Here is a 139,751-nt window from a genome sequence, read left to right on the forward strand (position 1 = left end):
TCTAAGAGATTTTTCTTTTGACCATTGCAGTTATTATTTAATACATTTTTATTTGGGTTGAGGTGAGTTAGTTGTTATCAAAGACATACTTTTAGTTAAGTCATATTTTACTTACATAAAAAACATTCGCAATAAAACGTCCATTATATTGCATAGTTTTGCCCATTATATTGAGAAGGTAGAGGAGACAAACAGTTTGGGATCATTGTGCCTAATGTTCATTAAAAGTATGGTTGCTTATGTTCAATATGGTTTTGAAGTTTGTGGCATTTTTTCCTCCCTATTTATACAAAATTGGCTTTGATTACTAGACCATTTACAACATTGATAAAACATGAAAAAAGACAGATTTTTTATTTGTTTGTATTAACAGAAATTTATTAACATTAATATGCAGGAATGAGACCTGTGTATACATGGCACAATCATCTTATGTACATTCTTTTGGAAACAGTGCACAACTTCGTGGAAGGGGAGAGAACAGGGGAATCGTAAAACGACCCTCTTAGGCCCCAGCTGTGGGGAGCCAATGAGAAACACTATTAAGTTAAAAAGGCTTTTCTTTATTAACAAATAAACATGGCTATCTCCAAATAAACCAAAAATAATAATACTACGCTTTAGTCACACAATGATATCTATGTACAATCTAAGAACAAGTATTTCACACAAACCAGAGGGTAAATCTACCACAGTGCTAGGCTGGGGCCATTTCATCTGTAATATTATTATAAAGAAGATTCCCATGTAAGACAATAGCAACATGTAATAGGGGTCAGAGATTGCTGAACGCTTAACTCAATGCAATGACATCATCTACACAATGTTCAGAAATTAACATAACAATTTGAACATTAATTAATTTCAACTAAGGGAACCAAATCATCTTGAATCCATGTACTGGGTAATAATATTTTTTAAGATTCATATCATTTGAATCCTACTATAATTTTTGTCCCCTTAATGCAAGTGTTACCAAGACAATCAAATGTGCGGCTAACATCCTTACTTCTCCAATGCAAACCTGTTCGCTCTTTAGCTTATAACGCATTTAAAGCTCATTGCACCACCCCACAGACAGACTTTGTGTCTTAAGTTTATATTGGGTTATTTATATCTGTGTGGCAGCTCACTTGCTGATTTGTCTTCCTTGTCAGTTTCAGTGTCCTGTTAGGTAGTCCTGGGTTGAATCAGAAGCAAAAGAGTCTGCATCTTCATTGTCTGAGTCTTCGCTGCTGTCATCTGCGGCTGGCTCTCCCGAAAGAGCAATCCGGGCATAGTCGTCAGTGTCGATGGACTTACAAAAGTGGATGGCGTACTTGAGTTTCTCCTCCAGGACCTGTCTGCACGAGTACCTTGGCAGCTTCAGCAGGAAGAAGCATGTGTAGGACTCAGGAAGGAAGTGGTCAGGAGGATTGTACTTGTCCAGCACCTGAACACACAGATGTGAGTATTTACAGAGAGGACCATTTTTTTAAGCTTTAATTTTCTGCCTTCATCAACCTTGTAAAACATGTACAATAGGGTCCATTCTGGGGCTTTTCAATCTCATTGGGACTTTCCTTAAAATTTATAAAATAAAACCCAAGGACAGTTCAAATTGGATAATACTGATTAACAAATATGGACAATGAAATAAATGTTTAAAAGAAAAAAATACAGTCTTAATAATGTTTATATGTCCTCATGAGGGAAATACCATGTCAGATTCAACTACAAGACAAGTTATACAATTCTAAAAGTCACTGTGTCCGATACTGCAGCTGTAATTGACTAATATTTTCAAAGATTAAAAATTAAAATCATTATGATTTCTTAGGTATTTTAAGTAAAAAATACTCTTTATTTTTGTTGTAATTGTGTGTACACTTAATATGGTATATGCCATTCTATATTTTGTTTTGAAAAATAAACCCCTCAAAGTATCTCTCTGTATCTAATCTATACACAATCAAGTGAATCCATTGATTACCAAACATTTGCTGTGGTTCTCACCTGTACAACAAAGTCCCGTCCTCTGAAGTCTGCGATGGTGCGGGGCAGGCGGGTGCGGCCCCAGACAAACCTGAGGAACAGGGACCTCTCGGTGTTTGAGAAGGACTCCATGACGTCCCAAAACCACTGGATCAGAGGTGCAGTGGGCTCCACCCCTTTGTATGTGGCCACAGACTTGAGCAGATGCAGCGGGATGTCTGGGCTGCCACACACCTATGAAGAAGTTCAGAGTCAACAAACAGACAGCAAAAGAGCTACTTATCGACTAGACAAAGGTAAACTAAATTTCTCAAGTGCCATGATAGAAGGTACTCATTCATTAATTAGTGTTGTATCGTAAGTTGGGTGTTGGGTGGGATATTTTTATATTTAAAAGCAGTTCTTGTTTATTCCACTACCCTTCATTCTGTATCAGAATGATATCGCCACAGCCATAACTATTCTTACTGACCTCCTGACTAAATTTGGTCTTTTTATAGTCTAGCTCGAAGCTTGTTGCAAATGTCAGTATCCGTGGTTGTTTTGGGAAATTGAGAGGTGTGCAGTCTTGTTAGTCAGTGTATTTGTTGCTATAAATCAAATAGTTCCCATGTCAATCTCCGGGTGGGACGATTATGGGGAAAAAAACATTATCACAGTTATTTGGATCATAATTGAAATCATAATAATAAAAACATGTATGTATTGTCAAGTACACTGAAGTAACCAAAGAAAAGATTAGAGGATGGATGTGCAATAGATGATATGGGCCAAGTGAGTGCCCATATAATGGATAATAAAATGTTATTATTGATAATAAAATTATTGATAATAAAAATTACCAAATTTTTGATTGAAGCAACATGAGTATAAATAAATGATTACACAGTTCTAAGAATGCTATGACCCACCATAGTCTCCAGCTCATAACCAGTGAACAGTGAAAGTAGAGGGACAGGAACCACTCGAGCCATGCCCTCTCGAACTGCAGAGACCTGCTCATCAAACTCATGAAGCCTGAGAAGAAAAAGAAAAATCAAATCAATATCCAGTAAGCAAACGTCCAAAGCAGATTTAGACTGAGCTGGTTTCTTAACCTGTAGTTAATAGCCAGGCGCACATATTCAGCGCGGTTCTCCAGAGTGATGTGGGAGTATTTGGAGCTGAGCTGTATGTCCTGGCCGCTTGCGTTGGGCACAGTGAAGGGCAGGGTCATTGCCTCAAACTCCTCAGCTGTGGCCTCATTGTCCCGAATATACATCAGGCCAGGAATAAAGTCTTTATCAACCTGGGGAAGTGTGAGATTAACAATTACACAGGCCATTAGAAAAGCATGCAGGACTATTTGTTTTAGTTTGTGCTTTTGCAGAAGGTATGAAAGTGCACCCGTCAATGTTCCCGTGAGCAGCACTTGTAAATACCACTCTAGTCTTGTGGTGGGTTAGTCTCCATTTTAACCTTTTTAATATCTCAAGGGCAACAACACAAAACAAGACGTGCTCTGTGAGTAAAAGGCCTTTTTCACTGCAATTTCCTCGACGCTTCAGAAGCTCATGATCAGAGCATGAGGTACAAGTGGAGGCTAACTCAAGCAGAAAGCCAAGGTTAAAACATAACCCAGGCTTGACAAAGCTGCTCTGAAGATACAACATATAGGTCTCTGTTCTGTATTTGAGGTCTCACTGGGGTGGGTTTATTTTAATCTCTACAAGAATGTATGGAACTGTGCTCATTACACCCTTTAATACAGCTTATGGGGTCTGAAATGTTATAAAACATCACATGCTTTGTTGTACATTATATAACAAACTGTAGTTTCCAAAAAGTTTAATGGTTCCAACACATTTCCACTTTTGACAGGACACAGTCCATACCTCACTGAGGTCAGCGATGGTTAGGTTCATGCCTGCCAGCTGTTTCCACACCGGCTCAGCCAGGTTTAGACTTAAAGGGCTTCCTGTTCGAATGGCGATGCCCAGTAGCACCCCTGTAGAAAGAGCACAGAGCATTAACCACATGAACAGTCACATGTCACCAAAAGGGCTATGTGGTAAAAGGACTTTATTACAGAAGAGTAAATTCAACAGGTAAGCCAGTGTTTTATCAGCAATAATACACATTTGAAATCAAACAAGTATTTGTTTACAATGGTGTTATTTAGGATTAAAACCTGAATGAGATTATATGGATTATACCTAGGAAGCGGAACATGCTCATGTGCAGTGTGGACTTGGCTGCGGGGTTCAGCAGGAAACAGTCTCTATTGGCACCAGATTCATCCCGTCCATTGGGGGTGACGATGAGCAGTGGTGTCAGTGCATTCTGCAGCTCCTCACACATCTCTGCAATAGACTCACTGTAGCCACCTCCACAATCATCCACAGACTCCCCTGACACAAAAAACACAATTAAAAAAAGAGCCCACCTCTTCAGCATGACATTAAGTTAAAACACTTACCCACAAACTTAACCTTCCACACTCGATGGGGGAGCAGCAGGCTGTCCGGGCTGAAGGAACTCATTTTAGAACACATTTGACCAAACACAGACTTGGTCCCGTCTGGACCAGCCAGACCCCCTTTGCTCCGAGAGCGCTTCACCTGCAGTGGGAAAAGAACAAGCAGGAACATGGTTTATGACCATTTGGTACCCAACCCCTCCTCTCATTAAGGAAGCAGTGATATGAGTGCATTTTGTGAATGAAATAGCTCTTGGCACCACTGTAAATCTTGAGGATGAGATGGAGTAAAGTGCGACTAGAATCCAAAAAACTTAGGTCAGACCAACTGGAGAACAGATCTCACAGAGATATAACCCTTTGTCAAAATACTTTCGCACAGAGAGAACAAAGCTTGGCCTCCAAGAAATATCATTATGTTAAAAATTAAAAGATTGTACCTGTATCCTGTTGAGCTCCACCACAGGGCCATGCTGTCTGTCCCTCACCATTGTGGCCTGAACCACCTTTCTGAAAGCTGCTTCCTGATAACACACAATAATGTCAAATTGTTATAATTAAATTATATTATAATACAATGTCTATGGTTCATGGTCTTTATTCTCACTTTGCCCTGGGAGATAAGGATGCCTCTAAGGGTGTCGACACCCACAGACAGGCCCTGTCCCGTCTGCCCCAGGCGACCCTCAAGGTCAAACATGGGGATACAAGGGCAGAAGAGCTCAGAGATGTGGTGCAGGAGCAGTAGTCTGTTCCTAAGAGCCATGATAGGGATCTCCTGAAGGTGGTTGTACTCCATCGGCACCTGAACCATGAGAGAGCAAGCGTTAAGACATAAAGTCTATACATGTATTAAAGTCTGACTGCCATCTGCTGGAAGACATTAGCCTACAACTAAATAAATATGTTTAATAATTTAATCAGCCCTGTTTTAGTTACACACCTGTGCAGGGAGTTTCCCAGCATTGGTGGGTTTACTGGTTGACCAGGCCAGAGTATGAGCCGACCCACATGCCACTCTGTTGATCTTCTTGCCCTGAAGTGCAGCGACCAATCGTGGCCTCTGGATGGCATTAGTGGTCCCATCCCCAAGTTGGCCCTCATCGTTGTCGCCCCATGTGTAAACTTCTCCTGCGATAAACAGAGGACCACAAAATATAAGATCTCTGATGACACAGTTGCTATAGTGACCAGAGACCAGCCCAAGAACCCACCATCTTCAGTGCAGCAGACACAGTGCAGTGAACCTGTGGCGATAGCGATGACCTTCTTCCCCTGCAGCCCCTGGACTTGCCGTGGGCGTCGCACATGGTCGTCAGAACCATGGCCCAAACGATGGTAATCCCCTTTGCCCCTGTCGAAATACATAATGTATTACTGAGCGATGATTATTTTACATGCCATATGGCACTACAGTAACAGTACAATTAAAGTTATACCATGTGTACACAGAGCCAGACTTTGTGAGAGCCACAGAAAATTGTGATCCACATTCCACTTTAACCACTCCAAGACCGGTTAGTGAGTCAATCTAAAAAACAGACAAAAACAATTAAGGAAAACTGAAACGACACAAAACACAACAGTGACAGAAATGTGCTTTAAATGTAGAAGCAAAAACATATTTCAGAGAATAGCCAAGGGCTGCCTCTGCACACGGCTGTGTTGACCGTTTTACCTTCATGGGTATTTTGCAGCCATCACTGCCTCCTCGGCCCAGCTTGCCATAGTCTCCATCTCCCCAGGACCAGACCATGTCATCGTCTGTGAGACATAGCGTTTGAGCGTCTCCACTGCCACAGGCCACATCGATGACCCTGTGCCCCTGAAGAGCATCCACCTGCGCACACACAGGGAAACACGGCAACAATGGTTTTACTCTACCTCCATCATGTTATTGAATGTTGGACAAATTCTTAATTCCACGTAGAACATAATCTGATATGCAAACATAATGGATTATCTACCAGTTTTGGTTTGAGCTGGTCTTCACTGTCCCCATGACCCAGTCGTCCATAGCGTCCTTTGCCCCAGGTGAAAAGCTCTCCACTTGCCGTGATACAAGCACTGTGGGCCCCTCCAGCTGCGATATCCACCACCTCCACTCCCCTCAAGGATTCAATAACACGCGGACGATCGCAGGGACTAGAGACAAGATCATACTTTCCATCAATATCTATTGGTCAAATCACTAGAATTAAGAGGTCATCATTTAAGATTGAGGACATTCCATAAATGTTTACTTTCTCTAAATAAGCAACAACATTTTAGTGCCTGTATGAATGAATAATACTGCCACAAGTGAAAAGAAAATCACTTTATTTGTGCTAGCACAAAATGTTAAACTTTGTAATTACTGGGACTATCCTTATGAAAGTAAAACTGGCACAGAGATTCTAAACCTAAACCAGACCAAAACATTGGCTTTTGACTTAATTCTGACATCACACAACACAACCTCTGTCCAGCTTCTGACCTCCTGTTTCCATGGCCGAGTTTTCCATCCTCAGCCTCTCCCCATGAGTACACCTCTCCTTCTGAGGACAGAGCTAGGCAGTGCTTCCCGCCTGAATTTACAGCCACTTTCCGAATGAAGACATGTTGGATGGACTCCAGTAGAGTGGGGGTAGACACCGACTCTGTCCCACCGATGCCCAGTCTACCGCCAGCTCCGTATCCAGTTGCATACAGCTGTTGATCGAGAGAAAAAATAAGAAATTTAAAAAAAGGTAACTCATTGGCATTTTTGGCTGTTCAAATAATTCTTTGGTACCTGATGCAACCCAACTTCAAATGAGTAAATAAAATTACAATGTGAGCTAACCTTTCCATCAGCTGTGACAGCAAAAAGCGTTTGCTCTCCTCCAATGAGCTGAACGGGGCGGAGTGTTGCCAGGGCTTCAGTGGGCGTCGGCACTTTGACTTTTGCCCCCTCTATGCCCCCCAGTTGCCCCCTGTGGTTGTGACCCCAGCCATAGATGGTGCCACTACCTCCTGCAGACAGGGTCCAGTCATCCGGGCGACGGTTCATCCACTGCACCAGCTGCTCGTCGTGCTCGCGTTTGAACAGATCATGGCTCTCATGCAGGTTATTCATGCTCTCATGATCAGCCATGAGCTCACGAACTTTCTTTGTGACCTTAAAAAACAGAAAGTAAACAGATTAACAATACAATTTTTGGACCATAGGACTGGGAGTTTCCAGTACATTTATACTACAGACTACAGAGATTACCCTGCTGTGGTCTCAATAACAATGTGTCGATTACTATGCTGCATTTTGATAAGGCTCAGGGGTAAATGTGACAGCATTTACTTTGTGTGATACATACTGAAGTCCTTAGTACTAAAGTGAGATGAATTTGTGGAACTAGTAAAGACTGTAGCTTAATTTCCCTTTTTAAGATCACCATAGCAGATAATTCTTGGAATAATACCCAATAATTCTAAACTGATACAAACTCTTGTGTCAGCTGGATGGTGATATAGGATACCTCATCCAGGAAGGGTCTTGGTAAATTGGTCCTCTTGTCTAATGCTATGGCCACTCGGGAGGCGGTGCAGTATCTGCGAAACCACGCCCACTTATGAGTCTCAGCACAGCAGGGCAATGTGTCCAGCTCCAGATCACAGGCAAGGGCAACCAACACCTAGGTACAATATAAAACACAAGTATTATAAACTGTATGTGAATAATGCCATTTTACTACATTGTCTATCCAGTCATATTGATTACAAACCCTAAACCAAAACATGTACTGTAATGAGACAGTCATTTTCACAATAAGTTTAAAAGTTAAGTTTAAAAACAATTAAAAAATGTGGCCATACCTTAAAAAATGGACTATGAAGAAGCTGCTTTCCTCCTCTGACAATGGGGTCCTCATACTCATATTGCCTTTGCAGAGCCTCAGGGAGTCCCTTTACCAAAGCAGCTAGAGCACTACCGGTGAAACTCTAAAAGTAGATGGGTAAAAGTGGGCACTTAAATTAACAGGTATTTCTGCATGAACATCTACTTTCAAAACTGTGGTACTATCATTTTAATGTACAGGAAAGAGCACAAACCATTGGGCGCGTCTCTCCCTCACTGTCCCCAAGCAGTCTGTTGATGTTAATAGACTGACCATATTCAGTTGTGAGAAGTTTACGCAACCTCTGTAGAGCCCACATTCGGTGTCCAGCAGCTGTGCCACAATGAAAATTACCATGAAGTTAATAGAAAAAAGGAACACAGTGAGCAAATGAGAGGAACATATCATCACCTAGAGCACTTAGCTGGGCACATGCAGCGAGAGAGGCAGCGAGACGAGGAACGATGCTCCGGTTTGAGGCAAAGTTAAGTCTGAAGTCCAAGAGGCAAGTGACCAAATCCATGGACGGGCAGGAGAGGATGCAGCGATCTGACAATAAGTCTTTGGGACCTGAAAAGTACAGTTTGATTTGTATTTATGAGTACTAGCATATTACCACTACAAGTAAGTAGTCATTGAGCCTACAACTAAGCCTACAGCTACTCAGACCAGACCATGAAGCACTCACACCACATTTATACAGAGGTAATGTCAATGAGGTGTCTTGCCAAAGGACAGAACGAACTGGTTGGAATTGGGATCAAACCACCTTCTACACTCCACCCATTGAACAACCACATTTGAAAACCAAACTCCCCTGAAGCCCATTAGAAAACAGAGGTTGATGCTTCACAAAAAGTATTATCGATATATAAAATTATACTGACATTACTGTACAATGAAGATGACAAATCTGTTCAGTGTAACAGTAACTCACCAGCTGCAGGCATAATGGGATAGACAGTGAACCGCCACCCCCATCCATTCACTGAACCATCACTCGTAAACTTCCATTTCAGTTCATCTCCGGGGATCCTCAACTCACTTGACCAGTCTGACCACTCCCGGCCTGAAAGCAAAAACAGCGATTAATTTTTTATCTTTCAGTAAACATTTGACTGGTAGTAATGTGACATTCATGCATACCTGATCTGACAGACACTATTCTGTTTGCTCCATCCATAATAGTGAGTGGGTCGTGGCGTCTTTCTGTTGAACACTGGCGATCAAACTCTATCCTTAACCCCTCAGCTCCTACAAAAATAAGTTAAGGGTATAAAGCTGACAGTCAAATGCTAAATTTTATGAATTCATATTCAAAAATACATTTAAATAATTTTGAAAGATCACATTTAAAGCCATTATGTGTAATCATATTGACCACCACAAGATGCTATCTATGTTACTGTTGTCTGACAACCTGATAGAAGACCAGAGATCAAGTGCTAAAAGAGATGGTAAAAAATGATATCCAACAAAATTTTGTTTCAAAGTTTCTGCACTACTACTTTTTGTCCTCATCTCTCATATAATTGGACATTGTAAACAAATTGATTCTGAGAAAATGGAAGTAATACAAAAAAGGTTTTATCCTACACATCTCCTAAAAAACAAAAGCAGGTTTAATAGGTTATATGACAAGAGGAGAACTGTTACAACGCACATGGAAATCAATGCAGTTCTAATGGTTTTATTTGTATCTACTGACTAGAACGTGTAACTCTGCTCATTCCGTGGAGGAGACGGCAGTGGGCGGAGGGTCGCATGTGAAGTGCATTGTGGAAAACTATACTGGGCTGAGCGCGGACAAGTCTCCTCCATAGCATGTTCCGCTCTGGGGATTTCCAGCAAACTTGCCGAGAAATGGACTTTGAATTGAAACAGAACTTGGGTTGTGGAGTGTGACATTTTACAAGTCCCCAGAAGTCTACACAAGTACATGGTTTGAGAAACAACCCAGGTGACCCTGAGCAAAGGCCAGGTGAGGATGGAACAGGTTTCACATCTGCCACCTAATGGTAAAATGCAATTATAAAATTAACCTCTTAGGACCTGGTGTCCACATACGTGGACAACACATTTTGGGTTGTAAAGGCATATGTCTTCCTGCTCCTGTCAGCAGCACTTCACATGAGACACATTGTTCCAAGAGGCACAATTGTTGTTTCTCATTTAGTTTTTACATTCAGGACAAATGTTGCTGTGTTCAGGGTCTTAATAATTTTTGCAAATCATTATTCATATGTTTTATCAAAATGATTAAAATGTCCACATATGAGGACATTTGTTTTACATCACTTTTCTCAGAAACTACATAATGTAAAAAGACAATTGTTTGTTTTTACACTCACCAGGTCCCAATCACACACATATTCATTTTTGTATTTATTTTAGCCATTTTTTTTTCCTCTAATGTTAATGATGCAGTTTAGAATGTGCATTGTAAAGTAAATCTTGATTCCAAAAACATAACTGTTGAATAATGATTGGAAGGTTGAAAACGGTCTAAGATTTCTGTAGACCAGACAATTATTATTTACCAGGAATTTTCACAGTGCCGCTGGTAGAGGTGTCATCGGTGTAGGGATGGCTGCTTTCGACAACCACAGGCTGAGAGGACAAGCGACCACTTTGAGAATCGGTGGCAACATCCTCCAGCTCTGTGACACATAGCTCCAGCAGCATGTCTGCAACCTGAAAACAACATGACAATGGGACAACTGTTTACGTTATCCAATACGTTAAAAAGTAGCTAAGAATGTACTTTTTACCACACTTACACTTATACTTTACACTATATATTGTATCTTTACATTATTTCTTGTATTTTTTAAATGGATACAATACATTGTACACCACTATTTAGTGAATATTTAAATATATATTCTGAGTTTTATAAAAATAAATAAATACATTTGCAAAGACATGTGAAAGGTATTTTATAATAAAATAAAATGGACTAAATTATTTATTACCTGTGGATATGCAGTTCCCATTCCAGACAGCACTGCGGACAGCACCTCTTTGCCTTTGTCCCCAGAGCGACAGGAAACTGCCAGTTTGAGGAGGTCCACTAAAACACGAGTATCATCAGGTACGAGCAGACTGGTGAACTCATCCAAGTACTGAGGCTCCGGACCAACTACTTTGTTTTGGCTCTCTGAATCCTGACAGAAAACAATGAGGTATTTACATTGATTAAGACATGAAATTATGACCATTTTGATGATTGACTGTTGACAACTGCAGACCAGGAAGACCTCACAAAAGCTGCAGCTTTGAAGATGCTCTGACACAGTTGTAAACTGTTGTCAAAATTTGTGACATTTTCTGGGTATAACACATCAGCACTGACGACAAAATATTAATCTACAAATTTTATGCATATACCACAGGTGGCATCACTATGTGTCGTTATTCACTAGAGTCATTTAATAAAATATATAGTTTTGCAGAATTGCTCCACGTACCTCTTTAGTTTTGGTCATGGTCTCTGCAATGATGCTGGCTGCTCCTGGGTCATCAGTGACAGGGATGAAAGGTCGAGAAGATGCCCCAGAGGCAGAGGGTGTGACGGCTGAAGAGGGTGTCACAGCATCATCAGAAGAAGCAGTCTGAACACAGAAAATACATACACAAATGTTAATATCTAACATCAGTTTAGTTGGATATTACTGAGTCATTTACGATCACATTTCTTGCCTGCTGTCTCTATAAACATACCTCCATTAGTTTTCAGAAAGTTTTATGTATACTTTTTTTCATTGTCAGCAGATCTTATACTAACAGATAATAAAGCTCTAGGAACATGTGGGTAAAGTTTATCCTCAACAAAGTCTCATGAGAGTTGGGGTTTCCAAGTAGCTTATAAAATAGTTTAATGACCAGGTGTCTCGGTGCAAAGTCAGCATAGAGAAGGTTTCCTGAGTAAGGGAACACCTTTGTGTATTAAATATTTTCCCTGACAGCAGTTATAAATCCAAGCTAAACTAAAATAGCTCCAGTTTGTTTTTGTACGTGCTGCAAACCTCTCCTTTCTTGTCCTGCCATGGATTTGGGCTAACGCGGTCCTCTGCTTCAGGGGGGACAGGTGGACTTTCTTCATCACTAACAGTGGAAGAGGCGCAGGAGTCCAGAGGAGGGACAGGGGAGCTGGAAGGACACTCCGCAGGCAGGATCATGCTTGCTGGCATCAGAGCACCCACCACGGCATCCCTGGAGAACAAGGAGCAGCCCGTCAACTTTCATATCAGGTAATGGACACACAGGGAGGACATTCAATCATTTTGGGGGCACTTTATCTAGTAAGTAGAGGGGGTGACAGGATTATCCACCAATCAAAATGGTGTGCAAACATAGGCTATGTTTTAATGTATCTATAGGAAACTTTGTTCTCTACATTTCACCAATACAAAGTAGCATCTCCAGATCTAGATTTGGTCAGGAGTATCACGCTGGAGGATGAACCCTGACATAAAGTAAAACATACAAAACAAGTCTGGGAATTGAGCCTAGTACCTTCTTGTTCGTTTATCTGCCAACATGACGGGTATACCTTGAATTCTACATGTAGCCCATTTAGAAAAATTTCTGCATAAATATAATTAGTTGGTTTAAATTGATTGGTCTGTACCTTGCATACATGATCTGCAGAGCGGACAGCACATGAGTGAGTGCCTGCTGTTTGGCCAGTTTTCCATCGAGGCTCAGGAGGATTTTGGCAAGCGACGGTCGGTTTGGCTTTGAGCTGCTCTGACCATTCAACTTGTTACTCACAGACGATGGGTCACTGTCTGCCTGCACACCTGGTATCAAGCAAATCCAAAAGGAAGGAAACTGTTAGGTAAAAATAAAAATAAATTAAAAAATAAAAATAAATAAAAATTAGGATTCATGTAAAGTTTAATACTACTTTTATACAAATAAATTAAGCCCAATTATGACAATTTCAAATTTGATGACTTTCAAATTTAATCTATAAAGGAAAAACTATGAAATATGTTATCTTGCAGACTACAATTATCTTCAAATAACAAAATTTTCTGTCTCCATGGAATCTTCCAATGAACAACACCTTTAGACCTCTACAAACATGCTCTATAGGTGCATGTGTTACAATATTAGTGTAGCAATTTACATAAGCTCATGGATCTGTTTAAAATGTATTTTTCCAGTTGTTCCATTAACCAACCTAAATAAGAGGCTCCAAGTGAGTCCCTGGCTGTCTGGAAGAGGACTGGTTCATGAACTGAAGGAGTGGTCACATCCACAGTTGTCCAGGCTACACTGTGAGATGAGCCACAGGCCACTCGAGTGATCTTCTGCCCCTCCAGACCCTGCACCAGAGTGGGCTTCCTGTTCACTGTGGTGGTACCATTCCCCTGCTGCCCATGGTCATTGTCCCCCCATGCATACACCTACAATTATTAAAAAAAAACAAATTTTGGAAATGTTTTGGGGAAAAAAACAAAAAACAACACAATAGTATAGACAGGCATCTACATGTGAAAAGGAGTGAATTAAGTTGAATTAAAAATGTTCGTATCACATTCAAAACCATATTACATCTGCATATAGAATACTAAAACAGAAGATGTGTACAAACCTGTCCTGTCTCTGTGACAGCCAGACAGTGCAGAGCTCCAACAGCAACATGGACAATCTTTTTGCCCCTGAGCCCCTCCACCATCTGGGGCTTCCTCACATGGACATCAGTACCGTGTCCCAATCGAAAATAGTCCCCTTTGCCCCTATTTACAAAACATACAAATTAACCCAATGCAAGTAAATGGGCTGTAATATTGATAAATGTGCAGTTCTTACCATGTCCACACAACTCCAGATTTAGTGAGTGCGAGTGAGAACTGCGCCCCACATTCAATTTGGCACACGCCCTGTCCATTCAGCCTCTCGATGTTTTGAGGGATGTTACAGCCTTCACTGCCTCCACGACCAAGTTTACCAAAATCACCATCACCCCATGAGAACACCAACCCTGGATTGAGAAATGGACAATATTCCCACACAATATTAAAAGTAGACACTTAGACTTTAATGTGTTCATTCAACTTCAAGAGTGGCAACCAATCACTTTTACATTATCACAGTGTAATTTGTACTTTTTATGGCATATTTTGAGAAACATACCTTCATCAGTGAGTGCTAGAGTTTGAGCGTCACGGCTGCCACAAGCGACCTGGATCACGCGGTGTCCCAGGAGCACCTTTACCTGGAAAGTGAACACAATATTTTTATTTGTGATGCATAACTTTAAGTTGAAGATAAATTCAGAAATTTTAACCTGACTCACCAGCTTGGGCCTGAGCTGTGTGGTGTTGTCTCCATGTCCGAGTCGGCCATATTCTCCCAGTCCCCAGCTGTACAGCTCTCCACTCGAGGTGATGGCAGCACTGTGGGAGCTGCCACATGCAATATCCCGAATACGCTTTGTTTTGAGAGCCTCTATCAGCCTGGGCTTGTCACAGTTCCTTTTGGCAATAAATGAATAAATAAAACAGAAGTACAGTTACAAAGGGGACATGTTGGTATGAAGTTAAAATCATTTGAGTACAAGTTAGTATTATCAGAGTAGGGGCTGATTCACAGCTGAATGTCCGCACCAAGGTATGGAATTTACAAAGTGTTGTATTATCTGTGGTCGTTCTCCAGACTCGGTTTCACACTACCTCCCTCAAATTCTCGGACTTTTCCCTGTCTCTAATGTCGTTATGACAACAGGAGTGTGCCTTGTGAACATGGAGGAGAGGAGCTGTGTTTTTTCTTTGCTTTGGGCAGTAAACAGAAGCCAGACAATCAGAAGAAGCGTTAGGTGGGTGTTCCCTAACATTTCTTTGGTTTAGCTCTGGCACGTGGTTTTCTATGAGCAAATGTGCCGATACAAGTAAATTATATGGATATGTATATATCATTTTTGGCTACTCGCTGTGATTAGATTTAAAGCAGATGACAACAATGGAAGTGCCGTGTGCATTTGCAGTTTATAGACTGGAAAAAAGGCGTCCGTCAGACGATATCTGTCTACTACACTGTAAGTAGAGATATTTAGAACCATATAGATATGGTAGTTGATTAGGAAGTATGGATGTAAGCAAATAAAGGGAATTACTAGCATTTGTTGATCATGGTTATCAATAATTGCAAACTTGCAGTGCAACACTCTGATATCCTTACATGAAGGCATTCTAATAAAATGTAAAAATCCTACATTCTGCTGAAGTGTCCCAGTTTGCCGTCGTCCCCTTCGCCCCAGGAGAACACCTTCCCATCCACAGTTAGAGCCATGGCATGGCGGCCTCCAGAGTGCACAGCCACCTTCTTCACCACATAATTACTCAGAGCTGTGATCTGTCGTGGGATTGGGATGGTTCCACTGGACAGGCCCAGGCCCAATCTGCCATTGGTGGCCTCTCCACAGGCATAAATCTTACCCTCCACTGTGACTGTAAGAAGACACACAAATTAGATATACTGGATAGACCAACTTGTTGAACTAATGTGCTTCCAAAATGTACTGCCATCTAATCTAATCTGTAACTATGCTACATATGTTTGTTATAAATGTGTCCTTCAGAATGATTTAAATTAACACGATGTAGCTTATACAGTATTTACAGCGTATTACTCACCAGCAAACAGACTTTTGGAGCCTCCAGCCACTTGCACCACATTCAGAGCAGAGAGAGTTTCAGAGAACGAAGGTACCTTGATCTGCAAGTTAAAAAAGTAATTTAATCCATGGTACTTGCTTGTGTTACAATCAATTAGGTCAGACAGACAAATACTAGATGTATGGGTTAAATTGAATAGAAAAGCAAAAAGTACCTTGGAGCCCTTGAGTCCTCCAAGCTGGTCTTTGTCATTCAAACCCCATACAAAGACTTTGGTGCGAATAGTAGCTGCAGACTCCAATCCTGATGACTTTTTCCGGGTGAGGCTGGTGCATATAAAAAGGCAATCTCATTATTGGTCAAAATTCAAATATAACATATTTCATCAATTTAGGACACATAATTATTACTAACCTCCCAGTAGTAGCTTTCTCCTCGTCCTCCTCTTCATTGTCAGAGGCAAGAAAAGGGACAGTGGCCAAATCTTCATCTTCAGCTCTGATCCGCCCGACAATGCTCAGTCCATGGATCTTACAGTCTATACCAGCACTGCGGCACTGTTTAATGGCAATCTCAACGTAGCGGTGAAACTGTAGAGGAGGCAAATCAAACAGTTTATGCCAATGGTCTGATGAATCTAAGCAGGAAATGTTCAAATGAATGTAGATCAAGTATATTCAGATTTTAAATGTACACATACCTCAGTACAGTCAGCCAAGAGGAGGACATTTGTGTCTGTGGGATTTATGTTAATTGTCTTCAGTTCGATTAAATTGTTCAAAGAGCTTCCACCTGTAAAGTACAGTAAAGTCACTTGTACACTGAACGCGCAAAGATAAAATAATATTTTATGTATTGCAAAAGCAATACATGCATAGAGATTTGTAGTCATCATATGCAGAAAAATAAATGGATTGGGCAACATTTCTAGCCAGCAGACCAATACGAACAAAAACATAATATAAGCAGAATGAGGGCACAAATGTTACACAACATACCCGAGACCACAACTAGTGATGGCATGTAGCTACTGTCTGCTGGATCAACAAGCATCTTTAGCCGGTGCACAAGGACATCTGGGAACAGCTCCAGACGAATCCAGTGCTGGAGATATTGGAAAAACACTGTAATTTCATGTAACGAAATCCCATACTCCCACAATATGACAGAACATACTAAATCCAAATGCACTTAAATTTATTTTGCTGTTTAAGTAACATTTAATTGTACCAAGATGTGCAGATGTCAAACCAAGTAAATTTATTTAAATATCATACAGAAATTATCAACGCAAACAAAAGAGAAATTTAAGACTGCAGGAGATAAAGGCAGAGCAAACCATGAGTCAGAAATAAAATGAGCTCAAAAATTCGTGTACCTTTCCTTGCGATCCAGAGGACTGCCAGCACTGGTCACTACAGTCAATGAGCCGCGATGCCTGGTTAACAGATGAGGAGACATTCAGGCTCTTCACGGCTCGGGACCAGTCATCAATCAACATCCCACGCTGTGTGTTGTGATGTTTCTTAAGTTGTTTCCCTGAGCGACCACAGAAGGCTGGAGATTGGCCTATGAAGAAATGATGAAAGATTTTAGGAAAGACTATAAATGCACAGTACTTTATTGTACTTTATTTAGAGAAATTATTTAAAAAATTACCACGTTCGTTGATTCGGCCGAAGGAATGTCTGGTATTGTGTTTCCGTGTTTTGAAGCAGTTTTCACAAAAGTCAAAATCATCACAATTTCTGCATTTGAATCTGGGGCCATTTATTGGAAACATCTGGCAGCCATCACACCTGACAAGCAAATAGTAGACCATAAAAAGAAATTATGGCAAAAAAATGCACATGCAAAATCGCTAGATATTTTATGACCTTACCTCACTCCAAGATGCACACTGGGCACTAGCTCCATCTCAGACAGTAGGCCAGTCCAGTGAGATTGTTGGGGGAAGTCAACAATCACATCCTTTCCATTGGCACTGAATGCTAAAATATAAATGATAAATATGTATAAATCAGGAAGTAATTTTTAGACTTTAGGCTCTCCTCTATTAATAACAAGCAGTAGTATTAGTAGTAGAAGCCTTAGCAGTTTACCTTTTACAACTCCAACACTACGATGTGTTACTGAGCCCCATTTGTATTTTGGCGTAGTTACGGTGGGCTTTACTCTCACTTTGTCTCCAATTCTTATGTGAGAGGGAGAACTCTGAGGTGGGAATCCTGTAAAACACATTGACAGTGACATACACAGCCACAAAAGACAGCTACAAATGAAATAATTTAACATAATTAATTAAATTTATTAAAATAATTACCGAGAAGCTCAATGTGGATATAGCGGACCCAATATGTTCCTCCTTTTTGTTGCCAGTCACACTGTACATTCAAGTCGTGAAGTCCATCTCTGTCCAGCTTTATAACTTTACCCATATCTCCATCATAAACCTCTTCATATGTTCGACAGCATTTTACCATCATCCCAACCTATGTGTATAAGATAATCATGTTTATGTTTTGTTGAAACAATGAATAAGACACAAGTAGGAAAGTTACTGGCTAAAAGGACATGCCTGGATATTTTCACGAACATAAACAGCGTAGTCATCGTTGCTTTGAAAATCAGATCTCTTCTTAAATGTTTGGCTTTCCGTGACCACAGCTCCAGGAGGCTAAAAAAGAAAAAATATATATTAGCATAATCATTACATACAAATTCTGATGCAGTTATTAATACTTCATCCTTCATCCAAGAAAATAAACTGAAAATAATAAAGCCCTATTAAAAAGGTAACGCAAGTTTTGTACCACTGTGAAGGCCGGCTCACTCTCCTCCAATTCCTCCAGAACCTCTTCATCAGAGAACTCATCTGACACCGTCTCTGCATCAGACAGTTCAGTCACATGGATGTCCGGGTGGTCCAGCAGCCAACTCACCAGAGCCTCAACACCTAAAAACAAAAAAACATACACCATTAATGTACATAAAGCTTTATGCAAAAATCCTGACAGTGTTGAATTATCTTTGAGTATATACATTTTCTGTGAGTACCAATGTATACCTGGCATTCCTGAGGCACTGCCCGTAGTCCCTGACAGAGACTTGAGCGCAAATTCAATGTTCTTTCGTGGGAACCCCATTTCCATGAGCTGAACGACTATGGGTAAAGGGGGGACTGGAGAAGTCTTCTGTTTCTTCTGTTTTGGGGGTCTGACGTGTTGAATTGTGACAGGAGTGGTGGCCTCGCTGGAGCTGCTCTCTTCAAACAGAGGAGATGAGGGGTGGGCCGACTCCACTGCCAAAAACTGGCACACAGCCAGAGCTGCAGCCTGCATTGAATAATAATATTATAAAGACGACATTGTAATCTAATGTTAATTATGCACCTTGCCCTTGCTTCAAATAATCGCTAGATCAGAAAATATACTTGCATAGTACTCTACTTCACCTCAAAGCCAGTCTAGTGTTGTTACAAGTTTTGTTACCATCTCCAAAACCTAGTTCCCCAGTACGTTTTGTATGCTGCTCTTTGTTGTCCTGAAAAGTATTTAGACTTACCTCCATCTCACGTCTATCAAAAATGGCTTTGATGGGGGAGGGCTGAGTGGCTGCAGACAGCAGCTGTTGTAGCAGAATCATTGGAGGAAGCGGTCCTTCAGGAGACAGGTCTCCCACATCTGGAGACACGACTGGATCCTCTGCAAGGACAAAGTGAAATTCATTACGTGTTGCACAATTATACGCAATTATAATCCATTCATTTTTTTTTTATTCAACCTAAAAAGCATGAAAGATTACAATAGTGACAGTCCAAAAATATTGGCTTTATGAAAATCTCAAAAGCCACATCTTAATATTAGTCCCACTCACCACTTGGATTAGGTCCCGTGTCAACCACTGCAGGCTGAGAGAGGATCTGTCGGAGTTTGTCCTGGTGAAACAGTAAAGCTCGTCCTGCTTTTAAAATGTACAATCTCAACTGCTGGCAACGGAGCAAATGGATGTCCACCTGGTCAGCTGTAAGAACGAGTCAGATTACGAATCACTAATCCATATTTTGGTTGCTGCAGATTTGTCTAAAACTTATGGGAAAAAAAAATGGAACTTAAAAATGGTCAAGGACATTTTTGTTCCGAGATTTTAAAAAAAATGTAGATAATATACAATGTTAAAATAGTCAATTGTATGAATCTGAGTAAATGACTGTACCTGTGAGGCCACGACTTAAGGACTTCTTCATTCGTTGCTTTTCCAGCTTGCTACCCGCCAGGCTGACGAGCTGGGCCCAGACTGACAACATGGGGTCACTGAAGGGTAGGTTATGGGCACTGAATGGCACTGCTGGCAACTTTATGAAAAGGAAAGAATAATAGGGTTTTAAATGACAACACTCTGAACACATTCACTTGATTGACTTGCTGATTGTGATGTTGTGCAGAATAATGGACCTTGTTTAGTATAAATCAGGGGTGCTCAGACTTTTTCAGTATGTGAGCTACTTTTAAAATTAACATTTTTGTATTAGGTGGTAGATCTTAGACACGATAAACATATATTTATTTGTAAATGTATTATGAATTCTTACATGTACAGTGCATTTTAATGTACCTTGCACAATGTCATGAGATAATACTGCACAACACAATTGAACTTCTTACATGTTCATAATTACTTGAATGATGATTACTGCTCTGATGACTTGCACTGAATAGAATCAGTGAGGGATGCATAGTTCGGGCAGTAGCTTCTGACAGCCAGGAGTAAAATTGCATTTTTCGTTTGAAAGCGATAACAGAGCTAATCATGTTGATTACGGTTTTGTCTTTTTTTATAGCCATAAAATCATGTTAAACGAAGTATCAGAATTTACTGCATTTTTTCACACAACTACTTCTATTTTACACATCCATCCGCATTTTTTCTTTTACGCATCAAATAAATGACTGGGAAAATCCCCGCAGCCCCCACGCTCTCATTCGTCACCTTCGAGGGACAACAGAGGCAGATTACCGTAATGATGGTAAAATATTTATATAGCCCCATGTCTCCACTTTGAGATGCCGTTTGAATTTACATGAGAGCACGACTGGGCGGGGAGTTACGCTGCTGGAAAATCCGCAACCGCGCTCTATCGGCGACGATAGGATCCGACGCTATAGGGTTAAGCTAACTCGCGCTTGTTTATGCGTGTGCAGCGCCCATGATGTGACCTAGGGTCAGGTGTAATCTGACTGGTTGTCCTGTATATTAGTCATGTGACTGGATGGATGACAGGACGTGATCTACCCAAAATGCCTTCGCGATCGACTGGTAGATCGCGATCGACGTAATGAACACCTGTGTTCAATATTTATGGGGTTTCCTTTTGAATATACAGATTTGGGAGGGAGCCAATATTACTGTAGTGAGAGGTGAATGTGTGAATAGGACATAGACTATACAGTTTTAAACTTCTTTTAAAAATTATTTTTTGAGTGACTGATCCATCTATATGTGTGTAAGCCATTTTATTTAGTGATTTTTCCCACTTACGGGTTTGAGGTGTCCAAGTAAGCACACCCTGCATGTCCTCATCTCATGAAACTGGACAGTGATTCGTCCTTTTGGAGTGATTCGAGTGACTGTGCCCTCTCCATACTCTTCATGAACCACCTGTCCTCCGAGCCTCAGCCGACCGTCAATTCCCCCAATCACAGACAGAACGGCCATCAAACTGCCCACTCTGGGACCCTCCGAATCAGGGAAGTACTCCTCAAGGAAACACTATGAAAAATAAAGAATATTCATAATGAGGGCAAATAATCACAGGGTACTTACTGTAATGCATTATATCACATAATGATAATATGGAGCCCATAATGTATATTTTGTATTTGTAACACTTACGGCTTCAGACTGGCAGCCCGTCATCACATCTCCAATAGCACTGAGCTGGTTGTTGATGTACTCATTGATGAGGCTGTTCCATTGGCCGAGGGAGTGTAAAGTGCGCAGAACAGCAACAATCTCCTCGGCCAGAGTACTGCTGTGAGTGGCTGTCAGAGAGGCCTGGGGGCGGGACTTCCTCCTCCGGAGAGATCCATCTGTTTGGAGGACAAGTTTATGGAGATAGTGATTGAAATTATTGATGCACATTATTTCAAGATTTTGTAATTTTTGTTTAAATATTAAATACCAATTAAAATGCCTATTATGGACCAAAATGTGATAACAGTCATCACACATGTCAAAAAAAATAAAGTGTCTCATTCATGCAAAGTCCATTTCAATTCCCATTTCACAAAAAATATTTTCATACATCTTTCACATGTTGAAATCATTCTGGTTAACATTGTGCATCCAAAGAAATCTACCTCTGAGCAGTGGCAAATCTGAAGAACAGGTGCTTAGTAAGCTCCCGAGAAAGTTAAACAACTTCTCCACCAGGAACTTCATATCCTGAGAGCGCTCCATCTTGTCCCATGAAGGCAAGACTGCCTGCAGGAGGCGCAATGCCAGGATCTAAAAACACCAGGACACACAATTGAATATGCTTTACAATAAAAACTGATTTGTAGTAAGGAGCATGTTTTCACACAGAGCCTGCAGAGCACTGACTGCACAACAGGGAGAGCAATGCATTTTAGACCCACGAATGAGTTTAGGGAGGAAAGTTTAGAGAGAGCGCATGGAAGACCACGATGATGAAAATAATCCAGTTTAATAAAAGACCATGACAAGACGCAAAAGACATGGAGGCTAAACTGAATGGCACATGGAGCTAGGGCTGCAAAATGACTCGACCTCAGTGCTACAGAGCTCAAAGCACTCTAGATGTTAAAGTTTTATGTCCCATCAGCTTCAGCTAAGATAAGTGTTATTTTCTATTAAATTCATACACAGAAACTGTAGTTTGTATTTAGTGTGGCCTGTTTACAATACAGCCTGTTAACAAGTAAATTGGAAATAAATTTCCTAGGGACATTTTGATCTTGTCTATCCATCATATAAGTGAAATGTTTTTGTTTTGGGGACATATTGATGTGCAATTAAAAATAAATGTGTTATTTAAGACAGAAAAAACTACTACTACTGTTTTAACTATGAACAATAACTTTAAGACATATTAGATTTAGGTTTTTTAAGGAAGGTAAAAAATACCATATTTTCCGCACTATAAGGCGCACCTAAATGCCTTTAACCCTATAGCGTCGAAGGCTATCGACGCTGATAGACCGCGGTTGCGGACTTTCCAGAAGCTTAACTCGTGTCGTGCTCTCATGTAAATTCAAACGGCGTCTCAAAGCGGAGGCACGGGGCTATCTAAATATTTTACCCTCATTACGGTAATCTGCCACTGTTGTCCCTCGAAGGTGACGAATGAGAGCGCTGGTGCTGTGGGGATTTTCCCAGTCATTTATTAGATGCGTAAAAGAAAACATACGGATGGATGTGTAAAATAGAAGTAGTTGTGTGAAAAAATGCAGTAAATTCTGATACTTCGTTTAACATGATTTTAATGGCTAAAAAAGAAATGTCTAGGTGAGCTATACTGGCCCAAAGGGTTAATTTTCTCAAAAACACACAGTGCGCCTTATATATGGATCAATATTGGTCAATTATGACACCCGTAGTTAAGGAGGCGTCGCCGAAGTAATATCGGTAATAACGGGGAGACAGGGAGACAGCGCCGGGCGACATACGCCACAATCTGCCAATGGATTGCGGATGCCTAGGCTGATATATCAGTCTCAACTGTGGTCCGAGCTTTCACGAAGGCAGGAATTATCACTGAACTGCCAGACAACAGCAGCGACACGGATAATGGCGATTTTGACAAGACGGAATCGGGCACTTTGAATGACGAGCTCGCCCAACTGTTCAACTCAGACACTGAAGAGGAAGAATTCGAGGGATTCGAGAATGAAGAATGAACTGAAAAAGTGAGCTTTACATGTTTCTTTCACGTGGTTTACAACTGAACAAGGCTGGGAGATATTGTGAATATGGACATTAACATTTGAACAACGTTGAGTTATTGTTATTGCTTTGCACCATTTCCGAGAGTTACTATATTGTGAATGCATTAACTTGTTGTGAGTGAACAAAGTTTTCAGAACGTTTTTAATTCTATTAATAAAGTTTGACTGACTGACTTATCTGACTGTTTTGTTGACATTCCCTTTAGCACAGCTCCATCTCGTGGATGCATAACACAAACCCAGCTACTACAGTAGTTTATATTCTATGCACCTTATAATGCGGTGCGCCCCATATATGAAAACAGTTTTAATATAGGCCATTCATTGAAGGTGCGCCTTATATTCCGATGCGCCTTACAGTGCGGAAAATATGGTAGATTACTTGAAATAATTGATAGTCAGCCCTAATACAAAGCCTTATAACATTTATATGATCAGATTCAGAATCTGAAACCACTATAAACACACCTGTCTTTGAAGTGTAACAGCATTGAAAGACTGGTGACCCTCTACTATCCGGATAAGCAGGCTGATCCATGCAGATGTGCTGAGCGTGCTGCACATCTGGGGCATGAGTGCGATGGAACGAATGAAGCCCAGAGTGCACCAGCTCCTGTGTTGCTCCCGGGACACCATTCTGTGGGAGTGAGAGCCTGAAAACACAACACAATTATGGGTAACATTCTTTTCCTCATACACTTACAGTAACTGCCGGTAACACATTTTTGATGCTATTCTACATACTGTATGACTATATACAAGACGCATAAAACAGATGCATAAAGTCTTATCCCAGCTACCAGTGAGATTCCAGTCTTTATTATTCATTAACAATCTAATAAAGATATTCAACCAAGAGACAAATAATGCTTAAACTAAACAAAATTGGCCTGTGACTCATCTTTTATTTTTTTGTATCTATAACTTCTTAAATAGAAGAAACCATACTGACTAATGTACATTAAAATCACCTGATTTGTCATTGGCTCCACTCTCCACAAGTGACCTTAGAAGTCCACACAGCGTCCGAGTGGCATCGGTCTGTAACACTTCAGCGTGGACACCAGCCGACAGGGACAGCATCTTCAGCAGGTTCACGGTGCTCGTCAACATCATGGCCGTCGGATGGGTGCTCTTCTCAATCAGCTCTCCATCTGAAATAGACAAAAGACCATCACTTTTAAATATGTATATATATTGACACACACTAAATTGTCAAAATATTGTTTTCCTTTTAAAAAGAAAAATAAGATTTGTCAATGAAGCACTAGAGGAAATAGATTTTGGTCCCATTATATTTTGGCTTGATATTCCATATTACTATCAACTTACCAACATCATCCTCTGTGTCAGAGTCCTCAGCAGGGGGTTGAGTAGCTGGAGGTGGTTCTGCGAGTTTCAGGTCATACTTGCCCTCTTTGCCCATTCGGTAGGAGTTTGTGCTGCTGGTGTCCCACTGTACTCGGATCCAACCATCCTCTCCCAGTTCCCCGATGACCCGACCCAGACCTGGAGCTGGTCCATCCTGGAGGAAAAACACACCAGGTCATATAGAGCATGAGTCTCCCTTATGAACACTTACAACGCTTTGCTCAGTCTTGGCCTAACATGTTAATCCAGGAAGTGCACTTTTGCATTTTAGTCCATACATCTTCACCAGGCTCATATTGGATTATTTTAATGTGCAAATTACATCAATTTTTTTCTTCACTCGTCAGTTCAAAAGTAATGGGAAAAACAGGGACAATAGTTAAACTGCATGTACCTGGTCTCCCCACTTCCAGTCCACTCCCCTCATGACCCTGGTGCCGATCTTCATCATAGCAGCCAGCTCAGGCCCTGAAGCGGGCAGAGGCGTTGGGGCGGTCTCTTTCCTGGACTCCTCCAAAACTGTGGCTGAACCTCCGTGGGCACAGAGGTTCATGTCTTCCTCAGTGCTATCTGTGCTTGGCCCTAGAAAATACAGAAACAATAAGCCATTAAATATTTATACACATATTACCCACTAAATAAAGACTGCCTATGCAGCTGTGCTTTACCTATCAGTCTAAGGATGCTCTGTGTCAAAGCCAGTACTCCTGAATTCAACAACAGACTGAGGCTATTGGACCCATGTTTGAGTGACAGCATATGGATCATAGCAAGGAGGAAACGCGCTTGCGGTATAGTGCCAAGACTTGGTCCTGCAGGGTTTTCATTAGTGATGGTTTGCAGAGGAACAGGCTGGACCCCTACAAGGAAATATAGGAAATACACTCAATACAGTGTAATGTTAAAAAAAATAAAATTCTATGACATTTCCTGGACATTTACCATGCTCCTTGAAGCGTGCACTAGCTTCTAGAAGGATGTTGCGAACATTTTGAATGGCCCAAGAATACAGCTTTCCAAAGGTGACCTCCAAAAGCATGCGGTTAAATGGTGGGATCAGATCTACATCTTTTAGACAATCAAACAATGGCTCCCTGCAAACCAGAAACAACATTTGAAATCTAATACATTTATTTTATTGTATTCATTGTTTTAAACCCAACTGACCCAATGTTGGTCCCTTCTGGTATGATCCTTTGCCAGCCACAGAGCATTGCATATTGTACAGAAGGCAGCAGAAAGCTTTTAGACGCCAACTTCAACATTGTGTCAATCCCCTCGAGTCTCACCTCGGCCCTTTCCAACTGAAAAAATAAACTTTCAATTCACAAGCTAATCCAAAATTGCAACTAACCTAATTAGACAATGTTATGTTTAAATACCTGCTTCAGAAGACATTTCCTCATCTTTTCAACATCTAGAGGCTCTTCTTTCAGAGCAAACTCTACAATTGTTCCCATCAAACTGGACTGAGAGCAGAAACCGTGGACACTGTGTTTGAGCCAGCGGTATTTTTGCACATTGGCTACAGTGTTGAGGAGCGGCTGCCACTTGTCCTGCTGCAAATGAGGGATATAGTAAGTAAAAACAAGAGCACATCATCAACATACACATTTTGGGAAGAAAGTTATGTTTTGAAAACTGCTGTTTTTATAATTAATAATAACAATAAGAATAAACATGAACAGATACAATAAAATCAAGTAAAAAAGAAAATATACCCTAACCCTAGTTGTCTTGCTGGTAGGAGATTTCCTGTCAGCCGGTGGAGGGGTCAAATTTACATTAAGCTCCTCCTCATTGGTCCCTTCATTCTCGATCTTTGGCTCTTCAATATCAGCAGATTCTGACTTTTTAGGCACTGAAAAAAATATGTGAAATGTTACCTTAAATATACTTTTATAGTACCAAATACATTTTATTTTAGACTTTCCCTTACCTCTTTTTTTCCGCCTGTCTCTAATGAGTTTCTGGGCAATCCTCCTCCATCGAGGCTGGGAGCTCAAGAGCTTCAGTTTGGAGACGATGGACAGGTCGTTGCTCACGGCAGGACGGAGCTCATTAAAAAGAAACCGAAGTCTCTCAATCACTGGAGCACACACTTCCTTGTAGGAGCGCCCCTGTTCCTGATGCGTCTGAAATAAGTCCAGAAATAACTTTTAATAAATAACATATTAGATTAACTGCAATTGGATCAAAATTGCAATTTGATTGATAGCAATTATGTCTTCTTCTAGCTAACCAAAAAAAAAAAAAAAATCAAATCACAAAGGTTACCCTACCCAGCCCTTACCTTGATTAATGAGCACTTGGCCTGGTAGACCATTCGGCACACTTCTATCACAGATTTAGGGAGAGATCTTTGTTTCCCCTGGTCCACACCCAAGGCACATTGACTAACGAGTGAGAGAGCAACATGGCCTACAAAAGATACAATAAAATTCAACAAATGCACTGTTTTTGTAAAGGTCTACGCTAATTGCTGATGGTTCAACCTGTCCCCTGGTGTAATTACATAGTGATGACTTTGTTTTATTGTAGATTTCATTTAGAAGAGATTTATTATTGTAGGTTAAGGCATTAAAATAAAAAAGTTAGAGAAACCAATAAAACCATCCAGGTGTGAGCATAGTCCAAGACAAAGAGATTGTGAAAATTATAAAATAGGCTAAATCAAGAACCAACTACAAATCCATGACACTGACCAAACAATATTTACACCATAATTATTTGTTTTGGAAAAATGAGCTGTGTTAGATCATATCCAATCAATGATAGTAGCTAGTAGTTACCCAAATCTTGATGCTTGAGCAAGCAGCAGAGCAACAGCCGCCCAACCTCTTCCACTGGATGCTCCGGAGGGAATGTGATGGGTGTAATCAGATGGTATTGCTTACAGCATCGCTCTATTTGGCACAGAAAGTCCTAAAATACAACAGATAGATAAGTGTAATATGTATTTGTTGTAGTTGTTTCCTTTTTGCATTCACATCATCTAGTTAATATTTATTTTCATTTTACCTGGCCTACATGTTACATGTACATGCAACAAGCAAATGTAATGAGTTTTTTTTCCCCTACCTTGACAGAGTGGTCTTGAATGTTGTTGTCAGCAATAGCTTGTAGAAATGGCTGAGCATGATCACTAAGTGTAATCCTCCTGGAGTATAGCTTAGCTTTATCTGGAGTTGTAGGTCCCAAAGAGCTACAGTGGTCTTCATCTTTCTCTTCATTGTAGTTATAGTGAATCTGACTGGTCTGGAGCCCCCCGGAGAATATAGAGGACTGAAGCCAAGCTGCGGAGACAACATTAAAATGATCATTAAACATTACCATATCAACTCTATTTATACAGCACTTTTAAAATCTTATCGCTATCCAAAGTGCTGTACACAAAGAGAAAGACAAAGAGACAATCACAATCAAAGTCACAATACAGCTATTTAAAACATAGAAAACAATCAGACACATTATAGGGAATGGAGCAACACAACTTTAGGCATGTAAGAATAGTAATAACATAGAATATTATCAGGTTTATGTTTCATTTATTTTACGTTAGTTAAATGCATTAATTAATGTGTGTCCAGCATGATTTTGATTTTGCAATACTCTTCTTTCACTAAAAGTAGTCCTACTCTTGCCTGTAGTGTGATAAATAAATTACATATTCCAGGCTTAAGCTTAAGAGAAACACGGTCATCTTGACTGCACTGCACAGGAAAAGTAAAACTTAGGTATAAGAGCTTATAGTTCAATAAATTGTACTAGTCTACAGCAGATTTAATGTGAGACATTTCATGTTACTATATCACAATAACGTGTTTACTGTTATGCAGAGTGAATAATCAGTCGGTTGCAAAACAGACACATACATTGAGAACATGGAGAAATAAATGTCAAACTCACCAGCACACTCGATCTCCATAGGAGATAGAGGAGTGCTCTTGGCAAGGTATGAAGCATGAAGACCCAAAAGGAGACCAAGGTTTCTCTCAGTGTCGATCAGCGGAGAGGACAAACTACTAAGATCTGGTGTGGTCACCGTTTCCTGGTTAGGCTGAAAACAAACAACACATACACTGTACAGTACAGTACTGTATGATAAGTACACTATATGTTCCATGTTATTTTGTTTCAATTTCACTATCTGCCGCAAGACACCAAGACACCATTGAGCTGCTCCTCTGATATTCATTCTTAACCTTACCCATCCCCATCATTAACAACCATAACCTCCCCAGATCTTTTACTGTCTGCCAGGGGATGAAATGCAATATAATAATAGTTATTACCTCCATATAATGGCCAACGCAGAAAGCCTGCATGGACTCTCTGGTGTCTTCAAACTGCAAGGCTGCCTCCAAGGCAACCACAGGGTCCTCTCCAGCAAATTGGGCTGTAAAAAAACATTATTTTTTCAACATTTAATATTTAACCTATAAAGATAGATTTGACTAAAACATTTCAATAATATTGTCAGATTTACCTAAAATACTGTTCCCACTTAATGACTGTGACTGAGCCTGGAAGTCCTTGATGTCATAAACTTTTCCATCTATAACTGTCCAAAAGCCTCCATCTTTGTTGTGGTTTTCCAGATCAGCTTTACGGATAAGAGAGACTTCCTCATTGTTCTTGCAGCTCTGCCCAGTGAAGAAAGACCCTGCAAAAAGTTCTATTAGTTATACCTAATAATTAGTGTTGTTGGCTACCTTTTGGTTTGACTTAAAGAGGCACTATAGTACATTTAGTGGATACACATATAGCCTAACAATTTGATCTACATCCCCTTTTTCTCTTTTTCATTTTCTTTTTGCTCTTCTGTTTTATTATTTATTACACAATTATCATTGTGGTTGTATTTGATATTGCCCTAATGTAGACAATGAGTTGACAAATGCTGGCTATACCCATAATGCCAGGCCAGGCCAGGTCCTCATTGTCGTCTCTCTCGTGTCCAGGGGCTAAATGATTGAAGCGGTCAAGATGTTCCAAAAGTCCAGCTAGAAGTGGAATTGACCCAGTCTCCTGCATCAGTCCTGCATCAATGGTGAGGAGCAGGATAATGGAGACCACCAATTCAGGCAACAGAACTCCTAATAGAGGAAGCAAAAATTAGCATGCATATTGATTTGATTATTATTGTAGTCAAAGTGGGAACCTATGTTTTGCCCGTGGGCCGCATTATCTCACTTTAATTATTAGTATTTGGTTTTAGTCAGTTTGACTTACCTGTTAGATCCCCTTCAATGACGCGTGACACCTCAGCAAAGTGTCTGCGACCAGTGGAGGCTATACTTGTGGCAACTGGAAGTATGTCTCCAATGTGAGTGCATAAAAGAGCTATGTACTTCTTCAACAGTGACCCAACACCTAAAAGCTCTGGATCTGGAAAAACAAGTAAAAAGCTGAAAATGAAATCGGGTTATGATCTTAACCTTAATGCATCAAACTCAATAATAAATGGACTATGAGTCTGGAATAAAGATTAACTGAATTGAACTGAATAAAGAAGGCACACTGAATTGTGTGACAATCTGTGCAAAAACATACAATTATGTTGTACTTCTGGTTGGAGTAAAATTTGGTTAAATCATGTCATTACAGGTACTTACATAGTGCGTTACATTGTATTTCATGCTGTGTGCAATGTATTAAGCATTTGAGTAGAAAAGCTTCACTTACTGTATCCATTCACATGCTCTGTGCCATTGACCCCAAGGTACAGTTTGCTAACCAGCAGCCTCTGAAATCGTAATAGCAGGTCTAGAGAGGCTGACCGCTCTTTGCTGACGTGCTCTGCGTCCAGGTAGTTGGAAATACGACGAGCAACATCTTTTAACCTCGCAATTGTTTGAGAGGCAATGTTCCTTCAAAAATATAATATGTAGTAGTAATACACAAACAAGAACATATGAAACTATGCTTTACATCAGAAGCCAATTATACACTATACGTATAAGTGGCGCATACCTCAACAGCTGTTGAACTAGCTGTACTAAGGGCAGGCTCTGTTTTCCTGCCGACTCATAGATCCCAGTGTTAATTAGGTCTTTGTCCAACATAGTGCGACAGCGGTGCATGGAGGATGCATTGGCCTCTTGTTCATCAATCTCCTTTTCCTTCTGAGCCTCCTTTTTGGCTTCAATATCCTGTTGTGAACAAGGCCTTAGTATGTTATCACTTACATTAAGCCAAAACATATAAATGAACACCAAATGATGCTAACCTGTATCTCAGCAGTGATGGCAGCGTTCAGTGCTGACTCCAAACCTCCATCAGCCATGAGACTGCTAACTAACAAGTCGATCATGAACCTCCGCCCTGGGCTCACACTCATCTCATTACCAGATGCTGCAAAAAATGTTTTAATAAATAAAATAATGGTAATATCAGGTAGATTTTAACTCATTCAAACTTTTTTGAGCATGAAACTATTCTTAGAAGGGGGGAGTACTTTATAAACCTTGAATATTACATATTACACAAGACCTTTTCTTCATTCGAGCATAATGGTACTGAAGACTCACCAGCATTAGGCAGGAGTGAGGATAAGGCCCTGGCCCTCTCCTCTGCAGTGGGCAGCAGGACTGACCAGCCGCTCTGAAGCACAGCCTGAGCCGCTGCCTGGACAGTGATGAGGACTCCTGCGTTACTTGCCAAAACCACAATCGTCTGTTTGAGGTTATTGAGGAGAGGGCTGCCCAGTCCAAGTCCCAGCTCCTCTGGGTCTAATTGGTTACTTATGGCTGCATGGAGCTGGGAATAAAATACATTAAAAAATTATGTACAATTAAAAAAATATTGTCGTTACTCTTATGACCCAAATTACTGCAATTGTTGTGCAAAAATATGACTTAACTCTTAATACAGTAAATACAGGGTAAATAATGTTATTCAGATTTTTTTTCCTCAATTAGAATATTCATCAATTCATCTTCCAGAGAACAGATGTCCGGTTGGCACACTGTGGCAGTTCACAATGGCCCCTGTCCCCCATTCCGGTTCCCCCCACTCATTTTGTTTTTATTATTTATTATTTTATATTTACAAATAAACCAGCTGACTTTGACAAAGTAGCATAAAGAAAACAAAACAGCGCATACCTGTAGCCGGAGCAGGTTGAGCGTGGCCACCACCATACACTCCTTCTCCTGTGGGGGGGGCCAGTCTGAGCTGCCGTCCATGCCCTCGCTCACCTGCCGCAACAGCAGGTCAAGCTGTTCGAACGTCACCGGACACACATCCACAACAAAGGGGACGCGTAGCCCCACAGACCACTCTGAGCAGGATGACCATGCAAAACTCTGCACACAGGAATATAAAAGTAATTTTCTTCTTCTAAAAGAACTTGTTGGATGTAGTCTGGTCTAGTCACCTGTCCTGGACCACAGGAGATTCCCACAATGTGTTTGGAGTTCAGCCCTGGTAGAGCTTTTGGCTGTTTCTTGTTGGAAAGTGTGTCAAAGTGCTGTAGTTTGTCATTACTGCCCCAACTGTGGACATCTCCATCTTCAGTGAGGGCCAAGCAGTGTGTAGAGCCCACTGCAATGTCTACAACCTTCTTTCCTAAAATAATCCATTATAAATAAAAATAATCCATTATTTCTTTGAATGAATATACTGCATAATACACTGTAAAAATATGTTTTTGAAAAAATTAATGTTGTCTCCCAGTTGTATTGATAGCAGACTCACCCTGCAAACTGTCAAGGAATTTGGGGTATCGCACATGTTCATCTGTCCCATGTCCAAGGCGCTGGTTGTCTCCTTTGCCCCAAGTGTAAACCTGTCCATCTTTAGTCAGGGCAACAGAGAACTGGCTCCCACAGCAGACCTTCACGATGTCCAGATCCTGCAGCTTCTCCACCAGTTTGGGAGTCTTACAGCCGTCACTGCCTCCTCTGCCCAGTTTACCATAGTCTCCATCACCCCACGACCAAACCTGACCTGAAATTGAGTTTTAAATATACATTTATTGCCATAAAAACATTGATGCAAAATGTAAAAAAAACATCCAAACTTCCAAACCATTTTCTGTAACAGCTAAAGTCTGGGCATCTCCACTTCCACATGCTACGTCCACCACCTTAAGTCCTTTCAGTGCAGTCACCAACAGCGGCGTGGTCTGGTCCTCACTGGAGCCTATCAAACAATCATTCAGATTTACTCAAAATTGTATAACTTCATTCAGTTTAAAAGCAACGTATTAAAAAATTGTTATATAAATACAAAAACAACTTTTAACTTTACAGTAGATAGGTTACCAATATTTCTGTTTTTCTCAAAATTTTTCATCAAATGATTGTATTTTCTGGACCATGTGTCACTCGAGAGTATAAGCGAAAAAATAACGCAAAAAACATAGGTCGCACTGGACTATAAGTCGCATTTTTTGGGGAAATTAATTTTACAAAATCTGAGACCAAGAACAGATTTTATTTGAACACATTTTATCTTTTAAGTTATAATAATAAAATAAAGAACAACAGGCTGAATAGCAGTATAGCATGCTAACTCAGACGGTGAACTGAATATGTGTCCGGTATGTTAACGTAAGATATCAACAGTTAATCAGATAACTAAAGCATAAAAATCAAACTAATACATTTAATCCAAATCACTAAATCCATTAAATTCTTCACCCTCGGTATCGCTTCTGAACAACTCTGCCTGTTCCGGAAGTAGATGAAGTGCAGTTTCCTCTTCTGTGTGCCTGCCATACTGGTACACAAGCCTAGAGTGCCCTCGCGCAGTTGTCAGTGTAACAATAAGATGTGAAATTATATATTTTAATTATTTCATATATAAGTCTCATCTGAGTATAAGTTGCACCCCCAGCCAAGCTATGGAACAAAGTGCGACTTATAGAAGAATTTGCATACCGTATTTTCCAGACAACAAGAATAGATTACCATGCCCCAGTCGTCCGTAGTTGCCTCTGCCCCAGGTGTAGAGCTCTCCATCAGCTGTAACCGCGGCGCTGTAAGTGCTCCCACAAGCCACATGAACCACATGTTTCCCCACTTGCTTCCCATTGAAGGCTGCAATCACTGTAGGTTCCTCCAAGTAACTAAATTAAATGATAAGATACAACTGTATTTTGTGTATAAATTATGTGACACAGAACATCTGTAATTATATTTGATCGTTTATAGTTCATCACACATACAAAAAAAATTATCTCTTACGTGGTATCTCCATGTCCCAGTCTGCCACCGTCTCCACAGCCCCAAGAAAACACTTCTCCATTGGACGATAAGGCCATGAAGTGCTGCCCATCCGGATGAGCTGCCAGTTTGGTGATTTTTCTGGAGCTCAGTGCATGGACCAGCATTGGAGCCTGCAAAGTATTTTAAGTACTTTCAGGATTTAAAGTTGCCAAATTGCATTACATTTTATGAGCAACAATATTTGATTACATTAAAATAAAGCAAAAAATATATATAAATACATTTTACAGTTGACAAAAGTCATGTGGATTTATTCACAATTACAATATTACATTTTAATAGGAAAACCCAAAATGTCATACTGACCAAAGTTGTGCTTTTGTAGTTTTGAGAGTACACAGCCCCAGTACTCGACAGGATGAGGAAGCATTTTTCTGAGCAGACGATTTGCACCACTCCGACGTTAGACAGGGCTTTACACTGAATGGGTCCACTCACATTGGCATACAACTTCCAGCCCAGGAGACCCCATGCAATCACCTCCTGCAGTGTGCCCTAAAATAAGGTGGAAAAACAAGCACATTACTGATTTTTGCCAAATAATTTCTCTTCAAAATTCAACATTTATTTTAGTCCTCAATCATAGTCCCTTCAAATTCAATCTAGCTCTGGAAGGGCATTGTACATGACCTAAAATGACCTAATCCGATAAGCTGAGGCAGCTGACTAGAGGAATTGTCACCTTGTGGGATGTTGGGGAGTTGCAGTGGGGAGGGCTGCAAGGGGCGGCCAGGCGATCCAAATGGGCCATGATGACTACAGCCGTTTGTCGGAGGTCTATGGCCAAGTCATTGTCTTGGGGCAAGGTCAGGTACCGCAGGAAACTCTCATTTGGACTCAGAGGTGCAGTTAAAATCTACAAGGCAATAAATAAAATGACTTAAGGTTAGGAATTAGGCTTGCACATTACAGCCAATATCAGTAGCACGCCATAATAGTACAATAGGAAACTATGACATCAATCAGTAAAGTTTTTCATATTCCTTCCCAAAACAATGTCCTCCATGCGTGAAGACTTGGGAATACGCAGATGTAAAATGTCTTGACCACCAGTGACGGGTTTCTTTTCATCACATTAATAAAAGCTGAACGCATAAATTTTCACCTCCGCCTCCTCCTCTGGTATGACCTCCTCTTTGCTGCTGTGGATATTGTGGAAGCGCTGAAGCAGAGGGAGCAGGGGGGCGCTGGTCCCCTGCGTGGAGCGCTCGTTATCCATTTCTCTGGTGCCACTGTCCCAAAGACGTAGCAGCAGAAGTACAGCAGACAGCAGCTGACTGGAGGAGCAACCAGGACACAAACATGAAGGCTAAAGAAAAAAAAAAAACAAGCAAATACAGTAGTAATAGTGTTGTTACCTTAATGTCCCTCTCTGTACAGCCAGCTCCAACAGGATGGCCAGAGCGAGGTGCTGGTCCTGGAGGGGGATGTTGCCCTTTGTACTGGCGTTACTGTGCACATCACTGAAAAGGTTTATGAAATTCAAATCAAATATATTTTTCATAATTTTACAATTAATAATAATAATAATAATACATTTTATTTGTTAGGCGCCTTTCAAGGCTCTCAAGGTCGCCGTACACATATACATACATACACAATACAAATAGAACAATGTAAAATGATTAAAAATACATTTAAAAACAAATATAGATTAAAAGACAGAGCAGTTATGGTCAGAGTGGTCAGGGTGAGAAGGCCTTTCTAAACAGATAAGTTTTGAGTTTAGATTTGAAGTGTGGCAGTGAGTGTGTGTTGCGGAGGTCATGGGGGAGGGAGTTCCAGAGCTGGGGAGCAGAGCAGCTGAAGGCTCTGCTCCCCATAGTGACAAGACGGGCAGGAGGGACAGTGAGGTGCAGGGAAGAGGAGGAGCGGAGGGAGCGGGCGGGTGTGGAGATGTGAATGAGGTCAGACAGGTATGGAGGGGCCAGGTTGTGGAGAGCTTTGTATGTGAGGAGTATGATTTTGTAGTGTATGCGGTGCGTGACACCTATTCCTCTGTCAATATACATCAATTGCGCATATAAATCAAGCTTGTTTAGTTTTAGTCCCCCACGGTTTACATCTGTATTTTACCAGGTTCAAATCACGGAAAATAGGAAAGCAAGGTGAAAAATGTACCTAAGAAACTTGGTGGCACGCTCCACCACTTCGAGCCACACAGCAGAGACAGTGCCTTCATCGAACAGAGTGGCTTCAGGAAGAGCCCGCAGCGCGTCCAGAGACTCCTGCAGCAGCTCACTACACAGGTCTGCATCGTCCCCTGCAGCAAGACGCACACAAACACAAAGCTTAGTGAGGTCGTAACAATATGGACAGAGACAGATCAAATCTCATCAAAATGAAATTACTGCTCTTAAACACTCATCTAGTCTAAATGTTTTCAACCTGAAAAAAGACTTATAATGCAATATTATGTGAAATCTTTTATATTACCATTCATGAGGATTTTAATACTGTTACAGCTTTAGTCAAAGTAAACATGCAAAAACTACCAAAGGATAATCATGATCACCAGTGCCACAGAGGGCTTAATTTTCTTACTAGAGGATTTCTTTGGGAAAGGCTTCCAATAATCAACAAAGGCATTATCTATACAGCCGGACACAACAAAAATGTTATCAAAAATCTGTGATTACTTTATTGTGCTTTTATGCTTTTTATTTTTGTAATTTGACTATTTTTATGTAAAAGTACACATTATTAGTCCCATTTATATTTTCTCTTCACGGAACTGAATTTAATGGTTAGCCTGTGTCAATGATAATTTGTAGGGTAAAGGCCTTTATGGCAATATGGAAGAAATGTTACAGAGGCAGCCTTTTTGTGAGAACACAGAAGCCATTCACTGTTATTTCATAATCTTTCACTAAAAGAAATGCCACTTTTCTAAAGAATACATTACAGTTTTGGACAAATGCATTTATAGAGCCCACAGACAGTGAAAGAACAGACCCTTGCTCTCACAGTGTTCCTGGAAGTGCATTTCTGTTGCATATGAGGCTTAACTGTGTGAGTCTGCTCACGTTACAGGAGGCTACAGGGAGAGAGCGCTTTGTTCAGCCCAGACTCTGAAAAGGCCTAACATACCACTGTCTACAAACAAGCCGACACAAAGTTCGCTACTTTCACTGCTAAAACACCAGTTTTGATTAAATCCAAAGCCCAATTCAAATCCCTTTTCAAAACTTTCACTCCCTGTACTGAAATCTGACAATTAGTTATTTTAATTGTTCATTGAATTGAATCGCTGTATTGTGGTAACTTTTAGGGCGCCTCAAATAAAAACGGTAACTATACAAGAAATCTATCAAGTATGCATGTAGGAGATACAGCACAAAATGGTCATAAATTGAATATTACACTATATCTAACTGAAGAATAACCCAGAGCATTTATTTCAATGCATTTGTATGTATTAATATTAATAACTCACTTAACCCTAGCCATTCAAATTATTGATCTCCTTTCTGGTAATTGACAAAACATAAAAAGGATCTCCAAACCAAAGCAAAAGCATTACTAGTCTAAAGCCTGATTAGCATTTAAATTAGTTGTTATATAAAAAATGTAGAGAGAAAAACCATAGCCAGAAAAGCTGAAAATACTCCTTTCCTGACATTAAATTTTAAAAAAAATTTCTAATGCCATCTATCAAAATTGATAGCTATTGGAAGCAAAGAGGCAAAACCCATGAGTGAACAAAATAAATAAATGAAAAACTCAACTTGAAATTGAAACCAAGCAAAGAATATTTTTATTTCCATACCCCCAATATAGACATAATGCTAAATTAAGAATAGTGGTCAACAAACATTATAGCCACGCGGTTTATTGGGTAAGCATGTTATGCAATAGCCAGATGCCTGTATCCAAGTGGCCTATATTACTGTCAGAGGCTGCTAAAATAACAAGTACAAACATTATTTGTTTAAGAAAAACAACCAAGAGAGTCAATAAAATAATTTCACAGGCATCTGGAAAACAAGTTCAAACTGCTCTGTAAAAAAGTAAGTAAAAAGAACAAAAACTTCTGTAGTTTCTTCCGGACTAGAATATTATTTCAGCAATCCTGTGGTTAATTCTGTAAAACATAACTTGATTCAATATGTGAACCATTTACAGCAAATATCTGATGGACTTCAAAATGTTATGACAGAGGTTTATAGTTAAATGGATATAGAAAACTATCTTAACCTGTCCTATAACTTGACTCAATTTCTCTTTAGCAAATTAAGACAAATTCACCACATTGCAACACACTGGTTACTATGAGTTTGATGTTGTAATGCAGCAACTATCAGTGCAAGTAAAACTGTAAAACTGTACATGACAGCAATGATCAGCATCTAAGAGTGAAGTGTCCCAGACTCACCCGATCTCCAGGCTCGACGCAGGAATGCAAACGCAAAAGACAGAGCTGCACGGGACCCCACTCGGGCCAATCCATCAACTCCTTTACTGGCTGGACGGGGGCTGGTAAATAGGGACAGACAGATATATTTAAGATTTGTCCAGCAAAATTGGAGGATAAGACATATATTTCAATTGTATCTATGAAATACTCTAACAGTAAATGATTAATCCCCATTACTAAAAGAAGCCTTGTGCTCATGGAGGTCTTATCACCAAAACCGAGTAGAAATAAATGTGTATTTAAGAACATATGTGTTAGCAAGACTTATTCGAGCGGCCTTGTTTAGCTAATCATTCTCTCTTTTTATTTTTTACCTATTCAACATATTAAACAATCAATTGCCAAAATGAATCATTTTGTTTAATTTCCAGTGAACAAAATCAAAAATGTTATTAAATGTGCTACATGTGTCAATGTATGTGTTGTAATATTTACTTTAACCCATGCCAATGTACCATGAGTTTGACCTTATGTTTGCATCGACTTCAAAATATTTTTGCATGCCCTAGTGACCATTAAGAGATTATAACTTTACATGGACTGCTGGCTTCACTTCCTCTTAGAAAATACAGGTTTACTCCAAGAACCATACCCCATTGTCAGTACAGAACACATTTTAACCATACCTCTTGTTGTCTGCAGCAGGCAGGGGAGGGTTGGGGGGCGTTTTCCAACGGACTTTGTATTTCTCTTCCATCATGCTGTGGCTCAGAGAGATGAGGTAGCGTTCCAAGATGACTAGCCGCTGTCGCAGACGCTGAGCCGACAGAGTGCTTTTGGCCATCTGCGCAGAGAGCTTCTGCTGGTCGTCCACAAGCACCATCAGACAGTCCTTCAACTCAGTCTCATCTGGGAAAGAAACACATGGGCAACAATAAATAAACGAGACAAGTGAAAAATAAATTAACTAAAAGGTCCTGAAATAACTGTCTGTTTTCAAGTATATATTATTTGATAAGATATTCTATTCTCAATATTCTCTAAATTGGCATAAAAATTCTCTGTAATCAGAAAACTATTAAAGTGCTGCAAAAAGATATGGGGAACAATACTTATTAAAATATTTTAATGCGATCCCTACAACCTGTCTGTACACTATTGAAATGTCTAGAGCTAGATGATGATTTAACCTTTTAATCAACATAAGACATAAATAACACATTTTAAGTCTTATTTTAGTGTAGATTAGAGAGACTGGTTAACAAAATAGCATGTTCGAAATACACTTAATCTTTATAAGCCAAACATGGCTAGGTTGTATGATTCAGATTTTTATATTTATTCAGTCCAGGTCTTTGATGGTGAATTTTAAACCTTACAATTTTCTTAACAATTTATACCCTGAGGGGTAGACAATATGGGAAAAATGATAAAACTTCTTTACATTTTTTGAGTCTTTGCTTATCAAGTAGGTATTTAATTAGGGCTATAAATAAAATAAATGGCAATATTGTGCTCTAAGCTCACATAATTTTTAAGTATTAAGTTTGGCAAGAATTTAGCTATTCAAGGCAATATAAAGATGTATAAAGTTTACATTAATTGAGATAAAATTTAAATCTTAATATGGCTCCATGAAAATTTTATGTAGGGGTGGGCGATATGGAATAATCACACAATACTAATTCAGAATAAATATAGAATATTCCAAATAATACAATTGTAAAATAGTATTCAAAATTAGCACTGTAAAGAGTCATCTAGCCAACTACAACGTGGAAATAAAAGTCTAATTGATCATGAGAGCAGAGCATGCATCAGTGCTGCAGCCCCCATAAAGCTCATTGTACAGGGTGTATGTGCTTAGTTTAACATGAGCTCTGAATGAGCAGGAAGTGTGCTGTTTGAACTTCAGAGGCCGGCTCCAGTTTCACTCACTGTATTCAATCCACTGTCATTTCCTGGCTTCAAAAAGCATAAAAAGACTAAGTAGGATAAAGCTGTACAATTTTAGAAATGACTGAAATATGAAGAATCAATGCTGAAAATAACAATAACCCTAAAATGATAATATCCCAACCATATGGTGAAATTAATTATGATTTCATTCATAATTCCATTTGAACACATTAGTCTGTTTCAAAAGATATCTGATTCACTGTGAAAACAAAGGGAATCGCACTTGGTAGGAGAGACTAATCAGCTTATTAAAAAAATCAGATATGAATGAAATATGAATGAATTCTTCAATATTAGCACAAATATACTGCCCAGCCCCCTTTTTCCCCATTTGAATTTACACCCCATAAATTATTTGGCCTTTCAAGTACCAGCATGGCCAGACTGATACTAAATTGGATGTAAATCAGGTCTAAACCAGGACAAGCTCCAATTTCAATGGATAACTATTTTAGTTAAAAGAAGTAACACCAAAATAACCACTAGAACTCTGTGTACTGCAGTTAAAAAAAAACACTACTTACTAAATTGTGATTTAATGTCCAGTCTTAAAATAAGTCTTGTGCCAAACTCTTATCTCTCTGCACCATACCCCTGTCCCACCCAGTCCCTGTAGTAAACATAAAGAGCTCCTCTTGCCTCCCACTGGAACCACATTATGACACCTATACAAGCTTACTCCCCCAGAGGTAAAAATAACCACCTTGACCTACAGACGCTTTCCACACCACACGTGCCAGAAAAACATGCCCCGTCACAAACACTTGAATACAAGATGCAAAACACAAACTGGAACATGTGTCGAAACCAGAGGATCATTGCATCCACTCATTTAAGTGTAGGGAAAGTGTCAGCTGTCAGGAAGAGATTCAGTGCTATGTAAGGTAAAGAGAAACACTGAATACAAAATCATAGAAATAGCTTAGCATATTTAGATTTTGTTATAAGATTTCTAATAATTCCTTGTCCAAGTACTTTGATTGGTATAGTCAACGTTTAAACCTTGTTTAAATGTAATAAATAGTTTATAATCCTACTATATTGGAATAAGCTGAAAGTGGAATGATTTCAATTAAAGAAACTCAAATATCATGTTAAGCAGTAAGTTAACAGGTCCCTTCGTAGCATGCAGCCTCTGCTTTATGAAAAATTCCAAATCCCAGCTTAATAGCTTTGACACACCCAAAATATCCTTAAATTTTAAAGTTGAAAGAATCTATTTAAATTTCACACATTACATTTTTGGACTTATTTGGACTCACCAGGCTGCCGTCCCCAGTCCCAAGTCTCGATGATGGAGTGATGGACTGAAGTAGGAGAGTCTTCCTCCTCCTTCTTCTCCTTATCGTTTGGCTCATCTTTTTTCTGTGTCCCAAAGCAGTCTGTACAATCCTCTGAAATACAAAAAGTACATTATTATATGAACTATACCAAAATGGTGGTTGAAACTGCACAGTAAATCTTTTGATTCATTGAAAAAGTTGTCTCATTACACACCTGGATGGGCTGATTCTTCTCCACTGAATGATATTTCTTCATCTTTGACCATTTCATTCCACATCTCACTTAGTCCCTCTGGAGAAAACGCTCGCTGTCAAAATATTTCAAAAGATTACAATTTCACACTATGAATATTGTTAATATTTACATTGTGATACATTTGTAAAATGTTGATGCTTGTTACACCTGTACTGATAGTTCAGTTACTTATTTGGTAACAAATGCACATGCAACCAAACATGAGAATCTTGTCAAACTAAAAAATTAATAGTATTAGTAATAATACTAGTAATAGTACAAAGTTTGTGTACAGTACCTAGAGCAGTCAGAAGCATTACAAGACTAGTTCAACACTGACACAAACTTTGTTTAAATGTGAAAAATATGTCTTAGGACAGCAGGATCCACAGGCGGATCTATGATCACCTGACTCACTACTGAGCAAACAACAACACCTGTAGATTTTCAAACAATAATGATTTCTATTTTAGGGACATTAAGGGCATTTGATACCGACCTGTAAGTCTATCTTTAGCCATTTATCATGAAATCTCAGCTGAGCATCGAGGAAAAAGGATGGAGACGGCATCCTCCCTCCTGGCTGCAAGCGCAGCCAACCTGCAGGTCACAAGAAATAGAATTTTAAAACAGAATAAATAATGAATATGTCAATAAAGACAGACTCAACAACATACCAAATGGATATATTAGGCTAAAATAGAATACTGTAATATATTTTACAGATACATTGTCTTCTACTGTGACGATGAACACTGTCTTAAATTAATTGCACGAGACATATTTTCCACCAACACTGTAAATGAGCATCGATGTCATTACAGATCTGATGACAACAGTATTAATATTTCAATTCAAAGATGACGCCAAACGAGATGCTGATTATCAGTGTAAACAGTTCAAATAATCTCCATTATATCGTAATAATCATCACGATAAAACACAGTCCATGCATGTTATTATACAGGCAAGGGTCAAATGAAATGAGACAAAACGTCTATTCACGAAACATCAGCACTAAAGCTATCAATACAACTAAGCACGAATTGTGGTAGCATCAGTAGCTAACAAGGGCATATTTTGTCCATGAAGACTGGTGCCACATTTGTTTTATTTATAATAACATGAAAACAGGAATGTCGGTTGGAAAAGCATCAAACACTGAGGGAGAATATATATAAACATTGCCAATAAACCAGGTAATGTTCATTAGCTCAGAGCTAGCGCTAACTGGTTCCTAAACAGCTAATACTCATCCAACATATTAGCTCGCAGCTAAAGCTAAACCACCCTTCCCCTGAAGATGGAACAGGCTTGGGGGACGTGATACAAAACTTAATGCAGTGCACAGTCCACAGCTAATGCGGCCCAATGTAAAATGTAAATAAATGTCATAATTACCTGTGGTCTCTGCTTACGCTATTCTCGTCCCCTCAGCTGCAGCTGCTTTGCTGCATTAACAAGACGTTCATAATGGATGTGATTGGCACATCGCGCACAGGACACGGGACATGGAAGTAGTGTTCGCTAGAGGATGAGCCGCGATGGATTTGTATCACTATAGCCCGCTGATAAAGAGTTTACAGCGTAGACCCTAAACAAACACAGTAAGCTGCTGACAGCGCTCCTCCCGCTCGGAATGGAAAGTATAACAAAACCAGCGCTCCCTCCGACCTGGGGGCGGGACTACAGGGGCGGGACGAGGAGGGGCGGGGTCGTTATGCAGTGGTCACTGCTGTCCGCCAGTGGGCAGTGTGTGTCGCCCTATTTAAAGATGATCTCATTCTGTGTTATACTGACGTGAGCAGTGTGTCTAAGTCTATAGTATTAAGTGTATATTTAACTGATTAGACAAATATATTAATATGTAGATTATTTTGTGAGCTTTATTGGCGAGGACTGAGTGAATATGGGCAGTGATCTCTCCTGTTATTCCCAGGCCTTCATGTTGTTTGTGAGATGTACAAAGTGGGTGAGAACTCAGCATCTGTTTTAGGTTAATGTTTACTCCATGCTCCACCTTTCTACTTTCAAAATGTAGAGAAATATATGTATACAATCTCATCCTCACGCTCCACAGTTGGTCTCATCCTCTTTTTTTCCACGCTTTTCCTGGGATCTGCTCTAGCCACTCCTCCAGTTTAGGGGTTACTGTCCCAAGTGCTCCTATGCACCTTCCAGGCCTTCTCCAGCTCTTCTTTGAGACCCTGTTGTTTCTCTAGTTTTTCATGTTCCTTTTCCCTGATGTTCCCATCATTTGGTACTCCACCACCACAATGTGCAGTTGGCTTGCCATCCCCGTTCTGTCAGTCCCACAGGATCTTGGCTCGATCATTCTCCACTACCTTTGGAGGTGTTTTCCACCTGGACCTTGGGGTCTCCAGTCCGTACTCTGCACAGATGTTTCTATACCCTATGCCCGCCACTTGGTCATGCCATGTATGCTTTCTCTGCCAGCATTTTACACCCTGCAGTTATGTGCTGGATTGTCTCAGGGGCCTCTTTGCACAGCCTACACCTTGGGTCTTGGTGTGGTAAATCTGGGCCTGCTCCTGTGCAGCCAGAATGAGTGTCTCTGTGATGTCTTTCAGCCCCACTCTCTCAAGCCATTGCTGTGATTTCTTGATATGGTGATATATATATATATATATATATATATATATATATATATATATATATATATATATATATATATATATATATATATATATATATATATATATATATATATATATATATATATATATATATATATATATATATATTATAACATTTTAAGACAACAAAAAGAGAACTATTTGGGGTGTTGATGAAATGTATAATAGGTGTTGTTTAGTCACGCATGCGCAGTGTAGCACTTCCCATTCAGTCCAACATGACAGTGTGTGGACTGTAGACTTTTCTCATTTTGTGTGAAAGAACCAGGTACAGTAAATGCGTGACTCGGAGATAAACGGCGTGTCGATGCCAGTAGGTGGAATAATAATAACAATAGTATCGAGTTTTATCAATGGTTCGACTTTTGTGCTTCAAAAAAAAGGGATTTTACGCGCTCGTGAAAAAGGTATTCTACGACACGTGCACAGAACTATTCAGACATCTAAACTGTTCAAATCATGTACACGTGTCGTAATTAAAGTTTAAAAAATGATCTTGTGTATCCACAGGAGGCTCGTACCTCAAGGATGTAGTGTGGTGGAGTGGCACGCTGGCCAGTGAGTAAAGCGACATCTACCGGCGATTAAACACATAGAAATTCTGGGTTTCACCGGGCAATCACATTCGTTCTATTGGTCAATAATATTAAATAATACAGATTGAGGGACAGCTAAAATAAATATTGTTAAATTGTTTTTCAAATGATTGAATTAATATAGCAGTATCATGAATAATGATGTCTTGCAGTGATTATTGGTCAGATGGGTAATTTCGTAGCTTACAATGTTGCTCCAGCAGTCATTGTTACACCACTGGGAGCACTTGGAGTATTATTTGGGTAGGTTCAAAATATGTATACCAATTTGAATATACAAATTGAAGTTATATCGAAGTATTAATCTTTTGTGTGTTTTACAGGTCATTGTTGGCTTCCTGGATCCTGAATGAGCATTTGAATATTTTGGGGAAGCTCGGCTGTGTGTTGTGCTGTAGTGGAGCTGTGGTGCTGATCATTCACTCACCTAAAGCAGAAACCGTGACTTCAAGACTGGAGCTGGAGGACAGATTATCTGACCCAGGTGAAAGTTCTATTCACCGTATTCACATCTTTATTGAGCTGACATGTTCAGCATCAACATTACTAGAGTTATACTCTTATATTGTGCTTTACAATCTTAACAAGCTTTTCAATGTGCTTTACATTTGTCAGTTATTCATTCACATCTTACTCTAGTTTGCAGAGATTATAGTGTTTTACTGTGGGAGATTGACCTAAGTATCACTGCAACAATGCACCACACAGTCTACCACATTAGCACACACACAACATGGGCAAACAGTCCACAGAGCAACAGCCGTGTGAACAGAGGAAAGCAAACCACCAACATTTGAGTTACTGGAAAGAAACTTGCCCCACTTTGCCTAGGGATGTAACATAAGTGACACAAATTAATACAGGTCTTTACATTATAAGTCAAATAATTGTGATAATAATTTTTGCCATAATCAACCTTAAATTAGTTGACATATCGAAATTAGAACATCTAATTAAATCATCTTTCCTCCCACAGTATTCATCCTCTATGCCTCATTGGTTGTCCTGGTCTTATTGGTCCTTATTTTTTGGATATCTCCCATCCATGGCTCTTCCAACATCATGGTCTACATCTCTATCTGCTCATTGTTTGGCAGCTTCACTGTTCCCTGCAGCAAAGGACTTGGCTTGGTCGCCCAAGAAGCATTCAGTGCAGGTCCTGATAGTGGGAGGGCTCTGGTTATTTTTCTATGTTTGCTGTGTACACTAGCGGTCAGTATCCTCACCCAGTTTTTCTTTATCAATAAGGCCTTGGAGATATTCAACTCTAACATGTTTGAAGCTATTTATTATGTGGCTTTTACGTCAACTGTGCTTGTGGCATCGGCTATACTTTTTAAGGAATGGACGGCACTGACTATATGTGACAGTCTAGTTCTGGTTTGTGGCTTTTCAACTGTGTGCGTTGGAGTGGCTTTGCTACGCATTTCCCAAGAGGCAGAGCTTACCTGGAAGCCAAAACCACAGAGGAAGAAGACAGACTAAAATATTCACAACCACAATGCATTTTGTGCCAAACTACATTCCTTTCATACTTGAATTTTAGACCAAGCAGAACAGAAACCACATGCTAGTATTACCACTTCTCAAAAATGCAGCTAATTCAAACTGATATGTCAAAAGACTTTTTGATTTGAATTTTGATCTATAATGAAGAACATATAGAGAAACTTTTCCCACAAGATTATAATATACTCCATTTATGTGTAATTTAATAACTTTTATTACTAACTGTTATTATACTTGAATTGTTCTTGTGATACATCTCTTCACTGCATCTCATCGTTGATCTTCATCTAAGTCTTTAACTGAAAACCCAATTTATGCATTGTGCACCTGTATTTACTGTTGTGCCTTGGTACATGTCATTGCAATCTCACCAGTCTTACCTTGATTAATCTTCTACTCTCAATAAACACTTGAGTTTTGAGGACCACCATTGCCTTACTTTATTAATCCCTCAAAGTTTTTTTGAACACTTGAAAAAGTCAGTGTGATCTTTTTTCAGCATCAAGTACGGGAGACACTATTTCTGGCTAAAATGCCATTTTAATAAGAGAGATATTCAAAATAAAAAATGTAATCATTAAAGACATGATTCTTTAATTCTTAGCCATATAAACTACTAAATCTTTGATTAGTATTTTTATTTGTTCATAGTGACTGAAGCAGTGTAACAATTGTAACTCAATACTTCCTTCTTGTTTACATAATATTTACTTAAAAGTCAAATATGATCCATGGGACTTGCAGTGGTAAACTAGCATAATGTGTGATGGAATAATTGGCCTTTTACAGCTTTATATTTAGCTACAAGTGCCTCACATGATCTTCCAATGCAGAAGTATCATTTCACGTTGATTTATTTATTGTGCTAGTTAATTATTAAGAATTACCAAGAGCCAATTGTCTAATGGAAACAATGTTAGTGATACCTTCCTGTATACTAACTTGTAATAGGCCCCACATTTTGCCATTTTCCTGCAAAATAAATTATGCGTGTGTGAAAGAAGTAATAGTGATATTTATGATTGAAATAGAGATAATTGACTTGGGCAGCTCACTTGTTTTAGGCCTATATTGAGTAGAAAATTAAATTTCAAACAATAATAGGCTATAGTCTGATCCAAAAAATATTGATTGTTGGGACACACTCTCTACAGCAAAGTCCTAGACAATTTGGCCTACATAGTATTTACTTTGCTGATAAATAGATTTTGATCATAAGCTACCAGCAAAAAATAACTCTGTGTAACTCTTAAAGCCTAAGTGAAGTCTACTATTGCCATATTCTCATTAATTTACTGTCAGAAGGCGCACTGTAGGAATTCAGTCATTTTTCAAAACACAAAGGCAGCACAGAGGGCATTTTTGCTTATGAATTGGACCATTCTTCTGTGAGGATCTCGTTGCTCCTCCTAGTAAAGTGCTGCAATATTTAAAAAAACAACACTAAAACATACATTTATTATTAGCTTATATGTTTTGGTGCAACTACATCAGTGCATCATCCTTTTGCCCACAGTAATTTGGCACTGCTTCAAGCGGGGTTGCTTTGTAATCCAAAACTTCATGAATAAATGAATTGCTCCTCAACATTTGGTCACTGTACACTGCTGACCAGGAAGTGTGTTTTAGTGCGTTGTTTGGTGGACTTCAGCCGCCGGTGGTGCACGGTTCAGTGAGCCCCGGCAGTGTGGCAGATAAAGCGGAAGAAGTAGCCTCGCACCACGGCAGTCAAGTGTCATCGCTCGGTGCAGCTAACACAAAATTATAATCTAGCGATGTGATTAATGGATATCTCCCTATTTTGAAAGCAGGCTAAGAGCTTGCTTATTGCCGTGGACGCCCCTCGCCAGGTACCTTTTAATCTTTAACAATATTCAACCTAATTATTGGTCAATGCTAGCTAACTAACGTGCTAAGCTAATGTGGCTAACGACGTGACATCAGCCTGTCAATTTTTAAAAATATCCATAGTCTTATCAGAGACGTCATGGAATAAATCAAATTGCCTCTTTACTAATCGGAATAACATATGCAACATAGGGAAGGTTGTAAACATGACATAAAATGAGTATTTTGCGACTTGAAGTCAAAAAGCGGCAACAGTCAGGTTAGCGACCAGGTTAACGTTATTCAAGGGCTGCTTCCTGGATTTCGCAGGTTGAAAATAAAGGAATTTACATACACGGTCAATTACTTTAGAGGCGAGTTTCTCAAGATATGTTCAGCGCAACACCCTGGTTTTCATTTGGCTCGGTGGCGGACTGAGTATTTGCACGGGGACTGATGCATTCTTCAGAATAAATGTACGCAATATTTAGCCTATGCTGTTATGAATTTCTCTTTAGCACCAGTTTGCAGAGTCGACTGTGGAGATGGTATGTTTGTTTGTTTATTTGTTTTTTGTTTTTTTTGGTCTCTGTATGTACGAACACTCTTAACATTTTATTCTTTAAACTGATTTTTTTTACTGATAGTAGTTTTTGACAGCTGTTATGCATTCAGAGGGTATTGTTTTTGAAAAAATATTGTTTGTACACATGATAATCTGTCATCTGAGAAATATATCTCATACTCATACATTATTTAAACTACTTCTTATACACAATGAAATATTAAGATGTAACTTTTTGAGACATTCAGTCAACTTTGTAAACAGAAAATGTCACTAACAAGGACCCTTTTGGCAATATGATGCATGTGAGTGATCTCTAATAAAAACACACCACTGATTTTCTTGTGCCATTAGTGTATGATAGTTTGTATTTTTGCTGTAGGCCACACCTGTTTATTAAATGGTGTTGATACGTTAATATGTCAAGTAGTTATACATGATTGCAGTGTCAAAGTTGTTATCCGTGTTACGCTTTCACAAATGATACGCCCAGCATGGGAAAGTAATTGTTGTTGAATTATTTATTGACTTCACGCTGTTCAAACATGAACAGCAATGAAATATCGACAGTAATTCTCATACAATGTATTCCAATGTGGTCTTGTTGTAGGTGTCTGGACCAGGCATAACTGTTCCTATGGTCTCCTCCAGCCCCTTTGTCTCTCTGTAAATGTGACTGACTCCAACAGCACTCTCAGCATGGGGCAGGACCGGGGCAAGTACGACTTCTACATCGGCCTGGGACTGGCCATCAGCTCCAGCATCTTCATTGGGGGCAGTTTCATCCTCAAGAAGAAAGGACTGCTGCGACTGGCGAGAAAGGGTTCCATGCGGGCAGGTAATGATTTTAATTAGTTTGAAACAACAACTGGGGAAATAAGGAGGAGGTCTTACTCAAGGACAGTAGTGGTTAGTTGGAGATATTTAGCTACTATCTGAAAATTGATGGTGTGACTTCATTTTGTGCTTGGGCAACACACTTAATCTAACTCCCCTGTATGAATGTGGGAGTATGATTGTTGTATGCAGAATGGTAACCACTATCTATTGCTAAGTGTGACGAAGCAGTGATTGAGCATTTTATCAAACTTTAAAGCTTAACCTTTATCCAGAAAAGTTCTAACTCGACCTCTGGAAACTACACTGTAACAGGAAAATAAGTGTGAACATTGTAAATGTGTTAAGTTACTAAAGGACAAAGATTTGTACAGTTATTTTTACATCTACACTAAAAGGTTCATTGTTGTTCATACCAACAGTAATCAAAAGCAACTGTGACAGTTGTTTATTGTTCATGTTCCTCCTAACCATTTTCTCCCTAATTTAGCTGTGTGTTTTGGGTCTCTATCCCAGGGCAGGGTATGAATAATTTTGGGCTTAAATGGATGTCTTAAAATAGGCAGCAGCAGTAGCAGCACTCCTCGTTAGTTATTGTGTAACGTGAAACTCCATATAGTGAAATAGTCAGTTGCACACCCAGACAAACCTTCCCCACTATTCTGGCTCACCTGGTTCTTCAAGCAGGTGACTGTTTGTCCTTGCCATTGCAGTACTTGTAAACTTGACTAATCATTAACTTCTTTCACCAATGATGACCAATGTTTCAGAGCTAGTAAAAGGGTCTTTATTTTTATGTAGGTTTTTATGATTTTATTTATGTATGTGTCATCATAAGACTTTTTTTTTTTAATGATGCTATATTTAAAGTCACATTTTGTAACTAATTTTGTGATCCGTGCATGTTTGAGTAATCTTTAATCACTTAAATCACTTGGTGATACACAGAGGATCTGGCAGCATTTTGTAGGCATTTTGGTACAAATGGGAGGGGAAAAAAATCAGCTATCAGTTATCCATTGGCGGTACCGACTCCCATTGGCGATACCGATTCCCATTGGGTACCGTCAGTGGACTTGTTTCTTAAGTTGTATTTAGATGAATATTGTGATTTAAAATCTGCAAATTATAACATAATGACCTACAGGTATCATAGATTATAGCTATAGAGTACACAAACATAATAGGTCTTCTTTAAATAAGGAAGCATTTTTCTTTTCCAGGTCAGGGAGGCCATGCATATTTGAAAGAATGGCTCTGGTGGGCTGGGCTACTCTCAAGTAAGTTTAGTTTTTTTTTTTTACTGAACTCTGGCATGGTTTTACTTGCAAATCACTGGGTGTGTACTTCCCTACTGTTACACCACATCTCAGACTGTATGTCATTTTTAACCTACTAATGTAACCTCTAATGTTTACTTTGTGTCTAAATCCACAGTGGGCGCTGGAGAGGCAGCCAATTTTGCTGCGTATGCATTTGCCCCTGCAACTCTTGTCACTCCACTAGGAGCCCTCAGTGTGCTCGTCAGGTAAACTAATATTCATGCATTGCAGAGGTGAGAAGTCTGAAACATGCTCCAGTAATCAGTCATATGTTTCTAATTGGTGAGGAAAATGGTAGCAGAGGTTATGTTTGGTTGCAGTGCTGGTAATTAGAAGATTGTCAGTGAGGAAGGCTCAGTCAGGTTTAATAAGACATGCCAGATTTAGTTCCGCTGAATTATTATTTTTTTTCTAAATTGATAACGTATTCTTTGGGGAAGGATCAGTCAAAGTTTTTAAATAATTTTCTGAAATCCAAGAAGCATTCAGTTATTGATGTGTGGCAGTTTATTCTTAAGTTACATTTATGAAAGTAACCCCCCATCTTCACATATTCATCACTGGTGTCTGTATTGGGCTGGGGAGAGTGACAGTGCATATTTGCTTGCAGTGCGGTGCTGTCCTCGTACTTCCTGACGGAGCGGTTAAACCTGCATGGGAAACTGGGCTGTCTGCTCTCCATCCTGGGCTCTACCACCATGGTCATTCACGCTCCACAGGAGGAGGAGATCAACAGCCTGGAGGAGATGAGCTACAAGCTGGTTGACCCAGGTGCACAATCATATCTACATTATATATATTTTTATTGTAATACATTTATGATAATGACTTTTTATTTACCCTTTTATTATTCTTGACAAGTTCAAACTGTCATTATCCAACCTTTAAGTTGATGGACGAGCACACAAACCACTTGGCCATTGTGACAAAGTGGGCCTTTGTCCCATTAAACTCACTTCAGTTTTATTAAATTTCACACATTTGTTCATTACCCATAATTTTTCCATAACCAGTTAAACTGCTAGATGCAACTATCCTGGGTTCATAATTTAAGCAGTGAAGTTGATTTACTCCTTAAGTTAAAACCTAATTGGCACCTGTGGGATAATTGTACTTCCTGCTGAGAAGACTACAAACGTAGACTTCATTGTAGTCTTGTGCACGTGGTTATGATGCAGATTTAAATTAAGTTGCTTATTTTCTGTTTAGTTGTTTGAACAGTTGATGTTGCTTTCTTGAGTTATTTTGCATTTCAACCAGGGTAATTTTTTTTAACTAAATTCCATCTTGTAAAAGACATTATTTATGCAAGTCTGCCTCCTGCTTTGACCACATCCGGCCAGCTTCCTCACAGCCACTGATACTCTTTTTAATGCTTTTAAAATTAATAAGAATATTTAGTCTTTCAATTTTTTGTCCATGACTAAGAATTAAAATTAGGAAATTTTTGAAAGTGTGAATTTGAAACCACCTTTAAGTGAGTTAAAAACATTTTTAATAATTTGATCCAACTCTCCCCCACCCCCTCTTTTTCACAGCTTTTTTATTCTTTGCAACTCTGGTCATCATTGTGGCTCTGGTGTTCATTTTTGCGGTGGGCCCACGTCACGGTCAAACTAACATCCTGGTCTATATCACCATCTGCTCCGTCATTGGCTCGCTCTCCGTGTCCTGCGTCAAAGGTCTGGGGATCGCCATTAAGGAAGCAATCGCTGGGAAAAACGTGGTCCGAATCCCACTGGCCTGGCTCCTCCTCCTGTCACTTATAGCTTGTGTTAGCACTCAGATTAACTATTTAAACAAGGCTCTGGACATTTTCAATACCTCCATAGTAACGCCAATCTACTATGTGTTCTTCACCACTTCAGTACTCACCTGTTCTGCCATTTTGTTCAAGGAATGGGAGCACATGGGCACAGATGACGTTATTGGGACACTGAGTGGCTTCCTTACAATTATTGTTGGCATTTTCTTACTGCACGCATTCAAAGACGTTAACGTTAGCTGGTCAACTTTAGCCGTGTCAATCAGAAAGGAGGAGAGGGCTTTTCCGACTACTAATGGCATGGCATCTCACAGTAGCTATGAACTTCTGCACAACGAATCAACAGAGGACATCGACAGAGAAGTGGGCTTGCCTTTTGATAGCGTCTCAAGAAGAAACGGAGCAATTATATCATCGTAAGGTGTTTTTGGGTGACTATAGCATCAATGCTAAACTCATTAAGACAATCACCTACAAAATGGAGGCTCAGAAAGACCAGTGAAATGTATGTTTTAATTTGCCTTACTTAACAGAACTCCCTTTCATTCCTCTGTAGCCTGTAAATATTTTTTTAAAGAAATGTTTTTGTTTGAGTAAAAGCATACTGATGCACTGATTTAGTTTGTACACTGATTATTAACACAACGACCCTGCTGATAGACATTTAACACTGATCAGCCAGAACTTTATAACCACCAGACAGCCTGACTGGAAACACAACAGAAATGCAAAGTAAGAGTAGGAGGTAAAAAGTAGGAGGTAAAAAGTATTGAGTGTCCAAAAAGCACTTACTGATCTGAACCTCAGAGCTTGACAAACAGGTATATATGCATGTTTCTCCTTAAACATAGGAACAGCATTACAACAACGGGACTAAAACTGGTAATAAATTTAACAGTTTAAATGGAAGAGAGATCTCATTCTGTTACTCTCTAAAGTGTTTCAAGGTCTCTGACATTACTGGCTCACGGCAGTCTTGATAACTGTCAAAACAGTACATTGAAGTTTGCCAGGTGGTCATAATGTTATGGCTGATCGATCGAAGTCACTTCATTAAATGTCTTGTGATATTTGAAATTTACGTTTTTTCCCCCTAGTGTTTAAATCAAGACCAACCACCAGATTTGTTACATATTTATTGAATTAAAATGATTTAAAACATTTGAAATACAAGGCACATTGAATAAATGCTTAACATGAGTATAAAGGTCTTATTTCTCAGGTATCATAAAATGTTTAGCATGCAAAATACAAAATGGACTTTCAAACCCTTTCTTAAAATGCTTTAGCACCCATTATAATAAATCACCACTGCAACCCTTAAATATTTGTCTGCTAAAACTAATTCCCAAAATTACTTTCAGATTTTGAAGTATAAAATAGTTTACCAAAATATTGTATTAATTTATGATAATAAGGCACAAGTGAATACAAAATGTCATCAACAATTTAAAAAATGCTCCAACTTTTTGACTTAAATTCAATGGTCCTGCTACTGCAACCTGAATTACATGATAAAGGAATATTTGTGGTACTATGGCAATGTGTTTGGAAGTATCACTGGTCCACAGTATTGTAGTATTGCAATATTTGTCATAGTAGTAGTACTTCAGCTGCTGGCGAGGGACTGGTGGATGGGAGGTTGGAAACACCGCACATGCTCAACTGGCATGTTCTCTCCGTCCCCAGACTTCAGGTACTTGTTCAAAATGGCAAATATTTCATTGTTAAGTACCTGGAATTTGCGGATCCTGTCGACCATTTTCTTGAGTGGCTAAAAAAAAATACAGACATAGTTATCGGGGTAGGTGATATTGAGAATTTGTAAGAATTCACCACTATACATTTTCACATACTGTCCTGGATGCATTTTAGTGTATTGGAGATTTTTACTGTGTCCAGTATACTTTATGAAAGAAGGTCCAAAGCTGCTTATCTTCATGTGACACATTATACTGGTGTATCCTTATATTGGATATCACTACTAACAAAATCCTTTCAATTCTACCAAAAATATGCACTTGCACCCGACCTGTAGTCTAGGCCAGTGTTTTTCAACCACTGTGCCGTGGCACACTAGTGTGCCGTGAGATATTGTCTGGTGTGCTGTAGGAAATTATCCAATTACACCTAACTGGTCTAAAAAATATCAGGTTTCACACTGAGTGAGTAGAAATATTTTATTTTATTATACAATGCTTTATTTGTGTGTTTATTTGATTCCTGTTCAAAATAATCTGATGAGAATTACTTTATATTGTAAATATAGGATGCAGAGTTTCATTTTTTTTTACATTTTCTGCTTGTGGTGTGCCTCGTGATTTTTTCAATGAAAAAAATGTGCCTTGGCTCAAAAAAGGTTGAAATACACTGGTCTAGGCAATCCTATAATGTAATGCAGTTTGAGGCTGGACAAGTTAATAGCTTTTTTTTTAAAACCAGTAGGAGCCCATTTTCCAACGGTTACCCTTTAACATTGTTTTTGTGACATATTTCTCAAAGCACACTCACCACACTCTTGATGACCTCGTCCTTGCCGTCGTGCTTCTGGACCTTAAGTAGGTGGTAGCTGAAGTCCAGGATGTCAAAGCGCCGCTGCTGCCCCAACAGAGCGATGATCATGCAGCCAGCCCAGTGCAGCCCGTCCCCAAAGCACTGTCTACACACGGCACACAGGAACATGGTTAGGGCTTTAAAAGACATAACTGAAGCTCAAGAAATATCTAAAAGGCAAGTCTATAAATGTTGATACTGCCTGTGCCACATCTCGGTTCAATACTACAGGCATATAACCGGTCATCTGAAACCATGTAAAAAGTAAGCACATTATTTAACCAGAGTATATCAGGGTTCAAGAAAGCTTGGTACTGAGGTTATTGAGGCAAGTAAAGAGGAAGGAGACTGTTTAAAATAAAATTTTTATATATATATATATATATATATATATATATATATATATATATATATATATATATATATATATATACACACACACACACACACACACACACCCACACACATATATACACACACATATATATTTGCATGTTGTAATAAGGTCCATTTGTCAAGGCTGATTCACACCTGAAAGTCCGGACTTGGTCTATTATTTTCGTTATGACTTTTGCTTTTACACTACCTCCCTCAATTTACCGTACTTTTTTCTGGCGCCGGCTCTACTGTCGTCATGACAACGGGAACGTGTCTCATGGAGCAAAGGAGAGCTGTAAAGTTTGTTTTGGGAAGTAAACAGAAGCAAGACGAAGCTTGGGCTTGACGATTAGCTAAAATACAGATAGACAGTAAAAAAAGACCAATCAGAAGTAGTGTTAGGCGGATGTAAAGAGTTCCCTAATGTTTCATTGGTTTAGAGCTGGCACACGGTTTTGTAGGAGAAAATGCGCCGATACAAGTGGATTATATGGATATATATCATTTTGGGGCTACTCACTGTGATTGGATTTAAAACTAACTACAACAATGGAAGTGGCATGTGCCTGTGGAGGATCGCTCAATAGACGTACGGCAGACGATATCGTCCACTGCATCGTAAGTGATTTACAACGGTGCGTCCTCCACTATACATGAACAAGGGCATGTGTGCATGTATCGTGCATGTGTTCGGTAAATGGTCATTTCGATTTATCCAATGCTTCAGTTTACCTTACATTGTTGTGGTTGTGTACAGAGGGCATTTCTCAGGAGAATAACTTAACAGACGCTGATTGTGGGTGCTTTTGATGATTTTAGGTCAAATAAGACTAATCTTTACCAAAATACAGCCTGCTGCATACTCGAGTGAATGGTTTACCGTTATTTTGTCTGGAAGTTTAACTTTGCTAATTGAACACTTGATGAAACCAAGAGGTCTGCGCAGCTCTCCACTGTGTCAAAGCTGTGTCATTTGCGACTTTACTGTAGTTTTTAACCACTATAGCTTCTTCTCTCCCTTTTCTCCTCACATTTTGGGCTCCCATCTTCCTCACATTCGCTCATCTGTGCGTGATCGAACGTGTGTCACTTCCTGGATTTGGCCAAAAAGTCCAAACCCTCGTGTTTACACAGCACAGAACTAGACCGGACCGCGGCCACGCGCGGGGACATTCACACCTGGACTTTGACCAAAGTCCAAAAGTACTAAAAGTGTCTAAGAAAGGGGAATATGGTTTATGAAGACTTACTCGACAGTAAACTCGTGAGCACCCACAGGGATGCAATACACAAACTGCATGGCGCTCCACAGACGGTGAAACTCCACACACTCGTCCACGTGCATCACTCCGTTACTCGGCAAAGGGCCGCGCCAGATCGGATCATCGAGGAAAGCACGCACCCGGGTCAGGATCACCTCGAACATGGAAAGGCCACAGCACAGGCGCTCTTTGGTCAGAAGGTCCCCCTCACGAGCTATGGCTATTTGCTGCAGACAGAAAAAACAGGGCAGGACTTGAAATCAGACGACTTCAGTATTTTTGGTATATGTTGGTTTCTGTCACATTTTTTCCCATCATTCTCTCATAAAATATTGTTTTCAATTATTGATTTTCCATCACTTGGTACAACGCAAATTGCCTGGGAGTAATCAGTCCTGCTGCCCTGCTTTCTATATTACTGTAAAAAAATATTTAGCATGTTTTCTGATATTTTGCAGTATTAAAACTGTATTATAATTAATTACTAACCACTTACACTTTTGGGTACCCTACCATTTACATCCCATTGCTAAAGTGTTTCCAATCTTTTGTTAATTTGAGAGTGAAGTTAATGTCAATCTCAAAAAGTTACAAAAATCTTAGAAATGCTCCTGCAGAGAAACTGAACTACAACTCCTCATTTACACCTGATTTACAGCCGTTTTCTGTGCTGCTGCTGTTTATTTGAACAGTGCTCTACCTGAGGCGTCCCAAGGCGCTCGATCAGAGGGACCATGTGCAGAGCCGTGTATTTTGCCTCCAAGCGCTTCATCTTTGCATCCAGACGTTCCCCCTCTAAAAACAGAAAATTCAACATTAGCATTTCAATGTTTTATTATCCAAATAATAAAAAATAGATTGAGAGGACAGTAGATAGCTGTGTCGATGTATGATGCAAACTGGGTAGTGACATTCTTTCATGTACCTTTGACATGGACTCTGGGGAGGATGTTTTGGAAAGGTGCAGCATGAAGTAAATCACACACTTCCTCCTGGGACTGAACAGAGCACATTTAGACTCACACAAAACAAACCACAAAGTTTATTTTTCTCAACATGTTTTTCTGCCTGGCATGACAAGGTTAAAAGCTCCCACTGTGAACGCTAGAGGGGTTGAATTTCTGCCAATGAAGCAAAACAATAATTTCTGTGTGTGTGGGTGTATTTATCACATTGTGGGGGACCTTGAGTCACCTAATGGAGACGTGCCTCATTTATCAAAACAAAAATGAGGTCCCCTTAGTTAAATTCTCCACTATTATATCAACAACTTGGTAAAGTTAGGCAAGTAGCATTTAAGGGTATTTGGTCCTGGTTGGTTAGGTCTGTTTTACTTGTATCATTAATCCCTAAATTATGTAGTTCTCAATGTGCCTCTAAAAAATGTTGTAAACTAGGAGGTGCACAGAAAGACAAATATTTTCTTAAGCAGTGATACAATTTTAGCACCACTCCACTTATGTATATAAACCATATAGAAATAATCAAATCATACTGCAGTGTTTTTGCACATACCAGACTCTGCTCGCTCAGGAGGCAGAAAAGGAGAGCATTGCCCACTTCTCGCAGGTTTTGAAAGCAGACGGTTTTGAGCTCTGCATACTCCACTATGTCTTTGAGCTGGTGATGAAAGAACTCCAAGATACCTATAGAAAATAATGCATTGAATGGTCATAATGCAGCAACAGCACTGCAATAGTTTAGAGTGCAGGAGGTAGACTTTAAATGATTAGCAGTATTGTCTCTCATAAAAGGTGAACATTGAATAAAGTAATAAGTGAGATTTCTTATTTTGTGCCCTGGCCAGTGAGATGAAGTGTAGGTTTAGACACTCTGGATAAAAAAAATTCTATTATAAATTATATGGCTAGTCTTGTTTTAAGATACTGTTTATCATCTTGATCCTGGTTTGGTGCTGCTTTTAACCCCTTATGTTCACATTTCTTACCCGGAGAGCCGTACTCATGACGAGGGAGTCTGCAGATTTTGGGCATCACCTCCATCAGAGTTTTCACATATTGCATGATGGTACCTTGTAGCTAAACAAGACAAGAACACTGTATTACACACTGTTAGTGAATTAAGCACAGTACATAAAGTAAAATACAGTGGTTTGCAAATCTTACACATTATGTTAGATCTTAAATTTGAGATATTTTACTCTTTTATATTAGGTTTAAATTGGAAAGAAACACATCTCAGTTGTAACTAGGAGTTTTAATATTACAAGACTTAATTCACGTTGATACACATTTCTTGTTGCTTGTTTTATAACTTTTCTAATGTAGTCATTTTGTATCAATTAATCGTAGTACATGTTACCATCTCTCGTATAATACCTGCACATATACAGGACCTCTATGTGATACTGACCAGGCTTTTGACCACTTTGAGCAGCTCCTCCATCACCACGGCAATGCCTTGGTAGCCCAGCAGCCGACACATGACCTTGATGTGAGGTGGACCCAGAAAGTTTCGGTATGATCCATAAATACTGCTGTATGCCAAGTTCAAGGTCTGCAAAGAGGAAAAAAAATAATTAAAAAATCTAATGGTTAAGTAGACTAAACTAGAAGTAAGAGAAGCAAGATTTTTCCACCAGGGTTGAAATTAAATAAAGAATCCAACAACGGATTTTACAAGAGATACTGAGCTAAAACAGACACATTAACATTATTCTCTATAGAGTCAGTAAAGGTTATTAACAGCTGCATAATTGAGGCATAATTGAAATAATGTTCCAGAAACCCAGCACATTTCGTTTGTGTTAAAACTTGATCTTGGTGAAAATAACACAAGAATTAAAATATACTTGTACTGCAAAGTATCTGAATATTTATGAAACTCACACATTTTATTTTAAACATACATTTCACATCAATACTGCATTAAGCTTGTTGTATCCAGATCTGTCACATACATTCTTGATAGACAATAGATCTCAGTCTCTCTCTGCAAGGTTACCATTGGTGACAGTGAAGAGTGCAATGGGAAACCACACTATTGTATTGATATCAAATTATTGACGGTTGTGCCAATTGGAAGCCTGTATACCTCTGCCAGTCCAGTCAATCATATTTAATATTACACTAACAGAGGGGCACATTTTTAGTGTGTCACCAATTATGTAATTCTGCAAACTCATCTGACCTTCAGAGGACAGAAGCTCAGTGAGTGCTTGGAACAATTCATTGCTCCATCTGCCAATGTCATCCGTTTTTTTTGATGAATCAGTTGTTGGTTTGACAACTAATACACAGTAGTTTTGTTAACAAAGTAAACAACAGCTCTGAAAATAGTGCTACATTCATACTTTTTAGGGTTGCACAATTAATTGCAATAAAGATCAAAATTACAAATCTGCTGACACTATTAAGGTAGTAGACAACAACTTGCCAAATATAGTTTATACCTCTACAAACATGTTCTGAAACACAAGGGATTCTCATATACGAGTTAAGCAGCTCTTATTTCAGTCTTTGCTGGTAGTGCTCCTTGACGTGTTTTAAATGTGCATGGTGAACTAAAGCGTGAACCAAAATGACTGGTCTAATCACAGTCACAAAACTTGTCAGAAATATGGCAATTCATTTTTTTCCAAATTTATGTGGCCCTATTAATATTGTCAACAGCAACATAAGGCTTGTGTCAGATAAATCTAACCACACAATTACATAATTTTCAAAATCCAGCTGACATTTCCGAACAGAGGCTTTTAGGCTGACAGGGCATCACACGTCACTCCATCTGCCAGTTTGAATAAGATGCCAACACCCCCTGAGCCATTTCCTCAGCTATTATAGAGTATAAACAGATAAAACAGGGCCACAGAATACACATCTTTGTATAGAAAAGGAAAAGCATGTAGTCTTGGCTGGCCATACTGATGACTTGTTGAATAAATTAATTAACTTTTTAAAATTCAGGCTGGACATTTTTATTGTTTTTGAGCAAATTCTTCCAACTATGATCTTCAAATAACCCATTTTGTAATATACTGTTAATGCCATTTTAATGCAAGTTGATCTTCACTACTTCAACTGATGCACACAGATTATTTAATACCATATTAATGCCATACATTTGCCATGTTAAACCCTGGAGGCGGTAAAATGTCCATAAACCCATCATAACTCAAAGATCATGACAGCATTGACACATTACAGACTAATCCGAGTCAAATATAGAGACTGGGACAATGTTGGCACCACTCAATGCTTCCTTTTCTCCACCTCATCTCTCTCACATTGGTAGAGTTATGAGGCAGTCTTCCACTTTCTCTCTCTCTCGTTCTCATTGGTAGTGTTACGCTGTCGCTGCTCTAATCCAGTTGTGTGGCAGGCAGCAGTGGAGGACACAGCATACCAACCAGACCATCACAAAAAATTCCAAAATAGAGATTTTAGCAGGAAAACCGGGGCAAAATACATCTATGACGACAGCTAAAGGCACTTCTTGAAATGAACCACCCATCACTGCTGCTTTACTGGTGAGTCCTGGTTCTAGCCTCAATTTGAATGTATGACAACTAGTGATTCTGGTGATTAAACAACAAAGTACGTTTAGTAGCATTATGTCATCACTGACGCACTTTACTACACATTGCTAAAAAGAATATTAACCAATGTTTTATCTTATGGATAATCAATACAGTTCTGCTAAAATGCTATGTTTGGTTTAATATACTCTACTTTAATAAAAAAAATTGCCAAAAAGTACTAATTGGGATTATGATTGAAAACTAGTTGAGTTTACTGTGCACCAGTTTTTCAATGTATGGAGCGACTGGGTAATCTATTGCAGTGGATTTCAAAGTCTAGGCACTGAGTTTAGGATTGTTGATTTCAAGATGTTATTTCAATAATTAAATAATTATGTCACTGTAATAATCAATAGTAATGATGCATTAGTCTTATACAGTACAGTACTTTTCCAAATGCCCAAAGTTGCTTTACAGTTTTGTGTAGTAGTGAGAAGCAAGGCTGCCAATGTGTGCCATCAGCCTCTCCCATCACCAGCACTCACAAACTACACTCATACTAAGCAATGCAGATGAGGTGTCTTGCCTAAGGACAAAACAACAGTACTGCCACTGGCACCCTACTGTGGCACCCTACTCTTTTCCCATCCAAGAAGCACTAACCAGGTCCAGCGCAGTTTCACAAGGAGGTTTGGCCACTGTATTTATTCAGCTTTTTGAGAAAAAACTGTTAATATGTAGTGAAAGTCAGAAATGCAAAAAAAATATCAAATTAACCAAATTAAACTTGATTGAACTTGAAAATATTACTGACAAATTTTGCTTGCTGTTGGGTGTCCCCGCCTGAAAAAGTGAGAACGCCTGATTGTTTTCTGTAATATATTGCAACAAATAAACCATTAATGATGATCACTTTATAAAATGTGAATACAATACAATACAATCCAAGACAGGCCAATGTTATTAAACTCTACACATTTCCACATTAGCTTCCAGTATAAATAAAATGTGTTTGATGTAACCCTCTAAAGTGTTATTATGCTCCTCGCAGTCAATATGTGAAAAAAATGGGATGTTCTTTTTTTCTGAAGACTATAGGAGCACAACAACTATGTGTAATCATGAACATAGTATATGGACAAACAAGTGGAATAATCAGCAGGAGCTTCACATACTAACAAGTCAGAAACTCACAATGGCCGGTTAAAGTCAATTCATCTTTCATTTTTGGGCATTTCTCTCACAAGGGTCTACAGCTATAGTCATTCAATCAGTTGTTTGCGTTTTAATCCAAATTTTTTATTAGTTGACTAACTGTTTTATAAGGATTACAATGATGTATTTTTTACAGCAGAAAGGACAATGCAAGGAGTTTGGGAGTGACTGAACACTGGTCACTTATGAAGATGCCGTTGACTAGTACCTTGTAGACCACTTCTCTGTATAGCTAGTAGTTTTTCTACAATATTTGAATAATTTTAAGATCTTTTACCAGTGCCACACTGCCTTTCAGTCGATTAACTGAGGAACGGGTGTCTTTTTTCGACAAAGAATTTCTTAAGTTGACTACAGCCCTATAATTGTCAAACAAATATTTAAGATCAGATGCCCTGCCAGAATCTCTTTTAATCCAGGCGGCCTCATAACTGGCAAGGCTGAGAAATGATGTGACATGAAAACACAATTTTATGTCTACTTTGGTCCCAGGGGTGTATTTGCTAAATCACTACACTTTAATGAGCCATAAAAAAAACAGAATTATACAGAAAAATAGATTATTAAAACATGGCGTATACTCAATTGATCTTCAAAACAAACCAAACCTGCATTTCATCATTCAGATTTGAAACTGTATTTTCAAGTTCAAATAAAGAAATCATAGAAAAAAGAACCAGTAAGAAATTGCATTGAACCAAGACTAACTGAAGATGAAGTGGTCTCAAATTCAATCCACAATTAGGGTAGGACTAAAACTAGGCAGGACTTCTAAGCACCATTGAGGATCATGCACCACTGGTGCCAGTTCAGTACTTGATTACTTCTGTTTGTGGATATGCTGGTATATGACCCGCATGAGTCGCCATTCAAAAAAACAAAAACAAAAATCACATGAAAACCTTGACTTTGGTTCCTACAAGTATACATGATGGAGCAGATGTGCTGAGTTTCAGCCTACACCTCAGTCTAATTTATGATAAACCCACAATTAACATGGTACAGTGCCACAGTATAAAAATGATACATTCCTTTCAGCAATTTCAGTATGTTATTAGTTTCCTGTCTGTAATTTAGGTTTTCATTAACGCCCAAAAAGGCCAACACTGAGACATACTGAGACTTTTTCAACACAACACTACATGACAAGAAAACAACAAAAGCAGAGTTGCATTATGGGAGTCGTAGTCTACAACATCTCATCCACCTCTGCGAGAGTGAGCTGGCCCAGGTCCCCCAACTGCCTGGACACCTTCTACAGTGTGATGTACGACCCCAACTGGAACAGCCTCCTGATGGGCTACAAGCGAAAAAGCTTCATGCACGAGGAACGCATCCCTGTGAGTCAGACCACCACACATCTCGCCAACCTGCACCCCCAGACCGCCTACTTCCTGTGTGTGACATGTCAGGCAGCCAATCCAGTCCGAGAACAGTGTCAGGTATGGCTGGTTTTACTGTTATTACAGTTTATAAGGATCTGTGTTTTATCCAAGCCATCCTCCCATGGTCTAAAAACAAGCTGACAAACAAATGATCCCTTTTGCTTCCTGAATTATGGTGAACATATGTGTCTCCATAATAAGACTAATAATAATGCTTTTTAAAGTTGTGGCGTTAATTTTCCATTGAAAGCCTTTAAAATATGGTGTTCATATTAAAGTAAACATTTTGTTGAATTAGTCCTGGGTCCTTTCAGTCAAGGTTCACATCATTTTAAAAGACATAATTTTAAAAATCATATTAATTTCTGACAGGTTTTCAACACTTTGGGAGAGAGCGGTGACCCCAGTGATCGGACAGGATGGGAGCTGGCGATGGGCGTGTGGCTGACCTGCTGCATCCTCCTCCTGATCATCGCTGGAGTACTCTTATGGGGCTGCCTCCACACACTCTGTTCCTTATCCAATCAAACCACCACTGATGGGAGAGTTGTGGACCAAAATCACCAGGATAACGCCGCATCAGGACGCCTGTACACCCCCAGCAGCAGCGAGGACAGCACCAACAACAATCATGGAACGATCATCCAAACTCCTCTGATACCTCCCCAAACCAATAATAGTAGTGTCCTCATGCTAAACCAGGACCACGAGTTGAGGAGCCTTTCTAAGCTGTCTGGGAGTGAGCCAGCATGAGCAGACTGGATTGAGGTCATTACGGCATTGTTTTCTGCCCGGTCACAATTGACAGCATTTTTTATCCGCTGACTAAATGCCATTTCATTCAGACAATGGAGTAAAAAGCTACAGATGCGACATTTTGACATTCTCAGAATGAACAATTTTGGAAAATGGTGGTTCAGGATGTTACACTGAATGTTTTGCTTGTAAATAAAACTGTGCTCAGGAAGATCTGCAATGCCTTTTACTCAGTCTTTGTAATAAATGTGCCCACTTTTCTTTAGGATTTAAAACAACACTTATAATTATTAAATCTGGTGAGGAGCCAATACAAACTACAATGGGTCTTAACTGGGGTTAACCCCAGACAGTGGTCAGTAAAAGTGACGCTAAAATTCACTGAGGGTTTATTAGAGACATGGACCTAGAACCATCATAAAATTCTATCCCTTTCTAACTTTAAATTAGGAGCAAGTTGAGATTAAGGTATAATTTATTGCCACCGTTTGTCCTCTGCATAGGCCCACTCATCATTGCAGCTGGAGGTAAGGTTAGTCTATTGTGTTGTTTTTTAGAAGACTAATGCACTGATTTATACAGCAGCTTTCAAGACACCCAAAGTGCATTGTTCATCCTCTCCACACTCGGTGGTGATAAGCTACCATTGTAGTCACAGCTGCCCTGGGGCAGACTGACGGAAGCAAGTCTGCCAATCTGCTCCATCTTCCCATCAGGCACATACTTTCATATTAGGCAATGTGGGTGAAGCACTTTGCTTAGTTTCTGAGATTGGACAAGATCAGGCTGTTATGGCTTGTCAAAGGTTGCGATCATCTATAACTCCAACTCCTCCAGGGAACCACCAAATAATGCAGGCAATGGATAAATGATGTTTGACAACTTGTAAGGTAAGCATTTTATCTTATGGACCTGTCCATGGACAGTGGGTGGAAATTAACAGTCTTTCTACAACATGGCACAAACATATTACTTCTTTGTGTAGGTCCAAATGAGCTTTGGATTCCCTATTTTGTATTTTTGTAACTCCATACTTTTTTTGTTTTGTTCTGGGACAGACTGCGACCAAATGCTTGTATTTTACTTCAATTTTTGGTATCTCTGCAAGTATTTTTTCAAGCACTCGCAAATGTGCAACCAGTATTTTGTAGATTTTATTGTGTGAGATAAATTCAAATTCACAGAAGTTAAATAATTTTCTCAGTTAAAACTGCTTAGTATTTGCAGATTAAATGTTTTAATTTCAGTAATAATTTGGATGAGCCACACCACCCTCTCCTTTGCACACCTCTGCTGTACTTTTCATAAATAAATAAATATATATATATACAGATGACTTTTGCTTCTTGCTTCCTGCTCAAAATATCTGTCTGCATTAAACATCTGTTTGCAGGCTACATTAAATTTAAATATTAAGCAAATAAATTTAGGGCTATAATATAAAATAGTTTTGTTTTTTAATGTATATTAATTTTCTAGCGTGCGCCCCTAAATATTCTGTTGTGTAGATTTCAGTCAGGGGCTAAAGTGCTCTTGGAAAAAATAATTTAGTCCGGAGCCCTGAAGATGATGTTTGAATATGCAAGAAATTTAAACCAATGAGGTTTCATTAGCATTTAAAAGGAGTTAAAAGGTGGTAAAAGAAGATGTGCAGTAACAGTCACTACTGTATTTTTATATGGTCTGAATAGCACAGAATAGTATATGCATTACTTCAATGTGGGAAGTAGTAAATAATACAGATGCAATTGCCTCACTTGTCAAAAGTATTAGCATGATAACATGTACTGACCTTTGAGCCATACAAGTAGTGTGGCTGAGCTGTGGGTGGTTTGTCCCTTTGAAACTCCTGAGAGAAAGGCAGAATAGTGCGCACAAATCTAAAATCAAGCAGAAAGCCAAGACAAAATTATACATATTTAAAGTCAGACTGACAATGATTCACATAATTTTCTATTCTTTTTTTTTTCTGTCTATAATACAATAATGCAAAATGCAATCAGCATTGCATGCACACTGCGTAAAGTCTGTCTGGCAGATGGTGATATGAGCTGTTAATCTGTATTGTGTTATTTTGAAAACAATCATCTCTATTTAATCCAAGGATAAACTTCTCCATTTGGTTCTGTCCACAAACTCAGATGCCGACTGCAGAAGCTCCCTGTGTTTTAACATTATGGTGTTCACTTGAGATGGAGGCAGTGCAGATTACTATTTATGCTGATTTTTAGTTAGATAAATGTAGTGGGTGACTGTCTTTACACAGTACTCCATGTAAAGAAATCATCATTTACAGTCAAAAAAGACAGTGTAATTATAATGTTGTAAAGATTATGCCAAATATGAAATGTATTATAATGTAAATGTAACAGCAAAAGTACTGTATATTAGAATTAAAATACTATTTAGTAAAGTGATACTATGCAAAGAAGTGTAAAAAGTAACCCCTGAAGAAATTTTGGTCACCGAGTACTGTGGCAGGCCAATATACAATTTTTTTTTCCCTGACCTTGCATTTAGTCTGTCTTGGCACAATGAAAATGTTGTAACAAGTAGCAGAATTTAACCTTAAGTGCTTAGGACACTGAAATTAACCATCCCTATTGAGTTGAAGTCAAAACAGGAAGAATAAAAGAAAAAAATATTTTAAGAATCCATTAGCGTACCTGTTGGTCGACCCGTTGTAGCAGTAGTTTGGCAGGAAGTCGTAGTTGAGCTCCCAGAAGACGTGCAAAGTGATCCGGCCGTATGGAGCAGAGACGTTATGGTTGGCCTCTCTGAACATGGCATCAAAACTGTCCAGGGTCAAAAACTTGCACAGCAGTTTGTGTGTCATCCGGTTAATCTCTAGTAAACCGTCCAGCTCCTGTTAAATATGTGTTAGAAATCAGTAATGCATAGTGCAGTGAATGATTAAGCCAAAAAGACGTAGACGCAGACGTTGAAGTAGTAGTTTATATTACAGTGTTCTTTCACAGGTTACTGTTTCTGGACGTATTAAAAATGTGCACTGTGAACTGAATTTCCAAACATATTACAAATATCCTATATCTTCTTCCACTTTTCTGGGGCTGGGTCACGGGGGCAGCAGTCTAAGCAGCTAATTAGTAAAAAAAAATGAAATAGGATTTCCAAATAAAATATTTTGCCTTTGATTCCTAATAAAAAAGTGAACTGGATCATATCTTTACTATACCATGATGGAGGTGAGGTCTTCACTCTCAAAGCGGTTAATGGCCAATTCCATAGACCTGTAAAGAGCAGCTGAAACCCTCTGAGTGATGAGCCGGTTTAAATCAATGGAGCGACCAAGGAGCTAAAAAGAAAAAAAAATATGTTCATGTAGCTAAAAGAAAAAATAGTGAATAAATATATAACGATGAATACCTGGACATGTTTTTGTTTGAGCAGAGTTTCATAGCGGTTGGAAGCAGGCCAGGGGATATTGGCTCCTTGGGATTTGCAGTCTGCTCTTAAGCGCTTGTCAAGCAGTAGACTGTGAAATGGAGGAATAAAAAGTTAATACAAGTGTAAGTTTTAAAGTGCCAAAACTTTAGACATTGAATAAATTGTGGGAGTGATTTTTCTGTCTGTCTCTTTGGTGAAAGTATGCCTCTCTTTGGGGTTTAACAATGTGGGTAGAATAAGCAGTTAAATTATCTTTTATTAAACAAGACTGTATAATCAAGGGGTAGGGTAATGGAATATTTATTCAAAAGGTAAAAAAGACACCACAGTATTTAATTTATTCAGACTGACAATGACTTACCTTCCAGCTAGAATTTTGTAATAGGCAAATATCTGGTCCGCAAGCTTGTAGACAAATTGATCAAAGCACAGGTTTACCTGAAGAGAGAAGAAAATAAAATAATGTACCTTCAAGACATTTTTCAGAACACACTGTGATAGACAGACTATAAATGAGCTTAAAGAGAGGTTAGAGAAAGGTTAAGCACAGGATCGACCCAATAAGGAATCCTTATGGAATTTTTAAAATTTGTTTTTTAAGTACCTCTGCCTCTATTTCATCATACAGGAACTGCTTCTTGAACTTGGTCAAGGCGTAGTGTGCACTGTCGTTATACAAGTCCAGAGGGTACAGCACATATCTGAAATTCAATGACTTTCAATTAAAATAAGTGTAAAGGACAATCTTAAAATCCAACAGAAGAAAGTGTTTTTAAAGACTAAGCCAAACACATTAGTTATTTAACAGACCTCGATGTGACCATAAATAATCCTATATATTTGTGAATGAAGTGGGTACGTCTCAGCCTGGCCTTTTTAAACAGCTGTAGAGCAAGTGCTTAATGGCTTACATAAAACCAGGTTGTCAGCGTAATCCCGCAGAGAAGATTAAAAACAGACTTGAAACCATCCACAATTTTTAGGGCATTGCCTGGGATCTCCTCACGTTGAAAAAAAGTATAGGGAAGTTGTAGAGTCTTCCTGATCTTAACTTTGATCCCAAGAATTGTGATTTACCGGTTATTATGTTAATGAAGGATAACATGAGCAAAACACAATTGAAACCCTCATTAACTTTTCACACAGTGTATTCGAGTGTGTACTAAGATACTGAGTCTTTTTGTGAACCTCCAGATAGGACATCTATAAAGATGATAAATACTAAAATGGATTTGTTCCACTCACTCCATCATAGAGGCCTCCTTGGTCTCCAGGATGTGGTCTGTCAGGATCCAGGGCATGGACATCTCGATGGGGAACTGGATCCTACGTCCCATCGTCAGCTCCAGGAAGAACTCCCTAAACCACAGCTGGGACAGGTCACAACACTGCTGGAGGGTCTCTATAAAAATACAGCAGGACCATATTATTGCAATAAATTTATTTGAGGATTTGAAGAGTTAATTCAAAAGTTTTTACCACTAAAGTTAATTAGATGGGTGTAAAAGAACGACTCGCGGTGAAACTTCTCAATGTCCAAAATGGTGGGTCCTTCTAAACTGCTACGGAGAGTTTTCTTGGAGCCGCTTTTGTCGGCAATCAAAGACTCCAGCATCGTTCGTACCATGTAGAGCTGCAGACACAACACAGAATATTATGAACTACTGGAAGCAAAAAACATCAGTTGACTTAGTGTTTGTTGAAAATGGTAGGATAAATTACAATTAAACCAAGTTCAGTCAGGTTGCAGACCAGCTTTCCTTGATCAGGGTTTGGGCCAAATCAACGTTAGACTCGAGAACAGGACAAAGCAGGTCTAAACAAGGACTAATCTAGTCTGAAGACTGCACACCAGGACTAAACCAGAACTAAACCAGGAGTAAACTGACTTCATATAAACTCACCGGAGTGTGATTTAAGGCTCCATTTGTTTATTTTACACAACAAAAGACCATGTTACTGGATACATAAGTAAGGGTGTAAAAAACTACTGCATATTACTAGTAGAACATAGTGAAGAATAAAGAATTGATATAGTAGCCTTAAAATAAAACAAGGAGAAAAAGTGGAAAAGAGGAAATTTGTAGTAATTACCATCTGTCTGATTATACTGCTAAAAACATATAACCTCTGTAATTAGATTTGCTTCTGCACTAAGCTGATCCACAGAGGTCTAAAGAGAACATAATATGAAAGAAGTTGAGATATGAATTCTAAGTGCATTACTATTTAGAGCTTCCACGTATTAATTTAAAACTAGCACCACAAGGTCACACGGCTATGACCCTGCTCTAGATGAGATATAAAAAGTGATTGAGAGTGAATACAGATCAGGCTGGTGACATTTTGAAGCCCCACCATCTTATCTTTTTTGTAAATTGAATAATTTTAGAAACAGGATTTTAAAAATCCAATAAACCACTACTTGTATAATTTCCAATTGCAACACACACCCATTAGAGTGTCATTTAGAAGTAGTAGTTTCTGTAGCTTGTAGTTAGTATTTGTTGTTGTAGAAGAAGCAAACTACTAGCAATTGGCGACAAGTACCATTGTGTATTTATCTATAAAGTCAGACGTCAGTGTAGTCTTTGTGGGCTGTGCCAAGTCTTGATAAATAGATCTTTAATCCTTCCTCTCATCTTAATTTTATTCAAGGCAATATTAAATGCATTATGAACAGAGTTGCGTTTTAGTTTTATCCTGATGCAGAAAAGGAGTCACTGTAGCTAAGACTTAATTTGTGTCTAATGTTGTGGCTAGTCACAATCTTCAGAAAGTAGATGTGACATAAAACCATGACGAAACCAAAATTTAAACCTCGTCACGCTTTGTTCATTAGCTACAATGACCCAATAAGGTCAAATCTAAATGTAGATGAAGATATAAAGAGGTGAATGAGCATGAATACAGATCAGCCTAGTGACCGTGTATTAGCCCTTGTGCCCCTTTATTAACTCATTTCCCCCCACCCCCATCCAGAGACGGTGCAACTTTGACATGGTGAGATGGAGACGTAATCTCAGGGCCATATGACAGATTATGTGGCCTGACAGCTGCGGTGAGGCAGGTACAAACATTTTTTCTTCTTTTTAGGGCTGTAAGCTGCATCTGTCAGGGCAGTACAATGTAAACTGGAGAATCTAAATTTCCTATGATTGTTTTGCAACACCCTGATTTAATTGCACGCACGGTATTTCTTGATTTCTATTAAACAAATTTGACAACTGCAGCTTTATCCAATTTTTCTTGTGTTTTATACAATTATGATTTCTAGTAAAATTGGTAATTCCCTACAACCTCTCAATAACAGTGATAAGGCAGAGTGTAGCGAGTCCACACCTGTGTGCTCGAGGGCCCCACAGCTCTCCGAGGGACCTTGATATCGAAGCCTCCTTTTGGGTCTTTTTCTCCTCTGAGGGCTGGGTCGTTATGAGGCTCACGGCCAGTCTCCCAGTCGCATACCGTCTTTCTGATGGCCTGGAGGACACTATGAAAAGAGACAGATTTGAAATAGCTTATAGTATGGTCAATATTTACAGATTAGGATTAGCACTCAATGATGTCAAATGACAAACAACCACACACACACACACACCCCGACACACACACACACACCCCACACACACACACGCACACACAGACACACACACACACAAGCATTAAACTGTACCAAGGGAATCTCTTCAAAATGGCAGTGACCCAAATTACATTCAGAATGACTTGTATGGCATAAAACAACTGATTTAAGATTTAAGTGAACATTTGCCTTTCAAAATCAAATAGAAGGTTTTCCCAGAGTTTGACTGAATTGAGTTTTTATCTCTATAGGCCCAATATTTTGCTCGGCTACGCAAAGATTTTCCATCTTCTTTCTTTTCTCTTTTGGGGCTGAAAGTCAGCTTCAAATAGAACTTATGAAATAGTTCAGTGATTTTTCAATAAAGACGACGACCATGGAAATGACTATGTGGAAGCTTTTCAGACATCAATTATGTATGAGACATCTATACTGACTGAATAAGTGTCTGTAATATTTCTCAGGTAATGCAGCACTATGGTTTTATCTTGCCATATAGGTTTGTTAATGTTCTCAAGCAAAGATAAGACACCCAAAAGCTAAACGTATGACACGTTGGACACACCTGATTTTAGAGTTTGGGGTTCAAGGTTCAAACTTTTTTTAAGATGACAAAGGGATAGCAAAGAATTTGCACTATCCAAATCTCTCCATTTTAAACAATAGGCTCTTAAGACATTCCGGATGATTTCACATGAGCACAGTGTACTGAACCATTGGTACCTCTGTATGACATTCTTCTTCTTCTTAATAGCTTGGCGCAGTGGGTCTCTCAGAGTGACTTGAGCGAAATCCTGGAGCGCTGAGTAAATGGTGTGACGAATGGCGTGATTAAATACACTCTCCATTCGTCCCATCAGCACCTGCAGCCCTTTTATCATTGCAATCACCTGGAAACGGACATCATTTTAGCATAGACTAAAGTCTGGGTAAAAGCAAGCCGTCGGTGATACATCACCCACCAGATAATATAGATTATTTTGAAGGTTTCAAATAACCCTGATTCTGTTTAATGGCATGCCAATATTGCCAATGTAAAAGTAGCACCATGTTTTCTGGTTTTAATCAGTATCTACAAATGCAATATCAGTATCATAACATTATATTGTCTTTCAACAGTTATTTTTAGTTAATACCTTGTAAAACTGGTCTAGTGTGATTGCTCTTTTGTGTTTTTTATATAGCCTTATTGTAATCCTGGTTTAAATTTCTGTATAAAATGTGACACAGTTTTGATTTTTATATTGAAAATGTACCATACAAAGGCCAAACTTACCTCCACAAGTGCAAACTTCTCCTCGCTGCTGTAGTTGTATCTCGTGGCTCTCTCGTATTCCTCAGCATTGTCCGGACACTCTTTGTTGGAATATTTGTCAGTGGGGTGAACCAGCTTCCAGGAATACTACAACACACAAGTTTTTAATTGTATTCCAGCCATTTACTGAAATATGACATGACCAGAATGCAATCAGGGAGGTTTTCATGCGATAAATAAAAATACCTAGGAAACACTAGACTTCTAAATGTTGGGTCTTTACATTTGGATTTCATGAAAAAGCAATATTTTTATAATCAGATTTTACAGTGGAGGTATGTCTCATAAATGAGATGGACCTTTTGTTATGGTCCACCTCCAAACCATTGTGTACATCAGGCATACAGTATTTTCTATTATTCCATTGTTAGTGATTTAACCAAATAAAAGATCTTCATTTAATACTGTCTACATTTATTTTGGCAAGATAAAGCCACTTCTGACTCCTTGTACCAAAGGTATTAAATGAGGTATTAAAAGTGGCAATAAATGCAGTGTTTGACAGATTTTGACAACTGCCAATAAGGAATGCTATAAGCTACAATTTTATGATTGATTTCTATTTTAACTTAAGCTACTAAATTTCTTGTTCCTTACCACTTCCATGACATGAGCGCTCCACTGGGAGAGCAGCTGCATGCCCTGCAGAGCCAAATCAAACAGTTTCCTGTACTCGGAGTCTGTCTTCTGGGACTCCTGCCGACCTGACCCAGTCACAACCTATAGGACAATAAAAGGTTTAGTAACGCAAAGAAATTATCAATTCAAAGAACACCCTGTACATGGAAAAACATTCAATACTGTTTTGTTATTTTGTAACAGATGTGGAAACAACAATTTACTTAAAAATAATTACAAACATTTGCAAAAAATATCAAACAGCAACAATTATGGTTCATTTCTGAAGCCACACAAAGTAAACAGTTTTTCAGACCAGATAAATCATTTTCTCTGGTACTGTAAAACGTCTACAGACTTAAAAACCCAATACTTTGTGAACCCCACATGAAAGCTCTCCAATCATGAAAAATAAAGGAAAATTGCTATAAAGGTATTCAGTGCCATAATTGACTTTTGAGTAGCACACTGGATGTACCGTAGTATCTTTTTTAGTTCCTTTATTCACTTGTTATCTCAGTGAAATACTTTAGTCCTCTGACAGTTCAGGTTTCAAATTACCATCTGAAAGCCACAGAAATGTGACCCTAGAAAATCCATTGGGGCAAGACATCTGCTGCAAATCCTGTTACATCACAGCCACAAATTCAAATATCCCTCACATATGAGAGACTGCATCGAGACGGCACTGCACAAGTTCAGTTCATAAGAATAACAATTAAATTAACAAAATGACTGCGTATTTAAATATTTTAAATAAACATTTACAATTTGAAAATAAGAGGTTATTATTGACACTTTTCATTTAAAAATCTGGAGTTATCATGATCAAAACAATAGACTGCAATTATACTGTTCTCAAGGACATAAATAAGACAGCACAGTATTAAGTGGTGTGCCTGTGGAGTCTAGATGTTACCTCACTGTTGCTATAGCGAGCCAGCTCAGAGATAAAGCGCATGTGATCGTCACGGATCTGTATCATCTGCTCACATATGTTGTACTGAGGGCTACTAGAGTTTGATGTACAAGTCCACCTGCGGAGGAGAAGACAGTCAACTAAAGGGACAAAGGAAATGAATTAGATGATAATGTCAGTACTAAGCAGGCAACAATCACCAAATGTGATCTCAAATGTTATTGGGTTGGGCTATGCAATTAATGGGGTTTATTCTTAATTAAAATTCAGTTCAATAATCAAAGGTTTGATCACACCAAAAACTACTTTGCCTGACAATTCTGTCAGTCTGTATATTGTGCAATGAGAAATATAGGATATCATTTTCTTCAGACCTTGATTTGTTCTCTTCAAAATGAGCACTTGTCTTGATGTAGCGGGACAACTCGATCTGCATATCTCCAAACAGGGGGACCACCTGGAGTTGCTGTGAAGATGAGCATAACATAAATTAATTTGTAACTGCCTTCCAGGCATCTATGGCAATTTCATGAAGCCTGTCGCATAAAAACTGGAAAGAAAATATTTCTCATTAAGTTGGAATATAGAGTGTATGTAACAAGAATAACAAGTTACACTTTATTGGGCACAGTTACTATTGCCTAATCATCATGCTCTAATCCATCATCTTAATCAATTTGTACATGTCTTGTCTCCAAATTGCCACACAATGCCTATTGGAAGCATGACTTTTTGTATCTAGCATTTCCCTCCCTTCCCTTGTGTTTCATTGCCTTATTCCCTTCATTCACCTTCTCGTTTATCAAAACAAATTTATTTACCCATGCTTTATAGACGCAGTAAAAATGGCTCTAGACATCAATCTTCCACATTATATTAATTTGTATTTGAATGTGTTGTATAATATCTTGGCTTTTGTTGTGATTTTCCTCGGAAGTGCATTTGCCAACATTCATTGTAGTTATTATAGAGCCTGTTCTAGTCTAGTGAATGTGTAAACAACATTATATGCTCCTGTTATACTGCTGTGGGTCAAAGAGCAAAATATCGTATGCGCTTTAACAGGAGAACAAGGCTGCCTGTAAAATTTATTATGTATAGTTTAACATTCACAATATAAACATTTTCATTTGAATCTATACTGATGAAATTAATTCACTCTTCAACAACACTCACTAATGACTGACTGTATATATCATGGATTGTACAATAAATGGGGGAAGATTCATATACTCAAATAACATTATTACTTCAGATAAATGGTGATTTATGTATTTGGTGATTATTCACTTCCAATCCACTTACCTTAAAAAACTTGTCAATCTTAGTCAGATTTATTCTTTTTTTTGCATCCAGTTTGTAGATGTTGCTGCTGTTTCCATCCATAAGGTACAAACCAAAGCCCATTACCTGGAAAAGAGATAAAAGAGCACACAAGTGATTTCCATTATAATGTTATATTTTAGAAGGTCCCACACAAAAGGAGACGGGAGTGTTCCTGTAACAATTTTGATGTTCATTAAAAATAAAAAGATATTGTACAATATAATTTACATTAACTTCCTAGGACCTGGCGTCCACATGTGGAGAACACATTTTGGGTTGTCGAGGCCACAATGCAAATTTTTAGAAGAAGAATAATGTTGGAAGAATGTTCAGAATTTTTGTAAAGGTTTCCTATGTCTTCCTGCTCCTGTCAGCAGCACTTCACATGAGACACATTGTTCAAGAGGCGCAATTGTTGTTTCTCATTTTGTTTTTACATTCAGGATAAATGTTGCTGTGTTCAGGCACTTACTAATTTTTGCAAATCATTATTCAAATGTTTTATTAAAATGATTAAAATGTCCATGAGGACATTCGTTTTATCACTTTTCTCAGAAACTGCATAATGTAAAAAGATAATTCTTTGTTTTTACACTCACCAGGTCCCAATCAGTTCAAATAACAGATAAATTAATCAAGCATGTCATGCAAGAGCTCGGGTCTTAGGAGGTTAAGACCAAGGCTCAGATTATTCTGACAATTATTTATACAAAATCTCGATGTCAAAAACATTGCTGCCATTGTTATCTAAAGCTGCCATCTGTAATTAGACTGGCCGACCTAGCCCTGTTGTATTTTCACATATCATCACTAAATGTCATCTACGTTATTGCAGTCTGATACTGTGCCAGCTTTATCCTGACAGAGGACGAGAGAGCACTGATGAGGTCCCATCCAAACTGGGTAAATGCACCTAGGAAGTTCCTTTCCTTCTCATTGAGCTGGAGGCGTGTCATGTCAGATATGACAAATTGATCAGTGAAGTTAGGAAGGAGTAAGGAAAGGAGCAATTAAGAGCTCTTTCATAGCTCCTTTAGCATGGGGCCCTCGGGAAGTTCCTAACCAATGGCAAGGAGCTACTGGGCATCCCACAATTCACTGCACAGATCAAACCGAAAGTTTTGAGAATACAAATTTTCAAGTTATACCCTGTAGCAGATTATTAATTAAAATCTTCTGCATAAATAAACTATAAATAACTTTATAAAGTATTAAGCATAACTACTGTAGAGCCACATCAGCCCATTTGATATTATTTGCTTAGTGCAGTTTTCCCCATATTTGTTTACGTTTTCCAGTAACAAAACTTAAAAAAACGACATGACTAATTTGCATAAACTATAAGCCTGAGGTTTCACATCTGCCATCTACAACTGTAAAAAAAAATAAAACATATAAACTTAAGGATGGTAGCTTTAACACTATAGTTACTGTTATTTGAAACATCATCAGCACCACAACATTTAAGCAAAATAGTAATACAAGTAATACAAATGTTTAATTACATTATTGTCCATGATTAACTCTCTGAATTGTTGATTTGTTATCAACTTTTATAAAGCTAAATAAAATCTGAATGTTTTTGTAACACTAGATAGCAGATATGTTTTGTAAATGTAATTAAAGCTGCACGTTTCACATTATTACATGACACTAATATTTTTCTCATCAACGGGAAATTTACAATTAGAATATTGGTGCTTTCGCGCACCACGATGGCAACACAATTAAAAATCCAACATGGTTTTGAAACATGTTTTTTTTTTTTTTGGGGGGGGGGCCAATTTGGTGAGTTTTTTTTAATATATATTATATATGTCATATATATATTATATATATATATATATATATACACACACACACACACACACACACACACATATATATCATATATATCTATATATACACATATATATACTTATACATATATAAATATGTATATATAACAATACATTCGTTGCCACAGCAACAACATACTATATGTTTTTTGAAAAATCTTTAGATTCCCCATAGCACTGTCTGGTCAAATGCACTCATCATTGGGAAAGCAATAGGCCCTACACCCTGTAGGGACTCGGGCGTAATAATATCAAGCACTGGCTGCATCAGGAGACACAGACAGCTGTGTCTCACGGCTCTCATATCATTTGTGTAACGGTAATGCATGTCCTGTATCAATAATGATATTTTCATCATAATGCATCTTCTTGGTCAAACTGGTGGTTTAATGGTCTGAGCATAGACATTTATAGAAACAGAGATTTTCTTATGGGTCAGGGTGCACACTCACTTTCAGTAACATGTGCTTCTCTCCTGGAGTCAGGTACATCTTGTTCTCATAGTAATCGACACACAGATTCACGATGTCCGCCAGCAGCTCTTCATATCCATTAATGACTTCCAGCTGCTGCTGTAAGGACTGAGAGATGCAGAGAAGAGGGAAGAAAAATGTGATTTCTACAATGTACCATAATAATGTATTTAATTTTGTACACATGTTACATTTGTGATCATTTGTATCTCTCCCTGTCAACAGTTGCCATGTGTTATAACAGATGACTTCCTGTTTATTTTAGAAAGCGGATGTAAGCACTATGCCACTGTATCAGTCATTTTAATCCTTACCCACAAAATTTCACCCAAAGGTATAAATAGGAATAAAGTTCTGCACAAACCTGGGTAATTTTGTTGTGATTTGCCAAAAACATGGACAAGTTTTGGGACTCTTGGATTGAGGAAGGCTCCGACATTTTTCTGAGAAACTGTGCCGCTCTGTATAGAAGTCATTTCAATGATTAATTCATTAAAATACACAATTTAAACAATGAACAATAAACTGAAATGTTTTAGCCACTATATTACACAATACTGTATAGGGAAAATGTATCTCCTCGTTACTTTAGAACATTTAGACCTGGACACAAAGAAACACCTTGAAGCAAAGAGACAATAAGAAAGAACATGCATTCATACAGTAGAAAGCACGATGCCGTCAAGAATAGCTTCATTTCTATAGTCTATTGATTTCTATTGTACACTTCTTTGCTAAACCTGGAGTCATATGCTCAACTGCCTTACAGTTTATGTATTACACTCAGAACTAGTAACTGTGAAAAAAACTGTACTGATGAAATAACCGCATAACAAACCCAAAACCAAATATTTGTCATTTCCAAGGCTGACCATAAGAAATATATAAAACTGACATTGGCGCCCTCTAGTGCCCAGTACCTTTTGTATGCAGAGTGATCATTCTTGACACTGCACTTCATGTTCTTGAGTTCATCCAAAACTGCGAACATGTTGATGAACTTTCCCAGAGTGAGTAGGTACGCTTCTGACACAAAGTCCTTCCGCCGCTCGGTGTGACACAGGCGACGCACCTCTCCACAAAAACGATCAATCGCAGTTCGCTAAGGTGAAGAATAAACAATGTTTAAAAAGGGAAAATAAATAATATGGACATTTCTTTCTTTTTTTGCAGATTTTTATTTTAAACGTGACTTTTAACGAAAAACAGTATTGAATAAAACAATGAAAAAGTGTATACTGTTGATGTACTTAATCTTTTTTGTTCATATCAAATAAAACCTGCACATTACCTGAAAGTACATGAAGTTCATAAGCTTGGTGACTTCAGGTTCAAGGACTTCTACAGTCTTCTCATATATCTCCACTCTGTTTGGCTGCTCATTGCATTTTACCTATGGAAGTTTAAATAAATAATAGAATAGCATAAGATGGTCAAATCAAGAAAATGTTAAGCTTGTGTTCCTTCATGACAATAGTACAGAGATTTGCACTGGTAGAGTCACCTAAAGCAAGGCAAGGCCAGCTATTCCATTGAAGGCACACAGTGTCAACACGGCAAACTTGAACCCTCAACTTCTCAAAATCATACCACATATTAATATAGGAAATGTTACCTGTGGTATCGCACGTGAGCAGCTCCTCCAGGTGTATAGCATGACAGCATACTCCTGACCCTCCTCCAACATCTCATTCTAATTTAAGAAAGGAAATTTATGACAAACATGCCAAGACACAACACAAAAGAAGCACCATTTATTTCATTCACAAGTGGTTGGTAAGAAGAGTTTCAGTCAGCCAGGTCCCAATACAAAGTGCTTTTTGATACAGTTCCTGAGTAATTCTGTTTCAGTGATTAAACATAAAAGGCCCATTTTGCCTGTTAGATTCAGTCCATAGAACTCATTTATCCATGTGTCCACTGGGAGGCCCTCTCAGAGTGTGACAGCTCCATAACAACAAATATACAGCATAGGCAGTTCAGGCCTCTTCAAGGGGCTGTACGTTCTTTATACATATATTCACTTTATTTAAATTTGATTTAAATGTAGCTAAATATTTGTCCATTGTAATTTAGTATGATTGTGTTTATGGCTGTTTCAAATGTGTCTTTAGCCTTCTTGCATCCTTTTGCTTTTTTGAACCCAACTTCACAATGCATTATTCATTCACTATATTGTATTTCTGTAGTCACATCTGCCCTGGAACTTAATGACAGGGACATCACTGCTAAATTAAAAAATATCTGTTAGGTCAATTCTAGGAAATTTACAGAGATGTTCTTGAATGCAAATCTTCCCGGTTAAATAGAATGATAATTAAAATAAAAATAAAATGTGAATGTGAGACTGTACCATGCTGGAGTGGACTGTGGCCTGCTCAATGTATCGGGCAATCCCGGTGACAAAGGCATTTCTGTCTTCAAAGTTAGTGTTGAAGTTTGGCTGTGAACAGAGAATCATTTTGGAGTAAGACAAAGTATACGAGTAGACATACATAAACTTTAAAACATTATTTTAGCTGAAGTGACTGGTTGTCAAGAAAAAATTTAGGTTATACATATGAATTAATACATTGAAAACACCTGGTGCAGTCCATAGACAATTTTGGAACAGGAAAATGCCAGTATCTTATGAACTGCAATAAATAACAAGATCTAAGAGCTAAGCAGTCCATCAAAAATAGTACATAAGGTAAATGACAAAGGTTCAAGTTAGAAAGATTGGGCTAAAACATTACAAAATAACTACCAAAATTGGATAAAATGTATACAAAATGTAGTGTATATTGGTTATTTGTTAGATATCTCGGTAATGTTGAATGAAGCAAGTTTTTCTGTGCATTGACACAAGCAGTAGCAGACCTGGTACATGAGAGACGCGGGCAGAGGTTCAATGCAGGGCTGCTGGTCTGGGAGGGGCAGCTCCTCCAGCAGGTCCACATTAGACAGGGCATCCTCCAGAGTCACTGCAGTCGTCATACTGAGGCTGAAGAGAGGCAATGCATTTAATGTAATTTAAACTGGACTACCAAAAGAAGCCAAATGTAATAGAAAGTAATAACAAGTCAAGTCAAATCAAACTTAACTGTAGTGACTTATTTTGTCTTCTACAGAACTCGTGCACACTTTTGTATTGCCTTAAGAGGTACCTAAAGGGGTATTCTTATCTGAGAGTTCACACTTCACTGTGATTGGGTAAATCCACCTGTCACTCATTCTGCACAGAGGTTAACCAAAGGGGGAAAGAGGTAGGGAAAAGCAGCTGCATTAAACAAAGCAATAAGAGTATAATGATCTTTTCATATTGGCTGATTGTCAAAGGGGCACAAATCAATTTGATCAATTTTACCAATTGTGTCACCTGCTCTCACACACACATACAAACTGTTATTTAATAAACTATTTGAGTTTGTGATGTTAGTGAATGTCAAAAAATGTGAATCTGGACAGCACTCACTTACTCACTTGGACATATTTTGAGCATGTACTGACTGGTAGAGAATATCTAACATACAGACCTCTTTAGGAAGCACATCAGCAAGCATATAATGTTAGAAACAATAATGCTGACTTTGACTGAACATGAAATAAAAACAATTATTTTAACTCTTTCCATGGATTTTAAGCCAATTTGCTCTGATGCTACTTTTGACTTTGACAATCTGCAGCATTTAGAATGGAGTACACAATAATAACAACCCTCTCAAAATGGACAATTTACTGGAGTAAACACAGCTCAAAGCAAAGGAAAAAAGAACTATCTCATTTACCAGTAAATCTGAAGAAAACATCACTTACTCTAGGGAAATGTGTCCAATTAACATGTTACAGGGTTAAGACTTTGTTAAGAGTATTATTGGGATTAAGGTAAGTAGAGTTCAACGACACATTTCTTGTTTTTACAAGATCATAAAATGGGTAACACAAATGGCTTTAATCACAACTGTTGTTTTTGTGTTATAATACAAAAACTTCTGCAAATGTAGTAATAATACTATAATTATTGCATGAGGGAATTCATATTAGAGCAACAGAACATTTAGTCTTGATTTAAATCGTGTTTTTACAGAAACAGATAGGGGAAGTAAAGCTTAAATGATTCTCAACTCTCAGCATTCTTAAGATTCAATAGTTTAAATTGTGATGGTAGAAAGAGCTGTCAAAAATGCACTGCACAGGTTTTGAACTGTATTGTTGCTGTCACAGCACTTAACCTTTTAAACTCAATTTTGATACTATGGAAAACAACTTGATACTCGATATCCATTTCCATATACAATGATATATAAAAACACTTTTTTTAGACAACACATAAGGGGAGAAGATGGCGGGGGACACGGGGCCTGTTTTCCCGGACCCCTGTGTCCAAGGGTCGTAGAATTGGACACTAATATTCATTTCTAAAACATCCACCATTTCATCTGACAGCTGATGCTTGTTTTGCAGCTAACTTTAATAAAATGATAATCTTGTTAATAGCAATTTCACATCTCTCAGCTCTATGCAGCTATCACCGTTTTACATCAACATAACACTTGCAGTGTAAAAATAAGTGTGGTCTGTTGTGAAATCTGTTGAAAAAGAGAAGGAAGCCATTAGAGGCAAGACATTTAAAGTTTCAGATGACGCGTCATGACTGTTTTATTTTTATTTTAGTCAGCGGCCAAAAAAAAGAGGGAAGTTTGATGTGATACAACTGAAAGTATTAGTCCTCCTATAACCTTGAATTTAAAGCTCAAGAAAGAGAAAGAAAATGGTTTTGAATGGATACTTTAACCATGAAAGTCTGACATGTGTATTGTGAAGAAAGTGAACATTATGAGGCGTCAAACAAAAGGGTCCCACTCAATAGAGCTTTTGTCGAGTTTCTTTTATGAGAGATGAAAACAGGAACCCTACGGCTAAAGCTCAGTGGCCAGTTCCCTCTTAAGGCAGTCTGCAGTTGTCTGGGCCCATAGAGATGTACAGGAGACTAATTGGAGAAACACTTTAATCTTAATTTAGAGTGTCGGGTGCCCAGCACTACACTGGCACGGCATGTGTTGGTGAAGGTCATAAGAAGATTAGCAATAAGGTAGGCAGGGTGTGCCAAGACAAATCTCATCACGCAATAACACTGCAAGATCTAGTTTTAAACCTGAACAAATAGTTCGATCAAGGATTGTAGAAAATATAGATGTAATATTACACAAAGAGTTAAGAATGACATGTATATGAGAAGATGTAGAAGGTAAAATCACAAGGAATAATTTTACCCAGGACATGAACTGAATCATTGCAACTGAGTATTTGGACTTTTGCAATTTCAATTTGATTGTGATCTCTCAGGTCGATGTGAGGACGAAATAATTTTACCCAAAGTGTTATGAAAGATTAACAAAAATGGTTCACATACGTTTTAGTTTTTTTTTTTTTAAGTACAAAAAGCACATATGAACACCTCTGCCAATGCACAAGTCTCACAGCCGTAAAAATACAGTGCTCAGATGTGGATTCAAAGATATTAAAATTTGTGAGTAAATTCTCTATGCAGTGAGCCACAAATCCTGTACATCTCACAAGAGTCAAGTCACTTTATACAACTAATCATTTATTCTTTTAGTAAGTTAGTATTTTTAATCTCAATTGTGAAACTGTTTAAAACTGATTATAAAGCTCCTGAATCTTAACAGCATCTACATCAAAACTTATTAGGTTTTAAGTATTAATAAGTAAATGCATACCCTATGCCATTGCATACCCTATGCCAACATTGTATCATATTTAACACCTACATTGACAAACTCATTCAGTGCATATGCACCAATCACTTTTGCAACAACTTTTCCTAACCTATATGCAACACTTTCATGAAACCAAAGGCCAGTTGGTAAGGTGTGAAATGAAAGTAATACATCATTTACAATATGACAAATCAAACTGGGATTTACTCTCTGCAATGATATTTTTCTTTAACATTTGAATGAAGATCTGCTGTAAATATCCGGTTAAGTCAAACCCAGACAGTAATCAATTCTGCTGTATCTAAAACCCACTGCTTGGTTTCAGTGGCTCACCCCCTTTCTAAATACAATCAGGCAACATTCTTCAAAGCAAAAAGAAACCACAACAAAACTGCAGTGCTGCATGCTCCGGTGTCTAATTGAAGGATGATAAAGATTATTTATATGACAAAACATTGAAACACCATTTTGGGAAGGTAAGGTATTATGTCTTATGCTTATGAGAACATTATTCATAGTACATTTAAACACAATTCAAGAATCACAGATTTTACTGATTTAAGGCAGCTTGGGTCAACTTTCCAGCTTCCTGTTTGAACCTTCCAGGAACCTGCTAGATCCTCATTACATGGACACACAGATATTCAATATAATAAATAAGAAAACAGATTGTCTGTGTTATTTTTAAGAACCAGACTTTAGGCTCACTCTGGATTTTTTTTTTTTTTTCTATGAAGTATCATTATAGCCCATGCAATAGGAACAGTGTATGGGGTGTAGTGATTTTTCTAAACATAACTATAAACCACAAAAGACTAGTTTTAATTCAATATATGTTATAAAACTAAGGAAATTTAGTTTAAGGGTGCATAATGTATTTTACAGTACCACTGTAATCACATTTAGTCAACACCTGGTCAAGCTAAACCCCAACTAAACGCGATAAAATAAAAATACGAAGGTTTTGAGTAAAATATAGTCAATAATCGTATGAAATGCCCGTGCCTGGTGCTGTCGGTGTGCTGGTGCTGTGGCTGTGGCCGGGGCATGGCTGTGGCCGGGGCATGGCTGCTGCTCCGCGGCCTGAGTCACCGCGGGGCCTGAGCGCGAGCAGGAACACGGCTGTAACGCGCAGTTAGTCAGGCTAATTATCTTTTTACCATTTAAACTGCACTTAATTTAATAACCATATGCTACAAACGATCGTGTTAGGAAGTGTGCAACTTTGTTTTGGTCTTTATCGTGAGTTGTTGGCTTGGAAATACAGTTGAACGTAACTTTTCAATCTCTTACCCGGAGTTGTGGTGGCTTCGCTTGGAAAACTTGAGCGATAGAAGCCGGAGTTAAACCGCCATGAAGCCGGGCTGATGATCGCACCACACGGCAGCTCCTTCAATAAGGACTTTTTACTTTTAGTCGTCGGCCAAAGGAATCTCCTCTTCTCCTCGGTTGGTGTTATTATCATGGGCGGGGGAGAAGAGTCGAGCAGGGAGTTCCTGTCCCTCAAACAGGGAAACGCCACAGGAAACTCGGTCGAGCTGCTGTACCGTGGTCCGCCGCTAGGGCCCTGGAGCGGCGGGATCAAGGAGACGAAGCAATGTGCCCCAGACCCCGACCTGCCCCAGACCCCCCTTTCCTGTCCCAGACCCCCCTTACCTGTCTCAGACAAAAATTTCAAATAAAATGCAACATATCTTGGTATTAAGTAAAAACAAAACATAATGTACACAATTAAGTACAAACAAAACATAATGTACGCAATATTTATTGTGCTTCATATTTGAATCTATAAACAATAAAGCCACTGTACTCCACATTTACAGCATAAATGGAGGATTGTCCCAGAAATGCATCCAATGTAAAACCTAATACAAGTTATCAGTTAATATGCTGTGAGGACTTTATGGAAAATACACATATAAAACCCACAATATACACATTCATTTTACATTTTGACAAATTTACACCTCATTCACACCTTATAGCCACAGCTGCCATTCTATGCAAATGGTCTTCAACATTCTTACAGGCAAGTAGGCTGAACTGTCTTACTCAATGACACACCAGCAGTATGACACATTGAATGAGGATTTTATGTCATTAGCAACTGTATCTTACAAGCCTGCAATCTATACAGACACATAGCTCTGCAAAGCTATGACTTAACAGATGAATGTTTCACATGCAAACAATGACTTCATGTTACATCATGGACAATCACAGCTGCAGGAGGAGACAGGGACACAGACTGTACTCCACTCAGTGATCAGCATTGCTCAAATCCAGCCATCAGAGAAAGGGCCAAGGACTCCACTGTTCAAGAGGGAAGAAGCAATCAGCCAGAACAAGAACAGATGCACTCAAAACACATTAATGGTAAACACATTATGATCACAAGCTAGGGCAAATAATCACATTGCAAATATGATTATTAGTTTTGTTCTAACCCCCCCCCCCAAAAAAAAAAAATATATATATATATATATACTTTACACAAACTCTGAAGTGAAGTATTAACATGTATGTATGTGTATCTTGTTATATCATTATAACAAATTTTGTGTGATATATTGTCACAGAACACATCACGATAAACGGCAATATTAAAATTACTTTTGTGCCACTGAGCCACAACAAATAAATAGAAGAATGAAACACTTAAGTAGTTAGTTAAAATCCTAATTATTCATCCTTCTATATCTTAAATGTCAGTGAACAACAAAAACATTTTTAACGTGTTTTTGTTAATGCAAAGGAAAAGTACAAAATAAATATAGATATTTTACCCTTTGCTGCCCAATATACACTGTAATTGGTCATGTAATGACTTATTTATGTATAATCATTATAGAAAGACCAATGCTTTACTCACAATGAGGGAAAGAGCCACGACACACAGCTTTGTTCAAGATCGTCACCAGGAACATGTGACAATTTTTGAAGTCAGACTCCATCTTGTCTATAGACTCAATCCTATGATAAAAATAATATATTAGAGAGAGTTCATGTCCACTTTCTTCACGAAAGTAGTAAAACAACCATTGACTGTGCAACAGAGGTGGACTAAGGGACTGTGACATCACCCATAGCGTTTGGTTGCAACCAACTAAAGCTCAGTGAGGCCAACAGTTATAGGGATTAATCTGCAACCAGAGACAATATTTGAAAATCCCAGTATGAAACCAAAGAGCCAATCAGAAACGAGGCTGTTGAAGGTACACACCACTTCCTGTCCACATCACTGGTTTGGCAGGGGGTGGGCACTTAGCAAGGAAGCTGTCAATCAACCTGTTGCTAAGGCTAGTGGCAGAGACCATGGGGAGAGGAGGGACTGGATTGTCTGATATTAATATTCATATCTTGATCTATGGACAAAATAGTGAAATAAAAAAAAGGATCATGTAGAGTGGGGTAAATAAGAAAATTTTAAGACAAAATGAGAGCAGCAGTAATGGAGAAGAGGTCCGTTACTGCAATATAAGTCAATTGCAACCAGAGCTTGAAAGAACCACTTTGCACCTATGCTCACTTACTATCTGGAACGCACTGGCTAGCTTGTCAGCTATGTCAATTTATATAGACAGTCTATGAAAATAACACATTACATAATGTAACTGATAAGATATTCCAGAAATCAAACAAGAGGCCTTACTTCCAAGCTCCAATGCCAGCTTGCCATCGGTCAGAAAAGATGAGGACAAGATTGAGGACCTTCATTATAGCTTCTTTTACAAAACTAACCTAGAAAGAAACATTGTAGCTTTAGCTAACCAGCTAAATATACCAAAATCTTACAGAGTTACATTTTTATGACTATAACAGAATGAAAAAAAAAACACGCAGTTCAATCTAGTTCCTTTACCTTCTCTCTGAGGAGACAGCGGTCATGAATTGTTGCTAAATATTTATAATGGATCTTAATGAGCTGGTCAAGGTCTTTTGCTTCTTGAACTTGATGTTGAAACTCCAACCCAGTGCTGTGTAGAATCTGGTAATGTAAAAAATAACCTTAGGATTTGTCATTAGTATCCATACTCAATGCTTGGTCATAATGTGTATGTCACCCTGGTCATGATGTAGTTGTGGAGGCTATTGACAAAGTGCATGAGTTTGACTCGGAGAAGACACATTCGATGGATCTGCTGATTTACTGGTTCTTTGAGCTTTACCTCCTCAGGCATGGCTCCGTCCACTTTTTTAACAACTTCTGTGAAATCTGGAAAAAACAATAATGGAAAATGTAGCAGACAAATTCAAATGTAGGAAAATAAATGTGAATCTGAAAGATACTGAAAGGCTTACCACTAAATCTGACTGTGTCTAAGCTGTATTTGGCCCATTTGATTTGTAGAAGCAGCAGAAACACTTGATTATAGATCTTCTGACACTCTGAGCTGATTACAATGTCAACAGGCCATGGAACCTACACCCAAAACCAGGTCATGTTTATAAATAACATTTCATCAGGGTTAAATAAAAATACAACAAAAACAAATATTAATATATTTATTTATTTACACAGAATGTTTCAAACAAAATTAAAAACACTTACTTTGTAGCTTAGTGTGAGGACTTCTAGATTATTCACTGGGTGTTTCTTCCTGGCAGGATCAATAGGCTCCAAAAATACAGACAGCCTAAATATAAATAAAAATTTCAATAGTAAAATAATGAAGCTGTATAGTTATGCAAATATAGTGCGGTTTTGTATGAGATGCAATACCTGCTGCTGTCCTCAGGGTAGCGCTGTCCCACTGCTTCTTGCAGCTGCACATTGAGGAAAGAGGGCTGCTGCCAGCTCTCTTTCTCCTGCACTTTGTCAAATATTGCTGTATAAAAATCATACATCGTGTCTCCTGCTTCTAGAAGGAAGTAGTTCCTCATGGCCTGGAGGTACTCCAGGAGGCTATGGACATCAGAACATAGGAATGTGAGCAAATGGTTTGAATAATACAGAGCTTCAAGAGCTGTGATCAAATGACATGATGAAAGACAGATAGACCTGTAGTCTTTCTTCAGGGTCTTCATGAGATTCCCACAGCACTCAATGTACCTCCTTTGAATGTGTGGATACAGACAGGAGCGCAGTGTCAGCTCAAACGTCTGACAGGTGACCGACTGAGATGAACGGTCTACGTTAAAATCCCCTCCAGAGAAACGCTCATGAAAGTCACTCTGCTCCAGGTACAGCCTGAGTCAAACAATACACACAATCTGGATTCTAGTGATTCACTGAACAATAACTGCACACATAAGGGATAAGAGCAAAAACTGGAATTATTATTACCGTAAATTTCGGACTACAGAGCGCACCTGAATATAAGCCGCACCAGCTAAATTTGAAGAGAAAATCAATTTTGTACATATATAAGCCGCACCTGAATATAAGCCGCAGGTTTTCATATTGTAACATGAGATATTTACACAGAAAGACGGTGCACTGACACGCTTTTTTTTTTAACTGTGCCTGAAAATTGGAACCAACACGACAACAACACGGGATGAACACTTCTGCAGGTTTAGAAAATAAAGCTGCACCAACACGGAAAATCTGCTTTTATTTCCTCTGAAAACTTTTGTCGTCTTTTTACATTGACCAAGTTGGATTCATTGATGTCGAGCTTACGTGCAGTGGCTCTATTTCAGGGGTCGGCAACCCACGGCTCCGGAGCCGTATGCGCCTCTTTCAGCCTTATACTGCGGTTCTGCGTGGCTGAACTGTATTTTATTTGTGTTAGCTCTTTTTTGTTGTAGTTTAAATTGGAAGATTATTATGATCTTAAAATAAAATTATATTTTCTTATTTTTCGTTGCTCAAAATAAGCGTCACACTCGCGGAACAATGTTCAAAACAAACACCGCTCACGTCTCACGTCTCACGTCTCACAGACACAGACAGACACACACACAGACACAGCTCACAGTCCTGCGTAAAGAGCCCTGATTTTCTGACGCTGTGCGCATAGGGGTCAGGAGCAACTTTGGCCCGTCCCTAATGACACACTAATAAGCTCGTCCGTAGATGTATCATGAAAATCCTGCTGGAAATCGCCACAGAAATCTATTTGATGTAGTAGCAAGTTTATTATCTGCTCTTGTCTCCGCGATGACGTTTCACATATAACACATCAAACACGTCGCCCAAAAGTAGAGCCACAAGCGAGTGAAAATTAGCCAAAACAAAAGTCTTTGGAGAGCTTTTAACAAAGGGGAAAAGGACAACTGAGGAGCCAGAAGAAGAGACTACGACCTCCAAGAAAAAGAAAGATAAATTTTACAGACAATTCCTACTTAAAATCTGGGTTTGTCGCTGCAGGTGACTCTCACGCAGAGTCCGCTCTGTGTAACATACGGGAAAAGCAAATGAGGCAATGAAACCTTCAAAACTGCTTTGGCACATGGAGAATAAGCACCTGGGATTAAACGATACGCTTTTAGAGTTTTTTTGCTGTTTTTTTTTTTTAAAGAAACTGCGGAGCAGAGTAGACATAATCACATAATCAGCACAGGGCTCACACTGATGCAGCGGTTTGGTGAGGTGTATTTTTTTAATGCACTTAAGTTGTTTTTGCCATATTTATCTGCCACGTGTAGAAGGCTTGTCCGTGAAAATAAAACCTACATTATTCCGTTATATTATTATTATACACAGTGTTATCTTCATTTTAGATGTCAAAAAGTATTTGCGGCTCCCAGTGTTTTATTTTACGTGGAAAGTGGGTCCAAATGGCTCTTTGCGTGTTACAGGTTGCCCACCCCTGCTCTATTTCCTTCTTTATCTTAAAAACTGCATCATATCCATTTCATGATGCACAAAATGATCGTTCAAAATCAGAACTAGTGAATTCTTCAGAGCAGAATCTTTCCCCACGTCTGTCTCACTTTTACGTTTACAGCTAGAGAGCGCCCCCCCAGGGGCCGTTATCCAGTAAAAATTCCATAAATAAGCCGCACTGCTGTATACGCCGCAGGGTTCAAAGCGTGGAAAAAAAGTAGCGGTTTATAATCCGAAATTTACGGTATATATAAATACATGCAAGTCTGAGGTTTGATTTGTAGCTAAATACATTTTTATGCTATGCAATTATAATCCCACTCTTTAAAAGCTCTGCCCTTTGTATATTAGAGTTCACTATAGAATACAATTATTCTCAATCAAATTCCTGTGATTTTACAACATAACATATTGCTGAGTGAAATGTAAAGGGTAAACTTTTTTTATCCTCCTCCTTGTTGTAATACTCAGATAGAGGTATAGTGAATGCTATGATGAGTCTGAACCTGGCAAAGTTGATGGCGAGCAGTGGGTCATGAACATCATCGATCTCCAGATGTTGAGCTACAATAGACTGCATTTTGACCAGGCTTCTGTTGGTGGCCTGCTGCTCTGTCACTGTGTCTGTGGGGGTTTGCTCCTGGCTGCAGAGGCGTGACTGCACAGACTCCAAAAACAGAGTGTATAAGCTCTTCCTCTCTGCATCTGCAACATAAAATATGTAGGTTTTCAGTCTTTAACACTTATGGAGTCTATGGGGGTCAATATGTGAACTAATATTGCTTTAACTTTTTTAATTTGCAAGATTCAGATTCTAAAATGTATTAGGTTAGCGAAATGTAACTCTTGAATATTAGGATGAGTGTATTATAGCAACAAATTAAAATATGTAATAATAATGAACAAAAAGAACTTAAACAAGTTTTTAGTATGATTACATCACTGATATTACTATAGATTAATTATTAGTAGTACACAAATATGTATTTAAGTTGAACTTTGACTAAATAAGGCTGACCTCTGGATGACCTCTCTGACTGCTTCGAGTCCTTGCCATCTAGGTTCTTCAGCAGCTGCATGGACTTCCCGGCCATAATGATCTGCTTCAGCACTGGTTTGAGGAAGGACACCATGGTGAGGTGCCTGTTGCCAGGACCCTGTTCACCTCCAGAGCTGCCACTGGCTGAGTCGTTCTGCTTCTCCTCACTCTCCACGGTCTCAGAGACACTGTACAGAGTGTAAGTAGCATACCAGAAATCTCTGTGGTTCACCGGGACATCCTTGTTCCTGAAAAAATATGATTTTTTATTACCACCAATTTCAGGTAATATCACAACATGTTACAAACTGTATTTTTTATTTAAAACAGGGCTTCACTTATGAATGTTAGTAAGTTTATAAGTAATAATTTTATATACCGTCTTTTCTGGACTATAAGTCACACTTTTTTCATAGTTTGTCCGGAAGTGTACAAGTATACTCAGATGCGACGTATATGTGAAATTATTAAAATATATAATTTCACATCTTCGTCACACTGAAACGCACGAAGGCACTCTAGGCTTGTGTACCAGTAACAGAGCCACACAGAAAAGGAAGTGGCGCTTCATCTACTTCCAGAGCAGGCGGAGTTTGTTCAGAAGAGATACCGAGGATGAAGAATTCAATGGATTTAGTGATTTGGAGTGAGATCCAGATTTTGGTAAACTTGTTAGGTTGTTTTTATGCTTAAGTTAACATGGTTAACATACCAGATTTTGTAAAATAAATTTCCTAAAAAAAATGTAACTTATAGTCCAGTGTGACTTACTTATACTTGTTTTTTTTCTTAATTATTACACATTTGGCTGGTCCAAAAAATACGGTACTTAATCTTAGACATTTTAGAAGGAAACAAACAATTAAACCATAGTGTAAACACTGTAGCTATGGAACTATAATGCATTAGATGTATATCATATTTTTTAACACACCCAAAGCACTTAAATGATACGATTTAATGGACTTTAAATATCCCTGGCCTCGTAGCATAACTGCCAAAGTCTTTTTTGGCCTAATCTCCAGTTCCTAGTGCATCTGCAGGTGTCATAAACCACCACAGTCACCTTATTGACAAAGGCATCTTTGTCTTTGTATTTTCACAAAAACCTTGTGACTTGGGCAATTATGCTATGAGGGTATACCTCTGAATTATGAACTCTTTGGCTGGGTCAAACAGGTGTCCATGCACTATCCACTCATCCACTATCTCCAAATATGGTCGAACTGTCTCTGTCCAAAGAGAGAAGAGAAGCGCTACCTAAAAGCAGAAAATGAAACCGGAAATATAAGACAGATTCCAGATTCTGAAAAGCTGTGCATAAGTAACATCAAACTGACAGCTTGTTCCGATGCTTCTCCGACGCTGTCATACTCCAGGATGGCCTTGTACAAAGTGTTGAGCAGATGGGATGCCCTGACCACATTAGGGGTGTGAGGAGGCACCTCTGCCACACCTGTGCAGAACACCTTATGTAATACTTTTATCTGGACCAAGTGAGGGCTGATGCGCTCCAAGACACCAGAGAGGGTGATAGTTTCATCTGCAAGGGGATAAAGCATACAGATATTTATGAAGTTTGACTGTAAAGAAAGAGGACTTTTACTGTGTCATTCCTAATTTCTAATTATGCCGTGTTTTATGGAACAACATAATTTGGACTCTTAAGCACAGGTCATTTCTGTAGTATAAATTCAAATAATGTATGTGTCCACACAACTCAACCAAAGCAACAGAACCATTAGTTTCCTTTGTCTCTTTCCTTCCCTTCACATACACTCTAGTTTATAAATTGTGGTAAAATGCTACCCTGTAAATTCTTCTTTATACTTGTTTCTGATGCAAAAAAAAAGCTCAAGTGCCACAAAAGTTTACAGATTTTGATTCAGAAAATGGTATTCATTCCCAAGCACAATGCATGAATTAATAGAATAAACAGAAGAAACATTACTGTTTTGAAACTGAACTAACTTCACTCCAAAATATGCATATCTTTCATTATCTTCTACTCATATGGTGGTAACTTGGTTTAATTTGTTTAATTTGGCATACCTATCTAAACTAAAATGAAAAGCTTCTATTACCGGTACTCACCGTTACATACAATTTCTTTCTCTATGGTAGTGAGTTCCTCTTTGAAGATGGTGAAGTATTTGTTGAGAGCCCACACAAAGGCCTGGTACGTCCTGAACGGAGGCTCTGAGCCCTTTTTGGAGGTAGTTCCTGGGGGCCCTGGATCTGTGCTGTACCCTGTCACTTCATCTATAAACTTCTGCAGCCTGGACACTGCCTGACCGTAGACAGCAATGTGTTCAAGTATAGATCGCAGGCAGTTCTGTGCAATAAAGGAAAATGGAAGTAGTTACAAAAACAAAGCATGTATATATAAGAATAAATATAAGAAGGTACAGTACAGCAATACTATAAAATTTTATACTTGAGCTACTGTGATCAATAAAAATTGTCTGAATTGAAGCCTAAATCTGCCTGTCAAAGCCTGTAAAACCCATTACAAATGCAAGGTATTATTATTAAATCGCTATTGTTGTGTCCACAACAAACTCACAATACTTTGATAGAAAAATAAGGGTCTGTAAGGTAACATTTTTCATGCCTCATGTAATGTAGCCGGGCAATTACGCCTCATTTGCAAAAAACTGTAAATGCACTTACACCAGTCAGATGAGTTACCACAACATTATTGCGAACAGTCACTTTTCCATCATGGGTTTGAAAAATAAACTGTTTCTTGACTCCAGATAACAGCCTGCAATAAAATAAGCACAACTAATCAACTAATACGGCAAAAGGCCATAACAAACACAGATGAAAACATACAATTTTCAAGGTAAAAGAGTAACTGATAAATGCCTTTGTAAGTTTTCACAATAAACATATTGAAAAACAACTACATGATTATGTCATACCATAATGTCTCCCGAATTACTTGAGTCTCAGTGACAAAAGCCTTTTCTTCCACGATATACAAAGGGTCTGTGTTGTACAAGTGCTGGTCCCTACCAAAAAGAAGAACATTCATATAATACAGTTGACACCAGATGTTTACAGACACTATATAAAAAGACATACACTTTTTTCATGAAAATCAGACTAAACTTTTCCTGTTTTAGGTCAATTAGAATTGCCAAAATTATTTCTATTTGCTAAATGTCAGAATAAGAGAGAAGGATTTTTTAGACAATTTTTCATTGATTTCAGAAGTTTACATACAGGAAGATTACTATACATTTAAACAATTTGGGAAAACCCAGATGATGATGCCAGGTCTTTGGAAGCTTCTGATTTATTCTGGTTTACTGACAACATTTGAGTTAATTATAGACAACCTGTGGATGTGTTTGAAACACACCTGAAACACACTGCTTCTTTGTGTAACATCATGGGAAAGTCAAAAGAAATCAGCAAACATATCAAGAAGAGAATTGTGGACTTGCACAAGTCTGGTTCATCCTTGGGTGCAATTTTCAGATGCCTAAAGGTGCCACGTTCATCTGTTCAAACAATTTTACACAAGTATAAAGACCATGGGAATGTCCAGCCATCATACTGCTCAGTAAGGAGACAGGTTCTGTAAAGAGACTGTTTGGCCATAATGAGCATCGTTCTGTTTGTAAGAAAAAGGGGGAAGTTTACAAGCCTGAGAACACCATTCCAACTGTGAAACACAGGGGTGGCAGCATCATGTTGGGGTTGTTTTGCTGCAGAAGGGACTGGTGCACTTCACAAAATAGATGGCATCAGAGGGAAAAAAACATTACGTGGAAATACTGAAGCAACAGCCAGGAAGTTACAGCTTAGGCACAAATGGGTCTTCCAAATGAACAGTGACCCAAAGCAAACTGCCAAACTGGTTACACAGTGGCTTTAGGATAACAAAGTCAATGTTTTGAAGTGGCCAACACAAAACCCTGATCTCAATCATATTGAAAATTTATGGGAAGACCTGAAAAGGCATGTGTGAGCAAGGCGGCCTACAAACGTGGCTCAGTTACACCAGTTATGGGTCAAAATTCCTGTCAACTTTTGTGAGAAGCTCGTGGAAGGATATCCAAAACGTTTGACCCAAGTCATACAGTTTAAAAGCAATGGTACCAAATATTAAAGAAATGTATGTAAAAATTTTCATTTTCATTATTCTGACATTAAGCAAATATAAATAATTTTAGTAATCCTAATTGAACTAAAACAGGAAAGGTATAGTCTGATCTCATGTCATGCAGTGAGAAAAAAAGCATACGTGTCTTTTTATATAGTGTCTGTAAACTTCAAGTTTCAATTTTTATCCTCTTTTCTAATATATTATATATGATCCACATATGGTTGCTTTGTCTTACATACACATTTTTAAATTATTTCGTAGTGGTTTAAGTTTAATCAGGTTTTCCAAAATACTTCATGGTCTTACCAAAAATTTAGTAGGTTGGAGTGTAGGTGCAGGCTGTGTGGAAAGCGGGAAGCATTTGGCACCCAATATGGTGTCACAACATGCTGCTCAAGCCAGGCCCGAGCATCAGGTTCTCCCACTGTAATAGCACAGGTGATGATCACTATTAAAACCATGAGAACTTTAAATGTAATTCCTTATACCTGTCCAGGCAACTGGCACTGGCTTTTCATTTGCATTGTCTTGATCTTCTTGGGGCGTCCTGTCCAGCTGTATCCCAGAATCCTCTCTGCTAATTACTTGTTGGCTCTCATCCTCTTCACTTTCCTCCTCAGACCATTCCTGTAAATAAAATAATATTAATCATCTTATTGTTACATTATGTTAATGAACTACTCACTGGTGTGTCTGGATAAGGTCCAATGTCTATGTCTTCACCCTCCATCAAATATTTACCCCAATCAAAACTGTCCTTTTGGTCTACATCATTTTCACAAGAACATAATTATAAACATGGAACATGTAAGAAATGTTAATATTTCAACTAACAAGTCAAATATTGGCTCACCTGCTTCTTTTAGCCTAGGTCTCTCAGTAAAGTTGGTGTTTGAAGGCGACCCAGACAGGAAGAGCAGCAGAGACAAAATACTAAAATGTACATCAGTCTGGAAAACAAAGACACAGTTTTATGCATGATGCTTGCTAGGACAATACTGGTGTACATTGCAATCTTATTTGACACACACCTTGGTTTCATCTGTATTGGGTAATGGAGAATTTAGGAACTCCTCTGTCAGTTTCATCCAACTTTGGGCTTTACTTACATCAGAGTGAACCATGAGCTTTTCGTGGATGCTACAAAGCAATAAAAAGGGGCTAAGTATGAATAGCAAAAACTCTATATGTATGCAAACAAACTTGCAGAGAGCATGAATAGCAATGTAATAGCAATGTTTAAATACAATAGAGATCTAAAGAAACTGTAACATATTTGCAAACAGAGGTTTACCCATTAATGCTACGCTGCACTTTATGGGTGTCCACGTCCAGAAAGCGATGGAACCTGTAAAAACATTGTTATTAGCGTCACATAGCTCTGCTCTAGTACTTTTAGCAGCTAACTTGCTAGCACACGGTTTGTGTCAAATGTAATGAACTTACTTGAAATTGGACCATGCGAATTTAAGGGCACGTTGAAAATTCTCGTCGTCTTCATCTTCTATCCCAGTCATATGCGAAATCAGCCTCTTAGTTTCCTTCTCTGTCTCTTTCTCAAATGTGCTCCAGTGTGCCATAGTGATGTTGATGGAGGCTATTGCTACAGCTGAGGACTTTATATTTAGCTACTTTTAACAACGGTATGTTCAGTCATCATTTAGCGTATGAATCTACGGGGATATAAGAATCTCTAAGGGAAAACTTATCATTTAAAAACCACCATACATCTCGGTATCTTCATGTTTTGCATTGCCGCGCTACATGTACAAGACAACCTCAGAGCGCATGCGTGACTGTACAGAGATCGTTTAGTAGAGAAGATGACAAACTACAGACCATAAACTAATTTATTCTAAGAATATGAGCTTACAATTAACACAATTTATGGTCTCGATATTAAACACATGTTTTAACTGATATTGACTAAGTTTGTTTTGCCAGTAAGTGAAAGCGCACGGAACAGTGTTTATGCATGTTATGGTGCTACTTGGGACTTCCTGTGGCCCTGTCAAAATAAAACCCTCTACATTCATCCACTACAGAACGAGTCTTATTGTGAAAGCACAGACTCAAACTGTGCAGGCGGCAAGTGTCATGGATGTATTAAAATAAGATTTGAGCATAGTACTTTGTAAATGAGGCCTAATCAACTTACACTATGGGCTACTTAAAATATTGCCTATTGCCCAGAATACAGGAATTGAGGCGTCTTGTTCAGAACTGGGACTGGGAAACCAATGAAAACTTTTTTTTCTCAGCAAGATGTCTCTCATTTCATGCTCAGTCACACTTAAACAGAGGTGCTATCCCATATCTGATTGGTTTCCATCTGTCACCCTGTGCAAAGCGAGCATGCATTGCAAAAGACGAAATTAAATCTGTGAGTCTTTGATAAGGCTTAGAGTCTGCAACCTTTATAGCGAAATAGACTATACAAAGGAATAATAAATAAAAACTATCATTGGACCACTTTCTATAACTATTCACAGATGCCCTCAGTGTTTATCAAGACTTAGAAGAAACAGGGAGGATTTTGTACCGGGGCGTGGCCTGTCCCCCCCCCTTCCTCACGCACCACACGCACAGAGCGGAGCCTTCAACCTCAAGCATAACTTCGGAGAGCCTCGAACACAGCGCACCGTTGCCTCCGGAGAAGCCACAGCCACGGCCCCTCACGGCGAGAGGAGATGAAGAGGAGGGTGCACAAGAAATATTTGATACTGATTCTCGCGTACTCGGGTCTACTTCTGCTTGTGCCGTACGTGCTCGACTACCGGGACAAATCTGTTGAACACGGCAGACACGGACTGCCGCAGCAACAGTCGAGATGCCCGGATTTGGCGAACACGGTGGCGATGCTGTGGGATAATAACGGAGTGAACTCGAGCGACGCATCGTCCACGGAGCCCGCGGGGAACCGGAGCCAGTCTCGTATACACATCTACCTCCATGCCACCTGGAGAACTGGTTCGTCTTTTCTGGGGGAGCTTTTCAACCAGCACCCCGATGTTTTCTACCTGTACGAGCCAATGTGGCACATCTGGCAAGCTTTGTATCCAGGAGACGCAGGGAGCCTTCAGGGCGCAGTGAGGGACATGTTGAACGCTTTGTATCGCTGCGACTTCTCCGTACTCAAACTTTACGCAGGGACACAAAACATAAGCACATCATTTATATTTGGGTGGAAAATGAACAAAGTGATCTGCTCAGAGCCGCTCTGTGACGCACACAAGAGGCACGAGGTCGGGCTGGTGAGACAAGATCTGTGCGCAAAGTGCCAAAAGAAGGACATTCGGGAGCTGGAGAAGGAGTGTAAGAAGTACCCGGTGATGGTTATCAAAGGGGTGCGCGTCCTGGACCTTAGCACCCTGGTGCCTTTGGTGAAAGACCCCGCGATAAACCTCCAGATAGTGCAGCTCTTCAGAGACCCCCGAGCCGTGCACAACTCCCGGCTCAAGTCCAAGCAGGCCCTGGTGAAGGAGAGCATCCAGGTGGCCCTTTATTCTATTTTGGGTGGCATGAAATGGGATTTTAAAATACAGAAAGATGAAATCCTGTTATTCAGTTTTCACAATATAGGGGGGAAATATTAGGCTTAGTGATGATAGTGATTTAGAGGTTTTAGACTGTGCCTCAGCGCAAGAATACATTAGCATTAAGTGTTGAAGGAATGTGAAGACACACTGAATGACAATAGGAAGCGAATGCTAAAGTTTAGAGGTTCGAGTCTCAATTATCCTATATAAACCCTTCCTACTAGAAGAAAATAATGGTGAATTCAAATTATTATAGGCCACCACTCTTAAACGTTCTACATTATGCAAAATCTATTCTTCTGAGCTTTAAGCCATGTTATAATGTTATTGCCTCATCAAAAACATGGCCAGAGTTTTGTTTCATTCACACACATGTTTGAGTAACACTTTATTATTAATCTGTCTACATCTCCAAAGCCCAAAATTCCCTGTTCCACCTTGTGATGTCATGAAGCGATAGTTTTCAAGTTAATAGCTCCTTTTACCTTTTGGTTCAGTAGAGACTGGGAATTTCAGTGCTGAAATGATGCAAATGATTCTGGTGAAGGTGTGTGGCGTTTAAAAACACAGTGGAATATTTCCTATATCAGGTGAAACGGAGTGTTTTCTGTTTGAGAGAAGCCTAAATATGCAGTTTTTGTGAGTTAATCTCCAGGTATGTTTGATGAGGAAACAACATTATAACATAGATCAGAAAATAGCATAATATGGTCTGTTTAAAAGGGAGTAGGCTCAACTCAAAAGGCTTTATTTAGTTTGTTGAATTGTTATTTCTTACTTGTTGGAGATTTGAGTAAAGACAACTAATTCATGATAACTAGCCGTCTTAATAAGATAGGCCTACATTCTTCTGTTATACATTAATAATGAATTATCTTAACCTGATTTTCATAGAGGGGCAGTACATGAGCTGAATAGTTACCATAATAAGCATAAATGTGAACATTTATTAAGCTGCAATTAAATGTATGTGATACAATTTCACTATCATTGAAATATTTTGCAGGTACTAAGGAGTAAGAAGCAAAATGACAAGTACAAGCGTCTTCTGGTACCAAACAGGGTAAATCGTGCTGAGAGCTATGTGTCCAGCGCTATGGAGCTAATTTGCGATAACTGGCTCAACGACATGTTCTTGGTCACCAACTCTCCCCAGTGGCTGAAGCGGAACTATATCAAAATCCGCTACGAAGACCTGGTCATGCGCCCGATGGAAGAGCTTCAAAGATTGTATCGTTTCTCCAACCTGTCCACCAATGCAGCTCTAGATAAGTTTGCTTTGAACATGACTCATGGACAGGGGTATTCCTCGGACAGGCCGTTCTTGATTTCTTCTAGGGATGCAAAAGAGGCCATTTTTGCATGGAGAGAGAGGTTGAACATTGAGCAGATCAGTCAGGTGGAGGCATTCTGTAGTGAAGTGATGAGGCACCTTGGCTATCAGAAGCACAGCACGGACAAGAAGACGTGAGCTGTCGTCAGGTATGAATATATCATTGTTTAATAGTAATCAGGCTGTTTATCTGTTTCTGGTATGGTCTATATATGGTCTGTATCTAAATCAAAACAGTAATTTGAAAGGGCTAGAACACATGTTTTCAGGGCAAAAAATCTGCTAAATCTGCTAAATGATTGTTAATAAATTTTATCTTAAGAAAATCCCATTCAGAAGTTCTTGTATCAACAGGATGTTTGTGGTTAAGGGACCGCACATGTGCCTGGTCTTGTGTTGCTCCGAGTTTGATCTACTGACCTTGCCCTTTGACCTGACTCATATTAAATACACAAGCTCCATCTGCAAAGCATTACCTTCAGCACCAGTTCACATAACAGACTGTGTGTAATTTTGACTCTTAAAATATCCGCCATGAAGGAGAGAAGCAACCTTTTACTGTGTGCAAAAACATACCAGCCCTGTGTAGTTCTTAAGCATCTGGAGGCTGCATTGCACATTGGAATGTTCTCACATGGTAGCTCTTCAGGGACAAGCTGCTGTTACCAAAAGAAAGGCAAGTAGCCTGGAGTTAGGTCTAAAATATGATGTCACAGATTCAATCTGACTATGGCTATGCAATGGTTCAAGGAATGTTTGCAATAAATAGAGGTTTGAATTATCATTTTGTTATTTTACATCAGCATACTGTCCCCTGGACCTCAAAAATGAACTGCATGCATGGCTATGGACTAAACCTTATTTTGTAGAGCTGGGTAACTTTCAATCTATTTGGTACCAATACAAAACATTTTTTCAGTACCTATTTCTGTAATTATTATTATCTAGAAAAAATAAATAAGTTCATAAAGTCAACTGAATAAGGAACCACCAGACTTTAAAACTATTTTCCACACTAGTTTTTATATCAATGTTTTTCTTTTTATGTTGTACTTTATCTGCTACCAAACTGGTCCCTTTCAGCAATACCCAACCCTACTTTGTAGTTACTATTACATTGTTTTGCAGTGTGAAAACCCCATATTTTCAAGTGTATTATTGAACAAAGTTGTATGGAGCTTCTATCTAAGCAGGAAATCACCAGATACTAATGAAAATACCAGTCTTTTCTCTTTTGGATAATGATAACATTTTTACATGTTTTTGTACCGTCATGAGGGTTGTAGAGAAATCCAAAGTCAAAAATATCTGTTCTCTGTAAAGCCTGAGTGATCTGAACTTTAATAGAGGGCGCATTGTGCTCCTCTTGGACCGACTGAGAAGGGGGTCGTTGTCAACAGCAGTCCGTGATGGGATAAACCCGGCAGCCTGACACCACCAGCACTGCCTGGAGGAGCCAGGATAGCAAGACATAAAATTAAATGTTTTTTTTAAATATTATTAATTATTATATTATTACTATGTAGGATACTTACATCTGACTGTTGTCAAAACCCAGGAGGGAATAAATAGTAGTATATAGAATATTATTTGAAGTCAAATTAAAGAAATATTCACACTCGATAAAACAACACTACTTATTCAGTCAAATAATACATCCAACCTGTTTATTCTTCAGGAACATATTTGAAGGAAAGTTAAGATATGAGTTATTTGAGTTACTGGAATTTCCCCACTGTGGGACTAATAAAGGCATATCTTATCTTGATTTCTATGAGTAAAACTAACTAAATTACTGGAATTAATAGGTATTAAAGAGTAATACAGTAATAGTGTAGTGGTGTTACCAATTACCGCAGGTTTTATAGGCTAATAAACTAACTATACCTTACAGCTTCATTTGTAATTAAGTAAAGTTTTTGTTCAATCCTTGTCTTTATGATGACAATTATTTTGACATAATTTTGAGGTAGAGTATTAAGCCCATTATGATTGTATTGTGCCTTCTGCTGATGCAAGTCATCCAGTCCAATAGTCCTGTTTCATGCATGTTTTATTGTTAATCCTATTCATAGTCTGTGTTGTCCATATGTTTCATTTAACTTTAGCCTTATTGCTAAGAGCTTTACTGTAATGCTCTGTGTTCTGCTTAGATCTGTATATTGTATATATATATATAGTATGTAATACCATTATGTTTCTCTCTTCTTTGCAGGGGTACACCACTACAAAAGTCATGGACACAGAGTTACAGTGTTAAACTTTATTGGACAGTAATGTGGCTGATATAACAGAGGAGGGTAGGGGTTGCTTTGTGCCGCTGCTCTGGTCCTGCCTCTGTCCTTCTGTCCTTTTAGTAGCACTAATCCCTTTTTAAATCCGTTGTGGTCGACGCCAGGAAAAACCCAGTATGGATTTTCCAGAAAACAACCCGGACCACTGATCCGTCCAAAATGGAGCAACTGTGGTACTGGTACTGAATTTGCTTATTAAAAGCGTTACATACATCACAAAATGTACTTTTTGGGATGGACATGGCAAATCAATGAGCTCCTATTGTGCAGTGATTATAGTGACTGCATCAGTGGCTTTTACATCTAATGCCCTTACTAAGGCAACCAATTTATTCTGGCTTGGGATCGAAGCCTGTTGCAGATGCTTAGTGGCTGAATTAAACCGTTACAGCTCTCTTAATATTGGTCCTATTCCTCCTACCACAATTTATCTGCCTCCTATTGTGCACTGTTTTGCATAGCGTTTAATGCTGGTGGAGAACCTAGTGACCCCCAGTCAAACTTTGTCCAAACATAGTCAATAATAAGCTGAACAATAAATAAGGATAACAAATTATTATCTTTGCTTCTTCAAGTATCATGTGCATGTAAAAGTATTCAGTAAAGGCAAAATAAAACGGAATACATTACACTCACTGTAAAATAGTATCAGCAGAAATCTATGGGAAAGCTGCTCAGTTTATCCAGGTTTAGGACCAGCTCTGAAAGTCCGATAGCTCAAAGTTACAGTTCAGTGTTTGAATGAAGTACAACAGGCTCTTTGGAGAAACTGCATTGTTGGGAAGCACACCCCCGGCTTCTGAGGAATCCGGACAGCTGCGGCACCCCGCTGACAAAACGCTCACGTGGGTGTGAAGTGTCCAACAAACATGGCTCAGAACGCTGCTCCTGTCCTCCAAGACTTTATAGACTGTGAAACATTTTTTATTAACATTATGTAATATGTTTTTTAATTTAATGATATGCTGTGAATGTGAATCCCTCTGGTGTATGAAGTGTTGTGGAGGGGTCTCCCAGCATCAATGCATTCAACTTTAGAAGTTGGTTCAGTAATGGTTTGGAAACCCAATGTGTTTCTCTTGAAATATATAATGAAATAACTTTTAGACTATTTAAACTGACTTTAATAAATGAGTTGGCAACAAAATACTTGTATGTTATTATTAATGTTTGCACAGTAAAAGCCACATTTAATTGAATACACATTTAGTTAGGAGGTTATGAACAACATGAAATGAAACATACCGAATATCTCTAGAAATTGTGGGTATAGTGGCCCATAGCATATATGGAAAACAAAACATATATTTACTTCAGATTCTGCTTGTTCCTCTGCAGCAACTGGTTTGCGAATCCCTGCAACTGTGGGCATTAGGAGTGGTATACCTGGATATTGGTCTAGTAGTTACATGAAAAACTATTAACTATGGCCTATGTTGAAGAAGAATTAACGCCTACCATTCCTACCACTACCCACATTAATGCCCATAACTTTATGATGTGGTGCATTGTGGTCTTTTTGGTATTCAGTGCATGTCCTCGCAGTTAGCTGAGGTGGTGATATAGTAGTGGCTATGTAGAAACCATTCTTCTGACACTGAGTTATGAGATATTTGTCCTCACTTCTTCTTTTTCTTCTTATGCAAAGGTATTTGGAATTGGATTAGTACAGTACATCATGAAAACACAAACCGCAGCTACAAAGAATGTTCAAATGGCATTACAGATTGAAAATAAACCACAGTGGGTTGTTGATTTGGTTATGGCTTTGATAGATTTTACTGTTCGTGCTGACGTGCAGGGCAGTGCAGAGACAGGTGCACAAACTAAAATAACGCTTCAGGCTCAAGTTTCTCAGGTACAACAAAAGCATGTAAATATAGTGAAGGACAATGACCTTGGCTTGAGGTGAAATGCCAAGGCTCTCTCCAAGTCTATTAGCTTATTTTGATTTATAAAAATAGACTCCTTGTAAAGTTACAGTACATCAGAAGATCAGTTCTAATGCCACAGAAACAGACATATCAATTACATACAACTATTTGTGCCACTCTAAAGCCATAAAAAATGCAAATGCTGTCTTGCAGGGAATCTGACTGAACACTGCACCCTACACTTTTTCTACCAAGCACCAATGGATTTGGTGTAAACTATTTGTTTTAAGTGTCTTGCTCAAGGACAAAGCAGTAAAACAAGTAAACCCTCTGGATAAGATGCATTACAGATGGCACTCCACAAATACATATCCTTATATAACTTACATTAATTTCAGTAAAATGCATGCATGAATCAAAAATAGTCAGCAATATTCACCGCTTTATTTAGTACATAACACAGAGGAATCAAATTACTGTATATTATATTATATCGTTAGCTTCTCACAGAAAGCTTTGTGCAAAACAAAAGATGACGAAGCTTCAGAACCAGTCCAACTGCAGTGGCTTGTTGAGACAAATGATAAAAAAACACAGAGTTGCATTGCTTCTCTCTGGAGCTTGTATTTCACTGACCGTCATTGTAGCCCACAGTCTGTTACACAACTACATTCATTTCCCCTTTCAAGTTCACACAAAAGTATAAAGCTTGTTCCTTCTCCTGTGAAGAAACAAAGTTACTCCAACAGTGTCTCTAGGTCTGAGCAATAATAGCAAATGCAGAATAGAAAGTGCAGAGGAATGGATTTGTATGCATGTATGTTATGACAAATGTGCAGCTGTGTTGTTTAAATAAGCAGAAATAAATGTGTTGTATTGAAATAATGCATATTAAAATATATCAAATTTTTTTGTAGTTTAATCTAAAGAGAGCCTTCTTTGCCTCATATTGATCCTTGAGGTATGTTTTTTATACTACATGACCAAGTTGACAAGTGATTGACCTTCTGTGTCAAAATGGTTTGTCAAAACATTGTAAAAAAAAAAAAAAAATCAATAAGAATATTTCACCTGTTCTAGTCTTAGGTTTCTGGTTTTGGATAATGTGACTTTTGTGTTTCCAGGTAAACAGGCATGACAAAAAGAGGAAAATGTGGCTCTGTGGTCAGTGGACTGTGAATTGGTTCAGACGTCTAGACTTGGGTCAAACTCACAACTATATCAGAGAGTGAGTAAAATGTTTAGAGAGAGAAAATGATTTGACTATTTCTCTTCCAAGCAAGTGTCATATACATTTGAGATATTTGAGCTTGTTTAATGCATATACACTGCGTCCCAAATTATTATGCAAATAATATTTTTGTAAAGAACTGAAAATGGTCACTTGTTTATTTTTCAGTTAGAAGCATTGGTATATTACTGAACTCAAAAACTATTTCAATCAAAACATCTTTACAGGTCAAGTTACATTTTAACATAGGACCCTTATTTGACAGAGACTTTACAAATGTCACATCCATTGAACTTGTGAGTTTGTGGAGAGTTTCTGCTTGAATTTCTTTGCAGACGTCAGAATAGCCTCCCGAGCTGCTGTTTGGATGTGAACTGCCTCCCGCCCTCATAGATCTTTGGCCTGAGGATGCTCCAAAGGTTCTCAATAGGGTTGAGGTCAGGTTTTCTCTTCTTTTATGCCCAAAGCAGCCAATGATGCAGAGGTATTCCTTGCAGCATGAGGTGGTGCATTGTCATGCATGAAGATGATTTTGCTACGGAAAGCACAGTTTTTCTTTTTGTACCATGGAAGAACGTGGTCAGTCAGAAACTCCACATACTTTACAGAGGTCATTTTCACATCTTCAGGGACCCTAAAGGGGTCGACCAGCTCTCTCTCTGTGGTTCCCAAAACATGACTCCATCACCTTGTTGCTGATGTCACAGCCTTGTTGGGACGTGGTGGCCGTCCACCAACGATCCACCGCTCCGTCCATCTGGACCATCCAGGGTTGCACGGAACTCATCAGTGGACAAGACTGTTTGAAAATTTGTCTTGATGTATCTCTGGGCTCACTGGAGCCGTTTCTGCTTGTGAGTTTTCGTGAAGGGTGGCCCAAGAGAAGGCTTAGGCATAACTGCAAGCCTCTGGAGGATCCTATACCATGATGTTCGTAGGACACCAGAGGCACCAGCAGCTTCAAATACCTGTTTGCTGCTTTGTAATGGCATTTAACAGCTGCTCTCATAATCCGATGTTTTTATCTGGCAGAAACCTTCCTCACTGTGCCTTTGTCTGCACAATCCATGTGTGCTCTGAATCAGCTACAAATCTCTTAATAGTATGATGATCACGCTTAGTTTTCAGGAAATATCTAAGGTTTTCATATCTTGTCCAAGGTATTCACCTATTTCACACTTTTCAGCACTAGAGAGATCCTTTTTCTCTCCCATTTTGCTTGAAAATAGTGGTCTGCTTAATGATGTGGAACGTCTGTCTTAAGTAGTTTTTCCTTTAATTGGACTTACTTGGCAAACTAATTGGCTCAAGTGTCTGAGATGGATTTCATTGACCCAAAGAGCCCTGAGACACAATACCATGAGTTTCACTGGAAATCAAACAAATTTACCTTTATGACACTTAAAAACAATCTGCATAATAATTTGGAACGCATAACATTCATTAGACCTTTCCAAAATTTACAAGATGAAATTTAAAACTTCATGCATCTTTTTATGAGGATCACAATGAAATGTTATAGTTATTATGTCAGACAAAATTAACTCAGATTATCTCAGTAGCACTATGGCACCTGTGACTGGTATAGAGAAAACAAGAGAATAATTAGTCCTCAATTACCATCTATTGTTATGAATTTCCAGTCTTCAAAAGTGGTCAAAGAAAGGAAAATTTGAATGGGTGAATCATGTGAGGGAGTTAAGCCAGCAGATGACATATTAAATGCATGTACAGAGTATCAGAGGAATATCTTGATTTACTACAAGTTAAATTATATATCCTTTATGTCACCATTGGCCACATGAACCTTTAAGGGCTTGATGTGTTCATATGTGTAGTTATTTTTCACCAGGACCTTGTCCCCTGTACACTTCTGTATTCTACCTGCAGTGCTGCAGATTAAACTTGTGAAGGCTCTCTAGCCTGTTCTTGTGAGATGTCAGCAGAGGGAGGCTCACGCTGAGAATCATATCAAAAGGATTTGAGTCGAACTTAAACCAATTATTAAACTGCTGCATGGCCGTGACGGGAACTGGGTGACAGGTGAAGCCACCCTGAAATACAAGATTTGACATGGGAAATAAGAAGTGCTCAATATACTGTGTTTCAAAAGTTTTACTATAGCTGGGAACACAATGAGAAAACGTAAATGTAAATGTAAATGTATTGTCTCTGTAGGTGCACGTGGGGACCTTATCGTCTCAGTCCTGGTTTAGTCTTGATTTAGATCTGGACCCATGCAGTTATGGTTTAAAATTAGATTTTGCAACTGTGAACTTGGAGTCTTTTATCTTGCCATCAGTCAAACTATTTGTCTCCACAATTAATTTAGCAAATACCTTTCTCTATAGTCAATGTAATATTAATCTTACTAAGATAATCTAAACATAGTACGGTAAATCATCAGTGGTAATTGAGGTTCAGGTGATGTAACCTTATTACATTTTTGTAATGAAAGTATAAATTGAAATACCTATAATACAAAACAAAATTATAATTTTCCAATAGAAGTAGACAGAACACAAAATAAGTGGATCATGTTTTTGCATTTTCAAGGTAGTTGTAAATGTATGCTAGATGTTTTAACAAGCAGTCCTACACCTTTGAGCTTAAGAGAGAACAGCACAAACACTGCAGCAGCTCCAAAAGTCTAAAGACATATTGTTCAAATTTGAGCCCCAATATGTTGCCATTAAGTGTTATTGGAGACTCAGGAAGCAGCCTGATCATGTTTCTTGTAATCAAAGACTGCAGAGGATTGTATGGGGCCTTTCTCTCTGTGCACTGACTGCCCAATGTAAAAGTCAGGATTATTGTAGCAGTACAAAGACACAGTCACACCAAGTGGCCTTTAACCCAAGCATCTGCAGCTTAATCCAAAGAAACCTTAGAAAAGTCAAGCAGAGATACAGGCAGGCTACACTGATCAAGCATAACATTATCATGACCGAGAGGTGAAATGAATACCACAGATTCATCATCGCACGAGTTAGTGGGTGGGATATATTAGGAAAAAAAGGGAACATTTGAACATCTTTAACATCTATCTGGGTCAAATCATCTCCAAAACTGCAGCTTGTGTGGAGTGTTTCTGGTCTGTGGTGAACAGTATAGCATATCTTGGTTGATGGTCGTTTTGATAGAAAGTAATCAGAAAAATCCATCATGATTTGTTGCGCAATTGGACTGCATATTAGGCAGGTGACCTTGTTATGTTGCCTGATTAGTGTATTGTACTTTCAGCGGCTAAAACAAAAATAAGTCATGTCATTGAAATCCATTGCTTGGTTTTTAATGATTCTAAATTGTGATGATATCATAGTGTCAGATCGGGCAAGAACCAGTATTCCTGCATCAAGTATGGGATCAAATGTCAAAATACGACTGTTGTTGGCAAAATCTTCCATGCTTGTGTACCAACACGCTAAATGTTCACAGAGATGCTTTAGCCAAAATAATATATATATATATATATAAAAAAGTAAACTAAATATAAGTGGAATAACATGATAAGCTGCTGGGTGACTACTGGTAAATGCAATTAACACTTGTATCAATTGTAATTTAGTATTTAGCATCTTAAAATCTCCATTGGTTTATGATTTGGCCAGCAATAAGAACAACCATGTTGTACTATGTTTGGCCAAATCATTTTATCAGTGACAAGGTCTAATGTTTTTCTTCACACCACATTTTAAAAAATCAGCAGAAAAAACAGTAACACTACCTGCCATCATCTCATTTAAGTATTATAGGCCAACAGAATGTATTGAAACAACTATTGCAAATATCATAGATTTTTTTTAGTATCTGGTGAACAGTGCTTGTGTTAAATACAATCCTAAAGAGGCCATTAATGTTCCAACATTTTATGGTTGTTTATTCTCATGATATGAATGACAAATCAGCACGAGGCAGCATCCTGCATAGAAGCACATGAGACTACTTGGACGTAATAGATGCCCAAAAGGACGCAATGAAAGACAAGACAGACATACAGTTTGTAACAGTCTGATGCAGCAGGGACAAAGCAGTGCATTGTGGTCATTTGCATGCTCAAGTATCCCCCTGCTATTTCATCCTTGACAGTAAGTCTGCCGTGTCAAAGAGGCTGCAAGGATCTTAACCACACTTAACAAGGGTGTTTTTATTTCATATAGTTTAGCTACATTAATTTTCAAATTAACATAGCTGTGCAATGCTTTGCCAGGGCATAACAGATTTCTTTAAATACTTATTACTGGCAATTATGGAAAAAAATGTTTACATTTTAGTACTGCCGCAAATGATTTTTCATCTGTGTACCATTAATTGTCAAAAAAGATGCATTTTTAAAGTATAGCTTCAGAATGTTACAACAGTTTCTTTTTTTTTTTCATCAGTAGACTGTACATATACAATTCAAATGTGCAAAATTCTTCTCACAAGAGGATTTGCATATTGACTTCCTATAGTTCTGGTTTAGTCCTGGCTTGGATCCGTTTTACCCTAAGCCACAGTTTTGTCCAGGTTTAGTGCATACTTCTTTTTATGAGAAATAAACAGACCATACCTTCAGGTAAACAAACATCTTCACATCAGTTTTTTTTTTTTCCATAGACCTGGTTTTATCTATGCAAAGTCCAGTGTCCAGTTTTAATCACAGGCAGCTGTAGTTTACAAGGACGGGCCCAAATATATTTATTTCCTGTTACTCCCCATTCAAATGTCTTAGCAACTAATCAATGTCTGACATTATTTTGCCCACCTATATTTTAAGTCCGCCCACAAAACCACAAATGTGCAAACTCACGTAAGAAGAGTACATTCCCTCTGATTGTCCCGGTTTAGTCCCAGCTCAAACCTGGTATAGTTAGACTTCATCTGTTTATTTTGGTTTCTTACATCACTGTCTGTCTTCACTGACATTGGAAGTCATTGGGACATGCCCCATTCATTTGAGGGATTGTCCTGGTCCTATTTTTAAGGAAGTGAACCAGGTCTTAAGTCTAGGTCCTAGGTGGATTTTGAGCCAGATCTTAGTTGTCTTAGATGGGGAAAAGTAGTCAAATATCTACCCTTCGAGCACTGCACACTTTTCCTTTGTCCTTCAGCAAGATGTTTTACCAATAAGCTGCGTTATTTTGAATAAATTTTGCATCTAGAAAGGTGCTACATAAGATGAATTTGGTTCAGTTCAGGAGTCCTTTTTTGGCTCTTTAGTCTTCCTTCCTTCAGTATTTGGACCAGTTCTCAGTCTAGATTGATGGTTGGTTGTGGGATCATAGTTGGTCTTGCGTGGGGAAAACCAGTCTAGTCCCTCGGCTCAGTAACTCTTGGTCTCTGGAGTCCAGGTCTCTCTCCAGTGCTTCCTCAGAGGTGCTGCCGCTCCTCTTTCCGTTCACACTCCAGTTTGTCGCCCCAGCGCGAGAGTCCTCCCTGGCACCTGACGTCCCATTAGCCGTAAGCGACGTGTCTCCGAACATAAAGGTCAGGTCCTGGTCATTACGGATCAGGTCAGAGTCTGGGTCTCTCAGCTGATCGTCATCCTGCAAACACATTGACAACGTGAGGGGGTGAGGGAAGAGGGAACCAGTGTCATACTACAATCTTTCTAGGGATATAACAGTAAACAAATTGGAGTTTTGACAATATTGTTGTAGAAATACTACTTTTATTCAAAAAAAGACTTATGCTATCGTATGAAGTAGCCTACCCACCACAGACGGTAACAGAAGAGTGCATGGATTTGAAAACAATAAGACATCATCCAAAGTGGCTTTGAATATTAACACAGGATACAAAACATTTATTCATCTTTATGATGATTATATTTTTCTTTCCAAAATGTGTAAAACATCATAAATTGTGGTTGACTATGTTTAGGTATAAATAGTCCACTGTAATTGTATACCAAACTTAATTCAAATAAGGAAAAAAATATTGCAACAAAAATACATGCATTATTCAATCAGCTTGACCCTTGTACAAATTTTTATCTCTGTGACGCAGACTAATGACATCATAATAAGGTGACAGATTTTTTCCATGACCCTGGAAACAACTGCAGCATTGGGAAATCAGAGCATCCAATACAGGACACATAGTACCAGCCTGTGACGAGGACTGAGGTCCACACAGAAACAAAAGCACTAAAGCCTTGTGCATGCACTGAATATTAACAAGCCCCCATTCAATGAGACAACAGCAACTTACGAAGTAGACCTATAAAATCCACACAGCCAATTTAATACGCATATTGCATTGTTTTGATATATGGCCATATAAAAACTGTAGCATGGGTCCGTGTTTGCTGCTCTAATTGACTGAGGATCAATATGTATGCCCCCAGGAGTTTTAACACCAGGCTAGAGCCAGTATTACTCACATGAAAAACGAAAACTGACAAACAAAGGCAGCAGGAATCATATTAGAATATGTATATTACAACTGTCATTCATTATATAAAAGAAAAAATACATCTTCTGGGCGTAGTAGACCTCAACCTTAACTATAAAAACAGTAAATAAACTTGCAGTGAAATGTTAAATCACAAATTTGACTTTTGTGTATTTAAGTGCATAGATGTTTTATTTGACATAACACTTGGGTAAATTGCCACAAGTTACAGTGATATTTAGGCTTTTCTTTTCTGGTAGTAGACTGGTCTTGAATTTGAATAAGGTGTATAACGTAGAGCTGGCTTGGCAAACAACACAGTGCTGCAAACAAACAGTGATTAACTGTCAGTTTACTGAACTTAAATCCCACTTAAGTTCCATTTCATTTTGGGTATACTTTTTTAACGAAGAAAGTATAATTAATTACTTATATTGGTACTTTCTTTTCTTAATTCTTTTACTGCTATTTTCATATTGTTGACTTTTGAGCTACTGTGTCACAGCAGCAATACTTTCTTTTATTTCAATTTATTTGTCCTTTTTTTGTATAGACACAGCAATTTCCTTTTGCTTGTTTCAGAATGTTCTGGCAGGGACTGGACGGTGACTAGACTGCAATTGGACTGCAACTGTGACTGGACAGCGACTGGACTGTGACTAGACTGCGACTGGACTCCAACTGTGACCGGAGAGAGCAGATGGACAGCAACTGGCTGTGACTGGAACTGCAACCAGACCGTGACTGGACTACGACTGTGACTGGACTGGACTAGGACTGGATTACGACTGGACTACGACTGGACTGTGACAAAACTGTGGCTGGATTTGAGTTGAAAATTTCTGTCCAGTGTCATTCAGCACAGTATCATCATTGAGGCAGCTTTGAAAGGGGTCTTTGTGCCCCCCTGAATATAAAAAGGATTCTTGACCGTGCGTTTTCTTCTCCCTCGCTCTAGGCCCCCTGCTTTGTGCTCCTCTGGCAGGCATAGAAATACTTTGACAATATTACAATCCTCCAGAAAGGGCTTCAGTATGCAGAGAGCACCTTCCTGCAGGCACTGGTACTTTAAAACGTTGCATGTCAAAATGTGTAGCCCCTCATGTTTTCAAGAGAAAGATAAGACAAGATTCTGTACAATAATTAACTCAAGCATCAAATTTATGGTAACATTTGGGTATGACAATTTAATTACAATAAAACATTCCTACATGCATTATTTTTAAACTACTTTTTTCTCTCAAGAGGAAGTACACAAGATTACTCGTATGTCAATGAACAGAATAAATCTCATGATACTTTAAAAAAAATTAAGGAGTATACATTGGCTTTTGATTCTTAAGACAATAACATGACATGAAAATAACCTACCAAATGCCGATTCATATATATATATATATATAAAAAAAAAGAAATATATTTCTTTCCATAATGACATTCTGTTATAGTAACTGTTGTGCACAACTGTAAATTCTTCAGATTAGTCATGCTTTTTTTTTTTTATTAGAATTGAAGGAGATCCCAGAAGCTGTGGGTAACTAACTACTGAATAGACATTCTGAAAAAAAAAAACTATTTGGGTAAAAAGACTATGGTTAAAGGTTATGATTTACTCACTTTACATGTAGCCTTTGTTTGAAAATAATAGAGAAAAGGTAAAGTTTGTACATGTTAACATCAGTGGTCACTCACCTGGTAAGCCTGGGGGCTGGTGAGGCAGCTGGCCAGAGGTCCACAGTAACTGGGCAGAGTGGAGGTGAGGGGCGGCCCACTGTGAGTCAGCAGGGGCTTCAGATAACTTGAAACATAGCATTAAGGAGGATACAAACTGACCACATTAGATAAATTAACCTATAAGTAGAGCAGTGGTCAGTGGGCAATATAATAAACTATGCATGCCTTGATAATATATTGTTTTGTTCAAAAGTAGAATTCACAATAATATTAATCTCAAAGGTGCAAAAGTATGACTTCATATTTGGTCTCTACAGTACATAATATCCTTATTTGTACATTATTTCAAGAACAAAATCGATATTATCTTGAAGAATGCATCGCCCACTTTCCAGCAGTTTTATAGTCTTTTGTCTTTATCCCTTTTCCCAGAATGCTCTGTGGTTTTACGTCACATTTCCAATACCTACACACGAATGGCGGTATTATTTGTGTTCATTAATGCTCCGGTGTTTCCGATCAAGCGTCATTCCTTCCTGCTTCAGTGAAAACGTGGTAAACAAGTGCAGGAAATGTGGAGTGGTACCTATGCATGTCTCCTCTCTGTAATTAATCAGTACAGCTCTGCTCCTGTGTAACTGGTCAAGCCTTACTTTTCTAGAAATATGCCATCTCCCTAGTGACGTGGAACCAAACCAACAAAAAACTGGCTCAACAATTGGATGCATCTATAAATATGTCATGCATTGAGCTCGTAGCTTTATGCCTTACAAGTGTCCCCAGGAACACACTTGCAGAGCTGGGGAGATAAACAAAATATTATTCAGGAAAAAGTATGCTGCTAAAAAAGTACTATGAAAAGTACAATTTCTTTAAAAAGTTACTCAAGTAAACAGAACTGAGGACTAGGCATAGGATGATATTGAAATTTGTGAAATTTGGTGTCACGATTATCATGGCCAAATTGCAATTAACGATTGTGTCACAATAATTGTTAAAGTTGCAGACAACTGTCAAAATGTTTTGGATATAAATAAGTATAATTTTAATATTATGAATAGGCTACATATTTAAGCAAGTGTTATAGTACAGTACAACAAGACATTGGCATTTGTGTCTGCATTCATTGTCTTTTAAATGTTTTTTGGTTTTTTTACTAGATATTCTGTTCTTAATAAAGAATGAGTTGAACTGAACTATGATCTAGAAGAGAAAATCATGGAGAAGTAGCTTTTTTCTGCACATTCTGGTGATACAATGGTGATTATCTTTTTTGGTGATTATCACAATTATATTAAATGTCCTACGAATGCGTATCGTTTACCAATTTTATCACGATAAACGATATTATTGTTTCTTGTCCAATCCCTACTGAGTATTACCCATTCGTGCACAAACCAAAAACAGGGCTACACGTCACAAAAACGCAAAACATTTAAACAAATTTTTTTTTCTCTCTCTTTTCTGCACTTCTCATCATGCATGACCTAAACAAACATCTAATTTCTCAAGTGCATTTGGATTTTGCAGGGCTCTGTCTGCAGATGTCCGTCCTTGTTTTTCTTGGTCGACTTTGGGAATAAGCGATTGCAGCATTCGTGTCTTACCAGTATCACTGGGGAAAGCCTCTTCACTGTAAAAACACAGCTGGCCCTCTCCAAAACAAATCACAATCAGCCACCGGGGGAGACGGTTGTTACGAGGGGAGGACGAGGGAGCAGTAGGAGGGAGGTGCGGTTGTTAACCAGGGAAAGAAGCCAAGACATTGAAAAGAGAGAGTGGTTTGAAACAGGCTTTGTCTATTCTTCAACCAGGAAACTGCACATAAAGAGAGTTTTATTTGATGTTAGAGGTGACACCATGGCACGATGCTGTGAATTTGTTATAATTTAAAGGTTCTATATTATATCCTATATATATATATATATATATATATATATATATATATATATATATATATATATATATGCAATATTAACTCTTGTGAGCTTTAAGCCATGTCACAGTCTTGTTACCTCATCAAAAACTTACTTGAAGTTGTGTTTCATTCACACGTTTGAGTAACCTTTTATGATTAGCCTATCTACATCTCCAAAGCTCAAAATGCTCTGTTCCACGTTATGATGTCATGAAGCGGCAGTTTACAAGTGAACAGCTACCCTTTATATTTTGTTTCTTCGAGATTAAAGTTCAGGGCTGAAAAATTATTGTAGTGAAGGTATATGGAGTTTAAAACACAGCGGGACATTTGGTGTATTACCACATGATAACATCACAGAGCCACAGTAGTACAATGTTGTCCAGACCAAAAAACACTTAATTTCTATAACATTCCACACAGGCGAATGCGAATCACAAAGCAGCGACCTGTTTTATGGCTAAATCAGTATCTGTGTAGCTCTTACCAAACAGCTGATTAAACTGGTTACTCAGCATGTCTGTCTGCCACTTCAAAACACAACAAAACACATAAAAGTACCCAACCAACTTCATACAAAAGGCTTGTTGTCATTCTATTCTGTCCAACTTTAAAGGGTTGTTAAACATTATTTCTAAGTTAGCTTTGGGTCTACCTATAAATTAACCCTTTATCCATCAATTGTTGTAATTACTGAGAAAATTATACAATCTTGATGCATTAAGAGCAATTTGTTGTTGGTATGAACATAAGAAGAAGGATACTTGTGGTCGAAGGTGTACCACAGTCTGAAGAACCAGGCACTTTCCTGCTTGGTCTTACTCTGGTCCTGGGAGCCGTCCTGGAAACACAAGAAGAAATAAATCATCACAGTATCCTACAGGCATATTAGGTTTAATTGAAATAGGAGCATGGGCAAGATTACTATTACTTTGATTGTTTGGTGTGGTTCACCAATTATAGTGGGATGGTAGACCTTCATTTTCCACTTTGATATTTTTGGAGCATCACACAATAATAAAGGTTACAGCGAAGAGTGAGGCTGCCCTGTCGTTGAATTGGTTTAATCAGCTGATAGCACAAAGGCAATTGCTCTGATTGCGTGCCTGATTTAACAGTGGATATTTTCCTTCTTAACTGATTTGGTTCTGTAAAAAGTGGTTAACTCAGTATATCAGTATATAATGCTTATCAGTACTATAGCTTATGCTATTCAAATGCTATACTTGTACTATGGATTGGCAAAACAAAATGTTCATTGTTGTTTTGGCCATTTACTCATTTAATATTGCAGTAATAAGAGCTGTTTCTCTTGGCTTGACATAAGATAAGGGTTAGGCTTGCTTCTATGCTATTTAATAGTGCCTGCAGTGCAAAGTATTATTTCCATTGTACTAAAAATGATTCAATATCTGAACATTTTCAAAGTGCCACAAGCTTACTTCAGCCTATGTCTTTAAATTGGTGAAACTACTGCCTTTGTGTCACCTGTGAGTTAGGCACAAATCTATACTCCTTTTACACTGCCCCAATGGACTCATATGCCCTCAGCCTGGTGCTCTGTATTTCATTTATACAGCCAACACAGGGACGAAAAGGGCTCCCAAACTTTTAACAAACCGTAACTCCAGTACTTATTCTTTATGGCAGCGCAGTAAGCAGAAACTTGGTGCACATTTTAAGTTAAGAAGTTGCTATATCTTTTTTTTTAAATGTATTTTAGTTTGTGCAGTTTTTTGTTTTTGTTTTTTTTCATTTTCTACAGATTTGCTCCTTAAAAATGTATATGTTGGTACTTTTTCAAATCTACTCAATAAGTTGTTATTTAGTTTATGTTAGATATGACCTTAAATAAAACAGCAAACAATTCTTTCATAAAATCATTTTCTGCATCTTTTGAGTCACAGATTGCTACACTAGTCACCCTCCTTTTAGCACTAGATTTTGAAGTCATTCATTGAAAAGATAAGGAGATTTGGTGTGGATTGGTGGAGATTTATGTAATTCTGATCTTTTAAAAATAAGTTTAAGTTTAAGTTAGCCATGATTGACTGTAAAAAAAATATCTCCAGAATGTCGACAGAAAAGTTCCATTTTACTGCACAGAAAAGAGTACACAAAGACTATACAAAACAGTTGTGAGATGCTTACGCCTTGCAATACTTGAAAGCTGTCTCCTGTGAGCTGGAAGTCTTGATCTGAATCCACACCAACCCTACAAGACAAGATAGAAGATGAAGAAATATCCCTATTAAAATTCAAAGCATGTTATGAAACTAATTTGCAGCATTATTCAAGCTTTTTATTAAAATTAATATTTAATCATTTCAATATTTTTTTAATCTCTGACACAGAATTGTCCCAGGTTGTTTGTGACTACTAGCACTGCACCTGTCGAGACGTGATTGACCTCTTTGTGGTTGGTTCATTTTAGCAGCTCTGCTAAAACATCAAAGGAAAAGCGAAAGGAAAAGCTGAGCAATGCAGTAAATTAGCATCAGACAAAATAAGCACTGAAATAGGACAAAGGAAAGCAAAGCGGTTTCATAGAAAAGAAGGATGAGAAATGTCTTTTCAATCAAATGATGAATCAAGCAGAGACATAGAATTTGAATGATACATTTTTATTCTAATAACACATCCAATTTAAGGCGACTTCCAGGCTTTAAGAATATGATTAAATGGAAATTAAATGTAACAAGATATTTGATATTGAGGGGATATCAAAATTATTATTTAAATCATTGTTTAGATAGTGAACTAGTAATGAAAATATACATACAAAAATGCAACCAAATGCAGTCCTCATTCAGGATTAAAATTTAGCGGATTACTTATTTCACATGCAAGCAGTACTACGGTATGGAGATTAATGGGTTATCAATAAAGATTTCTAGAGTTGAATATAATTTTCCCCTCGCCTGCATTGGTGGAGCCTTAATTAACATATTAGAGTTACTATTTTGTATGTAGTGTTTCTCTGTGGTAAATACTGCCAGATCTGTATTTACTGTAACTGTAGGTCTTTAAATACATCATAATATTAAGAAAAAACTGTATACATTGTCCAAAACATCTGCTTGGCTCCAAAAGCAGAGCAGATACAGAAAATTACAAACATGTGACCTCTGAACATGTAACAGAGCAATTCCACTGAGCAGAAAATTGTGTACTACAAGACATGCACATGTACTGTAGTAAGAGACAGGTTTATTTTACTATGCGCAGCACTTTTGAAACTGCTTTTGTTTGTAAAATGGGCTAAAGAAATAAAGTGGATTTAATTTTTTTAATCGACACCCAAAGACCCTCGATGTTTTCTGAAGCGTAAGTATATTACACAGTTCTATGTTCTATAGCACTCGTAACTGCTAAACTAGGACTAAACCAGGACTAAAAACGTACTTTATAGTTTTTGTTCATCCAGTTTAGTGTGATAAACAGTACCAAACCAGAGTGAAAGTCAGAAAGACAAAAGATATGAACACTAACATGTGCGTTATTGGTAGGTTTGTTAAGTCCAACATGTTAAAAACACATTATTACCCAGGATCAGTGCTTTCTGCAAATAAATGACTGCATAAACCAGGCTTAATAAAAAACTAGACATTCCCTAAATACATCTATAGTACAAATATATTAGACTAAGCCAGCTTCTATCAAACTCTGAGTTCATACAGAGCTGTTGTGAGTCCTGCTGGTGTCTAGTACAGTGGAGAAGGATTAGGCCGAACACAGGCAGAATTTAAAAGGGTGCGTTTAATTCTTATAAACCCCAGCCTCTAATCCTGCTGGATGAAGGCCAAGGCGGACAAGTGAAGCCTGTCATGGCTCAATAAGGAACAGGCTACAACTGAGTTACACTGAGAAGAGTGACTTAAGAATGCCCTTTGTCATGGCCTAGTTAACGGCCAACTTTAAATCAACAAGCATTAGTTGTGTTGTATTTAATAAACAACAGTGTACATCTCTATCAGGCAAATTGCAATGTTTCAATACTGTTAGTATCTTTTGCATATTCTATTATACATCTACATTTTATTGTGTCAGCCTAATGAGTACCCAGAATATTATGTTTTAGTCTACACACTACACTAGTTCTTTTGAGAATGTACGATCAGTGTGGAGATCAGCGAAAGCTACAAAAACAAAAACAGACTCAAGGGAAGAGGGGTGGGAAGAGTGAACTGAGATTATGAAAAAAAATGGATCTTTAGTAAAAGGAGAAGAGGCCCCTGGATGAGCAGAGGACTAAACAATGTTTCCTGATAACAACTACTCCCACATGCAGTGAGTTACATACAGACTGTTGCACACGGTCCAAACATTATCCAGACTATTCAGATCCAAGTCAGAAAGAATAAGTTGCACATTTACAAATAATCCAATAGGTTACTTTCACGTGACATCACAAACATTTGCTTTTTAACTGTCATGTACCAAATCTGTTGTATTTCTAAAATTTCTGGGCCTATACACGTGAAACAAAAGCTGCTGCGAAGTTCAATGTCTTCTCCGTCAGTATAAATAAACAAAGTTGACATGATTTTTTTCACTATTCCTTCACACCATTATTTAACCCCAAAGAAGTGATGGTTGGCCCATGTCATCAGTGAAATTATAGCATCATCAAACTGTAGAACATTAACACAACTATAGTCTGATGACAGTGTACTTTTACATGAAGGATTGGGTTATCCTTTTGTTCTTATGCAGAGACCTTTGTTTATTTCATATTAGAAGACCTAATAAACGTAATTGGACTAAGGACTTGATTGAGTCATCCCTTAATCTCATAAAGGGAAAGTGAAGTTGCCTAGTTGCTTGGAGAAACCTAAAACATTTTGACATTAACGCTGCAAAAAACAACCTAATTCTCAATCTGACAGCTGTGAATCTCAAATATAATACAGCTCTTAAAATGACAGCAAATAACCTTGTTTTTGACAGGCTTTCATTGGTTTTCTCACCTCCCAATTTTCTCTGATCACGTCACAGATTCCTGTCAACAGCTTGAAGCCAACACAGACAGTGATTTCTCTTCCCACACCACAGTAGCATTAACAATTGAGCATTCGACAAACAAACAACAGGGAGAAATATGTTCCCACACACTCCTGAGTCTAATTTATTTTATTCTGACACCGATCTCCCATAGCCCCATGTGTTTCTAAAAACAACCCCGTCACCAAGAAAAGCACCAGAGCCCTCTCCCGTCACCACTTACTGTCAAATACAGCACCTTGTGTATCTCCTCTGTCCATAGACACAATGTCGAGGCCTAAATCTGACAAAGCAAATAAAAATCACAAGTTACAACAATAAAAATGTTCATGGTCATGGTCACATTTTTATATAGCACTTTTCCACCTTCAAGGCACTCAAAGCACTTTCATGTCCATGTTCATATTGATCACAAATCACAAATTCCTTTAGTTAAGATGGTTTTGGCAACTGCAACCTGTTCAACTCTATGTTTTATAACAAGCAAAACGAATACTACTGCACGAGTAATTTATGTTGTTTAACTTTAAAGACGTTGATAAAACATTCTAATCAATTACCAAAAATGTAATGGTGGATTTTCTTTCATTTTAATCACTAAAGATGGTCCAAAAGCTGAAATGAACTCATTAGATATACTGTCTAATTTGAATGGCTTTAGAAATAATTAGAATAGAACACAAGCTTTACTGTTAACTAGTTTTGTAACCTGTACAAAAAACAAACATGATTATTGGCCTCAGATGTAACAGATTGTTAGACCAGTCCTGTTTATATAAACTAGTGTCATGCTGATTGGATGTACAGTAGGGATGAACAGTAGGGATTGCAGCCACTCAGTAAAAACATTAATTGACAGAAGAATGGGTCGGATATGATCCCGTGTTATTTGGGGACATGTACTAATCCCTGACCTAACAGATGTTCATGTGACAGACTGCTTAACATGTGGTAGATTTTTTTCCCCACATTGAATTAAAAAAGGTTTAGCTTTAGAGACGTCATAGTTCAGTCCATTATGGTGCACTATGTAACTTTTCTGTTGAGGGATCCACCACCTGCTTGTCTCCATGAACAAGTAATTGCTTGGCCTGGAATATTCTGCAGTATAGCATTAAAACTTAAAAAATGTACTGAATTACAAGCATTTATATTGCAAAAAAGTACTTTGAAAACATACATTCTTGTTATAAGCGAGAATAGAATTGGATAAGATTAATGCACTACTGTGGAACATTCCTGGCAAAGCAATAACATCTCCATAGAGACAGCAGATGGTGGAACCCTCCCACCAGAAGTGTGCGGAGGAAACCCGCCCATACACAAGGAGAAGTAAGCAAGCCAAGATGACCAGGGAGTCAACCCCAGAACCATCATCTGTCTAAAATCTATGCACCAAAACCCACGGGAGCATAATTAATCCCTAAAGGTTTTAAGTCCAAATTGTATCACAACAAGCAACTAAAAATAAAATACATACGCAAATGTAGTGTTGCCATCCTAACTATAGTATGACTCTTGTGTAAGATGTGAGGATGAATGTAAATGTCCAAATAATGAAGATGTTAGTTACACAAGCCTTGTAATCGTTTTCAAATTGTCCACCTCTTGTATGTGCACAAAACCTACACAGCACTGCATATTGTTGGTATAATTTCACAGCTACTTCCTATATCATCTTTCTCAGCTCGTCATACTGCGTTATATAAGCTCCCATCACCAACAGAAAACCAGTGAGCCCCGACGCCTGTTATCCCAGGACAAGTCGTATATCATGCACTAATTTGCCCACCATTTTCTCCAGAGCAACTTTCTCTTCATTTCTGTCAGACAAATGGCAACTTGTGTGACGTCTTCACTGTCGAAATGAAGACAGATAATTTTTACAAGCTCTAAGTATTCTAAATGTGTGAGAGGTAGTTTAAGATCTTGACAGAATAACACCTTTATGTGTTTCCTTTCCTAGCAAAGCATCTGTTTCCCACCTGCAGTTGTTTATATAATTGTATTTTTAAGCACATTGTAATATTTAATCAAGACTAAACATTAACTGTGTGTAAACCACAGGTAAAGCATGAATATGAATATCCTACCTTAACCCCTTAACCCTCAGGACATTTTTGGTTCATTTGGCCATTTTTTCAAACGTAGTTGGTCCAATAGTTCAATTCAATTGATTTTAAAAGACACCACATTTTGTGGAAAGGCCTAATTTTTGTTCCCAAAAAGTAGTTTTGCTACTGCATTGGAACACTGAAAAAAGTCACACTCAGGACCATGAGGACATAAACGTCCACTTACAAAAACAGCCATAAAATCATCATACATTAATATTTTTTAATACTTTTTTCGACTAAATCCAAAGATCTATTCCTGTTCTAATAAAATATATCCATTTATATTTAACCCATAAATTGCCAGTTTGAAAACTAAAATGCCACAAACCTCAAAATTTAGATAAACTTGATGTACCACAATTCTACCTTGGCCTTCTATTTTCTGGATGATATCTCATTAGAAAATTCTAGAAAACTAGAAATTCAGAGGTTAAATATGTATTTTTAAAAATTATTGAAAAATATTAATCTATGACGATTTTACAGATTTTGTAAGTGGACATTTATGTCCTTAGGGTTCTGAGTGTGACTTTTTAAAAAGGGAAGCCTGAATCATTCTTAATAAACTATTTGTTCATTATTAATTCATTCTTCATAATTAAAGTTGTAAATATTGTAGTTATTATAAAGTTGCCCGCTGTTTTATATGACTATTCTGTATTTTTTTTTTTTTTTATTGCAGTCCAATGGCCATATACTTGCATGCAGTTGAGTTTTTTCCACCAACTCTACCTATTTGTCAGCCTCCATCATGATCTCATTGACTGACATGTCCCATTAACCAATCACAGTGAGGTGTAAAATCAAAGAAGAATTAGTTATCTTCAAATTTACCACCACCAAAACAAAACAAAAAAAACACTCCTGTATACCAGATGTGTCCCATCCACAGTTTAAGAAGCCATGGTCCTTAACAATAAACTAAAATGTACATGGGTGTAACTGTATTCATGTGTACTGAGGAGGGACCCACAAGTCACAAGGCTTTTGCCTCATATCCGCCCTGTTGCCAAAGCTCTGAGCTCAAGAGGAGATTTTGGCAAAGCTTGTATTCCAAAAACACAATAGTTCTTGCTAGGACAGAGGCATTACTCATATTAAACAGCTCGGCCACACACACATTTGGAACAACATAATCCTCTTTATCATGACAAGTGGGAGCAATGCATTATGGTCCAGGAGCTGCTAACACAAAACACAATGAGCAGCTCCAGCAAAAATGATCCACACTAAAATGGACACGGCTATCTGCAGATAACAGCCATTTGTTTAAGGAAATTAAGGCTGAAAGAGAGTAAGTGCAACAGGGAATAAGAGGAGGTGTGAAAGTTAGAGGAGAAGGGATGGAGGTGGAGGAATCTGGCACCATCTACTGGACAACTACGGGTTAGTACAAGTTGAGCTTCTGTGATTTAGTTGTTTTTAATTCTTAGCTCCAATCTTCCGATTTATATTATATTTTACAAATTTTTTATCACCTTGGACAGCTGTGGTAATTTATTACAAACCCAACCTTGACCACTGCTCATATAATTTAATACTAGTGAAAAAGAATCTTTAAGATTTGTGTTACTTACTTACATATTTTACTAAGTAATCAGTTATGTATCAGATATATCAAAAAATGTTGAAGTACATTTTCCAAAAAAAGCTGAACTAAAAACAGTTTTAGTGTCTGTTTTGTAGTGTTTTGTGTAGTTATAGTAGTTTTATTCTTCAATAATACAATGCCCTTTCGTGGCAATATCACAACATTTGCAATGGTTTATTCAACTTCGACAAACCTTCCTCTTTGTACTTACTTACCGTAATTATTGTGAATAAAACATGCCTTAACGTGTTGGGAGAAACTATTCAAAAAAGTTGAGGTAATCTGTTGACATTTTGAGAGATTAGTCATTTGAAAACTAAATTATGAGAAAACAAATATGTCCTGTTGCTTTATAGATTAAATGATTTTAATAAAATGGAATGAAACTCTCCCCATGTACAGGCACTTGGTGAGAAAGGTTGAGATAAAAAAGAAGCAGAACAGCCAAAACAAAAAAAAGCAAACAAAACAAATTGCTAAAACATAATAAGATAAAAACCATTAAACGCCCATTTGTTTTTCATGCTATATCCTTCTTGGTTTGACTTAAAGCTTTTGGCATATAGTACACTGATATATAAAGTGTTAAAAATGTCTCCTCAGTGAACATTACCTGATATGTAGCCAGGAAAGCATGGGCGTGGTTCCTCCTCCAAAGACCCACACAGTGAAGAAGACAATGAGCAGCGTCGTACTGAACATCATCTGTCGTGCGTAGGTGGCTGTGTCTCTGATGGCCAGAGCGAATGCCATGGCCCCACGCAAACCTGTGGCACAATCATAATAATTTGAGAACGATGTAAATATATAGAAAATATGTTCTTGACAATAGAATAATCATCATTCAATTTTTATACTTCTCTGTTAGTTCTTTGGACTTCTCTGGACACTGGCACTTTCGCCATATGCACAATAAACATTTGCATATAAATAAATACAAGTGTATTTGCATTGTCACAACCTAAGGAATACATAACTGCAGTGTTTGAATAAGGTGTCTGCCACTCACTGCTGGTGACAGTAGGGAGTCAAGCACCTTGAAATGAAACATAAGCAGCAGAAATTTACCCCATAATGTATAATGAGTGCTTCATTCTGAAGACAATAAGCACTGAGATGATGAAAACATTTTTAGGTAAAACATTATGGCTTTTCAACCTTTCAGCAGACATCGGTGTAATTGATCAGATGTGTGGAATAAATTCAAAACATAGGCCATTATTTTAGGGGTAGATTTTACCTGCAAACATCATCATGTGCTGGAAATTTCCTGTGATTTTGTGTCGTCGGCCGAGGTTCAGCAAGAAGGACAGCGGGTAAATATTCAATGCTCGACCAATAAATATAGCAATCTGATCAAGAGGTTAAGAACATTTACAGCAAAGACAATATTCTATCCTACGGGACATTGTTGTTACAATACACTAATGGTAATAGAGATTTATTTGTTAATAACTTAACTGTACAGCTGGCCTTTTTTTTTTTTTTTTTTTTTTTTAAGTACAACATTTAAATTCATTAAAGCAGTGTATTTCAACCTTTTTTGAGCCAAGGCACATTTTTTTCATTGAAAAAAATCACGAGGCACACCACAAGCAGAAAATGTTAAAAAAATGAAACTCTGCATCCTATATTTACAATATAAAGTAATTCTCATCAGATTATTTTGAACAGGAATCAAATAAACACACAAATAAAGCATTTTATAATAAAATAAAATGTTTCTACTCACTCAGTGTGAAACCTGATATTTTTTAGACCAGTTAGGTGTAATTGGATAATTTCCTACGGCACACCAGACAATATCTCACGGCACACTAGTGTGCCACGGCACAGTGGTTGAAAAACACTGCATTAAAGCACCTAATTAATGTTTTTTTATTGTCTTTTAAATGTAAGAAAAAAAATGCCTTTCCTACATTAACTGTGCTACAGGGAAGCAAAGATCTTAGGAACTGAGCCCCTATTAGTTATTTCGGCAGCTGTGTTTAAGGACATTATTGAAGTATATTTTGAGGTTGAGTCAAAGGATACAAAAGCTCCAATGATGAAGATTGGGCTGAAGATGTGGTTCTGGAAGGTGAACAGAGCCAGCCCCATGTACGAGAAGATGAAATTCTCAGCCAGGAAATGGAGGACCTCAAACAACTGAGAAAACAAACAAAGGCTATTTAAATTCAAGGGGAAAAAATCTCCAAAATCTAAACAATCATATTCATTCAACATTTGTCTAGCAAATATTTAAAAGTCAAAGTACATGTTTATTGTACTATAATATGTGTTAACTTTATTAGACAAATTAAAACCTACTGTTTTCATTTTGTAACATTTACTTAAGTACAATAATAATTATACTTTCATTCTTAATTAAGCTTCTGCATAAAAAAATCCAAACAGGAGCATGGCCTATAAATTTAGCTAGAGGAATCTTCATGCTGTGCTGTCTGTGGATTAATCTGCCCCTGTCCTGAGGAACCTGTGTGTTTGGAAAGGGCCAGCAGGACGTCCTGACACTGCCTGATTAAGGTCACAGTGGGTGGATCATTATAACCATCTGGCACCAGAACAAGTGCCCTGTCTGTGATGTGAAGAGACTCAAGACTTGAGCACAAACCATTGGTTCCTAAAGTATAATGTAGGCACAAGTGGTGTTGTACATTACAGAAGCCTCTCCATGGTACAGTTAGCTTTGGTTTAGGTATACCTTGGTTTAGTGAAATAAATGCCACTTAGCAATAATTTTAATTGTGTGTTTTATTTCTGAAGACTCGGTTTTAGACTGAGCACAGCAAATGCAGTTAAGCGGTAGGTGGGGTGGATGTTTTGAGAAAAAAGGAACTACTGCAAGCATTTTTATCTCTAGAAAGTGACACTGACTTTATTTGCAGGATTACTGAAACTACTGATGAGGGAAGTGGTTAAAAACTCAAAAAAGCCAGTGCAATATAATATAACTAGCCTTTGTTGTGAGTTTTAATCCTTCCCAGCTAATTTTAAATCAGTTGGACTTGAACACCAAAAGCAGGTTCGAGTTGGTGTGCAGTATCCTTTAAAGTGATACCTGTTTGGTGCGTTTGGTGGACTCTTCTGAGAGGTTGTTGTAAGTGTAGTGCGCCTGGGTGATTCCACAGAACAGCACAGCTACAACACCTGCAAAAACATTGACAAATTAAATTATTACTGTAATTCTACCTGAAGTAATGTTTAGTGAGTAAATGTGCACATGTGTGTACATTTGCTATAGAAACATGATCTACAGATTACCTTCACAACTGTTAAGACAATGTTTATAATGTTTGTAATCTGCCGTATAGTCTGTGCTCCAACCCTGCCAGTCTTCAACAAAGAGTGAAGATCTGTACTCTAGAGATATACTTTCCCCAATACTGTGTTTTTCCAGAAGCTGAAAGATGCTCTACAATTTCATGAATTACTCATTAATTCCACACTAGCTGGTGGTAAACTACTACTGTAGTCACATACATACAATCTGGTCTCACAAGGACCATTTACCAATTACCTTTTTAACTGAAACATTGTTTGACATGCATGTTATGACTTAATATTTTGGATCGTGATTGATACAGATCATATCCAGTGCTACATCTGCATCAAACACACTGAAAGTCAATAAAAAAAACAACAATATATGCCAATACATTTAGCCAGTTATTCTCACCAGTGAAGCCACAAGCCTCTGCCAACAGGAAGGTGCTCCATGACATGAGGAAGAAGAGGGCAGTCTCCAGCAGGGGGAAGTAGTGAAGTTTAGTGAACTTTGTGACGTTGAAAATGCATTAAGAATAATCAGTCTTTCATTAATTAAATTAAATTCATACATTAAATATTATATATTGAATGACTGTCCCTGCCCTATCTTGCTGTTCTCTCGTGGCTGTGTATGATTATTGTTTCTGCCCTGTGCAGGTGGATACAGCAGACAGGCACCTTACCAGGCCATCTCCTATATTAACATGCACCTACATCCTGGACATTTTATTACGGCAGCAAATAATTGCCAAATCTCTACTTAAATAAAAATCGGCTGTATTACGTTTAAACATGATACTATCACACAATTACATGATAGTATTATGCAATTACATGACAGTATCATGCAATTACATGACAGTTTTACCCAATTACGTGATAGAATCACAACATTATATCTATACTATACTATACTATACTATACTATATCAAAATGATGTGATACTGCCTTGAAATTATGTAATTTATGACACAAAATTCTCATGAAGTTACATGTTAAGTAAAATGAGGAACTAGGGCAACAATAGAGCATCTGTCCATGCATCTAGCCTTTAGGAGTAGGACTGCTGCTAGTGAATAAAAGGCAAGGCTGCATCACCAAAGCTGAGCCCGTGACGGAGTACTGAAATGGCTTTGTGCTCGGTGTGCTATAGTTGTAGTAGGGCGCTCCACAAGGAAAACATGGAATAACACAATACATCCAAATCCTCCAATCCATTATAGGCTGTGCAGTTTATATGGCTGGCTGCGTGCTCCACCCTGCTACCACTCACTTTTACGCAAGGGGTCTGTTCACTTTTATGCACGGGGGACTGCGTGACGGTGACAGCAGAAAAGTATTGGCAGATGGCTGGATCAGACAGAATAAAGATACAGAGGCTGCTGAAGTAGGTGTTATTTTTTGTATGAAAAAGTGCTATATAAATAAAGTCTGATTTGATTTGATTTGAAAGGTATAATTTATTTACTGAAAGTGTAGGCTTTTGTGAACTACAGATGAGAGCTGCTTCTTGCTGTGTGCACAGCTGTAGACTATGGGTACATACTAGGGCTCAATCTTTGCATAAAGAGGGCAAATCAAGACATCTGTCTGCCATAGCTCCTAGCTGAGCTCACTCAGCCATGGACTTGGATGTGGAGGACCACAGGTAACCCACAGCACTCACAGACACAGGCATTTCAGTAGAATGGCCTTGCCATTTACGCAAGAGCAGTAGTCCTACTCCAAAAGTATGTACTACTACTATTACTACTACCACTACTACTACGGGTGGGAAGTCATGATAACATCAATACCATAGCCTATATCTCTTCATACAAGCACGCAGTAGATAGATTCTCAATTGTTGCAGTAGTTCCTTGTTTTACATATCATGAAATTTCAGAAGAATATTGTATCAGGTTTATCATGAAACTATAAACTAATTTCATAACAGTATCATTTTAAAACATGATACTACTGATTTCAGTACAGATTTGGCAGTTGTACGATGCTGTATATTACACCTGTTACCTTTTGAAATGTATAGAACAGATACTAAATAATTGATCTAATCTGTTTTTTGACGTATTTTCTGTTCTAGCTTTAGCCTTTGAGCCAGGTTATGATGTGACATTCATGTTTAAAGGATATGAGAGCAGTGACGACTCCAGTGGCTGCTCCCATCACAAAGGAGCCACTGAAGATCCCCAGAAAAACTCCTATTGATTTGAAAAGGGCTGAGGTGTCAAACTTGTGACTGTTCGCTCCACTTGGCTGGTAGGCAACTATAGACCTGCAGCAGAGAAAAGAAATAAGATTATTTGGTAATTTTGGTATGAGTACTTGATACCAAAATACAATAGAAAAAACTTGATAATTTCATGAAACCTTTAGTTAAGGTAACAATTGGGGTTTTGGTGGTGATCTGTAATAGATGACTGTCAGGTCTATATGGCTGAGCAGAGATTGAGAAATGTACATAGAACATTTCCCGTAAGAGAAACAGTAATGCAGCCCAAAGTCTGACTTTTCTATACCAAAATGTGTAGATATAAAATGTTTAAAATAAGGACAGCCTATGGGGAAAGGAAAATCTATGGAAAACATGGACGTAAAGTGGACAAATAATGATCTTTCTTTGTCCAGCAGAGGGAGACAAAGCACAGCCTGTCCACACATGAACGTCAGCAGCACAATGAAGAAAGGTGTCTGAGGTGTGTACAAGTGGAATAAATTACATAATACATGTGACCGATTTTACTTACGATGACAAAACAATTGCAACAGCATCGTTCATGACACTTTCTCCAAACAGCAGAGCGTACAGGTCCCCATCAGCATGGAGGTCATTGAAGATGGCCAACACAGTTACTACACACACAAAATAAAGACTCATAATTTAAATATATAATATGTTCTTTTGTGATGTTGTAAAGTTAATACCTGGGTCGGTAGCTGAAATAATGGCACCAAAGAAAAGACAATCTGTGTAGTAGAACTTATCAGTTAATTGCCCTGCTACTTGCATCAACTTGACCACGCCGTACATTAGATTCCTTGATTTAAAAAGAAAAAATATATAGACAGGATTAAACCAAATAAAAAACAAATAATAAATATACTATAAAACATTGTTATACTACAAAATATTATGTTTAAATGGGAAATTCAAACTAATCAAATAAGGTTTGAAATTCCTTGTTTTGACTTACCCAATAACAAAACATGAAACAGCCGTACCAATGAAGGCATATGTTAAAATGGAGCCCAGATTTCTGAAAAAGTGTCTCTGAAAGATAAGAAATAAAATGTAACATTTGACATTAAAATACACCTTAAGACAAGTTTAAGAAAGTCCACGTGGAATAGGGATATGTTTACATACTTCTCTGAAGGAAGAAGTTAGCTTGCACAGAAATTAACCCCCTCTCGTCATTACATCCTGCCTCAAAAGTCCTGTACCAAACCTGATAGGGTCTAGAGTTTTTACTGTATAATCCAAAATTTAAATTTTTATTCTATAAAATGCATTTCAGGAAAAACATGCCGCTACAGTTATTTTATACATCAGTGTTCAAAGACTTTACTAATAAAATTTACTTTAGGATTTTAGAAAACATGGTTCTGTTTAGCTGTGCATATGAAAGGTTTTAATTCTGCACTCTTCTCTTTAAATTTTATATATATATATTTTTTGTTGATAGTTTTGATTTGTTTGTATTGTGGTTCTTATTCTGTAAAGCACTTTGAATTACTTGTACAAATTGTGCTATACAAATAAATTTGCCTTGCCTTGGTATTCATTAGTGCCAGGGGATGTCTGACCAACTAGAGAAGTAATGTCAACAGTCCTCTGTGCTTGTTTAACTGGTTACAAGTCAAACATACAAAGCTATGCAGCTCTGCAACCCCAAGGCTAGGGCTCATTCCATCCAGAAAGAGAGAAATGCTGACTCAGAGATTTAAAGGAAATAAGCACTCTACCCCAGAGGCTGCCAAAGGACTGCCGAGAGGGAGTTTATAAGATGAAAATTTATTAGATTGAACATTGATCAGCTCCTCTGTGGAAGTGGAGTTGTTTGAACCTCAGGTAGTACTAAGTTAGTACTCCTGTTTGTGGATTTGAGCTGACATAATTAGGCAAAAAGAATTTTTGAGCCATGTGCAATACAAAACAAGGCAATACAAACAATAGTTTAAGCACATTAAGTGCAGATTCTTGATTGACCCAAACCAAAGATTACCAAGATGACCCTATAGGGCTGTGTAACAATTGTTTAAACACTACATGTCAAGAGAGGAACTGAAAGACATCTGCTCTGGACTTCCCCTTGAAGGAGCCACTTGTTCCACAGTCTGAGTCTACTGCGTTTGTGGCCAATGAAGGCTCTCCTCAGTCAACTATCTCTCCAATAAGTCATCAGGTAGTGGCAGCACACACTTGCCAGCAGCTAAGACCACACACTTTTAGTAAACTTCACAAAGATTTATAGTCTGGACCAATACTGTCTTCATGAATTTCGATAGGCGTAATTAACGTGTGGAATTAGAGCACTGTGTGTGTCAAAATATTATAAAAAAAAGCATGAACAAATAACACACACTGAGAAACAGCACTAAATGCTGTAAATGTGTGCATAATAAATAAACAGCTGTAATTTGATCATCCAACAATGGTACGATTGTCTGCTGAGGACTGACATCCTCCTGCACACACAAAGTGTGGGGACTGGCTCACCTAAGTACAAATCATATGAACTCTATAAGAGGTAAGAAAAGCCTCTTCTCTCTCACCTTTTTAAGGCTGTATCCTGCATGGAAGATAATAGGAGGCAGCAATATGTTGAAGAATACCTCTGGGTCAAAGGTCACCTGGAAAAAGTTATAATGAAGATATGAATAAGGCAAGTTAAGCAATAAGCAAAAAATTACAATCATGATTATAAAAGCAAATAATTAGCAATAGCAGTTGGTTAGTAATAATTGTAAAAAATAAAAATAAAATAAAAAATAAAAATAAAAGAATGCCTGAATTACTGCACATTACACTGCATGACCTGAACTCATGTAAATAAGTCAGTATCACAAATTGTAACTTTGTCACGACATCTGTTTATGGGGTGGTTTATGTTGTGCTTTTTTTTTTCTAGTAGGGCTGAAAGTAGTACTCATGTAATTGATTAATTGCACTATTGAAATCATTTTCAACCAATTAATAGCAAAATCACAATAGTTTTTTTTTTCTTCCATCAAAATGACCTTAAGCAGCTTCATTTTAGCTTCTCCTTTTTCAAACTGACTAAAAATCTAAATTTCACAAGCCTTTCATCCCCTAATTGATTATGCTACTATTGATTTTTGGACACTAGTATTTTTATATTTTATAGCTCAATACAACATATATGCATGGGTAAAAATAGTTGAATGTTCTGCAAACAAACAATAATCAGCAGAGGTGCTTTGATAGCTAACCCTTCAGTGACAAGACTTTAAATATACAGACGAGGAGAACATCGGGATTAATGAAATATATGGAAATGAAAGCTGCGTGTTTCATGTGAGGATTGCATTTCTCATAAAAGTATGCTTAGAATAATATTACCTTTAGTTTATGTATAAGTTGAAATTAGCAACAAGGATAAGTGAGTTTGACTGGAGCCATATTCTGACAGTGCACACATGCAGTCTGCATATAAGATCTATTTCACTTTAAAATTAGTGAATGAAAATGACCCACCAACGCATTTAATCGGTGTGTTATTACCAACCTTTCTGAGCATGTCATTTTGTTCCACATTGTGAATCTCTCTCAGGTTTATTTCCCCTTTGAGGCTGTACTCAAAGAACTTTCCACTGACATTGAGCAGAAGGGTGCTAGCGGGACCCTCCTTCAGGGAACAGCTCAGAGGGGTCTGGTTGTGATAACTGGTAGCTGGGATCCCGTAACGCAGAATCACTCCTACCAATAAACCTGAGGCCGAAAATACAAGAAAATAACATGAACAGTCTTAGTTATAAGCACAATAGTACCCTTTTCAAAAACTGACACAATACAGTAACACAATTTTCTCCACCAGGGCCACAAGGACAAGTACATGTGCATCAAGCATGTAATTTGACCTCTTTCAAAATAAAAGAGAGGTGAAATTGACTTTTCTACCCATCCATCCATTTTCTTCCACTTTATCTGGGGCCGGGTCGCAAAGGCAGCAGTTTCAGCAGGGAGGCCCAGACTTCCCCCTACACACACACTTTCTCCAGCTCTAACGGGAGGATCCTGAGGCATTCCCAGGCCAGCTGAGAGACATACCATAGTCCCTCCAGCATGTCCTGGGTCTTCTCCGGGGCCTCCTCCCGGTGGGATGTGCCCAGAACATCTCTCCAGGGAGGTGCCCAGGAGGCATCTGGAATAAATGCCTGAGTCACCTCAGCTGGCTTCTCTCGATGTGTAGGAGCAGCATCTCTACTCTGACCTCCTCCCGTGTGACTGAGCTCCTCACCCTATCTCTAAGGGGGCCCACAGCCATCCTAGGGAGGAAACTTATTTTGACTGCTTATATCTGCAATCTTGCCCTTTCAGTCATTACCCAAAGCTCATAACAGTAGGCGAGGGCAGGAACGTAGATTGACCGGTAAATCTTTGCCTTTCGACTCAGCTCCTTCTTTATCACAACAGTCCGATACAGCGACTGCGTCACTGCAGACGCTGCACCAATCCACCAGTCAATCTCACCAGTCAGATGCGGTGTGTGCGGACAGGTCACTGAGACACCCGTCCTTGATTGCTACTTTGCCTGGCCAGGCCCCGTGGGCAAAGGCCCTGCCACCAGGCACTAACATTCGAGCTCCAACCCCAGATCTGGCTCCAGGGTGGGACCCCGGCTGCACCATACCAGGTGACTACTGAATGATGAATTGTGTATTTATTTTGTGTCATATAAGAGTTAGGAAAAATTTAAAAGTTACCAAGTATAATCTAAATTGCTTTAAACTCATCTTCTTCCACTTAACACTTGCTTTGCTACTCTGGATCTAAAAGCAGCAAAAAATAGAAACTGTTCAGATACAGACATTCTAAAAATATGTATGATTAATTTACTCGGTCAAAATCTCATTTGTTGTTTAAGGCCACAGTATCAGGTGCAGAGAGAGAGCGACAAAGCCAAGATGAAAAATGGGGAAAGAGTAAGATGCAGGGACAGCAGAGAAGCTAAATCCTGGAGCAAGGCACGAGGCAGCCGCTTAGAAAACATAAATCCTCCAAACAGACAACACATATCTGCAGAGGGCAAAGCTGGTTAATGCCCCTCTCTAGTGCAAGGTTGTGTACTAACAGTTTGAAGGAGAGCCGCACAGGGGATGCATAGAAAAACATCAACAATATCAACAAAGTCCTTGTTGTTGTAAAAATGTAAAAGTATAAGGCAGCAAATACTGCATTCCTCCTGATTTTCCATTCAGTGAAAAACATCTTCCAGCAAAAAGGCAGCATCTCACCCATTTTAAATAATACAGTTTAAAAGTAAATAAAATACTAAATACATTTTTAAAAATACCATTTTTACCTAGCATGTTCAGACAATTTTAGTTTAGTAGTATAGTATTATTTTGAATTTTGTGGAGATATTGATTGATTAAACATTTATCAGTACATCTTGTTTGGGTTGAACGGTTTTGAGTTTCAAAAACACAAACAGCAGATGAATTAAAGACCTATAAGGGAAGCAACGGTTTTACACTGAAAAATATTAGTGAGTGCACTTATATTTTTCCAATCAAATGTTTTGTTTTAGCATTTTTATTTTTACACCAAGGATGGTGAAAATAATCTCATAGTTTATGATCTTAGAATTTCATTGGACGTGAGTACAGGATAACACTATCACATTGACACATTTTGACACATTGGAAATTTGTGACAGTTCAGCTAGTACAAATAAAAATGGCTACACACCATTCTTTAACTGAAACAACTCCACTAACCACATACTCGCATTTTAAATAGACCTAGTAATACCTTCTCAGGCTCTGTTAAGGCTATAAAAACAAATGTGTAGGGGTCACAGCAGGCCATAGTAAAGAGTAAAGCAATGAATAAATAGAAAAGGACCAGCAACAAATCAAAGTCTGTAAGTCAATAGTTAATGAGTGACATTTCAAGAAAAAAAATGGGCCTTTTTGGATCTGTATTTGCAAATTTGGGCATGATGTCACTACCAATAGGTTAGACTGTGTCCTAATTAAATTATTATTGTTTGATTAATCTGTGTAACTTCAATAAGAATTGTGAGCAAGCTAAACTTACATTGTAGCCTAGTGTGTAGGCTGTTTAGGTTATTGGGCATTTGAAGAGGTAGATACAAGAACAAATTCTGCAGCACCAAGAAGCAAAGATGCCAGACATTTAGCTAATGCGTATTGCATCAGAAAGTAGGCTATATGAGTGCATTGAGGAACCCAGAGAGAAAAATCTATGTCTGTTTTTGAGCTCCCACGTGACTAGTAAGCCTTACCGTAAATCATTGCTAACCCGGTCTCGTGCAGGAACCGGACTCGTCTGTGCTTGAATAGCCAAATGGTGAGGATGGTTAAAGTCAGCAGCAAAATAAATGTCAGTAGATTAACGCTGTCCTGGCGGTGACTTTCCTCTGCTTCTTTCTCCGTGGCAAGTTCCTCCATGACATCGCTAGCTTTTACCCTGGATAAACTCATAATCTCTGCCGCAAACATGATCCAGACCACGAGCATCCCTGGCAGTGCACCGCGGTGGCCTCGTAACGCATCCATAGCTCAGGAGGGATGCTGATGCGCCACGGGGGGAGGAAAACGCACCAACATTCACCGCCGATGAACCATGACACTCTTACAGCAACGCCGACTGGACAAACGAGTCTACAGGAGCGATAAACCGCAGTTCAACCTTTTAAAGATACACTACGTCGTGTTCATTGGATAAAGACAGATGCTGATATTGAGCGCTGGTCAGCTCCTAGTTGGATCAAGTTGCATCGTGCGTACCCAGTTGACTCACGGTCCTGCCCTACCGTGTCAGTGATGATCTTGCAGTTCAACCATGGAGATTCTTTAAAAAACAGGAAATTCACGAGTGAGGAGTCAGCGTTTATCAAGAAAAGTTGAAACAGGCATCCGCTGTGGGGAGGGTATAATAACAGACACCTACTCCACAACAGTCAAATTTGGGGAACTAATTCAGGCTATGCAATGATAATTTCTTATATATTTTTTGTATCAGCATTGACAAATTCCTCACCAAAACGAAAGCCCCCCTTTATAGGCGTAAGTTAGGCCTACTTTGCACCTTCAAGTAGGCTAGTAGTCAATTCTATAACATTAGGGATAGTCTGTAGTATATCACTTAATTAGGCCTTCCTACAGATCATCTTTAATATGACTCAAGGAATTAGTTAAGCCTGAAAAAAGGTTTTGCCTGCCTTGACTGTAGGGCCGGCCCTAGCTTTCAGGGGGCCCTACGCAGAATTTGTCTTTGGGCCCCTTGGCAGTGAATGTTCCCAGGCTCAGCTATTGGTTACTCACATTTGACAACATCATGACCAGGCTCTTATCACTTTGTCCAGATGTGTTTCTAAAGAAGCGGCTTGGATGAGCAGCGAAACATCTTCACTCCTACAACAATTTGTCCAGTTGACAGATTGAACTTCATCGTTTGCTACACTTATGCCTGGTTCAAAAACAAATGTAGGCAGCAGATATTTTGCTACTATATATAAAAGACAAATGTAATCTTTATTGAGGTATATTTAGGCTGCTGTAAATACCCAAGCACTGTTTCCAGTATAACTTTACATATTATATTGTTTTCAATACAAATGTAGGGGCCCTCTGGTGGCCTTGGGGCCCTAAGCAACTGCTTAGTCTGCTTATGGGCTGGGCCGGCCCTGCTTGACTGGACATTTAGTGGATAAAGAACCAATAACAACAACAATGGTTGCATGGTTTATTTGTCAAAGCTTCACTGAAAAATTAAGCAGTGTAATTTGGTGGGGGTAGATTCTTTATATGCCAACATTTGGGTATGGATAGGCCACACAGAGCATGACAGAGACTGACCAATAGAAAGAAGTTAGTGACAGTGTCTGAGTTTGAGCTGCGCAGAAAAGCATTAAACAATATGACCATAACACAGACCTATTATGGGCAGTGGCTCAATCACACAGCCTAGCATTCAATATTGTACTCTTATGAATAAGTGTGTTTGAGTCTATATTGATAACTAAACTAACTCAAAATAAAATATAAAATAAAAATAATTACACCCCGTAGGGCTGTTTATGTCAAAACTTGTGTAGGCCCTATATGTTATTTATCATCTACACACTAAATCGTAGTTGCCCATTAAATGCAGATCAGTTTGTGTAGTATGAGGGGCTGATGGGCCCTAAACAGGTTGTTCTGGCTCCTCTTTGCACAGTGCTCTGAATTTACGGTGTTTAACTAATTTCCAGGAAAGTTTTATCGTTACATCAAGTTGTTTTGTTTTGTATAATGTGACGTCATATAGGTTGATTTAGTATTTTTATTTATTCATTTTCATGTTATTTTCATGACCGGAGCAGGAGCTGTGTTCGCATTGCCGGCAGTAAGTCAGACCTGTTCCCGGTGCATGTTGGACTCCGCCAGGGCTGCCCTTTGTCACCGGTTCTGTTCATTATATTTATGGACAGAATTTCTAGGCGCAGCCAGGGTCCGGAGGGGGCCTGGTTTGGGAACCACAGGATTTCATCTCTGCTGTTTGCAGATGATGTTGTCCTGATGGCTTCTTCGAGCCAGGACCTGCAGCAGGCACTGGGGCGGTTTGCAGCCGAGTGTGAAGCAGCTGGGATGAGAATCAGCTCCTCCAAATCCAAGGCCATGGTTCTCGACCGGAAAAATGTGGTTTGCTCTCTCCGGGTGGGTGGTGAGTCTCTGCCCCAAGTGGAGGAGTTCAAGTATCTCAGGGTCTT

At 38.5% G+C, this 139,751-nt stretch overlaps 8 protein-coding genes across 11 annotated transcripts; 4 read left to right on the forward strand and 4 right to left on the reverse strand.

Moving 5' to 3' along the window:
- Window positions 1-1,150: 1,150 nt before the first annotated feature.
- On the reverse strand, window positions 1,151-43,860 carry herc2 (HECT and RLD domain containing E3 ubiquitin protein ligase 2). Its single transcript, XM_033965004.2, has 91 exons — window positions 43,724-43,860; window positions 42,822-42,922; window positions 42,302-42,395; window positions 42,067-42,198; window positions 39,532-39,754; window positions 38,864-38,964; window positions 36,610-36,751; window positions 35,847-35,951; window positions 35,594-35,765; window positions 35,171-35,344; window positions 34,795-34,983; window positions 34,447-34,598; window positions 34,171-34,328; window positions 33,287-33,400; window positions 32,954-33,205; window positions 32,634-32,824; window positions 32,362-32,562; window positions 31,786-32,014; window positions 31,485-31,609; window positions 31,229-31,407; window positions 30,941-31,125; window positions 30,488-30,643; window positions 30,166-30,351; window positions 29,742-29,918; window positions 29,548-29,651; window positions 29,162-29,312; window positions 28,334-28,548; window positions 28,045-28,177; window positions 27,546-27,673; window positions 27,192-27,387; window positions 26,980-27,113; window positions 26,635-26,811; window positions 26,420-26,556; window positions 26,195-26,346; window positions 25,921-26,112; window positions 25,647-25,834; window positions 25,214-25,406; window positions 24,853-25,035; window positions 24,350-24,534; window positions 22,274-22,421; window positions 21,807-22,003; window positions 21,453-21,683; window positions 20,130-20,268; window positions 19,791-19,937; window positions 19,479-19,618; window positions 18,982-19,249; window positions 18,728-18,870; window positions 18,493-18,591; window positions 18,238-18,406; window positions 18,017-18,142; window positions 17,797-17,905; window positions 17,574-17,713; window positions 17,293-17,483; window positions 16,913-17,018; window positions 16,615-16,706; window positions 16,329-16,504; window positions 16,129-16,240; window positions 15,933-16,014; window positions 15,512-15,746; window positions 14,597-14,774; window positions 14,434-14,515; window positions 14,110-14,281; window positions 13,892-14,036; window positions 13,478-13,703; window positions 12,920-13,091; window positions 12,315-12,501; window positions 11,757-11,900; window positions 11,262-11,453; window positions 10,827-10,980; window positions 9,433-9,540; window positions 9,224-9,355; window positions 8,698-8,856; window positions 8,501-8,619; window positions 8,264-8,389; window positions 7,927-8,082; window positions 7,257-7,571; window positions 6,909-7,123; window positions 6,400-6,577; window positions 6,111-6,272; window positions 5,872-5,963; window positions 5,647-5,786; window positions 5,376-5,563; window positions 5,040-5,237; window positions 4,873-4,956; window positions 4,433-4,574; window positions 4,170-4,364; window positions 3,849-3,961; window positions 3,072-3,262; window positions 2,886-2,991; window positions 1,996-2,208; window positions 1,151-1,432 (listed from the first exon to the last, which is right to left on the reverse strand). Exons 2-91 carry the CDS (start codon window positions 42,891-42,893, stop codon window positions 1,160-1,162), a joined length of 14,484 nt encoding a protein of 4,827 aa, XP_033820895.1. The 5' UTR covers window positions 42,894-42,922; window positions 43,724-43,860; the 3' UTR covers window positions 1,151-1,159.
- A 1,329-nt stretch (window positions 43,861-45,189) lies between these two features.
- nipa1 (NIPA magnesium transporter 1) lies at window positions 45,190-47,513 on the forward strand. Its single transcript, XM_033965319.2, has 5 exons — window positions 45,190-45,386; window positions 45,490-45,537; window positions 45,728-45,818; window positions 45,899-46,059; window positions 46,552-47,513. Exons 1-5 carry the CDS (start codon window positions 45,257-45,259, stop codon window positions 47,058-47,060), a joined length of 939 nt encoding a protein of 312 aa, XP_033821210.1. The 5' UTR covers window positions 45,190-45,256; the 3' UTR covers window positions 47,061-47,513.
- Window positions 47,514-48,728: 1,215 nt separating this feature from the next.
- Window positions 48,729-54,597, forward strand: nipa2 (NIPA magnesium transporter 2). Of its 2 annotated transcripts, none has more exons than XM_033965613.2 (6): window positions 48,729-48,934; window positions 50,087-50,314; window positions 51,537-51,593; window positions 51,751-51,841; window positions 52,246-52,406; window positions 53,174-54,597. In XM_033965613.2, exons 2-6 carry the CDS (start codon window positions 50,176-50,178, stop codon window positions 53,818-53,820), a joined length of 1,095 nt encoding a protein of 364 aa, XP_033821504.1. In that variant the 5' UTR covers window positions 48,729-48,934; window positions 50,087-50,175; the 3' UTR covers window positions 53,821-54,597. The 2 variants fall into 2 exon arrangements, with proteins under 2 accessions (XP_033821504.1, XP_033821502.1); XM_033965611.2 differs by lacking the exon at window positions 48,729-48,934 and adding an exon at window positions 49,354-49,459.
- cyfip1 (cytoplasmic FMR1 interacting protein 1) lies at window positions 54,523-86,184 on the reverse strand. Its single transcript, XM_033965610.2, has 31 exons — window positions 85,923-86,184; window positions 81,769-81,892; window positions 81,260-81,349; window positions 80,522-80,599; window positions 80,198-80,299; window positions 79,827-80,008; window positions 79,271-79,367; window positions 78,886-79,014; window positions 76,575-76,679; window positions 75,644-75,735; window positions 75,270-75,387; window positions 74,330-74,452; window positions 73,694-73,819; window positions 73,141-73,307; window positions 72,180-72,327; window positions 70,317-70,470; window positions 70,083-70,239; window positions 69,442-69,538; window positions 69,199-69,275; window positions 68,817-68,925; window positions 68,626-68,745; window positions 68,096-68,295; window positions 67,222-67,309; window positions 59,967-60,110; window positions 59,542-59,632; window positions 59,109-59,239; window positions 58,519-58,591; window positions 58,294-58,388; window positions 57,582-57,820; window positions 55,912-56,059; window positions 54,523-55,174 (listed from the first exon to the last, which is right to left on the reverse strand). The coding sequence occupies exons 2-31, from the start codon at window positions 81,883-81,885 to the stop codon at window positions 55,010-55,012; spliced, it is 3,762 nt and encodes a 1,253-aa protein (XP_033821501.1). The 5' UTR covers window positions 81,886-81,892; window positions 85,923-86,184; the 3' UTR covers window positions 54,523-55,009.
- Window positions 62,047-65,489, forward strand: LOC117370221 (fibronectin type III domain-containing protein 9). Its single transcript, XM_033965614.2, has 3 exons — window positions 62,047-62,082; window positions 64,366-64,730; window positions 65,046-65,489. Exons 2-3 carry the CDS (start codon window positions 64,431-64,433, stop codon window positions 65,424-65,426), a joined length of 681 nt encoding a protein of 226 aa, XP_033821505.2. The 5' UTR covers window positions 62,047-62,082; window positions 64,366-64,430; the 3' UTR covers window positions 65,427-65,489.
- Window positions 86,185-86,378: 194 nt separating the features above from the next.
- tubgcp5 (tubulin, gamma complex associated protein 5) lies at window positions 86,379-98,351 on the reverse strand. The gene is made up of 23 exons (XM_033964861.2): window positions 98,010-98,351; window positions 97,858-97,911; window positions 97,595-97,703; window positions 97,417-97,513; window positions 97,249-97,328; window positions 97,052-97,190; window positions 96,870-96,987; window positions 95,371-95,460; window positions 95,117-95,210; window positions 94,538-94,778; window positions 93,784-93,986; window positions 93,588-93,703; window positions 92,423-92,691; window positions 91,911-92,109; window positions 89,632-89,820; window positions 89,353-89,535; window positions 89,182-89,266; window positions 88,932-89,052; window positions 88,694-88,845; window positions 88,492-88,617; window positions 88,282-88,370; window positions 87,502-87,602; window positions 86,379-86,942 (listed from the first exon to the last, which is right to left on the reverse strand). The coding sequence occupies exons 1-23, from the start codon at window positions 98,141-98,143 to the stop codon at window positions 86,896-86,898; spliced, it is 3,036 nt and encodes a 1,011-aa protein (XP_033820752.1). The 5' UTR covers window positions 98,144-98,351; the 3' UTR covers window positions 86,379-86,895.
- An 802-nt stretch (window positions 98,352-99,153) lies between these two features.
- On the forward strand, window positions 99,154-104,876 carry chst7 (carbohydrate (N-acetylglucosamine 6-O) sulfotransferase 7). Its single transcript, XM_033964862.2, has 3 exons — window positions 99,154-100,057; window positions 101,109-101,584; window positions 103,651-104,876. Exons 1-2 carry the CDS (start codon window positions 99,254-99,256, stop codon window positions 101,571-101,573), a joined length of 1,269 nt encoding a protein of 422 aa, XP_033820753.1. The 5' UTR covers window positions 99,154-99,253; the 3' UTR covers window positions 101,574-101,584; window positions 103,651-104,876.
- A 5,813-nt stretch (window positions 104,877-110,689) lies between these two features.
- On the reverse strand, window positions 110,690-137,816 carry slc9a7 (solute carrier family 9 member 7). Of its 3 annotated transcripts, none has more exons than XM_055221286.1 (17): window positions 137,283-137,800; window positions 134,538-134,740; window positions 133,564-133,641; window positions 131,982-132,058; window positions 131,713-131,825; window positions 131,535-131,640; window positions 130,921-131,062; window positions 129,196-129,301; window positions 128,578-128,666; window positions 127,551-127,664; window positions 126,757-126,868; window positions 126,130-126,283; window positions 122,047-122,091; window positions 118,956-119,019; window positions 117,569-117,645; window positions 114,905-115,010; window positions 110,690-112,362 (listed from the first exon to the last, which is right to left on the reverse strand). In XM_055221286.1, the coding sequence occupies exons 1-17, from the start codon at window positions 137,554-137,556 to the stop codon at window positions 112,096-112,098; spliced, it is 2,127 nt and encodes a 708-aa protein (XP_055077261.1). In that variant the 5' UTR covers window positions 137,557-137,800; the 3' UTR covers window positions 110,690-112,095. The 3 variants fall into 3 exon arrangements, with proteins under 3 accessions (XP_055077261.1, XP_033821254.1, XP_055077260.1); XM_055221285.1 differs by having other exon boundaries at window positions 111,202-112,362; window positions 129,196-129,296; window positions 130,916-131,062; XM_033965363.2 differs by lacking the exon at window positions 122,047-122,091 and having other exon boundaries at window positions 137,283-137,816.
- Window positions 137,817-139,751: the final 1,935 nt, after the last annotated feature.

This window comes from Periophthalmus magnuspinnatus, chromosome 4 (genome assembly GCF_009829125.3).
Source record: "Periophthalmus magnuspinnatus isolate fPerMag1 chromosome 4, fPerMag1.2.pri, whole genome shotgun sequence".
Classification (NCBI taxonomy): domain Eukaryota; kingdom Metazoa; phylum Chordata; class Actinopteri; order Gobiiformes; family Gobiidae; genus Periophthalmus; species Periophthalmus magnuspinnatus.

Coding starts and splice junctions, on each gene's coding strand:
- tubgcp5 (XM_033964861.2), bottom strand. CDS start 98,143: ATGGCACACTGGAGCACATTTGAGAAAGAGACAGAGAAGGAAACTAAG. Junction 96,988..97,051: donor AGTGCCAGTTGCCTGGACAG/GTATAAGGAATT, acceptor GTGCTATTACAG/TGGGAGAACCTGATGCTCGG. Junction 88,846..88,931: donor AGACACAGTCAGATTTAGTG/GTAAGCCTTTCA, acceptor TGTTTTTTCCAG/ATTTCACAGAAGTTGTTAAA.
- cyfip1 (XM_033965610.2), bottom strand. CDS start 81,885: ATGACGACTGCAGTGACTCTGGAGGATGCCCTGTCTAATGTGGACCTG. Junction 73,308..73,693: donor AGAAGTTTGCACTTGTGGAG/GTAAGTTTGGCC, acceptor GTCCGTTTCCAG/GTGATTGCAATGATAAAAGG. Junction 59,633..59,966: donor TCAAAGTGGTCAAAAGCCTG/GTCAGTATCACA, acceptor TGTCTTGTTTAG/CTACAAGGTACCATCATGCA.
- nipa2 (XM_033965611.2), top strand. CDS start 49,414: ATGAATTTCTCTTTAGCACCAGTTTGCAGAGTCGACTGTGGAGATG. Junction 50,315..51,536: donor AAAGGGTTCCATGCGGGCAG/GTAATGATTTTA, acceptor TTTCTTTTCCAG/GTCAGGGAGGCCATGCATAT. Junction 51,842..52,245: donor GCCCTCAGTGTGCTCGTCAG/GTAAACTAATAT, acceptor ATTTGCTTGCAG/TGCGGTGCTGTCCTCGTACT.
- slc9a7 (XM_055221286.1), bottom strand. CDS start 137,556: ATGGATGCGTTACGAGGCCACCGCGGTGCACTGCCAGGGATGCTCGTG. Junction 126,284..126,756: donor GCACATGATGATGTTTGCAG/GTAAAATCTACC, acceptor ATTGTGCCACAG/GTTTGCGTGGGGCCATGGCA. Junction 112,363..114,904: donor CCAGCCCCCAGGCTTACCAG/GTGAGTGACCAC, acceptor ATGTGTTTGCAG/GATGACGATCAGCTGAGAGA.
- herc2 (XM_033965004.2), bottom strand. CDS start 42,893: ATGCCGTCTCCATCCTTTTTCCTCGATGCTCAGCTGAGATTTCATGAT. Junction 27,114..27,191: donor AGACAGGCGGAAAAAAAGAG/GTAAGGGAAAGT, acceptor TATTTTTTTCAG/TGCCTAAAAAGTCAGAATCT. Junction 8,083..8,263: donor TTCATAGTCCATTTTTTAAG/GTATGGCCACAT, acceptor TATTGTACCTAG/GTGTTGGTTGCCCTTGCCTG.
- LOC117370221 (XM_033965614.2), top strand. CDS start 64,431: ATGACAAGAAAACAACAAAAGCAGAGTTGCATTATGGGAGTCGTAGTC. Junction 64,731..65,045: donor CAGTCCGAGAACAGTGTCAG/GTATGGCTGGTT, acceptor AATTTCTGACAG/GTTTTCAACACTTTGGGAGA.
- chst7 (XM_033964862.2), top strand. CDS start 99,254: ATGAAGAGGAGGGTGCACAAGAAATATTTGATACTGATTCTCGCGTAC. Junction 100,058..101,108: donor TGGTGAAGGAGAGCATCCAG/GTGGCCCTTTAT, acceptor AATATTTTGCAG/GTACTAAGGAGTAAGAAGCA.
- nipa1 (XM_033965319.2), top strand. CDS start 45,257: ATGCGTGACTCGGAGATAAACGGCGTGTCGATGCCAGTAGGTGGAATA. Junction 45,538..45,727: donor GTGGAGTGGCACGCTGGCCA/GTGAGTAAAGCG, acceptor GATGTCTTGCAG/TGATTATTGGTCAGATGGGT. Junction 45,819..45,898: donor GCACTTGGAGTATTATTTGG/GTAGGTTCAAAA, acceptor TGTGTTTTACAG/GTCATTGTTGGCTTCCTGGA.